Raw genomic sequence first — 144,179 nt, 5'->3', positions numbered from 1 at the left:
CTAGCGCCATGGCAAGCGTGCATATGAGCGGTGATCATGAATTCGTGCTCAGTAGGTGTCAAAGACGTCCGTAGGACATGCACCATTGCAAGCAGACGGAGCTGCACGGACAGCGCGCTGATCGGCTCGTGTTCGCCAACCAAAGCGGGAGACACACGGTCCGATTCGGTGTCCGACCCGGCGTCCGACGCGCCGAAACGGCAGCCCGAATCGAGGTGTTTTGCCGTGCCGAAGCGCGGGAACGGACGACTGGCGAGATCGGGAGGCGCAACGTACGCGAGGGCATTTCGCGGGCAGACATCACACACCGACCGTCTGAGCGAGGCCGCTCGCTTCGCTTGCACGTTTGCCCTTCGCAACGACTGCGTCGAGTAAACCAATTGTATTTAATTACGACCGACCTAATGTATACAGTGTTAATTGTTTTGGCAAAAATAAGCACTCTTCGACGAGCTCGGGCTGGATCGCAAGCGCCGTCGGCCGCAGCGTCCGCCTAGCTATGCCTACCGGCCCTATCGCTGCCTTTAGTGGAGCCGTCAGTGGACAAGGCGCCGTCGTGAAGTGTTCTGTCACTCGCAGGGCGATAATTTTATCGACAGTGTTCGCGTAAAGCGAAGCAGTGTTGTGCAGAGCTGTTTATATTGCGTTTCTCGACGTGGATATGAACTCAAGCTGGGGAGCTGGATGTGGGCGGAGCTCACGCGCCGCTCAATCTTTCGGATGCACGCCATGTGCACATTGCACATGTGCACGCAACGTGTGCCCCCCCCCCCCCCCCGAATCGCCGGAGCATGCAGCGCCGCACGTCGGATCGGACACCGAATCGTACCGCGCGTGTCTGTAAGCTCGCTCATGGTTCGGCTTAAGTCCCTGTATATTCTTTATAAATAAGGAAGCCTACCTAGACACTGTAAACCCAACGATTGGGGCCTAAATGCCTGTCCGCCTCCCAGCTACGGCTTCCTTTGAGTGACAAAGTCTGATCTCGAAGGCCGTGCTTTTGCAAGCTGCATGCACCTGAAGCAATTGCGAATCTTGAAGGCAACATCCGCTACGTTTTTATTATATATACATTTCCTTAAACTTCGTATCACAAAGTACAATATACACACTTTTGGACCCAACAAATCTATTAAAAGACCCTACGAAATGTTATTAGAAAAAAACACGCAATTTTTTCATTTAAGATACATTTTTCTAAAAACCGCAGAGTGGCGCTACGGTAGTATTTGTTTGGTCGACACACCACGTTGGTTGTAGTGAATGCTCCTCGAATTTAGGTGGTCTTTGAGTTATATTTTAGAAGTGCCTAGACAAAATGTGCTCCTTGTCGTGTCCAGTAGCCATCCCGAACCCTCCGGACTCGTGTAACGCCATTAGTTCGCCGTGTGTTTCGAGCGATCCACCAGTGTCGACAGTGAGTGCCCTAGTACAGCGCCCGTCCGAGCTGCCTTTGTTCTGCCGAGCTGCCTCTGCCTGCCCGCGCTCTCGTGAAAAAGTCTGGTACTGGGGCTTCGAATCGTAGTGTATGGAAGACTGTTGAAGGTTGTGCTTTTGTGGAGCTGGAGTTCATCGGAAGTTCTACAGTGCTTGCGCCAGAGAAACGTCGGTGCCTCTGTACCTGTTAGACGAAGGAGCGTTTGCCAAGTCTTGAAAGGTAAGCAAGTTTGGCGCTTGCGCGCATTCTTGAAGCTTATGATTTACGTAATGAGCGTTGTGTAACTAGCTAGAGCAAAGCGCTTTCCTATCGTATGTTAGCCATGTTGCTGTGCACATTTAGCAAGCAATTTCACGAAAGCTTCCTCTGATGTTACAGCGTACTTGCATTCTGCTACCCGCCTTGATTGCTATGCCTGAATGGGCACACAATTATGAAAACACATTGAAAGTTGGTGTTCGTTCGGTAGTTTCCTGGCAAGAAGTTATTCGCTATATAGGCATTCCCGCAAGTACAGTACATCTGTAATGTATACGTCGATGTATCATGGTCTTCGCGCGTTGACACACGATTGCTATGTTTGACGCTTAAGCAGATAGAAGCTTGTATGAAGGTTTTTGTATGTATACAGTTCGGTTTGGAGGTCCGCGTCGCGAGAACCTGTGTGTATTTATGTTCTTGAGTGTCTTCGCGTATTTGTCTTCTATGTTACAGAGCGTATATAGGCCGATATTACAATAACGAGGTTTATTTTTAATCTAGACATTTCAATCAGACGCCGGCCCTTAAGAAACACAGAGCAACCAAATCTTAATAACGAGATGTCAGCTCTTGCAATCGTAGGTTACGGCAGTGCGTAATAATTTAAAGACTGCGATTCTATATCACTCTTCTCGCCCACCGCTAACGGCCGGCAGTTGCAGTACGTAGCACGGGCCGGGGTGTCGGTCAGACTACTAACGAATAGCGAAAAGGAATAGCATCGCTACAAAATCGCGGTCTTTAAATTATTACGCAAATTTTGTGCACAATGAGATGTTATAAACACATCTTGCATGTACATGAAAAAAAAGTTTACAACAGAGATAACATATATGCATGGGCACATATATGTGTCAATAAAATACTCGAGCCTCTTTCTGCCTACAGGAAAAGAAGTTATGTCTCCTGGAGGGCATGGCTGCTTGCACTAATGAACCTCTAAGGGAAGGTTTTCTCTAATCCCTATTTTTTGATATCTAAATGCTTATGTGACATGTCATGTACAAACTGCTTGCATCAATTGCTCATTGGGATGAGCTGTCTAAAATTTAATTTTCAGTAATAATTGCAATAATTAACTCCTTTCACCTGTCTTCTAATGACTGTAAAGTTCTATGCTTCTACCTTGACAAACCTTTTATGAAATTAGTTTGATGAGGCCCAATATACAGGGCTTTCTAAATTGAAAGTATCAGTACCTATTAAAGACTATGCTAACTATGAAAATGCTGCTTGTGTATGTGGTTTATTCGCTCTGTCAGACAAAATCTTTACACCCAAGTGCAGTCAGTAAATTGAAAACTATGTCTGCAAAGGGAAGTCAGAATTGTATGTGAAGACAACTGCATCTTGTTTGATAGTTCTCGAGCACAGCTTGGCCCAATACTCGATGAGGCTTGAAGCTTTCAATGTCTGCTAATCACTAAAACAGCACCAGATCTCACTCTGTGTCAAGGGGTGGCACACATTTGCTTAGTTCTAGGCAGATGCATGTCTTTCTTTCGCATTGAAGTTCCCAATACTTTCTAGTCTTACGTAAAAGTACACAGCTCAGTACAATGCATGTATGGTATACGTAAGGCTGCTTTGTTCTTTAAACCGAATCAACAAGAGCAGCTACTTCTGTTTTTGCAAACCTTACCCTATTTCCTAACCATTCCTTGATAATTACGTGTATAAAATGAATCTGTGCTTGTATTGTTTCACAGGTAGACATCGGTGGCGGTGTATATGTTGAAAAGGACCTGCTCAAGAGGCTGTGCCTGGATGCTAACAACTCAGGCTTTCACTTCGCGGAGGGCCTCCTTACAGCCCCTTTTTTAATAGAAGACGTTGAAGGGAGGTGCTTCTTTGGGCGGCTGTCAAATGCCTTCCACAGAAGGATCCGTTGGATTCCAAGAAGGTCAACACCACACTAAGTATGTGTGTCACAAAGAAGCATCTTAATATTCTTTGTGCAGTTTTCAACAAAACTCCTTTCATGGCAATTTCAGTGCTATCTTAGGGTATACTCCTTTCCTTCCAGCTAAAATAGCTATTAACCTGATTATATTAGCATATTATAATGTAAGCTTTGCCACCATAACTAGAAAATTGTCATTACTGTTGGCATATGTATTTTTGTGATAGAGGCCCTGGTCATATGAATGCACTGATAATATAATATCCTGTCTTGTGGAAAGCTAACACGTTTAGTAACAAGCTCGCTTTGACAATGTCTGCCTGCACAGCAAAGGCATTTTCTAATCTTGCTGTAGAACGTCCATAATGCCTGTTCAACTGCTTACATGTTGCTTGTATCATTTCGTGGTTCTTAAGTGCAACACAAAAGTCAACTCTTCTATGTAGCTGTGCCCAAGCAAAGCTGCAGCACAGTTCTGAGTGGCACCTTGCCTTGCTAAGATAATTCACACATGAAACTTCCATGTACTGGTCACAATACGAATATCGAAGTTCATTACACTGAAGTTGATTTACAGCTTTTGTTTGTAGATGACAATTGGTATGATAGAGCTTATGTGTCATGCATCTGTTGGTGTTACGCACATTCATCATGCTCCCAGCTCTAATGCACTAATTCAGTCATTTCATGCATTTTAGGACTTTGCAAAAAACAGGTGGATATGTTTAGAGCTCACAGGGTTGAAAACTTGTCTTGTGCACTTCCTTTTTAAGAAACAGATGCATGGTGTGTTGCAATGTCACTGTAGCAAAACTAATATATTGCCTTTTTTCTTCTCTTTTCTAGACTACACAACGCAACATTTCAGCCTACTTCCAGGGCAGCTGGAGAACTCGTCCTCATTACTAGCCCGGGGATATTAAATGGATGTGTTCAAGCACAAATGTAAACCTGTCTTCTTCTGTTGCATGTCACACCTAGCCACTTGGCAATCGCTATTTGCCACAAACAGATAGTTGACAGGATGTTACTAGCAAGTCGTTAGGATATATAAAGGTGGTTAATAAATAGTCGCTGCACAGTTTTTAGGAAGTAAATAAAGATTTTATTCAGAGATAATTAAAGCTTATTTTTGCAATATATAATTGCAAAAGTAATTACCTCTGAATACAATTTTTATGTACTTTCTAAAAACTGTGAAGCGACTTTTTATTAACCACCTTTATACATCCTAACGACTTCCTAGTAACATCCTGTCAACTATTTGTCTGTGGCGAATAGTCGACAGGATGTTACTAGCATGTTGTTAGGATGTATAAAGGTAGTCAATAAAAAGTCGCTTCACAGTTGACACTTTCTACCGACATAAGATAATAAGCAGTCGGTAAGAATTCTATCGACATTTTATATCTATACTTTCAATTCAATATCGGTGGCCAATAGTCGGTAGGAGGTTACTAGGAAGTTGTTACGGTGTCTAAAGACGGTTTATAGAATGTCGATAGGTTCTAGTAACATTTGTCTAAAGACGGTTTATAAAATGTTACTAAAAATTTTTGTAAGGGATGCCCGCCGAGGTAGGAATAAAGCATTGACCACATGGCTTATTGGTTTCGTAGCCATCGGGCCTCGCTAACTTATATCATCATCATAATAATAATCATCAGCCTGGTTACACCCACTGCAGGGCAAAGGCCTCTTTCATACTTCTCCACCTTATATCAGTGTTTACCAATCAGGTAGCCTCTGAGGATGCGGAGCCTAAGCTCAGGCTACATGTGCGCTTGCCATCACACGCTCAAGCTTGGCCGCTCTTCTCTAGAGAATTTGCCAAAGACTGATTCAGAGTGAGGTATTGATAGGGCTCCAAAATGCGCAAATTGGATTGGCTGCTATACAACGGTCAAGATGGTGCAGGACCAATCAGGCTCCCGCCACGTAGCACAGCTAGATAGGAGCATATGAGCGCGAGCGCGCACACTTGCGCCTTTCGCGGGCGACACAAATAACCACTAATCTCATGCAAGTGCATCTGCTGCGCGTAGCGTAAATACTGCCGTCAGCACGGCGTGCTGTGCACAGATGCACGACGCGGCTTGCTCAGCACAATCCCGTGGTCTGGTTAGTCTTTGTGGGTGACGTAGCTGCAGAAAGAGGGTACTGCTGCAGGGGCTTGGCGAGCCGGACTTAGCTCCAGCGTCTGCCTCAAAGAGGTTGTTGGAATGCTGCCATTATGCTCGAAGCTCGTAACTGGATTGTGGCATCCATCACTTATAGGGGCCCTGAACTACCCCTCGGGATTGGTGAAAAAACACAGCCCCCGTACAGCACGTGCTGCTCTTAACATTTTAGCCCGATTTTGCAGTCGGTCGCGGCGAGGCAATCTCGCAAGCGGAGCGCGAAGTAACCTGTCTCTCATTGGCTCGATTTCCAAAAAAAAAAAAGAAACCTGCTTCTCACACTTTTTGGACGCTTTATTTCCTAATACAATTAAACATTACTATAATTACCTGTAACTATAATGAACGTTATAATAACTTTTTATAACCTCTTATCCCTAACACACAATCTGTTTAGAACCCCAAATAACAAAGTATGTTTCCGTGCGATTTTGATATACCAAGAATACCAAGACAATAAATGGAAACATCCGCGGACGCTGATGGTGAAATGATCGAATTGCAAGCGTCTGTTTGTAAATGCACCTTTCAAATCGCGAGCGGCGGCAGAAGAGCGACCGCCGCTGTGGCGCCGCCTCATGTTCCGTATTAAGTGCAAGTGCGATAAGATGCTATCGCGGTCCGCACAGTTTGTGTTTTTGGTGCGAGTAAAAGTGTGCGAGGGTGAGAGAAGAAAGATGGTGGCTTCATGACCACCTTGGCACGCACGGAAAGAGAGAGAGAGGGCACGGGAGCTCGCGCGCGGTAACAACCACCAAGTGCGCGCGCGGGGGGCTGGGGTGAGGGTAATGCTACATGTTGGCGCTTCATAATTTCTGGCGCGCGTTGAAGCCGTGGCTGCGCATGGCTATTAGCACGGCTGAGGACATACGCAGCCGCGCACCCTTCTTTAGAGGTAATGTGCCCCTTGGGCGAAGAGTGAGCGTTTCGAAACGGCGTGGCATCATGTTAGCTCTCTTCGCGCGCGTTTAGTATTTGAGGTTGGCTAATCTCGAGTTTCGGCGACTCGTTGAAGCGATGCGCAGACGAAGCATTCACTCCCCGCTGCCGGCGCTTTTCATGATGGCGTCGTCTCAGTGCGGGCGACACTATCAGCTGCGGGGGCGGAGAGCAGGCTAATGCTTGACTGGCTTCGCTTAAATCGTACCACTGCTGTAAAGATATTGTCGACGCGGAATGAAACCGCATCATTCGTCGCAGACTGTCAAAATGATCAAAATAAATTGTTTTCTTATTCAAATTTGCTTTTTTCGAGTGCATGATAATTCGGAAATTTCTGCGGCTCTTTTTATTGTAAAAGACATCGGTCGGCTACTGTACTTATTTGCATAAAATGTCGAATTTCACTACATCATTTCGATATAAAGAAGTAAATTTCCCATTCCACCTACTTCATTATATTCAGGATTAACTACAGAACGGATTACCACAGGCCGCTGATATCGGCCATTAGCCGACCTCAATCAACATGGATGTGTGGATCCGTGCGTTTCTTGTTACTGTTGCTGCGCCTATTTATTGACGCAGTTTTTAAGCAGGCTGCCGTAAACGACAGTCTGTTTCAAATTTCGATAATAATTACGTATTTACGGAAGAAGCAGACTATCGTTTGCTCTTCCCGCGCTTTAATTAAACTCCGGCCACTCTGCTTGTCAGTGCCATAGACGTCGCGTGTCGCTTATCTCGACTAGGGGCGCTATAGCATAAAACTATTCCAAACATTTCTATTGAAATTCTGCAATCAGCCTTCCTTGATTGGTCAAAAACGTTTTTGGGCCAAGGTTACTTCACCTGTCTGTCACGCGACGTCACGAAAACCGCGATAGCTCCTCATATCTGATATGACGTGTACACACTGATTACGCATGATTTGACCGAACAAAAGAAAAATGGTTATTTCTGATTCCACGCCTTTTAGCCATTATCCCTCGGCTATTGTTCAAAAGGTTTCGGGCTTCACCCACTTCACCTGCTTATCACGCGGCGTCTACCATGACGCCTTCGACTTTCTCAGCGCTATTTAATACCTTAAGGGGTCTAACGATTACACTGATTCAATGGAACGCACTGAATTGAGTGCGTTGATGAAACTGAAAAAAATACCAAAACATTCCAAATCTTCCAAAACATGGATAGGCTGGTGAAGTTATCACATTAGCAGTGCATTGGGTCCAGGAACCTATACCGCTGACTCACAATCGCTCTCCGGCATGCCACAATAAGGATCTTCTAGACCTCAAACTGTCCTCCAAGTCCTCCAAGTCCTCCAATTTTTCTACGGGGCACTACCTGCCCTCCTTCGCACGCGTACCGGCTTCCTACTCCATCAAATTTTCCGTGCGAAGGAAGTTCTAGAGGCTTGGGATGGGGTGGCATTTACACTTGTGTTTAACGGACCTGCTACTGAAAACAACCGAACGTTTGTTTATGTTATTCTGTTACGCTCAAGTGAAGGTAACCATAAGTATTACTCGGGCTTGTTTGTCTAACGTGATTTAGGATAGTGCTTTAAGAGCCAGGATCATGCAACTACGGTGGGCAGTCGTCTCCTTTTGTCACTGCTGCCCTATACTCATAATATTAAGCACAAGAAGATGAGGGGGTCCACATAAAACAGAAGGCTCCACAGGAAAGCCTGTGCTCGATACCGAATAACAACTGTGCGAATATGCTGCTAACCTACCTGCATCCCACACGACTGCATGTGTAAAGCTGAAGTTATACGACGTATTGACTTGCTGCAATTTCTATAAATAAAAACTACCCTACTTGCAATACAAACTTCGAATGTCACGTTAGAAGTTTCAAGGGTTGAAGTAATGATTATTATTATACAAGAAGCTCTCTGGACTGCGTGGCTCTATCTTAAATGCGGGGCCCGATGGTACACTGCATACACGTAGGATGCCTATCATCATGAAATGCCTGAGGGTACACCTTGGAGTAACGGAATAATCAAGATACCAAAAAGTAAGATACGTTGTTTAATTATTCTACCACGGTTGTATCTCTTGCAACGCAACCCAACTGTTATAATCTTAACATTTTACAGCAACATGTTCGCTCGTACGCCTAAAGGGACAAACAAATATCAAACACTGAAAGGTAAGCGTCTTTCTGTATACGAAATATATTCAGAAACGCTCAGCGAGAATAACAATTGGTGGGGACAAAATAAAAGGTACACAAGTTATAAAATAAACATCATCATGATGAACATGATAAAACTGAGAAAACATCCGAGTGCTTAAAGAAGTGCTTGGAAATTAAAACAAATGCAAACTATATGGTTTCTTAATAAGACCAAGTGTTCAGTCTTATTAGCACAAAACCTGCAGAAATTGCTTTCTCGGCGAGAGCAATGCCCAGGTTTCGAGCACTGCAGGAATCAATGTTATACGAAGCATTTAGCAGGTGGCTCGCTATACGTGCTCTCCGGCATTCTTTAGGGCTCCGCATGCGTCATCAGATGGACGCCTGCGAATAAAGTGAGCACTTGCGCGAGTCTAGCGTGCGTGCGTGCGTGCGACAGCAACTTGACAACTCTGGCGGTAAGGACGATAGCATGAGGGCAACAGCATCATTCCTAACGCACACATTCGACTCGGATATCCAAGACATGTAGATTGGTAGGCTCTCATAGGTTTGAACGGGCGTGAATGAGAGATGCATGGATTGTCGCTTGACCTACAAGTGAGTACTCCAGAATTGTAGACACCTGTTAATGTATTAGGTGTTACAAGTTAAACGAGCGATGGTATTTGTACACTGACAAAGCAACGTGAAAAGATGATGGACATGAAAGCTCTACAACGTCGCTCAGCTTTTATGTTGCATAGCTGCTAAGAATAAACTACTGCGGAACTTGAGGCGACCCAGAATAACGTGCACTGTAATACATTCTGTCACAGTGTTAGCTGGCAGGAAAATGAAACATGAGACAGTGGCACGTGAAGCAGGATAGGAAGGTCTCATAAAGCTCGCGGGTGTGAGTAGTAAAGTAGGCACGTGCTGGTAGCCTAATAGAACATTCGAAAGCTGCGCTTGAAGGCAGAGGTTTCATTGCCCCGTCAGCTATGCATTCCTTTATATTAAAAAAGGTGTAAAATGAGACTAGGCAGGAAGCTACTTACCTCAAATGAGGCAAATAATGGATAATCTCTTTTGTGGTTTTTGAGTGCCACGACTGCGATGTGATACAGAAGCGACTGGTGCTGGAAACTCCGCATTGTTCTTACTATCGGAGGTGCGTTAATGTGCAGCTAATGTGACGCACACCTGAATCTTTGTGTTTGGTCTCATTTGAAATATGGCCACCGTTGTCGGGAGTGAACCCCTGACTTCAACATGAGCAGCTCAACGACTGCAAAAAAAAATAATAATACGCCATAGTAAATGACAATATTGATGACTGTTGAAAGTTAAGGCAGCAAATTTTAACACATCAGTTTCCATGAACAGTCAAATATCCCAAAATATAAGTATCTTAGAGGAACGACAAGCTTCTGTGAAGTCATGATGAATGCCTGAGTTGAGTCCAGGTGTTGCACCTAAAGTTACTTCGGTGTTCGTCATGTGGTAACCTCTTTTACTGCAACACAGTTTTATACGGTGCAGTGAATTATTGTTTGCTTTGCCTAGCATATTCTTTTGACTCTCGTACTGTTCCTTATTTGGTGGACGTTATCTTTAGCGAATAATACGGTATTTTTATCAATATAACAGGAGTGCGTTATAGCTAAAGTGTTTATGGCTAGCCCTTGTTCCGCCCGTCTGTCCGCCCTTTCGTCCGTCCGGCTGTCGGTCACTCGCACACCGAAAACTCCTCCGACGAAACCCATGCGCATGCGCGAAAGAAAAAGGGAAAAATAAAGCGCGCGATTAACCATCACAACCTTGATAGCACAAGACCTTCGCACTCCGATTCATGACGTCACGATACCCGTCCCAAAATTTCCATTGACAAGGCTGGCGTTATGAAAGCGCTGACGTCAAAATCACTGTTGCCTACTGGGAAGCATTCGCATTACTTTCTATAGCTGTCGGGCCAGGTAAGTTGACGTCATAGATCGGAGTAAGAAGGCCGTATTTGAACAGTGAAGGGGATATAATATGGACATTGGAAGTGCGTGTTCTATATGTGCAAGGAAAAGCAATAGCGGAAAGGGATAATATATGCTACACAACAAAATCTGCAGTGCAAAAGTGTGTTTTTGTCCAACATGTTAAAAATATAACGCAGTTCTATGCTGAAGCTTATTGAGTGCACAAGTCACAGGATTACTCTCATGAAATGTTTAGGTTTTATGGCAAATACGGCAAATGCTCAGTGGGGACGTCACCGCAGGCATGGAATGGTGCCCAACGTGATTTTTTTAAAATTTTCATCGCTGTATGGATGGTGACGAGAAGTGCACGCAAAGAGAAGAGTAGTCCATACCGAAATTATTTTAAAACCGCTGTGACCCTTCTCTGATAGTCGCACATGTCCATTCTCCCGGAGTGGCCCATAATGAGTCACCGACATCCGTCGGCTCATACACAAGGGTTCAAGAAAGGGTAGCCGAAACATGATCCAAATGTGAAAATGAAATGCGCCGTTGAAAAATGTGTATTACTTCACGAAGTGCCCCTATACCTACAAGTTATGCAGGGCCGATGTATGTGCGAATTCTAGGTGTTGATGCATCGTTTTATTACGTGGAACAGATTAAACGCACACTGACAGTACTTTTTGTCATTGTCCATACCTGGGCAAGCGATATTAGCAATTTACACAAGAACATATTTGCCGCAAGAAACTAGAAATACTGTGTTAGTAGGACCGTGCGATCTAAAGCGTTGCATTTTAATATACACGTTAAAGAACCCACTGCGCACTTCTAATAACACGCCTGTAGGCAATAAAGACAACTTATGGTAGTCATGCTAAGTACATGTATTCATTAATTTCGCACATCAAAAGTGGTCTCGCTGTCTGTACATTGTGGCCATAAGAGGGCGGCAGGTGCTTATAAGAGAAATAAATCAATCATAACAAACTCCGCAATGGCTGGCAAGCAAATCTTCGAATAATCGAAGAATACAGGTGCTACTGCAATGCTGGTTGGTTGTAGTTGGACTTTTGGGGAAGCGGTAGTATTGTCTAATAACTCTGCGCCCACTATTGTTTTTGTGCAATCGGAGCGACTATCCTTGTGAACGTTTACTTTACCAGAGCCGTAATGCACCGTTCAAAATTTCTTTTTCAAGGGGTGGCATATACTGGAGGTGCCTGCGGCATGCTCGCTTGTGGCATAGTATATGTCGATTCAGACGTAGTGAGCAGTTCCTCGACGATTACCCACGAAATACTTCATATGTAAGTACGCAGCATCATCAGCAATATTTATACCGCACATTGAAATTGAGTTTTTATTTTACTGGTAATTTATGAAAAAATATTACGGCAAAGTGCAACTTCTACGCGAATCATACCAATGCGTTGTGTCGTTTTGTAAAAGTGATCACCATTACTTCTTTTTCTCGAAATATATATTACTACTGGATTCTGATGGCAACATATTATGATAGACTGCAAGTATATTTTGCCATCTAGCAAAGGGTGCACTTTCATAACATTTATTTCAGAGTGCTCTCTTTGTGCTTTTTGATCTAGCTGCCACGTAGTTCCAGGTTTCCCATTCAACGTGCTTTTAAGAGTCCGTTGGTATGTTGTCACATTGCTATATTCAGCATCTTCATATCTCTTGGAAATGTTTGTATGAATCCCTAATTCTGTTAAATTTATGTGACACGTGAGAAGTAGTCGAATGATATTTCCTAAAAAAAGATAAATGGTGAAATCTGCTCCGCGATAAATTGTCCGTCAAATTTTGTGTGTGCAAGTTTATTTTTTATTGCATTTGTCCAACCATAACAAAGTCTCAGGGCAGGAGAAGCTAGAATGCATGCAAAGTCCTGGAGGCCTCTCCCAACATTAGTGGCTTTTAGAGGGTTTTACGCATGCATATTAGCGCGATAGCGCTAAGAGCACCGTGTCGCAGAAAGTCGGACGCGTTGTCGTTGTCCGTGGCCGAGGAAATTGTCCCAAACCGCGCATTCCCAACCACGCAGTACCTCCGTGTGGCGCATAGGCGCTAGTTAACTAATTCTATTTCTGAAACTAAAATGCGTCCAAAAATTACTAAAGTACGACTTACCTACAGCCTACAGACTTGATGGCGTCGCATTGTAATCTGAATATACGAGAAAACTTAATTCTGTTACGCGGGAACTCGAACACACGCCACTTTTCCAGCTTGCGTTTGGTGTCAGCTTTAATAGGAGCGGTGCGTCCCGCTCAGTGCTCTGCAATAGCATAAAAAATAACCAACAAGCGCGCCTTCGGGCATAGCAATCCCCACCAGCGTTCGCAGAAAAACATTACGGTTACTTAAGCTGTAGGTGCCGGGAAGCGCGAGAAGCAGTCAGTGATCTTTGAGCGCTATCGCGATCCATCCCTAAACGCGAAACTTGGGCTTCCTCCAAATAATTTTGTTGCGTATATGCACATATATATTTCCTGGGAAGCTATTAATCAACGTTGCACTGTGTCGCCACCACATAGCACATAAGATGTTTGGCAGAACCCATCTCACGATGACTGTCGACGATTATGCGTTGATCATTGAATCATTGTCCAAGCTGTAACCTAATCCAATCAACCCAAGCTGTCATCCAAGTAGTTCTTTGAACGCTAACACAGACAGAGTGACACGCACCTACTGCTCCATGCCGGCGTCAAAGAGTTTCTTCGAACAGCGGTACCCACTCAGTCAGGCATGCACATTGACCAACGTCATTGGGAACTATACTCGTTCTAGAACGTCACGTACGCACCTAATGTCATATGCTCAGTGACCCAAATCGGTAGTATGGTTCGTAGCGAACCCTGTGACACACAGCAGGCTTCTAAGTAGAGCAGCCGGATGCACTACCCATTCGACCACGGACTACTCATTTCGTGTGTACGTGCGTGTGTGTGTAGTTTTTTTACCCTTCTTTCTCTCACCTATCGAATCCACTTGCCCCTCTGCCATTACAGGGTACCCAACCGGAGATAATCTCTGGTTAAACCCCTGTCTTTCCTTTGTCTTTCTCTCTCTCTCTCTCTAAGTGACCCGGGTGGGAGGGAAGACGATTTGCTACAAACAAACGTAGATACAAATGTACATACATACGCAGATACGTAGTCTCTAGAAAGTGCATGAAGTACCTTAAGAATGCTGCTCCATTAATACTTACCTCCGATCGACCATATGGCGTGCCGAAGCTTTTCCTGCGACAGGTAGATACATCGGTGAGCTTTCTTGCTACGGCCTTCTGTTGTCATAATTCTTTGCCCAGGTGTAGTGTTGGAAGTTTTCGCCTTGCCAGTAATGTTATGAGATAGGATTAGTTATAAGATAGGATTCAGCCTTTGTCTGCTACAGCACACAAGATCGGTTAATCAGCGTCGATAATGTGTGCAAGAAGCTCTCCTTCTCGAATTAGTAAAGGCAAGGCATAAAAGACCAGGACTCAAGAAGAAGAACACAAATGACAGGAACAGCGCTGGTCCTGTCGCGCTGGTCCTGTCGCTTGTGTTCTTCTTGAGTCCTGGTTTTCTGCGCCTTGCCTTTACTAATTCAAGCATGAAACAACTAGCCCAGGCAAGAGTTTTACTTGAGCATACCTCTCCTTCTCATTTGGGATAAACCTGCAGCACCAAAATTGCTTTACGGGCTCGGGATTTCTACCAATTTTAAAAACAACGTCGCATTATTTGCGCGAAAAGGTAAATTTATGAGCGTACTATAACTGTTGAAAAAAAGCTGCCGGTTAGCATAAACAAGCATTACAAAGTACGAAATGGCTTTCTCCGCGCTTGTCTAAAGTTTTAAATGTGTGCAAGAGCACACCAAGAAATGAACACGAGGCCTTAATCTATCTTTGTGTCGACTGTCCACTTTAACAAAGACTATGACTAACACGTTAACGATACAGATTACGATACGGCTCACATGCAAGTAATTGTTTGTCTGCATAGAACGGCATTCTGTAATTATCACATCACTTCGCTCAGAACAGTAAATATTTCCTGTGTTAACAGTGTCTGATTAAGTAGAACTTGACAGGCGTCATATATGGCGTTCACAAATGACCATCTACGGTCAGCATCATTCTGCTTGATTGACCAGATTTCACAAAGAATAATTCAAAGATTCACAAAATTTTTCGGTTTTAATTTTGCTGCGTTAGGCATTTTTAAGCTACAAATGTGTTTACCTCTGTGACATCAACGGTGGCCACTCCCGATCCTCTGTGCAACGTAAGGTGGGTTTTATTCAAACAGCTGATGATTACGATGCAGGTACCTTACCATTCCAGCCGCGCGGTATGACTTTTCGAAGCGTAGTGTGACTGTTAGCGTCAACTACGTGAGACAAAGTGACGTGGCTCACGCAATAAACGCAGCATGCACCAGAAGGCCCAGGACGCTTGGTAAAGTTAGTTGCACTCCACACGAGCACCTCGACACTAGTTGCATTTGCAAGCTGTTAAGCGGAAAGGTTTTGTGATGATAACTTCGCTACCAGTGCCCTTTCGATCGAGTGTGTTCGACGAAGTTAATTGGGTGCACTGAAGTGTATGGACTTGAGAGCAGCACTTTAAAAATATTTTAAAAATCCTCACCCCAGAATCAGCCCTCATTCTGAGACGACTTTATTGCGACTTCACTACCTGTAAGCGCCTTTAAAACACAAGTGAAGCAAAAACAAGCTTGAAACATTCAGCTTCGCCACTTGTATGTTCTCCGACACGGTGTCGATCATTTCGACCTTCTGCACTTTGGATATGTGCATTCCTTGTATTGGTCTAAAACAAACAGACGTAGAAGTGATATTACACTATTTTATTTTTGATGGCAAATGTTTATTTAAATACGCATTTTTTCGCAAAATTAAAAGAAAGAACAATAACCGTTGCTGAAACTTTATTGCTGAAATATCAACCCCCGTAGGTTCTCATAATGTCGTTGCCATCAATCCCCAAAAACACCTCGTTTTTCCGTCTAGCACCACGGCGCGGATATGACACTCAGGAAGGCCAGATGCACTCGCTCGATATTGCTCTTCTGACAGGGAAATTACGCCGCGGAAAGCTGTCGTGTATCTGTCGTGTATAGCAACAATAACTCAAAAGGTAACTTCATTGTGACGATGGCCCAAATGAAACTGAAATAAGAATATGCTGATGAAACAGCCCGCTAGTTTCCTTTAACCCGTTCTTCACCTCCGGAATGCAAATGGACACTCTTTTTTCAAATCCTAGTTCCAGAACGAAGCGCTTGATAAGGTCCCCTTGCGTACCTGCAGAAGCCCCTGCACTTGCTCAAGGTTGAGGACCTGTGTCTTGTCAAAGTTCCCCTAGAAGCATCAGTGTATATGGCGTGGTTGCTCTGCATTAATGGCCACGTTGCTACTATCTACCGTATCCACTTTACTACTATCTGCCGCACCCGCTCTGCTGGAGATTGTCACATCAGCAAATGCATTGACCAGTGCAGCATTGTTAAATTTCGTTGCTACCCATGCTCGTTCGGCTATCCGCCGAACGAGCATGGGTAGCTTTCTAAAACTACGCCTACCCTGCGTTTTGCTTTCTTGGTGAGGTCCTTAGGGAATCTGTTCAGACAATAGGATTGTTCATATGATCTTACGCGGCTCATTTTTCAACATAACTTGCAGTCCGGCGAGGCAAGCAAGATCTCTAGACGAGCCTACAATTGTCAAAAGTGTCCACAGTGGACAGGTAGGTAGAAGACTACTTTGTCCTTTGGGAACCAATACCATCCTCCGTGCGCGAGCCCGAAAAGCAATAACGGCGTTTACGACGGAAGTCTCTCTGACCTGACATAAACGAAATCAGTACAAGTAGCCGGTGATTTATGATTCGTCGGTTTATTACTCGTCTATCAAAATGATCGTAATTGCTGGAAGGTATGCCTCGATATCAGAACTTATTTGCTGTTTCGTTAGCTCGTAGGGAGCTAGTGCAACGGGTAATCTGCAGCGATGCCATGAAGTCTCGCTTTCCCGATCGTACCCACACCAGGTTAAAGTCAGCATCATGAAGCGAGTGCAACGTTTAACATCTGTGGTTCTTTATTTGAGCATTTGGGCAACTTGTATGAATGGTATCTGCTAAATCTGCGACCGGGCAGCTGTAATAAATTGGTTGATCCCTCTTTCGAATAAATCTATTATATCACGATGCTGAAACATGCCTTCCAAAGAGCAATGACTGATTTCTTGCCCTTTCACAGATATAGCTCCATAAATATACAGTATTTTATTAATTATGGTTTCACTCGGTTGGCAAAGCTACGACAACGATAGCGAGCACGGGAGCTACGTCCTGCTTTGTAGTGTAAACAGAACCCTGTTGGCTACCATTCGTCGGTGCTGTACCCGACGCGCCCGTAAGCGCGTGTCTGAGGAAACTGCGGCGTTACAACTCTGGCGGTAATGGTCGCGTTAGCGCATACATTTGCTGCAAGATAAGCAGACGCGCGTTCGCCGAGTGCGCTCACCGTGTGACATCTCTGGGCTGACAAATCCAGTGGTGTCTCTCGTTAGTCTCTTTAAAACCATTCCTAGTGATCCATCCTCTCCATCCGCTATCCTGCCTCCATGTCGTCCTATCATTCCTCGGATGTTCCTCTTCCAGCTGCCATGCCCTTACAAAAACGCGAAATGGTGCCGTCCCCTATGGAAGCCATGAATTATGTGTGATGATGATTGCGTTATCTTTATAGAGCACACTAATTCTACGTGTAGGCCGGCATAAAGTGCCCTCTCTATAAAAACAACATCAACATTAACGCTCGCTTAACGCCATGTATAGGTTTGCTAAATAGCACATCGCTAGGCTTGGGAATTGCAAATAAACAAGCATGGTAAATATATCACGTGGTTTCCATCGTGTCTAGAAAATATGAAGCTGCTGAATGGTGCAAAAACGGTTAAAATTTTGAACCAAAGGCCACGCACAGTTTTTAAGTTTGCAGCCCTTCCTGCGCGAGAGGCGGGCACACGCATAAATTCCTTTGCGTAAGATGCGCTGCTTGCAACGTCACCGGCAATAGCACGTGACTTCGATCGTTCGTCCAATTCGAAGCGTGCAATGCCACCCCATAAAGTGCGCCGCGCGGCAAAGAAGGAAGAGAGTAAAAAAATCAAAAACGACGATACTCCCTAATGAGAAATTTAGGCGCAGCTATATTTGTGTTTCCCTTTCGCGTTATATAGGCTGGTGCGGACAATCTGTCTCGTGTGGCCCGTCGCAAATTGGGCAAAGTGCAATGCGACTGCCTCACTAATCTGGAGATCGCGAGAGACAGCGTACGGGTGACGCGTGCGCGTGATTCTCAGCATCCGCCGCCGACAGACCACCCAGACGAGGCCCGCTACCCTGGCGCCATCTCGTAGTCATCGCCGCCACACTACACTTTCCTGCTCACGCTTTCGCCACAGCCTCCTCCACTTTCCACCTCATTTTTTATCTGCACCCTCCTCTCCGCTTTCCTCCTCTCGTTTTCCCCGCTACTCCGCATTCACTTTCATCTTTCGCTTTGCTCCTTTGCTCGGTTACGTTGCTGCTGCCGCCGCCGACCACGTTTGCCGCAAGAACGGCCGCCTAAGAACTGCGCTCTAAAAGCAGGAGGCATAGCTCGTCACGCGAACGCGAACACTCGACTAAGGTATGAAAAGAAGGCAGGAATGGACGTTGGTTTATGACGACAGTGAAAGCAAAAGGGACAATGTATCACTTGACAGTGACGATCACCTCCTGGCGGCATGGTGCAGCAAATTGTAACGTTTCCTCTATTTCCTGTGTTATTATGAAAGGGAAAAAGTATCCTGGTTTGTACGAATTTTCCAAGTGCGAGGCTTTCTTTCTTAAAAATCCGTATTCGGTTCCTTCGTAGCTTCGGCCTACAATTCAGCTGGATGCCAATTTTTCTCTTTCATGTACTTTATTTCACCTATCGGGCTTCTGCAGAATTGATTAGACATTCCTCTATCATTATTCAATTAAAATTAATTTTATAATATGTTTCTTGACGGCATTGTCTAAGTTTCAATGTATAACTGAGTTAGCGATGGTGTCTGGTAAAGGGCCCTCTAAGAAAAAGGCTGTATGCGGTATTTCACAAGCATAAGTACTGTTAGCTATTTGGAGTTGTATGAAAATAAAGTCTTGTAAATCAAAACAACTGAAAATATATAGTACCTGGTACGCTGTGATGCTTATGATAACATAACAAAGGAGTTTTTCATCATCGGAAGTGCGTATATTGCTGAGATTTTTGACGGAGTCGAGAGTAATACAGCCTGCTAAATCAGTATAGAGACATGCAAACAAGGTGAGATTAACCAAGCATTTAATTCCTGTGTCGAAATAGCGCCCATCTACTTGCTCGCTGCCCACTTCAGACTTCCTTACTTAATTACTGAAAATTGCAAAGAGGAAGTTACGAACCAGATATCTTTACTGAATTGCTAGTACATCTACGCATGAGGCTAAGCTCTATTGCAGCAAAACTTGACAAGTCACCACCTCTATGGCTCTCCCTCCTTGAAGATACTACGCAATTTAGACAACGGCCAGCTATATTCAAATTACGCAAATACTCTACATTTCTCTTATATTGGGTGTTCCTTATTTGAACATTAGGTAAATATGATCTGTCGTATATCCGTCTTCAAGCTTTACTGGATATTAGCACAGCCATATCTGTATACAGCTTTCACGCCTCATTTTCACGTTTTTCAGCATCGGCTCAGGACATGATGGGAACGCTGCACAAGATTACCTCAAGAACAGCCCAGGGGCTCTCAATTGTCCTGATAACCCAAAATATATTATGGCACAATATTTTCAGCCAGAGACAGAGTCTTACCTCCCTTTGTCTACTTGTACCCGTGATCAAGTTAAGGCCTTTTTAAAGTGAGTTCTTTTTAGTTTTCTTTACATATTACATGGACAATAATATAAATACGAGGCCAGTGATGTTAAATTGCAGGCGCTACGAAGACAATAGCTTTTACTTTCAACTCGTACCACGGCATTTTACTATAACATACGAGTTGTGACACCATAACAAGGAAAGCTAGGCTATCTTAGTGTTGGTCTTCGTAATTATGTTATCCTCACTGGAACATTTTATCATTAATAATATCCGCTTCATGCGTAATGTTCGTCGCCTCATTGTAGACATTTTCGGTAGATAGAATTATGGTGTCTATGCTCTCCTCTTTGAAATAAAAAAAGAAAGGAAACCCAGAGGAAGGCATGGTTTTGAACTTCTGCCTGCGAACATCGCAGCCTCCTGCTTCAACAATCCTGCCACGACCACATTTTTATTTCATGGTATTAAGCGATCTTTCAATAAAGAAAGCACGAAATACCTCTAAGCGGGCTCCTAAAACACACTAAAAGATCAGGTACGCAATTGCAAGCGTCTATTAAACGTATTCATTCCGGCGGTGATCCTTGAGTTACATACGCACTGTGAACATCAGCAGCAGATTCCCCCCCCCCCCCCCAAGAAAGGCACACCGAGTGCTTCACGCATATGCAGCACGTTTCACTGCTCTAGAGGTCACAATGGCCCGCACACTTTTTTTCGTTCTAAAGCAAGCCACGTCTTCGAAACATTTGGCACGTGCCTGCCATTCCAATTCCTAGTCTTCTTTCGATATGGTAGCGTTTATCTTAAGGCGTTGTATTAGACAGCACTCCCTTCGGAATGGCCTCACATTATCCAGTACTTTGGCCTTGCGAGATACCATTGCGTACATAGGAACTACGCCACGTAGTAGCGGCTTCGTGTATGGCCTTTGTGTATTGTAATATTTCTTCGCCGGACTACAATTGCCGTCATCGCGTTAGCATAGATTTCACGGGAATAGACACATGCACTCGCTATTGCATACCATTGGGTCGCATATGACATCACAACCTGAGCTGTTCTGGTTGAGCCCGTTCTGTACTGTTCAGAACCCAACAAACAGCATGCGTAAATGTGTCTCAAACTCTCACTGTAGAACCACGCTGCTGCCGTTGTATGATCATCGCCAACATAGATGTCGTCTTGCTGCTGCCATCGCAGACTGTTATGGTTACGTCTCGCACTATACTTCAGTTACGCAAACGCGTTCGTCTGTCTGAGAACGCTTTGCAGAAAACTAAGGAACGGTGGCAGCCAGCTGCCTGCAAGACGCTTCGCACATCATCAATTGCCACCGTGCGTACGACCTGAAATAAAAGTTAACAGCGAAGCTGTTAGTGCGACTAGAAGCTCTCAAGAACGTTTTATTCCAACCCGCCATGGTTGCTCAGTGGCTACGGTGTTGGGCTACTGAGCACGAGGGCGCGGGATCGAATGCCGGCCACGGCGGCCGCACTTCGATGGAGACGAAATGCGAAAACACCCGTGTACTTAGATTTAGGTGCACGTTAAAGAACCCCAGGTGGTCGAAATCGCCGGAGTCCTCCACTACGGCGTGCCTCATAATCAGAAAGTCGTTTTGGCAAGGAAAACCCCATAGTTTAAATTTAATGTTTTATTCTAGTTTTCAGTCTTTTTCAATTTAATACAAAATCCATGAAATTCGTGATTTGGAAAATCATAAAGAATAATAGCAGCAAAACTACACGCCAATTTCGGAGTGTCTGTGACACATCATTTAGGGGTCACAAGCAACCCTCGTCAGCGACCGAATTAGGGGTTGTACAAAACGCTTCACAAGCTTCTCTGTTTGCCTGAAAGGGCCAGAAGCGGGAGAGAACTTATGTTTTCTGAAAACTATGGGTAATGCGTGCTGAAAGATTGAAATATGCCGCTTTATTTAGTGATTTGAACGTAATTACTGGATGCTGCTTTTCCCTCAATTCTGTTCCCTCAATTAAAGACATGCAGAAGGAAGGGACAGCATAAATCAAAGTGACAATTTTGGCGTACTGGGCATCCATCGTTAGTGAACGGCTTCCGCTTTTTCCAAGGGCCGATTATACATAGCCTTCATGCAAAGCATAGCAAGATTTTCTAAGTCTTGTCAGCGGTAAAATAAACAAAAGAAATAGGCAGTTTCGTCCGAAGGCTGAAGCACCCATACCAATAGCAAGGTATAACGTTACACTTGAATTATTTGTACAGTGTTTTAATTATGCGCGATTTCAACTAGCGCGGATATGTCGTGCGAGTGACCGTCAAAACTTCTGACACAATAAAATGCTCTAAAATTTCATGTGCGGCCTCCAATAATATCACAGAAGCGCCACTGCGCTGCCCATTGAGAACAATGCCACTTAGATTGTGTCACTTTTAGGTTGTGAGCACTGATATTTATGTAGAGTTTTCAGGAAGTAGACAATATTTGGCATAAAATGCAAGCGCTGTGAAAGAAAATATCTGTTGCATTTGCTTGCACGTTGTCATTTTGAAAATGTTCAGGGCAGTGTTTCAGTCAAGAAACGAAAATATGTTTTGACCAACTTTTGCTGTTGACTGGAACAGCATCTACCTTGCCTATAGGACATAACTATACATGCTCAATACATACACCTAAATATGTACTGAACATCAAAGCGATGGCGACGGCGACTCCGACGACTCCAAAAACTTGCCTAGAGTGTCTGTATAATTGCTATCAGAATAAAGGACACTGCCGTTTAGGTGCTTCCTTCGGTACTCTAACAAAGGTTATGCGCACATTAGAAACGTTCATATCTCCAATGGACAACAAACACATTTTTTCGATGATGAGAGAGCTGGATCATTTAGTTCAGAGCTGCCAAAAAATCCCCGCAGAACAATCCTTGGGTTGTTTTCCGTAAGCGATGGCTCGCGTATAACAATTAAAAACATGTTGCAGATTTACATGATGAACAGCAGTTGCAACAATCATGATGGTCATTGCAGAGGAAGTGAACCACTTGTTCAGGTACAAAGCGTGTTGAGTCAGCCACAATGTGGTGGGCCTTGTATGAATGCGCCACGCCGCACAGTACAATAGGAGGCGCGCAAAAAAATTTCGGCAAAGAAGGTGTCGCTGAAAGTTTGTCTTCATCATTACATAGTAAATGCCAGTTACACGGCAAAACAGTTGTTGCCACGCCACATGCATGAAATTCCAAGCATGTGAAAACCCTGGCTTACAAGGAACAAATTTTTAAATGTGTTTTATTTCACCTGTCGAGTCGCGTGTCATTCGTTGATTAGAGGATTGGGCTTGAGTGCTGTAGCACCGTGTATGAAAGCAATAAAAGAAAATTGATTCTCTCTCTCCATATGTGTACATATATATGTGTGTGTGCGTGCGTGCGTGTGGCAAGAGAATATATATATATATATATATATATATAAACTTCAAAGAATGTTCCGAAGGTCCGGTCTGCAAAGTCCGGGCCACCGCACTTGCTGAAGTTTCGGCTGGGGCATAGCCTTACTCTGATGACGGCTTTGCCATGGTCGAAATGTATGCAAGTATACATACGGTATATGTAATGCAATTGTTTATCATTATCAGGAGACAACATTTCTCCGCCTAACAAATGTTATACAGCGCAGGACGCGCCTGCATGTATTGGTAGCTTCTGCAATGTTATCGATGGTTCCATCTGATGTCTGTCACTGAACCTCGTGTAATCTTATTGCATGTATGCGCGACGCGAATAGTGTAGAACTTTGTGGAAGACACGCGGGTCGCAGCGATTACTCTGGAACATTTGACGACTGATGTATAAGAGCCGACTAGCTTGACACCCCGATCACATTTTCACCAATCGCCGGATGTGTTCGCCGCAATTGTTTTAGTGCAGCCTGTTTTTGTTGGTGTAAGTTCGCCGAATAAAAGTTAGTTTTGTCTTTCACAATATTGCTACTGCGTTCATTACCATCACTACCACGTCACAATATATTTGTACTGTGGGGGTGTTATGCTGGGGAATGCAGACGCCTTCCTGGCCCCTGCGAATCCTCACAATACATGAACAATTTTTCTTTTTACTGTGCTGGTCAAAACTATACCCAAGACACCGCCTTAAAACAGAAATATAGCAACCTAACTCTCTCTAGTAAGGTCACTCTTGACAAACGGCGGTCACCGGACGGAACACCAAACATATGTTTGCTTTAATTTGCGTATGCGGGCGTGCATTCCTTCCGACCGTGTAACTTCTCAATACAAAGAACAAATAGTTCATTTGTATATGTATATCCGGCAGACAGCCTGTGACCTATATCCAGTAAACATCGTTCACCATAAATGGCCCGCAACATACAAAGTGTAAAGTGGGAGAAGATTCGAACAAAATAAATTCTTTATTCAAAGCTAGAATCACCTGATATTTGAAAGATCACGATATTCAAAACGCAATGCCCGTATGTAAGCTCGCCATGTCAAAGACACACATTACAATACAGCTGCATGTGCGATGACTGACCTAAAATGTGCGTTTAGGTTTCAGTTTTGCAGTAAATAAGCATTTTAACCATTACCTGCAAATGTTTTGTGTAGTAGAACACACGTTCTGCTGAATGGAGAAATGAGGACAGTTTCAAGATGTTTATGATGTACTTGTATAAACACGTTAATGGATGACACAGTCTAGACAGACGCCACCCAAAAAAGTGGAGGTCTTATAATAAACCTCCTTGCGCATAAGAAACACTCGCAGACTTAGCATTCGGCATGGGGGCACTCGCTCTTGAACTCTTTTTCTGAACAGTCACATTAAGCTACTTTGCCATAGGTTGTGGCCTTCGATGTTCAGCCTAAATTTACAGATGGCTATATGTGCTCCTGCAGGCCTAAAAACCAACTATATGTACAAATTGAGTTATTAAACTCTATTGTTGCCGCTAGGATCTCTACGCTAGCAGTCTCTCCTACCACACATGCAGTGGCAGTACCGATTTGAATGACAATACACTCATAACACTGGACTTGAAGGTGCTGATAACAGTCGGCCCACTTGTAACAGGTTGTCGATGGGTTTGAGGATACGGCTTTCAATCATAACAGAAAGTAGCATTGCAATAGTAACCTCCAGGGGCCCAAATTGGTCTCCACCACAGCTTACTCACTTATCTGCAACAATTATTTTAGGATATCGGCTTCTTCTATTACACAATATATGAAGCGAAACGCTGCCCTTAGTCTGCTTACCCGTATACCAAAGTGACTTTACATGAGTGTAGCCTTTTTATTGCCGCTCTGCCTTTCATTTTTCGGGTGTGAGAAGCTCAGGGCAAATGACCATGTGTTACAAAGAGATGATGATGATGATGCTTTGGCTTTTGTGGCGCAAGGGCCAGTCATGGCCAAAGAGCGCCATACAATAGTGTTATGTACTAGGCGAGAAAAATAACAAAGGGTATGGTGGCTGTCTATGACGATATAGTGTGGCTGTATAGAGGCGTAAGACAAGAAGCAACATATGAACATGTTAACATAATGACGATTGCTTGTGAGGTGTGCTGGTAACCTAAATGTTATACCATGAAGGTGTGAGATACCAAAAACGTATATATCTGCGTGGCACAACTGCCTCAACGAGATCCTTAATGGAAATTGCCCGGAGGCAAGTGCTATACAAAGCGCTGCTTTCGCAGCAGCAGCCTCTGATTAGAGGCCGTGCAACAAAACTTGCAGGCCTAGTATTTGTAATGCGTCAACATCCTGTAAAAAGTTAAAAACTGTTTTTGGGTTAATAAGCGGGTCAGCAACAAGGAAATTACATGGGTGTAAAGGTATCTGCTGTCCGTACGCCAGAGGGAAGTGCCTTGTCCTTTGAGATTCCGCTTCCCGACACTCCAGCAGGACATGGAGGACGGTCAGTGTCTCGCCACATTTCAACAGGTTGGAACTTCGCTACCGGTCAATAGATAAGAGTGTGTGCCATAGGTATGGCCTGTCCTAAGGCGGCAGAAAATGACTTCAGTGCGCCGTGTTTTCATTATTGGTGCGTAATTTCCCAAGTGTGGCCTAATTAAATGGAGTTTATTCGAAGTTTCAGCATCCTACATCTGTTGCCAATGCCTTCTATGTTTTTTGCGCCAAAATAGTTTTAGGTCTGAAGGTGCGACACCTATGGAAGAATTTCCAGCTTTTGCTGTAATGGATTAGGCAATTTTATCAGCAAGCGTGTTGCCCTCGATGCTTTTGTGCCCAGGCACCCAACATGCTCTGATGTGTTTATTACACGAATATAATTTGCACAGGAGTGAATATAGATTAGTGAGTATGGGATTCTTGAGGTTCTCGAGTGACATCAGAGATTTTACGACAGCTAAGGAGTCTGTAGGTAGAATGACTTTCTGCAGCTTTGTTTTCTTGATTTGTTGAACAGCAGAGAGTATTTCGTAAGCCTCTGCGGTGAAGATGTTCGTTTCCGTGTGCATAACGTTGAATTTGGAGAACGATGGGCCGACAGCTGCACACGAAACGCCAGCATTCGACTTCGAAGCGTCAGTGTAAAATTCAGTGTACGGGCACTTGTGCTGGAGTTCTAAGAAATGCATTGTCATGTGTGCCTCTGGAGCGTGTGTTGTAACCTCTACGAAGGATGTATAGCATTCTATGTGCTGCCACTGCCACGGCGGCAGTGGCGTCGCTGGGACCATAAGGTTTTGCTCAAGAGTCGGAACTTCCATTTCCTCAGAAAGTTTTCTAACGCGTGGGGAAAATGGTTCTCTAGCTGCAGGTCTATTATCAAACAGCTTAGCAGATGCGATGTAGTTTATGATTTCGTAACACGGATTGTGGCGGTTCGCGTTAAATTTCAGAAATTAACGGACACTGCAGTAGAACCTCTGACGATGAAGCGACCACTCGTTGGCTTCAACGTAGAGACTCTCTACAGGACTCGTCCTGAAGTTACGGGTAGCCAGGCGGATGCCTAAGCGAAAAATAGGGTCAAGAACCTTTAACGCGCTTGGAGTGGCAGACTGGTAAACCATGGCGCCGTAGTCTAGGAGCGTACGTATTAGGCTTTTGTAGACATTCATGAGGCATTTCCTGTCACTGCCCCTTGTTGCATGTGACAAGATTTTCAGAATGTTCATTGTTTTTAGGCATTTGTTCTTTCGATGTTTTAGGTGCGAAATGAAAGTTAATTTTTTTATCCAGAATAACTTTCAGAAATTTGTATTTTCTGTTTACAGGTATGCGCTGTCCATTTAAGTCTATATTGGGATCTGCGGTCAGTCCTCTCGGGTGCATAACACACGTGAGCTTTTATTGGGATTGATTTTAAAGCCATTTTCTCTGGCCTATTTAGACACTTTGTGCAGTACAATTTGGATGTGTCGTTCACAGATTGCGAGGTTGCATGACTTGACACGGATCTGTATATCATCTTCATATAGGGAATAGAAAGAACACCCTGTGGGGTATTGCTGAACGCAAGGAGTTCATTTTTATGATGAAAAGCGTGCAGCTGAGTACGCCTCACTGCGGCGCCCCAGTTTTCTGTGTATATGGTCTGGACAGAGCATTCCCCACTCTAACACGGAACGTGCGATTTGATAAGTAGCTTCCAATTATTTAAGCATAGTCCCCGAATACCAATTTCTGAAAGATCTCGTAATATTGCAAACTGCCACGTTGTATCATATGCTCTTTCTATGTCGAGGGCGACAGACAGTTAAAGCTGTTTGTGTATAAAAGCGTCGTGGATATTGGCTTCCACGCGAACAAGACTGTTTGTTGTAGAATGCCCTTCTATAAAGCTGCACTGATAAGGATCAAGGAGTTTGTTTTCTTCAAGGAAATGTAAGAGCCTGCGGTTTATCACTTTTTTCATAAAGTTTGCAAAGCCAACTTGTTAAAGCAATGGGACGGTAACTTTTCACTGAGGATGCACCTTTACCTTGTTTTAGAATGGGTAATACGATGGCTTCTCTCGATGCCAGTGGAAGGAACCCAGTTGCCCAAAGAGTGTTAAAGCGGGAAAGCAGAGCCATTTGATCGTTAGAGTCAAGATGCTTGATCATCTCACACATAATACGGCCGGCTGCGGGACCATAGCTTTGACAAAAGTTTAATGATGCTCTGAATTCCGTAACACTGAAAGGACGGTTGTAAGGTTCGTTTTCACCACACTTTCTATTGAACGGCTTGCTTTCTGCAGATTGTTTTAGTTTATGGAAAGACTCCGAATAATGTTCGGAGCTGGACACATTCCCGAAATGCTGCCCCAGAGGGTTAGCCTGGTCTTCAAGGTTATTGCCTTGGACATCGACCAAAGGCTGGAGGTAAGGTTGGTGGCCTACTAATTTTTTCAATCGACTCCATACCTTTCCTTCTTGTTTGTAGGAGTTAATGCTGGAGACGTATTTTTCTCAGCTTTCCCTTTTAGCAGTACGCCATCTTCGTCTTCCTTGTGACTTTATATGTTTGATGTTATTAAGGTTCTCAGTTGTTGGAGAGTGGCGCAGCATATCCCAAGCCTTATTCTGTTTTTTTCGTGCATTCCTGCAATCCCCGTTCCACCAGGCCCTCGCCTTTTCTTCGGGGCCCCGTTCGTTTGTGGGATGCACTCCAACGCGGCGTAAGTCATAAGAGCGTAAAATAGGTAACAGCATCATTTATATTAAAATCATTAAGAGCGTTTCGAGGCATATACGTCATCGCCTTAAATTTTTCCCAGTTTGCAGATGCAATCTTCCATCGAGGGACGTGTGGGGAAGGATCATGTTTTTTGTAGATTTGACGCACATAGGAAAGTGGCCACTGCCATAAGAGTTCTAAATAACTTTCCAATCTAAGAGGGGTACTAAAGTCGGGGATGCTTTGCTTAAGTCTACGGAACTGAATGTGGTACTTGCGAGGCTGTAAAAATGTTGGTTGTTTCTTATATAGTACGCAGACACCTGAAGAAAAGAGGATTTGTTCTGTTATTGGACCTCTTGCATCGCATCGTAAGTCCCCCCAAAGAGCATTGTGTGCATTGAAATCCAGAACCAGTATGTATGGGTCTGGCAGGGCATCAATTAATCCCTCGAGTTCTGTTTGATGGAGCCGAAAGTTGGGCGGTATGTAGATAGAACAAATGTTAATTAGTTTTCCAAACAATAAGGCCCGAACCGGAACTGCCTCAAGAGGTGTTTGAAGTTTCAGAGTACGGCATGCAACGGACTTATCAGCTATTATTGCTACACCGCCGGAAGTGTTGTTGGCAACGTCACGGTACTTGTGAAACATGGTGAATAGCGTCAGAAAGCCTGACTGTGTTGGTTTTAGATGTGGTTCTTGTTCACACAGCACCTTGGGATTATATTTATCTAAGAGTTCTTTGACGTCTTCGAGGTTGGGGATGAGACCTCTAACGTTCCAATGTAATATCGACGCATGAATGTTGTTATTAATATGTGCTGTGTGTTTAGGAGAGAGAAGCTACTTTAGCCCACAGGGCTCTTTCCAGGCCCCGTGATGCGGGTTTTGTCCTTTTTGGCGCGCTCCTGGGAACTGGGCCGAGCATTCGGCGTATGGGACGCCGACGCATTTTGTGATGTATCCATCGCCTCCGTCGAGGCGTTGGATGTCCGCTCACGGTGTCCGCTCGGGGGTGTTTCGGGCTTCTCTAAGCGAGCAGAGCCCCTTAAAGCACTAGAGACTGCAGACCCTGAGGGCAGCTGGGTCTTGCTGGGTGGTGGACCAGCACTAGCTGGTCCCGCAGTTGGGGTGAGTGGCGATACCGCCTGTCCACTCTGCGTGGTCCTAACGGCCGCCGAGTACCACTGTGGCCGTGCCCCCAGCCGTGCCACTTAGGAAAATGTAGGTCCATGTGCAATAGAGACGCTTGCCCGCTTCTTTGAATGATATATTTTCTTTTACTTTAAGGGCTATGATTTCTTTTTCCTTCTTCCATGAAAGATCGGAGCGAGAATAAGCGGCGTGTTCGCCGTCACAGTTCGCACAGTGAAGTGGGTCGTTGCAGTTGTCCGCAGGGTGCTCATGGGACGCGCAGTTTGCACAGGTGGTACGGCCTCGGCAGCTCTGAGAGCCGTGGCCGAATCTTTGGCATTTGAAACATCGTCGTGGATTTGGTATCTTTGGTCTGACATTAATTTTCATATAGCCTGTTTTGATGCTTTCGGGAAGTGTGCTGGTAGAAAAAGCAAGGATCAGGTGTTTTGTGGGTATTTCCTTGTTGTCTCGGAGGATCTTGATTCGTTGCACATCCGTGACATGCTGCTACTTCCAGCCCTCTAGGCGCTCTGCCTCCGTCAGTTCTAGAATGTCCCGCTCAGAAACTACACCTATTGTGCTGTTGAGGGAACAGTGAGGGGTTATTAAAATTGGGGTTTCACCAAATGAAACAAGATTTGCCAATTGGTCGTGTTGTGTTTTGTCATGAACTTCAAGGACAAGCTCGCCACTGGCCATTTTCGTAATTCTGTATCCAGGGCCCAGTGTGTCAGTGAGGCGCTTAGCAACAGCAACTCGAGAAAGCGTTCTTACAGTCCTTTGGTTCGTTTCGGTATGGATGGCGTAAAAATGTGGGAAAATATCTTTCCTCCTGGCGAAAAAAGTTGAAGGGTTCATCGGTGCGGCCTCCTTTCAAAAGAGGTCGATCGGGTAGCTTTGGGAATTGGCTATAAGCCATAGAAATTACTGAAATTTCGGCACCTGTGCCAACCACCCACCATGGAGTCGAACACCGGGACGTGACAATATTCTTATAAATGCCACCTGCCAGCGCCATCAGTACACAGCCACTATAACCTAATGTATATACCCAAGATTGGATACATTACACACGGTTAACCCTCGCCGCCAGGAAATTCCGAAGTGAGAAGAAGGGGAAAGAAGACAGCAAAGATGAAAAGGATAGAGAGAAAGGCAAAGATTGGAGAGAAGGACAGGAAAAGGTGACTGCCCATTTGCCCCAGGTGGATCAGTCTGGAGGCGCCGTCTATGTGAAGCCGAGGCCGAAGAGGTTCGTTGCTTCCGCCGGGGGGCCTTAAAGTTCCAAACACCCAGCATTGGATCAACCCCCAGGATCCCTCTTTCCCTAGACACGGCTAAGCCGCGCACGGCTACACGCGGGAGGGTCCACCACTCGTGTGCTCGGGCACATGATGTCACACCGCACCAAACGCCTGCTGACGCAGACGCCCCTGCGGGGGTTACAAAGAGAAGTAGACGCAGTCTCTTGTCAGAGGGGCAGTTAGAGTAAAAGTTTCGTATAGGGGGGGGGGGGTACGTGGCGCTCGTGATAAGTGAAAAGACTGAAAGCGCAAGTAGAAGCAAGTACCATCATTGGGGCAGCTTCAATTGAACTAGTCTAGAGTGGGGATTTGTGTGCATGCTCTCGTAAGACATGGCTTCTGAGCAATGAACTTACTTGCACCCTCATGGCCTGTAGAACTGTGAAGTGGCTTGCTGTGAACTTCAACGGCTCACTGGAGCGTTCTAGCTTCCTCCAAAATTTAGCTACTCAGTATTGTATGCGGGTGTCTTTGGTAGGCAGAAAATTATGCAACCGCATATGCTGAGAACTTGCTAATAGCTACCATTCATCAAAAAATATCTAACTTAGCGACGCACTATTTGATTGTAGCATGCAGCTGTAATAAAACGCGCATGCAATTGGAAATTGAGGCTATATGTGATATAATTGAACAGTCTTAAAAAACAGCAGTGAAAGAGACAATACAAAAATATTCGGCAGAACGTAGCTCTCGCTGAATGTATTCCCTATTTTTTCCACATTATGGTAGCGGGGTTCCATTTTTTTACCGGCAACTGCATTTCTATTGACTGCGTCGCTGAATGCAAGGTGTAGTCCCATTTTGTTCACCGCATTTTTTTTCTGTGAGATTGGCTGCTTTTGATGCTGACTTCTTTATTTATATGTAGCTGACTTCCTTCATTTTCAATTGTCGACTTTTCATTTACCCTATTTTGTTCTGCTTATCTGTCCGACCATCACCCGTGCATCCTATATCCAGTAAGCAGGATTCGCCAAGAATCTTCACATACCTAGTGTCGCATGCCAACTTGCACAAGCCTAACACCACGAGTCGTCTATTCGGACACGTGTGCAATAACACACATGCCTAGTTTCACGCACCCAATTGTCCAAGTTATCGCTACCGATATTGTTTAATCGGTTACATGCCCAGTCGCAGGTAAACAATGGTCAAAGTTTGCGCGAAAGGGGCCAGAAACGATCACCATACCAAAATATTCGGATAGGTATGAAACAATGTTAACTGCATTAAAAATGAAACAAGTGTGACTAAATGCTGATAAGTATGGGGACATACGAAAAAAAATTTGCTACGCAGATCAATAAGCAACGTGATGACAATCTGCGTGAACTCGTAAGATCAAAGACAATTCAGGGCTCTCCAAGTTTTGAAGTGCGGTTGAAATAACTCTCCTTAAAAGCAACGCTTGGTTCATAAAATCATTGAAAAGCTCCTGGACGTGTATGGGTTTTCAATCCACAGTAACTGCGAACAAGACTCCAACGCTACGCAATGGCTGTTCCCTACATTAAGCTTCGCCCCATTGCACAATTTTCACATGGTCAAGCAGCGAGGCATACTAAGAGTGGAAAGCGGCCGCAGCTCCGGTATAGTGGGTGATATCCTCACGCACTACAGAACAGATTTACCTGAACGAATATTTCTTGCGGAGATCATTCATGTACAGGCGGGCACAAAACAATGTCAGATCTGAGAGCACATGTGAAGCTGTATTCTTGCGCCGCAGCAGGTGCCTGCTTCCTTGATGGGCACTACAGTGCGGATATGCAAGCAAGTGCACATCCTCTATCATTTGGATCCCCCCAATACATAAGATAAAATAAGATAAGATAAGGTAAGATAAAGGTAAGATAAAATACGACATAAAATATCATTTTGCCCTCTCTACTAAGATTGCTCAGGTGACAATTATCTCCCGAATATGTCACAGTTTCAATCTTTTCATATTTAGTTTTCATTGAAAGTCGTATTACCCCAGGACAAAGTAACTCTTCTTGTTTCAGAGCTCCATATGGTAAATGCCTTTTAAATAATGAGGCTCGAAACTACCCACCACTGTCTGAAGCCATCTTCCGAAAGCCCATCCTGAGCGGAGCTCGGTATTGCAGATACCTCCACAGTAATTCATCCCATGTGGAATACCTGCCGGTAAGAAGGACGAATATATACCTCCCGCTGAATAATATATAGATTTGTGCTCGGCACTGACATTTAGGCGGATCTGCGAAATCCTAACGGGTATTTACCGGAAAGCCAAAAAATGGGTGGGGAGAACAGAAGATAGTCCGTAAATCAGGGTTGTGACAACTAGAAATGAAAAAAAAAGCTCTATTCACATTTGAACCTTTGCCCTTTTGTTCCTTTCCTCTACCGCGCAACCGAATCACTGCGGAGAGCGCCGCCACAAGAGCTCTTAAACGAATGGCATAACCTGGTTGCCTATAGTGGAGACGGAAAAGCGGCAGGCATGTGCTCGTCACTCAGGAACCCTTTCTGTCTCCTGGTGCAGATTAGTAGTACTACGCCCTTGTACTCTAAACGAACGAGCAATGCTTGTTTGCTGCTCTTTTTGCACCGAAAAGCTTTGCGGTCAAGTTTGTCTACATGTGTGTCTGTCGCGAAAAAGCTCATTATTGTGCGGCGGCTTTCAGTACAATCCTGGTCCCCCTAAGTTGGAACCAGGCTGTAAGCCTATGGATGACGTGCTTTCAGCTATTGCTGCTATTTCCTCGAAGTGTCACGCGCGGCGTAAAAAAATAATGGATGCTTTTGATCAACTTATATATAACCAAGAAGCGCTTGCATCGAAAGGATCCGATTTCACAGTTTTAGTACCGGCTGTTGAAGCGTCCATTGAATTGATAGCAGGTGGGAAGTTGAGCACTGACGTACCATGCATCTTTGCTGAAGCAGTGAGCAAAGAACAGGTGGCATTGCAGTGCCGCCTTGATGATCTGCAGGACGGTTTAAGGAGCGAAAATCTAATATTTTTTTGACTCGCCAAGACTACTTCGGAAAATCGGGCACAGTTTTCTGCAGCTGCGCAAGACTGCACAGGCGCAGACCTGTGCAGCTGCAGACTTGTGCAGCTGCAGACTTGTGCAGGTGCAGCCTTGTGCAGGCGCAGAGTTGCACAGACTGTGCAGTCTAGCGCAGGCGGGCAGTTCTTTTTTCTCACCAGCTACATTTAAATGTAGAGGAGGGTTGGAGTTTGAGGCGCACTTCGATTTTGATTTCGAGGAGCCCTTCATGATCCGTGACGTAAGAGGCGCGCTTGTAAGTAACTGTGACACGCGTTAGCGCACTGTCTATTGAGCCACCTGTGCTCCTAATTCAATTGGTCTGCTCGTTTGATGGGAAACGTGTGCATTGCTGCACTATGCTGATGCTTCGTTCGACGGAAGTCCTCCACGCAGTATGATCCCTGCATTATAGAGCTTTGGTGATGCTTTAGCGTCTCCGGAAACTTCGGAACGTTTCTTGTTTGCTAGGTAACCGTAGTGGTTTCCGGTATGAACAACGCTTGAAGTGACATCTGCTAACGCAGTGTCTAACCAGACAGCGCTGCAAAACTCATGCTACAAATTGCATAATCTGCCTAACAGCTATGTACACTGTTCGCAGCAGCACATTTGTTAACATACGTATTTCATGATAATTTTCTTCGACAGCAGCACTGACGCGACAAAGAAATATAATGCATTGCAGCTAATCAAATTCTCCAAGAATGTAGCCATAAGCTTTGCTACTGCAGGTCACAGCACCGGTAACCTGACCAACCGCAAATGGTAAGACGTTTGCGCGCAAGCTTTGTTTGTGGTCAGGGCAATACGCCCAATGTGAACAGTGCTGAAACGTCTTCCGAATGGCGAGACAAGCAAACAACCTCGCACGATACCGAAATCAATTACCGTAACTCGTGACGTAATGTTGATTACAACGAGGGCCTAACCGAATGACTAGATCGATAGATGCTTCACGTTCCCATTCCCCGATTTTTCGAACTTCAAAACAAAAATAACTGTGTTATGAGCGGCCTTTTCAATTGATACTTAACAGATAATAGCTATGAGCTCGCAGCATTGTAACCTTCCTGTAATTATTTAGCGTACGTTCTGTGTCAGTGCCCCTTTAAGTAAACCTTATGAGATGTCTCCTCGCAAGCAACCTGTTTTATCAAGCAAAACACTGTTTCCTTTACTACTGGTCATGAAAAAGGCATTTAGTAGAATATCCACAGTAAATGATCACTGCTCTCAATTGGCAGTCATTATAACAGCTTTTTTACGCTTAGGTAATTAACAGGATTTTGATTTTATCCAATTCAGTTACTTTTCTGAAGCTATGCAGTCATAATGTCAAATAATTATTGTGTGTTACATCCCAAAACCACGATTTCATTATGAGGCACGCCGTAGTCGCGGACTCCGGCATGATTTTGACCACCTTGGGTTCTTTAACGTGCACCTAAATCTCAGAACACGTATGTTTTTCCATTTCGTCCCCATCGAAATCTGGTCGCCCTGGTCGGAATATGATTCCGCGAACTCGTGTTTAGAAGCGCAACACCAAAACCTCCAAGCAACTACGGTGGGTGCAGTCTTAATAAACCTCCAAAATAGTTGCGTAGGTAGGTGTCCTTCATCAATACTTCTTTTTAGGTGAGATTATTCATCTTGAAACATATTTGTAACAGCGCAAATAGACGACCACAAGAAGGAAGGCACGTACATACATGTACGTGTCTCCCTTTTTGTGGTGGTCTGTTTGTGCGGTCACCCATATATGTAGATGTCCTGCTTACACACTGAAACCAATGCGCATTTTAAAATGGTGTAATCGTGTGTTTTCATCACATACTTCTGTGTTTTCATCACATACTTCACATATGTAGGTCGACAATATATACAGAACTGACACAGACTCACTCACAAGTTATGTGTTTTACTAATAGATCAGCGCCACGGAGACTCATCAAAATTTTACTCAGGTGAGCTCAAAGGACTAAGCCGGCTTCACTCGTACTATACTCACCATAATCAATCTCGCGTACGCCAACTTCGACTCATGGAGTTACTATCAGTCGGGCTCTTTTGTATTCACGTCATAAAATATACACTCGTAATAACGGAACCGAGGAATCACACTACAATAAATCTCACTGAATCGCCCATCAACTCACTTAATTCGAAGTCACACGTTGAAAACTCACGTAAATTACCAGCTAAGCCCATACCAAGTATACGCTCGTGTTTGTGACGCAGTCGCAGTTGTGATTCCGTCGCCCTTCCAACCTTGTCATATGACTCTGGTCATGCGCTAGTCTTCACGCCATCATGGCCATAAAGACATCCTGCATTCATTGTAACAACATAATTTTGTTGCCATCGTGGTCGTTCCATCATTTTCATTCTATAATCGTCATTCCAGCTTCGTTATCCGGCTACGCCAGGCCGTCGTCCTCACACAGTTTTCATCATACAAACTTAGTGACAGCGTTATCGTTGTGCCGTTGCCGTCATACAGATGTTGTCAAACCATTGGCCACATACCATTGTCATACCATCATCGTCATTGTATCGTCGACGTGCACTGTCATAACATCGTCTTAATGTATTCATCGTCGTACCCTCTCCGTGATGTCGCCGAAGTCATTCTATTGTGGTCATTTTAAACTCCTCATGTGAATCTCGCCATTCCGTCGCCGTCACGCCATCGCCATCCCGTAGCCATCGCTACACTACTGTCCTCATTTGGTCATCATACCGCTTTCGCCGCCCCATCAACAATGTTTATCATTCCATCGTAATTATGCTGACATCATTCAATCGTGATAACGCCGCCACTGTCATGTTATCATCGTCATCAAGTCGTGTGAGAAAGTCGCTATCATGCCTCCGTTGCCATATCGTCGTTATCATGCCAATGCTGCCGGTCCAGCCTCGTGATCTGGCTCTCGTCATGCTGTTCTCGTCATGCAGGCTTCATGATGTAGTGGTCGTCCTATCATGGCGGTCATCTAATAACCTAGTACATTTGCCACCTTCGTCGGCATTGCGGCATCGTCATACAGCTGTCGTTATGCATTCTTCGTCCTATCACTTTTGTTATGCCATCAGGGTCCTTCCATATGCCTCACTTTAACTTCCACGTGCAGCTCGTGTGATTTCATCGTCGTCACACCATTATCGTCTGACACAGTCAGTCGTTGTAACATTATATTAATGCCAACGTTGTCAACCTGTTGTGCTAACATCGTGATAGCTTCAGTAACGTTATCCTTTAGTTATCATGCTATCGTCGTCATACCGCTTTCCTTAATCCATTGACGGTTTTCCTTCTTCGACATTTTATCTTAATAATGCTGTCAGCATTCACTCGTGAACGTGCCGCCGCTGACCTGCCATCGTCTCCAATGGGTACTCGTCAGGCAATCGTTATCATACATGCGTGGTCATACCGTCAAAGTCACGCCGTCGTCATTATTCATTCGCCAACATCTCATTGTATGTCCGTCACTGTCGTGATGACGTTGTCATTACATCACCATTGTCATTAATTAATCGTCATCGCACTGTCTTCGTGCCATTGTAGTCATACCGCCTTGGTTGTTCCATCGACGTTATTACTTCTTCGTAATACTATCGCCGTGAGGACATCAGCGTCATACATTCGTGGCCACGGCACCATGCTCATGGTAGACATTAGCAAGTGACGTCATAGGCAAAGTAGGACTACACACCAGGATGTCGCATATAGCCGAAGCAAATGAAGTGTGACGGCGACCGTACATATATTAAATAATGGTGGCTTCAGTAATACGGCGTGTGGCTACATTTCTCGATGGTTAATCGCATTACCATGGCATTTATCGTGAGATTAGTTCTGTTGTATTTTCAGATGAGAGTATTCTGGAATGTGCAGATTTTACTTTCATGCATTGTTATGATTACCCGCGCTAACAACAAAACGTTTCCTTCTGCATCATTAAACATGTGATATAAAACAGACTAACCACATATTCATTGATTCATAAATGTGTGTTTAGCAAAGACCATTCCTGTGGGCGCGCTCTGAAGAGGTGGGAGCAAAATGTGTCACTCGAAAGTTACGTGGGCAAAGCGCATCGTGGTTTGCTCACGGTCTGCAGGTCCCGTTGGTCATGGCACCTTTTCTACCGAATTAGAAAACTGTAGCAGTTTCCTAAATAAACGTTCCCCATATGGCTGCGAAGGTGATTTTTTTTCTCTTTTCTAGCATTACACCGACGAGAACAACATACAAAAGTGCATTCTAGTTTGTATAACAAAGGACGCAGATGGTGGGAAACTTCACAACATCCATAACGCACCAGACTACTTGGATTGTCGCAGGCCTCGTGACAAAAACAAAAAGGTAAAAGAAAAACAACAAATCTTTGGGTGGTGGGCGAAACCAGTTTGTGCATTTCAAGTTCACTAGCATTTCGAATCGAATATCTAGATGCTAAGCAATGCTGCAGCAGCCCATGGAAAATACCATATTGTGATTGTTATACCATCGCAACGGTCGAACGTGATTAGTTGTAGGTACAGGGCCCTCTACTATTAGTAATAGTACGGCGCAGCGTGGTCGTGCAGCGCGGGACGCGAACACGCTGCGCGCTGTTCGTACTAAGAGTAGACAACCCTGTACGTATCTGTGTGGACTTCAAGAGATGTAGAGGTTAGCAAAACACCATAAACAATTCGGGGATGTACATATAATGAAGGCCACATCATTGCAGATATCATGTTGGTTTTCGGAAGTGGTTTATTTTCACCGTAGTGTGAGTGCTCTGAAGTTTCCTATGTGGGTAAGACGCAGGTGTTCTTTTTTAAACGATACCTTCAATAGCGGGGCAGGCATGTCAAATCCAAATCTATTTTGCATTTCAATAGCGTTGTATACTCTCAAAGTATGTCATCACAAGCAATTTCTCTAAGATCAACGGTGCGGCATGTAAATATGGTGAACGAGCATTACCCATTGGATTGTTTTCGACGAACGACGAGAATCTTGCTGCTAATATCCCAACTTTAAGGGGGTTTGTATTTATACGCCTCATTTTTTTTCATGCTCTCACTTGAAACAACCTAATAGCTTCCGAATGCGGAGAAAGGGGCAGTCACTAAACTGAGCATTGCTGTACCGAAAGTTTAACGGTTATCAGTATCTTATCACGAGCCATTAAACAGCTACACGTACGCGCAACAACTTCCCGGTTCAGATCTTCAATACAGCAAAGATATTGCTACAGAACAATACACTTAAAACGGACAAATTATGTCTACTGTATATAAATCTCCATGAACGAAATGACAAGGACACTTCACTTGCCAGCGTGATCCTGAAAATGGAAAATTCTCATTCAAACTATTCTCTCACATCGCGTATTCATAACATAAATTACTGCATTTTCATGAAATGCAATGAAACAACATGTCAGGCGCATTATCAGCCAAATACAAAACTGCGCGAGGATATAGCATGTGGGACTTAATATTTACAGAGTATTTATACACCTATCATTTATCATGGCTAGCTGCTAGTTACGGTCATTCTTATTCAAGAAATATTAGGAGCCTGGCGCTCCGGTACAAGGGTGCAGCTATTTATCTATCCACAAAACGACGCCATTGGCTTGTTGCCCCTTTCAGCCGCTGGCCCAAAAGCTCCTGCTCAAGGAATTATAAAATACTGCGGCGAAGCCCTGTAGACGGCAATGCGTTAGCATTGAATCAGTATAGCAACACACCTTGTTGCCTCTATCCAAAACGAGCTATCGGGCCTGTACTTCTGTAGGACTCCTATATGGCGCTTTTGTAATAGCACTGAGCGCCATCTAGCGCAACCATCGCGAAGCCTGTGCGTGTCCTCTGAAACGCATGACACACCGATGCCTTCGAATGCCAAGGAAAAATCTACGGCAACCGGGCTCCACTCTCACGCTTCTTTCCGCACACGCTGCACCATCAAGTGGTACTACCGAGAAGTATGCGCGTGACGTCGGAGACGAGAAGGTTGGTGCACCGGTGCCTGCGGACGCTGAGAATTGCGCCCTCCCTTGCCGCATAATCAGTTGCACAAGCAAAGTGACTCAAGTTACTACTAGTGGCCCGTACCCAGTGTGGTCGTGGACCAGCTGGTTAAGGTGCTGCCGTGAAATGTGTTAATTGAAAAGCGGCGCATGTAAAGGGTATTTGGAACGCAACCAGTTTTTGCTTGAGGTAGCTTTCCCTAAGGATACCTTGCGTAGTGGGGTCGATTCCGCTGAGGATCGAGGAAACTGAAGGGACCTTTTATGTCATCGTAGAGCAGCACATTCCCTGTGGCGCATACCTAGTTATTCAAGTTGGCATCGAAAAGGGTCATCGGAGAGTATTGCACGCAGCTAGCGGCACATACCCAGTACTCCAAGCCGGCATCAGGCTTCCTTCGAACAGCGGTGCTACCCATTCCCGCATCTACGGTCACCCATGACGGCATGAAAGAGGATCGTTGCAGAACGCCACGTATTTACCCTTAGCCACATACTCAGTGACGCAAGCTGATCCGATGGTTCGGTTCGAACCATCTTACCTCAGCACAGCGTCCGATGCGCTGCCCCTTTGACCACTGGCTAGGCAGTGACCAAGGTAGGCGAAAAAACAGAGATACAACAGAAAGGCAGGCAGACAGACAGACATGACACAGAAATTGCGTGAAATACCTAAACAATGCTAACGCATTGATGATTTAGCCAGAACCCATTATACATTGACGGTCCACGGTAGTGCGTGAGCATTGAATCAATATAGCGAGACAATGTATTGTCACTGCCAAAACGAGTTATGTTTGAGGCGTTACCTGTAGGGGGATTTCATTTTCGCGCTTTCCTAAGAACACTGGGCACCATATAGCGCCACCACCACCGCGAACCATGCATGTGGCCTCCGCACTGCATGGCGCGCTGGTGCATTCGAACAATGATATACGCGCCATGAGGCAACCGCGCACCTCTATCCCGCTTCCTTCTGAACACGCTGCGTCATCTAGTCACATGGCTGCTAAGCCTGCCGAATCGCCTGTGAGGCTTGAAGCGTCAGCCACCAGTGCCTGCGAGCGCTGAGAATCCTTCACTCGCTTGCCGCATACTCAGTGGCACCTACTCGATCATACAATTTCTCAAGATATTTGAAGAGCTGCACATAACCAGTGAAGTTGTGTCGCAGCCTGCTGATGCGTCAGGTTGCTGCCCCTGAGGAAGCTTTTGTGACGTGGGTTCAATGGTGCTCATCATCGTATAAATTACAGGGGTCTATTTCTTCATTGGGGAGCGGCACATTGGAGTGGCACATACTCAGTAAGCCGAGTTGGCTTCAAAGGATGTTCATTGAAGACCAGCACAGACCCAGTGGTGCATACGCAGTGCTCTAAGTCTACGTGAAGGAGTTTCTCTTAGCCAGTCCTGCATCTACAGCCTTCAATGGTGGCATGAAAAATGTTCGTTGAAGGAGAGCACGTATTTACAGTTCCATAAATTCAGTGACTCAATTTGGTCCAATGGTTGGATTCGAGCTCTGTTACCTCAGCAGGGCAGCCCGACGCGCTATCCATTCGACCAAAGAATACGCAGTCATGCAAGTACGCGGCAAAACAGTTAGGTACAAATACACATAGAAGGTGCCGGAGGGTGTGTGAAGTGCCCTTAAATGATAACAGAATATATCAATTCCTAAATTTCACGTGACAGATTCAGGACATACTTATGAGACACGTAATAATGGGGACTGCAAACGAGGTGTAAAAGCATGAAGTTTTTTTTTGTTCTGCACGTAAGTTTAGTACACTAGGCGTTGTTTCATTGAGCCCCAGCACAATGTGTACTATTTATGGCCGTTGGGCTGGGAGCGAACATGCAACCTCTAGCACCGGTATAGTTAATGTGCTATCAGTGCGAACTGCTCTGGTTATATACCTTGATATGATTCAAGAACTCCTTGTGTTCTTGGTATTTTCATTAAATTTTATTTCGTCTCTACCAAAATAGTTATCGAATAACTGCTCGGCATGTAATAAAACCAAATTAATGGGGCATAAATTAAGGCAACTGTTAAAGCGTGCATGTAATTGCCTGTGCAAATGCGATGCTTGGAACTTCTTACCACAGTGATTATTTTTTACAGGTCTGCATTTCCAAGATTTGCATGGATATTCCACGTAAACCTCCACCATTACACAACTGGTTAATGAATCGCGCAACCGCTAATTTCCAGGTATCGGATGCCCTGAATAAGTAACACAGGGAAAAAAATTTGCGCCTTCAAATCACATATCACCACAGGACTATACAAATTTTGTTCGTGCGATTCCTGGTACGATTCCTGATACAATTTCTTGCAATGCGTTCGGGCTTTTACCGTGCAATAAAGATGCACAACACAGCAAAACAATTTTATCTGTTTGCAGTAATTGTTACTTGGGGCTTTGCCAACACGCTGGAAATAAAGTATGCGAAGTATCTGCATAACCGTTGCTTCCGCTATAGGCTAATGATGTGGTAATGTTATTTCGTTGACTATTATAATTCGGAAGTGACAGCAGTGGCGCCTATTATTTATTATTGTATTCATGTGACATCCACGTGATACAATCATGTGATACATAGTTGTATCACATGTGACTCATCCACCTTCTAAATAAGTGTTTTTGCGTGTATTATTTGCATGCAGGAAAATTTCAGTACTCTGGCCTATAGGCTACTTACTGTCAGAAATATGGTTAATGTTAAAAGTTGACAGTCACTTTAGCATACGGTTAACTGGATGATGGCGGAAGCCTGCGCACTCACGAGTCATTCGTTAAGTAAGTTCACATTCTCATCGAATGCATTGTTGCTTTCTATTGCTTATTTTCTCCCATCAAAGCTCGTGGGTTCGAGTGCCTTAGTTATTTTTACCTTAGTTATCCGTGCCTTAATTACCTTCCACCTAATAAACAACAAAGCTCGTGCATTTGACTCCGACCAGAGATCCTAATTCGATTGTCTTAACTCTAATCTAATTCCGCATATCTTGATTACATTCGCCTTATTTAACGCCAAATGTGGGTTAGAGCGCGTTAGCTAATTCTGTCTTAATTACTGTGCCTTGACTAACATTGCCTTACTTAGCACCAAAGATCGTGAGCTCTATTCCCACCAGAGGTCGTAGGTTCGAGTGCCTTAATTGACTTGTAGTGACGCGGCTAAGCCTCCGGAGCCGGTGAAGAAAAAGAGGGCCCAAGTGCATGTAGCGCGAGAATAGAGCACTTTAGCGGGCTCCACCTGCACGACCGTGCTAGCTGGCGCTTATGAGGGCAGCCATGGCTTGCCTGGCTCGGAAGCTACCTTCCGAGCCTGAGAGGCCGACCTGAGCTGCCATGGGCTCGGGCACTCCCCAGATTCCGCGGCACCATGCTCGGCCGACCTGGATAAACAGTGGCTACGGCGGCTACCTCTTCGCGCTCCCTCCTACAAGTTGTATAGGAATTAACTATGCCGTTGTTAATGGCGAAGGTCAGTAATGTGGAAAGTTGGGCTAGTTGGTGATTGATCATCATACCTTGCTGGTGAAGCAGCGGACTGACACGGACACAGAGAAGAGACACAAGACACCAGACACATAGTTGCGAGTGCAGCGACTGTCGTCTTGTGTGTCTTCTCTGTGTCCGTGTGATTGCGCTGCTTCACCAGCAAAGCAAAGGTCGTTGGTTTGGTACCATTTTGGTACCATTTAATTTTGGTGCCACAACGCCAGACGGTCAATTTTTTCCAGCCGTTAGAAATCTAAGTATTTCTCCTGAATAACACTGCTGCGTGGGGAATACTTATAGTATAGGCGTAGATGCGGGTGTGTCGAAAACGCAGACGGGAGAACTGACGCCAGGCACTTTCTATCCCAAGCAAACCATGTGTAGCCCCTTTATAAAAAGACAAGTATATACAGGGATTTCTGCCCCCAAGGCCAGCCATAGACTGGTGGCATGCTTATTATTCAATGACGACCTTTACATCACCACTCTTAAAGAAAATTGAACAGAGGGGAGGACATAAAACGATGATAAATTTCAGTGCCCCCGGGAAACTACCCGTCGGCCACTACGCGTCAGAACAACCTGTTCACTTTCTGTGGAGGACGGTAGTCATTTCATTTATTTATTTTACCCTCAAGGTACATAGTACATAGTCGTCGGCCACCTCTTGACTCTGATATACTCACATACTTTAAAAGCAGCACTATATTCTGGCAAATATGCTGCTGGGGATGAGCTGCGTGCGATATTACCTCTGGAGGCGCATAACGGAGTTGGGGTACCTTATTCTCTCAAAGAGACCACATGAAAAATAGCAGATTCTCCTTTGTCATATGAGTGGATACCTTTACAGGTGACTTCCACTAGCGCAAAGACTTTGGAGCTGCCTGTCTGTCATGGGTATTATTTAGCACGTGTACATTGCGAAATAAAAATAGTGTATCAATTTTGAGGAAATGCAGACTTACTACATGAATACAAACGAAATTTATTTCCTTGTGAAAACCTCCATGAATGCGCGATTGGCTTCTGGAAGTATTCGTGGGTGTCCGGAATGGTGAAATACGAAATGGTTGTCTTCTGTCAAGCACACTGCACGTTTTCATGGCAATTTCCATCGCAACACTAGCCCAGGCGATCTCTATCGAGGAACTGCGATAAGCGTGTAACATGGTTGAAAGACAGGAGAAAACTGTCGTACGAATGAATAAAAATAATATGGGTACCGAATGCGTGTAGACGACTAAAGACACAGCAATTATGTTCATATGCTTGATTTATTTATTCCATCGTTTTATTTTACCAATATCTACGACCTACACAACAATTCCTTCATGTTCAGTGCAGCATCGTGGAAAAATGAGGTTGTCATGGCGCAAATGATGGAAGGCAGCTATTTCTCGAAGCATGACTTTTTGTATAAACGAATAAGTCTACATACTCAGAAATTGCGTAGTCATTGTTTGTTGTCTTTAGTAGCACGAATGTCAACTCTTACAAATCGGATTTTAAAAAAAAGTCGTAATTAGTCGAATTATTCAGACTCTGCGCAAGATCAAATATACGTGATTCGCAAGACTTCAAAGATTAGCGAGAAAGTGTCACAATGCAAAGTTCAAATATCCAAAATATATTTAGCCTGTGCTAGCTAGGTTGGTATATTCCAAATCAAAATTTAACGCCTAAATTCGGAAGCATTCAATATCACCAGAATTTTTCTAATTAACCTGCTGTGGGCAAGGCCAGTTTTTATATTGGTCACATTGATTGTAACAAAACGTACACAGGACAATATACAATGTTTCAGTTCCATTTGAATGACGTGCAATACTTGAATAGTAAAGAAGCACCTCAAATTTACATTCATTCAGCTGAGCATTTAGAGAAATATGCGTAGGTCAAGAGAAAGTTTCCAAATGTCTCTTGTCCTCCACAGAGCAAAGAAATTCTACATGAGCGTAACCTTTTTTTTCTTTTTTTCTTTTACGGTGGCAAAACATATCTTAACTTCTATTGGGTAGTGCAAGACTCAAGAATGTGAACGAGAAAAGATGGTGGCAGCGAAAGTTATACCACTGTAGCCGTGAGTTCTGGCTGATCGCGTACCTTTGCTCATTTATTACCTCCGTTGGCGACCTGTATTTGTTAGGTGCAATTGTGAAGCGTGGATATTCATACAACTTCATGATAAGCGCATTTACAAAGCCACAGGCCGTCCAAATAGGCAGTTATAGCGATGCCTGATGCGTTATACGCTACTTTTACACTTTATCACCAGAAGTCTTGTCAGCATACGCGTCCTTTATCAACAACTACTGCAGCAAGCGGGTGTTTGCCGCCTCTTCCTGCAATTGCACAACATTGAAGCGGCTAGGCATCCCATTTATACTGAAGTTCGCCATTGCTGCTTGCTCTTCCTTGCTATACCAATAAGTAAAGGAAAAATTATCACTTAGTCTCATACCACGCTGGCAATTAGGTGTCAGCGATACTTTTTAGTTCTCAATCTCAGCGCCTCATTCTGATGCTGCTATGTGGAAGGAGCCACAAAGTCGTGCAGGTGCTGCTGATTTCCACCGGCCAGACAACTTCCGACGATTCGCACTGGTACGCAGTGGTAAAAAAGAAATAAGATCTAAAATTTAAGGTGAAGAATGGTGTGCGAGATAATGTCCGTAGAAAGGAAGCCCACTGTACAAGAATATCAAGCACCAAACAATAACCAAAAGCAGAAAAGGCTTTACGATTATTTTTTTATTATTCCCAAACTCAGGTCAGAGTGTGTGGGAAGGCATGGTAACTGAATAACGTATCTCTACATGAACACAATCACCGCATATTATTTGTAAATATTTGATAAACCATTTCTTTTATTCTGCTAAAATATGTCAATATGCTTCCAGGGCTACAAAGCAAAAAAAAAACCTTACAGTCGTTTAACAAACGCTAAAGAGGATGAACGCGGAAGACTGCGCGCTCACGAGACATTCATTAAGTAACTTGACAGTCTCGTTCGAATGCATTGTTACTTGCTATTGCTAGTTTTCTCCAGCCAAAAGCCGTGGGTAGGAGTGCGTTAGATAAATATATTTTAATTATATGTCCTGAATTTTCTTCGCCTTAATTATACCAAGAATCATGGGTAGGACAGCCACCAACAGTTACGGACTTGATCATGAAGGGTGCCGCCATCAATTCTGGCGCTATTCAATTTTGTCTCAGAAAATGCCGAGGGTTCGACTACCACCAAAGGTCGTGGGTTCGAGTGCCTTAATTACCTTTGCCTTAATTAACAGTACAGTTCATGGGCTCGACTCCCTCCAATGGTGGTGGCTGGCGCGATCAATTTTCGTGACATTAAATATCATTGTAACAACACCAGGCGGTCACTTTTTCCATAACGATGTACAAAGGTTTTTCTCGATCCATAAGGCACTTAAGACTTTCGCCTTAATAAACTGCGTGAAGCGTAATATATTGCGGTAGGCCAAACCTAAACGAACCGAAAATGGAAACTGTTAGGAGACGAATGTTAGAATGGCTTTTAAATGAAAGGAAGACCTTCAGTAAAGCTAAGGTGCTATTTTGTGTATTGCGACTGCTGTAGAAGTTTTCGCGCTAGTAGCTGCTGAGAGACTCGATATCGCCTATAGGGTAAACAAAGTACATTGGAACGATTTATGTGGGCTGCAAGAGGCCTACTAGTAGTCAGGAGCCCCTGTTCACGGTGTAGGTAATCAAATAGTTCAAGCGAGTAGTTTTCAGTAGGAGTTGTGTATGAAATCTCCTGGTTGTTTCACCTCGCCGGATAGAATGTGATCGGATCTGAGCTTTCAAAAATTTCTATTACCCTAACGACCGTCTATAGTGGCAGGTACACATTATGAACTGAATATTATTGTTAGAAATGGCACTGTACACATAGATCATCAGTATTGCGCCTAGCCAATCAAGCAAAAAACTGCAAACGTGGTAACGTCGTTTTAATAGCAGCTACATGTTACTTGTTGATCATGAACATGCGTCGTTAAGCCACGTCCATCACAGTGTAAATCGCGGATACGTGCGCAGAAGAGCTGGCGTCGAAGAACACTAGCTAGTGCAACTTCCTGTGCGAGTTCTCCATCGGCAAGACAACCAGATACCGCTATTTACTGAAGTTGCAATAATTTAGGAGACGCCCATGCGATGCTTCACGAAAGTTGTCAATACGTCTCATCGCAGCGTAATCCTCATGTCGACAGTTCTTGGAATATTATATTTATGATGAGAGCTTATGGGCCAAAGAGGCCCAGTGGGTCGATTATTCTCGAAGCTATTTTTGAGATAAACAATTTAGGGTACAGCTTGTTTTGCATGAAGTCCAGGAGACTCCCTAAACAAAACATTCAATTGTCTTATGCCTATCTCCAAGCGACTCCAATTATTTTTACAAGTCTCGGAAGTAGGGCTACCATTTGGTCTTTGTAGACTCTGACATTCCAGAGGACAGATCAGGTCGCCGGAATTCGTAGTCCACTTGCGTGGGATTATTCCCGCTGGCTTCGAAATTTCTTTGGCTTTGAGACCTAGTTTTTCCGCCTCTTCTCCCGTTACCACTTGTAACCAGCTCATATGTGTAAAATCACTAGGCCAATGGGTTCGCTGTTTGTTCATTTGTATTAGGGGCTCACTTCACATACTAAAATTACTATGAGCAGGAATGGGATTCAATTTGGGTGACCTGCGATGGTGATGCGGTTGATGCACATTTCAAGGGCGGCAAGAGTTCCTCCATAGCTCACTCTACAGCGCGGGAGAGGGCACCTGAGGACACCTTTTTAAGGCGACGGCAAAGCCATATTTCAAGCAAAAAATATTAATCCTGGTGTCAGCAAGTCCTTACATAGTTACACCATTAGCGTTAAAGTCCAGCAAACATTGTCCAGTCGGTTGAATAAATGGAGGGCTTTGTGTAGGAGTAGATGAAGAATCACCTCCGGGCGCTGTATCGGCTAGATTCCCGGAGTAAAGGAGCCACGGTTGCTCTTTGACGGCGGGCGTAGAGGTGAAAGAAAGCGGAAGGACAAATGGCAGAAAGGTTGCAAACGGTACTGTTGACATATTGGTTGCGGCGAGAAGCTGGGCCACGTCATGGCAGCGCCAATATTGAATGGCCGTGTCGTATATTTGGGTTCACGTGCTGCGCTTAAGGCGCTGAGCATGGGGGAAGAATAGAGCACGTTGCGCAAACAACGAGTGCTTGTTGCAAATGCGACCAACTTCATCGACACTGCGGCAATTAAAGCACAGGCGCCGATCGTCTTCAGTTCTCCATTCAGTGGGATTCCGAGATCGTGGAGTGAACCGTTGGTAACCAGGGAATGAATTCGGAGCTAAGGAAGCGGATCTAGGACTGACCAGTGCGCAAGCAGCGCAAGCCCCGAAATTTGCGAGTTTGTTTCGCACCATGACTTGGACGTGTGAAACCATTGGCTTGTTCGTGTTGCTGCCGTTAGAATTGGTAAATAAGCTAGCTGGAAACATCGCTTGGATTTCAACGTCAATTATCTTCGTCAATTCGGCCGAAGGGGGTGAAAGGTGGTGAGATGGTGGTTCTTCACATGTGCACGTCACGGCGGTGTTTGGAAACGGAGCGAATGGTTATTCACTACTGCATATCTTAGCCTGTTTCAAGCGTTGGCAATCCTGAATTATGGCAGTGGCGGCAGAAAAATGTCAGGACGTCAGAAAATGAAATGATACGTCCACTATGCCCTTCAAGACGTGGTCAAACTTGTCAAGCTCAGGCATGTCGCTGTCAGCTTAACGGCACAGCAGCCGCACATCCTGTATGTACGATAAGTATAAATCTGTGCAGGTTTCCGCTCGGGTTCAGAGCCGTTTCTTCGCAACAATTTCTCCGATGGAGCCCTTGCCAAACAGGTCACGGAGATTATAGTTATAGGTAGCTCACATTCCATGTTCGGTCATGTTATTGCCACACGTCCAATTCGCCGTTTCACGCAGATAAAACGCTACATTAGCCAGCGAGACTGCGAGGCCTCGGTGATTGTGATCACTCACCCGTTCTTATTGCATCGGCTTCTCCTCATCGTCGGTGGTACCTGTCAAGTTGAACGTTCGTGGGTATCGAAAGAGGAACAACATAATCGTGCTTCGTCGTCCTGCAGCAGATTCCGCCTACTCTGCTATGGGGGTCTCACTGCAGCGTCGACCGCTTTGAGGCTGCGTTGTATGGCGAGAATAACACGCAACGCCACCAATGTGTGACGTGGTGTCAAGTAGATGAGAAGCAAGGCACTATATACATGGCGACCTTTTAGAAAGATAGCTACAATAACTGAATATGCGCAACGCCCTGGTGATCGTTGTCTTCTTTGCCAAAGCAGGTGGCCCGTAACCATAGATATGTATGCATTTATGTCATATAATTTATTACGCGCCCAACTACCAATGCCATCAAGTTTTACCTGGGCCCATTACAACTGGGACTTATCATTATTACTATGACTAATAACAAATAAAGTAAAAGCTCACCTGGCATGTGCTATTACTGGTGTAAAATCCAAAATACCATCCATCATTTATCTTGCAGTACCGATGACAATCAAAAAGGGAATTTTTCCACAAGTAGTGCCGAAATAAACTTTTTTTCTCTGTGGATTGTAGTCTACACGTTAAGCATCCAGTTTAATAGCGCTTCATGTGTGACACATGTTTTCTAGAAAATTACGGTATTTCACATGCGTTCACAGTTCAGCATTTGTTTGTCAACAACTAGCGCAACAAGAATTTCTATATGCTGCAAAATGAGAGAGACTGGTTAACTGATGTTACACATATGAAATAGTGTCTGTAATTAATTCCGATTCCTTCAATTAATCTTTCAACGCCTACGTGGAGCACATGTTACGTTTATATTATACAACTATTCATGGAAGCTGGAGATGAGACTGTAGTTCTAAAGCGTTAGTAATAGCGCCGGCCATAAAAAAAATATTCGTCGAGGTTACCATTAACAAAACACGGTCCTCCCCACTCAACCTAAAAGCATATTAGCAAATTTCGGTTAATGTTTGTGTTTTCCTGTGTGTTTTCTACAGAATTTTTGCGGTATTGCCCGTTACTGCTACTTGTATCAAATTTTGTGCCATAAAATATTACTTTCCACGGCTAAGTTACCGAAAGTTGAAGCTTACACTGATGTCCCACAAAGCCTCGCAGTTAAAGAGAAAAGTTGTCCTAGCCCGCGAACAGAACTTTCGGCAACTCCTTTCCAGGAGGTCGCAGCAACATATAGACGAGATACTCGTACACGACAGCCTGAGGCCAAGGAACTACGAGTCAAAGGCCAGCAGCTATGAATAAACATTACGTCAACTCTCTTCGCTGCTACGCTCCCCTCGTGATGTTTATGACCACGTGATGTGACTGGCTAGTTGTCCTGAAGTGTATAAACCTTACAGACAACACGCCACAGTTGCTAGTTTGTTTCATTTCATTCAATATGGAAAGCTAAGCTAGGAACAGTATTTTCACTTCATATGCATGATCTGGCTATGGCGTTCGACAGGGCGAATCACTCATTCCTGCTCACTGTACTTGAGCATATAAATATCGGATCCCTGCTCCCTAGAGGTTTCAGAATATGTTATGCTAATGGATCAATGAGGCTGATAGTGAATGGCTCTCTCTTCGGTCCGATTAGGCTTGTATCATCAGTACGACAAGGATGCCCTTTGTCGCCGCTTCTGTTCGGCTTGTATTTTGAGCTACTTTGTAGGAGCATTTTTAAACAACCAAATTACCAAGGGTTTAAATTATTGACTAATGCGGTTTGGGTTCTTGCGTATGCAGACGACGGGGCCTTTTTTGTGCCGATAAAAATAGTGTAGAGACTGGTCTTGCAAATACAGAAGAATTTTGTGCGGCTCCTGGTACAAGCGTTAACATTGAAAAAAGTTCAGGTTTTTGGTTTGGATTATGGGCCGCAGTGCCATCACATTACGTAGGCGTTCAAGGGAAAGAAGATCTGCGTTATTTAGGTGTGCCTCTCTCACAGTATAGAAATAGCAACACTCATTGATCGGGAGAAGTTGGCAAAATTCAACGTAAAGTGAATTCATGGCGAGGGCGAAATTTTTCAGTGTTCATTCGTGCTGAAGTATGCAACGTGTTGTTAGCTTCCCGTCTTATGTATGTGCTGCAAATACTAGACTGCTCACGACTTCGCCTTCAGGCACTGCATCAGGCATTTGCAACATTTATTTGGATTTCGAGTTGTGAATCGATGCGGCGCGACAATCTGTTCCTGCCCCTTGAACGTGGTGGTCTAGGAATAGTCCACCTCTTCGTCAGGCAAATTCTTTCTCGCCTGTTTTTCTTTCGAGACAGTGACCATCCGTTTTTGCGTGGAATGTTGTAACTCCGTTTAGTTCATTATGTCCTAATATAGTAGTGTCATCAAATGCCAAAGATGTCCCACAGGCTCCTTGAGGCTTTTCAAGGAGGTTGTTGACACATTCCTTGAAAGTTGGATGCAGCCAGGAGTACGTGTTCACTTCGACTGGAAAAACAATTTCTGCGGTACTGGTAGACTCTATTTTCCCAGATCCTTTGTATCGTGCACCTTACTTATCCGACCTTATCAGGATGAACTTAAGCGCGTCGGAAAAATGTGTGTACCTCCAGGAGTTAAAACATTTTTATTTAAATTACATTCGGAAACACTCCCTGTTAAAACTTGGTTGAATTCGAGGGGTTGCTTTTGCCATGGTCAGCAAACTGTCGACTCTGTCCACGTGCCGAAACCACAGATAACTGTTTCAAAGAATGTAGGGACGCTATATGTTTTGGGATATTCTCCAAAGGACGCTTAAAAAGGGCATTGACATGACTCGATATTCAATTAGGTTTCTACCGTTGAAGGTAACGGGTGGTCCTCCCTATGACATGTTCTTAGTACTTGGTTTATATAGCCTATGGAGACGCAGACTGTGTTATCGCCATGCCGAATGTCCGCGATCTACAAAATGCTTCCTTCGCGAAAGTGCTGCTTAAGTAAGAAGTGTGTACGCTGCGTAGGAACCTCCCCCACACTGGATTCACTTGTTGGATGAATGTGTGTGTTTGCCTGAGTTTTAAGTGTATAGTTGTGTCCACTTTGTATTACACCTTCAGTTTTCTTTGCAATGTCATAAAGGAAAAAAGAGCACGGTGGTGAAGTAGTTAGAGTGCCTGACTTGTGAGCGAGAGGACGTGAGTTGGAATCTTACTTCCGGGCACTTTTCTTTTTTTTTCAGTTCATTATTTTTTATGAGGGTGTAAATGCCTAATTTCATAATTTCCACCTTTTCGGAGCATGGGAAAGAATTACCGTTACTCCCTTGAGGAGCATCGGAAAAGGGCAACTGTTAGTCCTCGAAGGAGTAAGCACATGGGGAGTAACAGTTCATCCCATGTCAATTAGTCTCAAAAAAGACTAATGGTTGTGGCAAGTCAGTTAGTCCGCAAAAAGGACTAACATCCCTACCTTTTTTATTGCTTTTTTTTTCGCACAGTGTACCTACTGCGGCAGAGTGAGCTCTCTCAAACGCAACCACTTTCCCTCGGAGCGACAAACGTACTGCCCACTTATGCCTTCGCTTTGACCACCTAGCGAGAGGCCAGGTTTAAATTTAGCTACTATAAGGTAACGTGTAGCGCGCAACGGCACCATCTGTGCCAAAGAGGCAAGCGTTAACTAGTAATGGTTATGCCTCTGTAGAGCCATATGAAAGTACAGCACCAAAACTTACTTGCTTAACCATGGGACGATTCAGCTAGCGAGGGTGTCGGGGTCTGATATTTCAATCGTGACCACTCCCAATTCATATAGTGAGCACGCCGGGCACAAAAACGGTCGGCGTGAATATTTCCCCTTTCTGTGTTTCAGTCTGGGCGGCTTCACGCCATTTCTGAAACCTGCGTGTCGAACGCGCGGGCACCATAGGCAAACCACCATCAAATGTTTGCGACAAGTTCCACACTTTCAGGGTCATAACTCCTTATATGCACAGGTTTGAGTTGAGTCGTTTATATCTGCAATAGCTAAGTGAATTTTGTGAAACGCCATTACTCCCTCTTGAATCGGCAAACGTAACGTAGAGCTAGGCCTCTGTGAACGATGAACAATACAATAAATCTGCGTCTAATTGAGTCAGGCACGTCTGTGCGAACCGCGTCATCTGTGTCCGCGAGACATGCATGATCAAGTTATGCCTTTCTTTCGATCACACGACAGCACCAAAGAAAGACGCGTGGGTTGTACGGTTACGGAAATAGATAATATAGTAGTATAAGATGTTCTATTGCAACCTATTTTAGAATGCGACCCCCTTATGCTAACGGGACCTAAATTTTTTTCGCGTGACGGGTGAGTAAGGACAAAAAGATACAATTTATCGGTTCGCCATAAAACGCTACATGTAATGTGACAAAACAAATTCGAGCGTTGTAAGGGAAATGATGAGAACTAATCAGGATGGAAAGCCTGCCCGGAATTTAGCGGCATTCCGCAACTTTCCCTGCTTTACCTACCAGGTTTTTAAATCTTTGAATCGCGATCAATGACGAGTGTAGGCATCTTGCACTACCCGGTAACCAGCGCCTGCTATGCAGCGTTTGCTGATATTGGTTACTACAAAGCCGAACCTTTTCTGGTTATATGGCGTTAGAGCTCTGATAAAACTGGTATTACAGAAATTCTTTTTTTGGATTGAAGACCTTTCTGCGTGCTGCACAAGTCACTAAGAAATCAAGGAAGGAAGGAAATCAAATCAGCCACGAGAGCTTTGGGCTCTCATGGAGCGGGCGTCTCCCACGACGGAACCGGGAGGTTGAGTTTCCTGGCGGCGTCATGGACCTGCTGGACAGCCCAGAGTTGGGTAGCGAGTTCTTCACTCCGGATTGCTTTTTCAAACTTGCGTTTGTCCGGTTCGGAGTTTATGTGAGCTTGCGAGCACGGCCAGAGTAAATGATATACGTTAAAGGATGTATTGCAATTGGTGCTATAAGACTTGTCGTAGAGCTCAGGCATGTAATGGTGTAATCTGTTTTGCGTGGGGTATGTGTCTGTTTGTAGCATTCTGAGTGTAACCGCTTGAGCTCGAGTGAGCGTGCGGTGTGGCGTGCTATACTGTTTGCGTTGTAGGTAGTAGTGTTTAGTGATTTCATTGTATGTAGTGGGCGCGTCCTTATTCTCCTAGTGGTTGGGTGAAGCCGCGCGGTCTGTAAGCGCGCGCGCAGCCTCGTGTGCCGCCTCGTTAAGGTTGGGGACGTCGCCGATCTTTGGTCCTAAGTGTGCCGGGAACCAGTATGTGAAGTGGTTCTTAATCTCTTTCTTTGAAACAATTCTGAGAGCCTGTGCGAGAGAGAGCCTGTGAGAGGCTTTTGGAAAGCTCTGATAGCGGCTATGGAGTCGCTGTAGATATGGGAAAGATTGTCGTCGGTGAGCGCAACAGCGATCGCAACCTGTTCGGCCTGTTCAGGCTTCCTTGCATTTAGCGTGGCTGCATATTTTGTGGATCCGCAGCCGTCCACAACCGCCACTGCGAAAGCTTTGTTTCCCGTGTATGCCGCCGCGTCCACAAAACCTGAGCGTTCACGGTTCGCCAAGGCTTGGTTAAGAAGGAATTGTCCGCTCGCGTGTCGTCTGAAGGCAGCACCAATTACGTGTGCGGCGCACGCTACGCAGACAATGTGTTTTCGCGCTCGCGCTTTGGAATACGGCTCGAGGAAATTTTACAGCAGCTGTGAACCGTGCCACTGAACAATGATGCAATTCGTAATGCCAGACCGTTATGTTATTTTTTCTCAAAATATGCTTCATCCTCGATGATTGCAACTTTTCTTCATATCGTTTTTATTAGAGATGCTTCACCGCTCCCTCAATTTTAAACCACTTGAACGAGTAAATGTAGCGAATGCATCTAAGCGTAATAGGATTCCGCATGCGACACTATTCCTAAGTTTTTAATCTTTGAAATGAATATTCTGAATCTTCCTAGATAATAATGTTATTGTAGATATCATGCTATCTCATTGTTGTCTTTACCAATTGCCTACCAGCAAAAATGACGCTTTCTAGAATATTTAAGTGTTACGTAATAAATATATTTCCAACGTACGCTTTTGGAAACAGCATTTCATTACGTACGACATGCTATGCTTCAATGTGTGCTGAAATATAATTTGAAGTGGTAAATAATTTTTTTCCAAAACCTGCAAAACAACAATTTTCTCGCGGTAAGAAAATAGTTACGCAAACTACAATGCAAACTACGAATTATACAAATCCCTACTTACGGATCACTTTCTTTTTACCGCGTTGGCTGATTTTGTTTGGGTTATTTTGGCAGCATATTTTGTAGCTGCAAAATGTGTCGCTTAAAGAACCAGCCACTTCACGCAAGCTCACTTTAAAACCTGTATATCCTCATGTGTGCTAGCAAAATTCGAAATATACTTTGAAAACTGGCGGCATTGTTTTCTACATGCTACATGAGGGAGGCACGATAAGCTAGGACACCAGCTGCTCCTGGCAAATGCGAATGCCTTTCGGTAAGCTCCACCTCATCACGGAAAGAAATGTAGCCTGAACGCGCACAAAAACAAGCAACACTCGTTCCAGTGATTGCAGGCCACGTAACTCAAAGAACCATCGTAAAATTATAACAACCCAAGCAATTTTGTCGTTCCCGAACAGGTTGCGCCATATTGCCTTCAACATTTAAAACTCCAACGCAACAGAATTATAGTTCTTAAGGCAATTTATACTATTATGGCTGATTAGAAGTATAGTCATACTGAGACCATGTTCGTCGAAATTTCTCAGAAATGTCTTGCACATTTTGTTATTGCCGGCGGTACGCGTAGCAATAATGCGAAACATGCTTTACTGTGGCATTTTTTTAACGATGCACTTGCCTCGCCTGGTCCCCAGTATTTTCAATGAAGCCACATGTGTCCGGTGTCGCACGTCAAACCGGGTTGTGTAGCATAAAGCCTCAAAATTCAATCTGCCAAATAGGCCAGAGATGCATGCATTATTCTCTCCTGCCGACGCCAACAAGCGCTTTGAGCCAATTGACGAGCCTTTAGCTTTCCGTAGGAACAAATTGCTTTGTGAGGAAAAAGTGCGCGTCCAAGCTTCAGTTTCTACGACGACACATACGAGTGAACAAACTACATGAATAATTTTCTGCCATATACTTGTTCTTCGGGTGTGTGACCTCCCTCACCTAGAAGTAACCTATAAAAGTGACAGCAGGCGAGTTTTGCCAAGCGATTCTTTGAAGAAATATTTGCAGCAGAAATCAAAGGTGAACATACGGTGTTTAATAACAACACACCTACCGAGTATATATCTAAATTGGTATATCACCACCTATGAAACATCCCCACCACCATACCATATAGAGACGCCGCACATTTCTCGAATTATCGACGGCATCAACGTCAACGAAATCCTTTCCGACTGTGCTATTTTGGTCACTTTGGATGTTTCTGCCCTTTACACTAACATTTACATGAGCGAAGGAATTGAAGCCGTATCAAAATCCCTCGCAGTCAATCCCCAAGCGCACGCTCCTGAAGTTTACCTGTCACTCTTTAAGTTATTACTCACGCTCAACTATTCCGAATTCTATTCTTTTAGTGGACACTACCTGTGAACTTTCGGTATCAGCATGAGAACACCATTCGCTCCCACGCATGCGCACATTTTCATGGGACAGCTTGAAACAGACCTTTTAAAATCCTACACTTTAATACCCCACAGCTATCTGCATTACATTGGCGACATATTTATAATATGGAAACAGGGCACAAACGCGTTAGCCGCTTTAATTAGACATATAAATTGCTTTCACCCGAGTTTGAAATTTACTGCTCACTACCCTCCAATTCACATCAACATCCTCGACCCGATTGTCCACATAGAAAACGGAAAACCGCGAACGACGCTTTTCAGGAAGCCTACGGATACCCAGCAATGTTTGGATTACAACAGTCATCACCCGCGACACTCCAAGCAAGCATTTCTTGTAGGACAAGCGAAACTAATAATAAGAATCTGCAGCGAATACCACGATAATGTCCACCCACTAATGACCCTAAAGCAACGCCAGCAGAAAAAAACTGTCCACAAGTTGCTCTCAAGAGAGCTTATGACATCGCGTCTAGATTGGAGTGGCAGTCGGAATAAGCCAAGACACAGCCTACACGAGAATCTGAAAGGCCGCCAGCTTTTACAACAAAATATTCTAATGCCCTCCCAAATACAAGGAACATCCTACAAAAATACCACCCATTATAATCAAGTAAGTAACGAGCGTCTGAGGAAATAGTTCCAAAATGTACCAAGGGTAACCTGTCGCCCCAACAGAAATATTAAAGACATATTAGTGCAAGCAAATGTCGGCCAACATCATTTCCCCGTAATAAAAGCATGTTGTCGGCGCAGGTGCAAAACCAGCAGGCACCTTCAAAGTCGGATTAAAATTAAAAGCACTGCAAACACTTATTTACAGGAAGTGAAAACTGGCTTTACTAGTACAAGTTCGGATGTGATTTATATGAATGAATGTTCCTTTCGTAAGAAACAATATTTCGATGAAACAGGATAATCACTGAACGTCAGGTTAAACGCACATCGCGTGGACACAGCTAAATAGTTTCCCAAAGCCATCGCTGGCAATTTAATTCAACCAGGTCATAACTTTTACGAACTGAAACTGTAAATCTCACTGTCGAATTTCCGTTCTGAACAAAACAGAAAATACAGAGAATCCTAACTTATGCATAAATTCAGGACATTGTAACCTATGGGCATAAATTTTTCAAAGGGAGCCTTAGAATATATTCGCTATGATTAATTTCATGCTATAGGCAGTACCTATTTATTTGCATTCGATTGCGTTGTGTTTTTTGTGCTCCGTTTCTGTCGTTTTTCTTTATTTATATACTTATTCCACTACAGTAATTTTTTGTTAACTAGAACTGTTTTCTGGCGTTCCCTTTAACATATCTTTCAAAAAGGCAACAGTCCGCTGACCTCAAGCGCACGATATAACAGAGGGGTGCTGTGCACAAGACCGTCGACACACCGGCTGACACACGGCCATGTCACCGGCCCTGTGCCAAGCGCCCCTCTATTGTCAATTCTACACCCTCACCTATAACACGCCTTCGGTCGAGTCATCAGCCTGGCTGCTCATGCTCACAGGCTAGCTAATTCTAACCAGGAGTGATTGGTAGACAGATACCGGGCAGCCCTAAGCAACGCACTAGACGGCTCCAGGCAAGTGTGTTAAAGACTTTACCATGACAAGCCAACAAACAAGGACGCCAACGCCCGTGTGCTTAGATTTAGGTGTACGTTAAAGAACCCCAGGTGGCCGAAATTTTCGGAGTCTTCCACTACGGCGTGCCTCATAATCAGAAAATGGTTTTGGCACGTAAAACCCCATAATTTAAAAAATGGACGCCAAGGACTACATAGCGGAAGTTACTTGTGCTGACTAATTAAATTAAAAGTGATAAATAAATGATAATGAAAGTGAATGAAAAAAACTATTTACCGCAGGTGGGGAACAAACACATATGATCGCCTTACGCGTGCGATGCTCTAACCAACTGAGCTACCCCGGCGCCATTTCCCCATTCACATTCTTTGGTATTTATGTCTTCGCTACGTGAATTAACTTTGGGAGTGAAGCTGGTAGGCCAAGTTCTCCGGTTGTCGTTCAAGCATCCATAAACCCAACTTAACATGCGTCAAAAATTACCATGTAGCCCCCAGAATGTGCCAGCTTCGTGCTCTGGAGCATAACAAATTGCGATTTGTGAGCGTTTGCTCATTGCAATTCTATGACAGGCTTCAATAGCGTTCTCTGCAAAAATTTTGGGATATATGCTGCTATTGCCGGCAGTTTCCTGCTGAGTTTTATATTTTAATGAAGGTTCAACCACCAGGTTGCCTATACCTACTGTTAGATTCCCATCTGCAATAGCAACAACGTTTGATTTTTCTATTATTTTTAATATTATAAGACTTCATATCATTTAAAAATTACACATGGCATAGTTTAAGCTCATCTGCGGAACAAAAGGGTTAATGTACAGTAAAATCACTTTGTGGACAAAACACTCTTTTAATCACGTTTGGGTATCTCCATCATTGTACCTAATATCCATGTTTGCAATCAATATGCTCGGCAGACATCATGAATTGAGCCATCATTTTGGCTCTGTAGCGTCCTAACGTATGAGCTATTTTCATTTATTACTGCATGTATATAGTATACTGCAGACAGTCGCGATGGAAACAATCACCAGGTGGACATTCTTATTGTTACGATGCTATCTTGTGTAACGGTCAAATTTCCTAAGCTGGACTTCTGCACAGTTTAGTGATACTTAGTCTGCGCAAGCAGTATTTATATAATTTTTGTATTATTCCACTATTCACAATTCACAGCATTTATCTTTTTACCAGTTATTCAACTGATTAAACTTACAGGCTTCATGCATGAATCATGAATCATGAATGAATCAGAGATGCTATTACGTAGACGCCTGTGCAAATGGCCACGGTCATGTGACACTCTGTAGTTCAGGCTACCATTTATATTGTCTTCTCACCAAAAAGGTTTATAAAAAGGTTCCACGATCAAGTAAACTACTGACTCATGAACAACGTTATTGGCTATCACAATGTATTATCACAATGCAATGCCCTTGCTTACTTGGAGCGCATCGACGTACAATGTGTCTTACGTATTCACAGGAAGAAATAGCAAAGAATACTGGAGTTGCTTGCAGGTATATATATATATATATTACTTGTACAGGCCCTCATACTTGCTCAGAAAATTCAAGCTCAAGTTTATTTTGTGAAACTATAATTATGGTGTTCCTTGCTCCTATTGCCATTTTTCTGGGTGTTCTTGCTGGTAAAGTGAGCTTTCTCTATTTGGTCATAAAACATAGGCGATACCTTAGGTATCAAGATACTGTTTAACCATTGGGAAAGGTTCTGGATTTTCACTATTCAGTATGCATTGGATTGTTTTTGCACTTTTCTGTTTCGCAGAATGTATTCGTGATTCTTACAATTAGTACATCCAGAAAGCATTAGTGGATGCTCTGATTGGGACATTCGTTTACTGTAAGAACGTTTACCGTTAACTGAGCTTGTAAGAACATGTTAGGCTCTGCTCGGCGACTCACCAAGCAAGACAGAACACGGTACAGATCGTGTAAATTTACTTCGAGCTTATCATACAGAAAAACAGTCCTGTAACTTGCGACAATGGGAGTGAAGCACTTTCCATTTCAGGCGTATTTAGCCGCCTGGTAATAGGAATAATCACAGTTGGTTTTCAGTGCTTTAAAATGACATTTTTATGCTCCGATTTGCAAACTGAAAATAATAAAATATAGTTTGCATGTATCTCAACAATTATGTATTTAAATTTTATGGAAGTATCTTGTTCTAATTCTAGCTTAATATAACAGCGTGCTTGATCAGTTCTTCGTATTTCCTTCCGCACAACTTTTATCGTGATGACACCTACTACTGATTACTAATCGTATATTCATTTATTGATTATTTATACATTTTGCTGCATTCAACGTTCTACTCTCCTCAGTCTGAGCATAGAAATTCGCCTTACGAACCAATACAGTTTTTCTTACAGGTGTTGCTACTTCAGCTTGGCATGCCAGCCCTGCTTTTACCACTATTTACAGCCCGACTACTGCAACAGTAAGCGCGTTAAGCTCGAATGCTACTTATTTGGAATAGCCTTTGCTCGTAACGGGGGGAGCATAATGCTTGAGAAGTTTCTGACACAGGATGAAATATTATATTACATGTTGTATCGCGCACATTGGAATGTTGATGTGGCACCTGTGGCATTTTTTTGAGATAATAATGAATAAACACAATTCTGCTTAAACCCGTGCACATTCGATGAAAGTTTTCCCGCAACGAATATGGTCTATTTGAAAGGGGACAGGGTTCACAGTATTCTCAGTGAAAGGAATATTGCGCATTCCCGACGAGAAGTTTTCTGTTTTCTTTCTTTTGTTTTTAATCCAAACATACATGTGTGCATCGAGGTATCAACTTCTAGGTGACTGTTTGAACCCTAGAAAGCTTTATCTGAAAGAGCTGCAAGGCCACTAAACGAAAATAAACACAACGAACACTTGAAGTCTTTTCAGGCGTACTAGAAAATCTGCAGCTTTCGCTTCGTAGCATAAACATGGGCCTAGTCTGGTCTCTGAAAGAGCCTTAAACAGGCACTCATTTTATCAGAATGAGCACCAGCGATAGTCCCAGATGCACCATTGATATTTTTGTGGAAATGATTAGCATGCATATTACTGTACTCGACGCAAGTACTTGCGAAATATTCGAAGCCCCCATGCTCACATTGCAGGATTTTACGTAAGGCTTTCGATGGTGGCTTCGCCTAACGTACCGTGAATAATAATCTCTTACGACTCTCTGGCGACCAAAGTACAGCTATTGCCGGAAGGCGAACAGTGAAACGTCGTTTGGGTATCATTCGTCTAAATTTATAGGCTCACATCAGACATCTGGGACGGATGAAGGATGGAGTTAGAACTCTATTATTACATAATCGATGTACAGATGAGACATAGAAGTGCCTGAGTACATAAGTGCTACGAAAGAAGATTCCACGGTAGAACTGTCAGGGAGACCTCTGTTTGTCATGGCTATAATATGTTATGGGGCGCATTTGTCTAAATGCCGTGGTCGCACGAAAGAGGTATAATTTATGTCTAAATGGATACTATAGATCCTGATGCCAAATATTTGACAGTGCAATTTTTCCTCGTTATATTACTTTATTCCACTCATCCGAAGCCAGTTGTATTGATTAGCTTTCCATCAAAATTATATAGACCATACCCATAATGTTTGTTCACATGCGTCCCTATATAACTGCATTCTTTTGTAGGTTTCACCAAAACAAAATTGCTATACTCTCTGGTATGAGTGGGGAAGTGGTTGGCGATACAAATTTTATCCAGAAGGAACACCATGCTGGGTAAGATAACTTTCACTCGAGCGTTAAAACTCGTATGGATCACTGATTTACTTGCGTGAATAATTCAGGGCCTATCGTAGCAAAAAGCATAAACAAAAATAACAACCAAGGCAAAAAGTGCATTACAAGCATAATTCAATGTAGTCACGCACGTTTTTTACACACAAAATATTCGCACTCCTCTTGAGAACTAGTACCGTTGTCTTTACAGTTGACATGGATGCGAAACAGTGTTGGATATTGTAGCCGAGGAAGGTGCAATGCCAACTACCGTAAGTAATACATCTGCAAGCACATCTAGTGCTCTGCTTCTTTTGTATGAGTGCTACATTCCTTTGTTTCTGAGTGCTCATATTGCTGCTAGTTTTACCCATCACAACTATCTTCAATTAGTAATGGAAAATATATAGTAAACTATGGTAAAAGCTTTCCCTTGGCACTACGGATTGCAACTATTCGCCATATGTAAATTATACTTATATCTTGTTTTACTTTGCATATCTATGAATAAAGATTGTTGCCAGAATTACTGGTGACTAAGTTACCAAGTATTTGCATTGTCGGAAATTGAAAAGCAGTAACAACAACAATAGTTAGCCAGAGATCTAGATGCTGCTTTATTTGACCGATTAGGTAATTACAACCATGCAAATACTACACTAACGGATAAGCACAACTATGCCAGGCTGTTTCAAGATATTGGTAACATTATTTCGCAATTAAATATAAAGGCAATCACTGAGCTGTTCGCGCTAAGATTTATATCACCATTTGTGAACACACATTTTACTGAGTATATTCCGTAGCATGTAACTTCGAAAAGGCACCTTTCGGTATAGATAGCGCACTGCAGGATATCCAAAAACAGGCAGAAGAGCGTGCATTCAATCATGCATGACTTACTTGTTCACACCGCTGTGCTAATTAAAGGGACAATAAAGTGAAAAATGCTTTCTTCTGCATCAGTAAATTACCTTTCTATGATACAAAAACACCACTATTACAATGATAAGACGTCTGTTAAGCCCGAAAAAGCACAAGAACTAAATACGGGTGGCAACGCCTACTTGAAGTTCCCGCATCTGGTGGGCTGTGAAGTCTTGGATTTTGATAACATCTTCTAGGGCCTACTAACTATATATAGCGGTACAGCTTCACTACATTGTGTTCTAAAGGAACCAAATATTAAATTCGGCAAGTTTCGGGAACGTTTACTCAGCCAACGCTGCCCAAATGCGAAAACACACTTTGGAATCCCTGACGTCACGCCGACGAGCAGCGCTCGGGTTTCAACGCGAAATTTAAATACTGATACTTGGATCTTCATTTTCTCATCTAATAATCAAACTATTTTTGGAAATAAGTGCCTGATGGGCTCTCCAACAACGGTTCATTAGTCTAAACTGATTTATTGTTTCGCTCTAGTGTCCCTTTAACAAACCGTGTATCGACCAATTGCCTAAAAGGTTCTATCTAAACGAAAAGCAAACGTTTAAAATGGGTGAAACATACACACTTATTTTGATCCTAAAAGCAGAACGTCGCCACATTTACACCGCATAAAATATTAGTTTGCAACATTAAACTCGCGCATACGTCATCTGTGTAGCCAGCCTTTCGTTATCGGTCTTCTTGAATCTTTTATGATTAACGTTTAATGAATAAACTAGCGTGCTCTCTGGTAGCACACTGTTTTTTTTAATTCGTTGCGTACCTACAGTTTTCCGAATTTGTTTGGTACTAAAGCTATGCTCCCTTTATTTACAAAGAAAAAGTTGACAATGATATGAAAGTACGGTAATGAAACAACCCTCTTCCTTTTAAAAAAACAGCAAGAAATCCTCACCAATAAACATAATTTCGGACGTTCCACAAGAAATGTTGTTAGGTCCAATACACTTTTATTCTGCATGAACATCATTTTGGAAAACAATATGTCACCCTTTAAAATATTAGTCAACAATTAGGAGTTATACAGCAAAATTAGAACTAGAATGAATAAATCATCATCATCATAATCATCATCATCATCAGCCTAGTTACGCCCACTGCAGGGCAAAGGCCTTTGCCATACTTCTCCAACTACCCCGGTCAAGTACTAATTGTGGCCATGTTGTCCCTGCAAACGTCTTAATGTCATCCGCCCACCTAACCTTCTGCCGCCCCCTGCTACGCTTCCCTTCCCTTGGAATACTGTCCGTAATCCTTAATGACCATCGGTTATCTTCCCTACTCATTACATATCCGGCCCATGCCCCCCCCCCCGCATTTCTTTTTCTTGATTTCAACTAAGATGTCATTTACCCGCGTTTGTTCCCTCAACCAATCTGGTCTTATCCCTTAACGTTACTCCCATGATTCTTCTTTCCATAGCTTGTTGCGTCGTCCTCAGTTTCAGCAGAACCCTTTTCGTAAGCCTCCAGGTTTCTGCCCCATATGTGAGTACTGGTAACACACAGCTATTATACACTTTCCCCTTGAGGGAAAGTGGCAACCTGCTGTTCATGACTTGAGAGTGCCTGCCACACGCACCCCAGCCCATTCTTATTCTTCTGGTTATTTCAGTCTCTTGATCCGGATCCGTGGTCACTACCTGCCCTAAGTAGATGTATTCCCTTACCACTTCCAGCGCCTCGCTCCCTATCGTAAACTGCTGTTCTCTTCCGAGACTGTTAAACATTAGTTTTCTGCAGATTAATTTTCAGACTCACCCTTCTGCTTTGCCTCTCCAGGTCAGTGAGCGTGAATTGCAATTGGTCTCCTGAGTTACTAAGCAAGGCAAAATCATCAGCGAATCGCAAGTTGCTAAGGTATTCTCCATCAACTTTTATCCTGCTCGCTACATATATTCACTAGTCTCTGTAAATCTAGTCGCCCGATGATGTCCGCATTTGCCAGCCTAAGATTTTATGTTTTACCTTTTCTTTATACACATGTAATATGGTGAAAACCTCCTTCCCTCCTTTCCAGTCATCTTTTAATATAACATATATGTATGTAGCTGCTTCAATGCATCATCTCGGCTTAATGCGGATACGTCATGAAAATGAGCGAAACAGTTTCATTATTACTAATTAAAATAAATATTTGGAGAAAAAAAATTGCTATGAGTGGAACAGTTCCCTCATAGCATGAAGGCACAGTGTAGTGAAGAGTACGATGGCAGCGGTAAATTTAGAAGCGTAGTCGCACTAGGTCTTGAAAAAATGCAGCCTTGCATTTAAAACCTTCTGACGAAGTTTTTAAGTGCTTAAAACCATGCAATGAATTTAAAAAGCAGCTTCTTAGAATATCGCTTTTCGAGCCACATTTCATAGTCTATAAATGCTTGCCACTCAAGCAGTGAAGTCTACAACACAGAAAGCGTGCGAAAGGGACTAGATGGTAAATCATTACTTTGTTGCGGTAACATTTCGACATAGAACTTTTTATATTCGAAGCAAAAGAATGCTCCTTTAATGAGTCACCTCTGGTCATCAGTACATTTGCGGCTAATTTACAAAGAGAAACTACTTCTTTTGTCTCTCATTCCTCACAGAACCTACTCTACGCCACTGCGTCGAGCAGTATGAGGGTGTAAGTATAATATATCTTCATTTCTACACAAACATAGAAATACCAATAACACCTTTATATTATTATTTGGTGGAGCGCTTGGTGTTCAGAGCACCAAAATCGCAAGGTAATAAACTAGTACTTCAAATTTTTTTTGCTTAAAATCCGATACAGGCATGAATAATACACAGTAAATGAAATTCTTCATTTAATCAATGACTCACAATATATAGGTTCTTCCCTATGTTGTCGATGTAATCTGTGGACGGACATGTGAAGCGCGGGACAAAATATTGCTAGAAATGGTAGCGCGTCGAGGAATCTAATTCAACAACATCTGGCCGCGGGCACCTCGCGTGGAGTCTAGCGTTCCCGTCATACTCCGCAAAGACGTCAGTTATCAAAACTGTCAGCCACATTTCAAACGGCATAATATTGCGGCGAGTAATACTCCTATAGCACCTGTGGCACGGCTTATGGAAAGTTCAGCAGATATAAAAATGTCTCAATTTTTTTAAATAACACTCTTTCTGTCCCCTCTTCTTTCCGCTTGCTTTTGCAGCGCCAGAACCACATTTCAAGCATAAACCAGCTAGCCGAACATCGCATTCGCTTTATCGTTTGTCAACTATCCTAAAGGCTCACTAGGTATGGAAGAAGCGTGCCTTCGGCACTTTTCGAGGTTTCAAATTTGGCTGCCAGCAGCTCAATTGCTGCCGTGCTTGTAATTTAAGCACAATGTGAACGGGCTTGTCTGAACGTCATGCGCATGCCGTCGCATGTGTAGCTGGCTGGCATTTATCGCCGACTACATTTTCTGACCCTGTATTTATTGGGAGTTTAGTTTGATTTCAAATGGATATCTCACTTGTTTGAAGATGTATCACAATGTGTTATGAAATTTAGTATGTATTTGTCTAGTTATGTTTAGATATTTATGATATCTGTGTGGTAAGGAGGCCGCGATCTATTATATACACTTTCAAGTATGGTGCAGGAAATATTAGAACGGGGCTCCTAGGCTCGCGTACCTGGGTTGAGCGTCGGCGTGCCTCGTCGTCGCACCTCGTAACCGAGCGAACGAGCATAGCCAAAGATGAAAGCGAATGTAGAGCGCAGCGGGAGGTGAAAGAAGTGAACGCGATGAGGAAAATCAAGGAGGATGCTACACCAAAACCATGTGACGGAAAGATGACGAGAAACGGAGGGAGACGGCCAGCGCATGCGCTGAATTGCAGGCGTCTAAGGCATCCGCAGCCGCGCGGGCAATCTTATCTGCGCTTCTGAGGGGAGGGGGGCAGGGGGGGTTGAGGTAGGGAGGGCTACGCTTGCCCGCAGTGTCAGCCGCTCAGGTCAGTCCGGGGTGCCAGCATGTATGACGGGGATCACTCCTCTTGCAAGGGGAGATGTCGTGTGGCTACGAGTAAAGCTCGATGTGACCCTGCCTTGGGTGTTGTCGCACTGACATTGGTAGCACTACTATCCCGCGACAAAGCATCGCTGTCGTCGTTGGTGGAACGAAACCGCCAGAAGAAAAGCGTAGTGCCACGCAAGATGGGCTCTGCGGTGACAATGCCTAAGACATGGCGCCAGAGCTGCGCGTGTCGTCTGTATGGAAAGAAAGCACTGCATGAGCAGCGGTCTGTACGCCGTGGCTGCTGTGAATCGCCCGCGGGTGTCCCCAGTGCGCTGCCTCTTGCGAACTCCTCATTCAGTCAATCGCCTCACGCTTCGTTCCACTTACAATGTGCTCCCGGACTCGGATTGTCCGCCCCAGCTAAGCTACTGACGGCGTTCTCTTGCTGATATGAAACGTGTACCTGTATAACCATAATACAAAATATTGACATGCGAAATGAAAACACGCATAGTGCTGCTCTCAAGTTTTGCATTAGGAAGTACGGTAATCGCAGGTGAATTTTTGTTTGGTCTTGACTTTGAAAGAAGAGCAATGCAATATGGTTGGCCACAATTCGTAGAAGACGTTCCATTTGTCTATTAGGCACCCATCTGGATTTCTCATTTTGCCTTACAGACTCAAACTTTGAAGAATGTCAGCCTCGGAATTATTTTCCCCGTGATTGCTAGAACATATACTTTCTGACTTTGCATATTCGATGGATTGCACAGAATACTGATTTTCTAAAACACCATCCGAATAGACGCTGGAAAGATGGAAAGCTTTGAAGAAAATTTCTAAATTTCAAATGCACGAATACGGTTGAAAACCTAGACTGTTCGTGGCAATATTCATTTACTAATTTATTCAAGTACTCTAAAAGCCAGAAGTACTTAACATAGGGGCAACAGAACCATGAATAAAACAGGGTGGCGCATCGTCTTAGCAAGCAGAACTAGGTATAAAAAATTACATAGAGCAAATACAGAAAATATTCAATTACAACAAAACGAATGAGACGTATGCTCAATAAATGTGCAATAAATAATTAAAACAGCAAATACAAAAAGTTTACACATAACTTACAAATGCACTCTAACCTGAAATACATGTTATAAGACACCCATGAACACAAATAAAGAAACTGTACACAGTAAAGCGAGAATGTCTCACTGAAAGTGAAAGGGAAAGTTTACTTCTTTTCAACGAAAAGAGCGCGCCATGGCAAAAGACAAGAGCGTGACAAGGCACCGGTCACCCATAGAACAGCTGACATTGTGAATGAGCACTTCCCAACAAAGTTACAATGAGTTTTTCAAGCTTTGTAAACAGCATGACGCTGTAAGTTACCATGCATAAAATTTGTACTTACAAAGAATAAATCGCATACACAACTTATCGTATGAGCGGTATAAAGAAACATAGTTTTTTAGGAACATAAAAATGCCAGTCCACGAACCCAGAAACAATGCCACAGAGCTTGCAACATGTACGTTAGAGAAAAAAACATATTAGAGGCAGTAAAATAAATGCAAATAAATGCAAAGTATGTCGACTAAATAAACACCTCATTCCGTTAGTTCCAATAGGAATTTTTTAATTGTAGATTTAAAACGTTCTTGTGGATATGCAATGTCTCAAGGAGATGATAAAAAATTTGCAATATTATTAACAGACACGAGTTTGAAAAAGCATTTCAGACTGTTTACAAATGAGTTGCGATCAGTAATACGTGCGGTGTCAGCCGGAAGTTGATTCCACTGATTGATTGCAAGAAGTTGGAATGGGTAAAAAAACAATATTTTGGCCGAAGATGGACTTCATTTTAAGTGATGATCAGGTCGCGAGGACAAACGATGGGCTGATTTGATCCGAAGTGCAGCGCGTGAGTGAGTGTGGTAAAGCGTGTAAAAAAGTGAAGAAGCGTGAGCAGTGTGCGTTTTCCAGACTAACTGGAATAAGTAACAATTTTATTTCTATTATGGTTATGCTCCCAGATAGACTTTTGGGTATAATTGAGCAGCATTAGTTTGCAGAGACACCAAATTTAGTGTGAAGTAGGCCTGACGGGCGTTCCAAACTAGGGATGCACCTTTGGTTTTAAAGAGTACCAAATTGGTGGAAGCAAGATGTTTGGTTTCGGAGTTAGCTAAATGAACGTTGCACCGAATGAAGCCAAGTTTTATATGCTTTGCTAACTATTGCGTCTATGTGAGTGTCCCATGACAAATCCGACGGTAAGCGAACGCCAAGATACATTATAGAATACGATGACGTCATAGGCATAGTATGTAATGTGTAGTTGCGAGCCGTTAGTTAGCTGTTGCCGTAAATCGAATTTTATTGTCGTTAACATCCATTTGCAACTCATTACACCATTTACTGAGCTCGTTTAATTAAGGTTGTATGTGTCCAGTATCCATAGAGTTAGTACTTTCTCCATAAACCAAGCAATCATGAACAAAGAATCTTACTGTGGAACACAGTAAGATTAATGTAAACTAGGAACAAAATGGGCCCTAGCATAGAATGCTGTGGTACACCAGATTTAACTTTGAATATTGAAGACGAATGTTCATTCACAGAAAAACTGATTAGCAGTGGGTAGTTGAGAAATTGGTAATCCACGTATGAAGTATCGCATTAATGTTGAGGCCTGCTAGTTTGTGAACCAGGAGCAAGCGAGCAACCTTGTCGAAAGCCTTCGTGAAGTCCACAAATATTGTAACAATTTTCTGTAAAGAATGAATACACTGATGAAAGTCCTGACACGTGTACTTATATTTAACGGGCGACCACGTTTCGCCGCCTAACAAATGCTATCGCACAGCGCGGGACGCGTCTGCATGTATCCGAAGTTTCTGGAAAGGTATCGATGCTTCTATCCGCCGTCTGTTGTTGCCGAACCTTGTGTTATCTAATTTCACCGCGTGACTCGAATGTTGTAGAACTTTGTGGAAGGCATGCGGCTCCCAACGATTAGTCTGGAACATTCGATGACTGCTGTATAAAAGCCGACGCACTTGACCCGCTGATCAGATTTTCGACGATCGCCGACTGTGTTCGCCGCTATCGTTGTGCTATAAGTGTAGCCTGTTTTTGTGGGCACAGGTTCGCCCAATAAATGTTAGTTTTGTCTTTCGCAGTATTTGCTACTGTGTTCTTCAACGTCACCACCACGTGACAGTCCGTAATAAATTCTAAGTGTTGTGTTTCACAGGACTGACCTTGCAGAAAGACATGCTGATTGACAAAAAAGAAGTTATGTTCCGTTAGAAATTTAATGGCAGCGGCTGAAACTATATGTTCAAAAGGTTTTGAAAACGTGCTCGTTTAAGAGCAGTAGAAAATAAACTATCTCGCATACAAACGTTACCTGAGCCCCTATGGAACCTACAACCTTGGAATAAGAAAATGAATGTCACTTGAGCCTTTGACCGGTAATTTGGTGGCTCACGGGTGGACGGCAGATGTGGTGATGTGGCCGAGTCGCAGAATGAATGAATGGGGGTTTGTGGATGAGTTCCGCGTGTTCTGACGCTTCAGAGGAGGTCAAGCCATCAAGTCATTTGGACTCCCATAAAGGCCCGTATGTTTGGTCAACAGGGATGCGTGTAATCACTGGCCAAACCCCAAAATCGGAACTAGCAACAGCGATTTCATGATCAGCCAAGGCACCGAAGGGATGCCCACGTTGTTTCGGTCGGGGTCCTTGAACAGGAGCCCCAAAACCAGACAGCATCAGCCTCGGCACTGGAAGGCCGGAATCAGGCACCACGGCTAGGGTAAACTCCCGTCATTCGGGACGGCGTCATTGAGCCCGACCCGAATGCAATAAAAACGCAATAAAATAGAAAACAACAGAACGCAATAAAAATGAAAACACAAATACTCACCAAAATACACTCACACTCAAAGAATGATGTTAGGAATATTGCCGAAATATTTGACCTATAAATCAAATATATCTGAGTGCAGGAAAGCATTTGAACGGTATATTTCAATTTATGTTATAGTATACGAGCGATCATATTAGTGGTGAACTATTATAGATCTTTGTGTTCTTATACCGTTTTTTGTTCTAATTGATAACGTTCTTGCGTGCCTCCTCACAGGAAGGATACCCCACCAACTGCAATGTGACCACGTGTAATGGGACGCCGTGTGTTGTAAGAACTTGCTTTTGCATGATAACTCCTAACAATATCCATAAATTTTCAGCTCATCTCTGTAAAATAAGAGCATCATTCAGTGACTCTATCAGACGGTTCAGAATGATTGCGATCAGCGTTCCTCACCTACTTTAGGAATATTGAGCCTGCCTATCTATCTATCTTTCTTTCTTTCTAATTATATCAGCATTCCTTGCTTACATAAGTGATCTTGAGACTATCTATCTATCTATCTATCTATCTATCTATCTATCTATCTATCTATCTATCTATCTATCTATCTATCTATCTATCTATCTATCTGTCTGTCTGTCTATTGTTCTATCTATCTATCTATCTATCTATCTATCTATCTATCTATCTATCTATCTATCTAGCCTCTTGCGCCTACTGATCGAACCAAATCATCATCCGTCTTGGATCACTTGCATGCATTCCTTCTCATGATGTCTTGGAGGAAGTTCCATTGTCTTCATTTTAGATTCACCATTGATTTCCATAAAAGGGGCTCGTCATGCAATCGTCGTTGCACCACCCTCAATTTAATAGGGCGGTGCAATACGTAATAATACACTCCTCCTCGTACTACACTCGTTGTCACGACAACCTTGTCATACTCGTTTTGTCATCTAGTTGTTCTCATGCCATTGTCATGACGCCGTCGTAATTGCGTTCTCGTCATACAGTCGCCGCCATCCTTCCGTTGTCATGTGTGGTTCTGATGTCGTTGTGGTCGTTTCATCATTTTCACTTGGTAATCTGACTCTCGTCATGGCGTAGTCGTTACACCATCGTCGTCGCTCAGTAGTCATCATACCAACGTCGTGATGCCGTCATTGTAACGCTGTCGCCTTAGTATCGTCGTCTCTTCAGAAACGTCATGCTATTATGTTCATGCAATCGTTGTCAGTGTGCAGTCATCAGGCAGTTCTCCTTCTGTATTTGTTGTCATTCTATCATTGCCAATCTGCTGTGGCCGTTCCTCGTCATCATTCCAGCTTCGTCACCCGCTTGTAATCGTCCCCACGCCATCGCCACCATACAGCCTTCGTTGTACAGCCGTTCGTAGCACCATTTTCGTTATACACTGCTCACCGGCCTATTATAATCACGCCGTCCTCGTCAGGCTGTCCTGAATATACCGTCATCATAATTTCACACCAGTGATCTCATTGTCGCCGTACCATAATTCTGATACCGCCTTCGCCTTTCCACTATGTTTGTTCCTTCTTCGTCAATTCATCCTCGTCACTGCGTCGTCAGTCATGATCATCCCACCACCCACTCATTGTCAAGCACTCCTCGTCTTGATTTAATTGTGGTCGCTTAATTGTAATCGCTCTAGTTTGGTCCCATGACCCGTCAGGCCGTTGTGGGTAAGCGATCACCAACCCACAGTCTTCGTCATCTGACTGTCCTCACTCCGTCATCTTGACTATCGTTTTCAAATCGTCGAAAACATGTGGATTCATCATGCGGTTGTCATAATCTACCATCTTCGCTTCTTTGATGTAATGTCTTTTTCGACAGTGCTTCTCGTCATAAAGTCATCATGCCGTCAGGCTCATGACCGACCTGGGCATGCGAATGCCGTAACAAAGTGGGCCGATACTGGAAAGAACGCAGGCTCCACGGAGCTGAAATAAAACAGAAGCTCCAGAATGACCACTCTAAATCTAAAAGCACTTGTCTTTATCAATACAGTGTGTCGCTACATTGCTTGAATGCTAATTGCATCACTATCGGGCGCGATCGTGAGATCAGTGCTCACCGAAGTGAATGTTGACGCAGTATCAGAAGTAAGCATATGTAGTATGAGCAAGCCAGAGGTCATGTTGGTGTAGGTAACATTTATAAAGAATTTCACGCTTTTCTCGCCAAAAACAATCCTAATGAAGGAACTAATGTGATGATATAATTTAGGCTATTCTAGTCGACTGCTAGGTGTGGAAATAACTAAAAATAAAGCATATGTAAGTGTGTCAGAAAAATGATACTATAAGCCCGCTTTCCACCTGTTAACGTACCTGATTAATCACAATGTTTGCCATGCCCAGTTTAGATAGGAACTTCAACTTTGAGCAACGCTGCCGTAATGTCATGGGCGAAAGCTGAATCGCATGTAGAAGATTAGTAACTGAAGTCCTTGAAAAGATGTATACAATATACTTCTCGGCACAGGAAAGAAATAAAGAAAGAAAAGAACTTCCGTTCGATATGCGTAAAACGTGCTCTCCCTAGCATTGCTGATTTGATATGTAAACCTTCAAGTTAAGTAAGCGGTAAGTTTCAGAGAGAACTATATTTATTATTCGACTTAAATGCAATAAGCATTGCCTACGTATTCTTGCCATCAAAAGTGTTTATCAAACATATTTACTATTACCAATTTTTCTCACCAGTGTTCTGCCTTTCGAAATGCCAGTAGAAAGGCAACTGGTGGTCACATGCACCGTTAAGAGCATGAGAAGGTTCAACCTTGAAGCTAGCTAAATGGATAATTGGTTCTGTAAGACCATTCAATATAAACGAAACAACAGAAGGCCCACACAGAAGTTTGCAAACTACAAAATAATCCTGCACGCTGTACTATACAGTAAGCTCTGTTTATATTCGCGTAGGCTGCGAGCGTGCGCGGAGTTTGATAAAGTGCGTTCAAAAACTGATGAAACGCACCCTAATTAGGTAATTTGAAGTGCCTGTAAATTATATTTCAAATTTAGGCAAACATTAGACAAACTGTTGCCTGAAAATTTGCTACTACTATGAACAGGCATTTAACAGGGGCAACACATATTTAATAATATCGCCTGCATGTTACTTACTTGCAGCACGTATCCAATAAACCACGCAGCGTTATCGCCGGTCTCTGCCTGAATAGCGTGTGTGTCCCTTCCTATGATTTGGGTAAGTTGTTGCAATTTTCTCATTCATTATATGAAAGAAATATTCAATACCAATTTGGCAGCTGTATTCATAATAATAAATATCTTGAAATCCAAGAAATCTTTACCCGCAGACAAGTTTGAAGTTCTCACTTATAGAGAAAGGTGCCATTAAAAGAACCAAATTTTCCCTAAGAAATATTCTAACGGCTATGGTACCAATCTATTTTCGTTAAGAAATATGTGACACTCTGCAGTGATAGTTCACACTCTTGGTGCGAAACCTTTATTAGTGTTGTACCTTGTGCACCAAAGTTGATCAATAAAATGCTCAAATATTTTGCTGGACTAGCCAGACGACTCGCGGCGTTTCTCTGACACCATCCATATTTTAAGAAACATGTAAGTAATTCTTGGCCGTAAGCATGCAGTATTATAGAAATTTGCCATAAGAAAATTTGATGGCTATAAAACAGCTTACCCTGTATCTTAGGAAACTACAACACCTTCGGTACCCTTTTTTTCCTTTCAGATCCGGAACAGGTAAAGCAAGCGCACCCAGGGAAGTACCACAACTGCGCAGAGAAGGAGCACTTTGGCGTAAATATACAAGTTGCAAATAATAAACACGCAACTGTTATTATGTCTTTAAGAAATTGAGGTTCATAAAAATCTTCTGATATATAATTCTCATTACGCGTGCGATGCTCGCGTAATGTGAGGACGTAGGATCGTTCCCCAGCTGCAGCAAGTTGTTTTTCCATCCACTTTTACTGCATTTACTTTATAATTCTTTTAATTCAATCAGTAAGCACAAGTACTTTACACCAGGTTTTCCTTAGTGTCTTTGTAAGTTGGCGTCTAATGATATGATTAATAAAAAACGGGCCCCTCGGTTTGCCCCCCCCCTCTTCTCGTTATGGCTAGTATCTAGGAAAACAACTTTCTAGTTTCTGACAGTGATGTACCGCACGTTTCCATTCGAATGTGTTCCCACAACATTATTCTCGTCAACTAGCCCCACATTAAAAGCGTACACTTACACTGGGAATTTATGCCATTTCTTTTAATGCAGACGTAATTACAAGCACCTCAACCAGCTCCTTTAGAGCCCCCACTTTCACACACTCCGACTTCCACGACACCAGAACTTAGATTTTCAAGTAACCGTAGATTACCTGCTTATGAGCAGGTAATCAGGAGCAGGAGTGTAGTTATGGTACCCTATTGCTAATTATGAGCTTGCCGGTCATGTAATTCTGCGATTTTGCGTAATGAAAGAGCTGATAATGTTTATTGTACTAACAACACTGTTAAAACGGAAGCTCTGAGGGAAATTTATTACCAGCAGCAGTGGTAGCTTAGTACCTATGGTGTTGCGCTGCTGTGTCTCAGGTTGCCGGTGCGATCCTAGCCGCAAGGGCGCCTTTTTAATGTTACTGACACGCAAAAAAAAAGGTTTGCTTACATAGCTTAAGTCACCTTACAGTACTACATGTGGTCATAATTATTACGCAGTTCACTACTGCTGCATGCTTCATAATAATACTGGTGTTAGTGCATGTAATATCCCAGAACGTAAGAAGGCAACGACACATTTATAAAGCACATTTTGCACACTGTCCGTCCTTTCTCGGTCTAGACCGTATAGATGAGAGCCTGCTATAGAAAGACTTCGTCCAGGAACACTGGCAAAAGCACAGTTTTCATGCAGAAGCTCCACAAATGCGCTACGGTGCCACTTAAGGCTCCTAGTTATACACAAGCGCCTGTGAATGTGAGTGAAAATTGCTCTTCGAGTGCGTTCAGATTGAGTGGCTTTTGTTTCTGCTTAACATTTTTCCTATTGTTGTCCGCTTGTTCAGCTCATCTAGTGGTAGGCTGCACTAGTCAACCTTTCGGCCTTTCCTTCTTCGTTACTCGTTATTGCCTTATTCTCGCCCATGGTGCATGGTTGCGAGGATAACGGTGACAAGGAGTCTCTCACAGAGAAATTATGTGAATGCGATACCGAGGAATGCCAGGGTGCACATGTATGCCGTAAGTTACACTAGAAAACGCTCTCGCTGTAAGTGGTTACACCGACATTTTTGTAGAAAATGGTGTGAAGTTCTTTTTGTCTCAAACTATTCGGCAATGTTATATTTATTGTGTAGAGGGCAGCGCTTCAATAAAGAAGGCTCATTGCTAGAAGAAAACATTACGTCAGGAGGAATCTCAATTAGGACCTCGTGGACCCGATTGCAATATTTATTGCAAATTGCGTTTTGTATTGCGAAATAAATTCGTAATGAAATGTATTTCCATATAAAAAAGAAACGAGCCTCACTTTTTCATTCAACATAGCAAACTCCTTTGCTGTAGAATCACACTTGTCCTTGCGCTGCCAATTGACACCGCCTTTTTTACTACACTAATACACGCTTTGAATTCGTTGTCTTTTATTGCTTTTTATACATGCTAAAGGAATAGTAATGGGGAATTAAATTAATGTAGACTGACAAAGAATTTTCTTAAAAGTCTTATTTTGATAATTGCTCTGAAATAGAGAGTATTTAAAAATATGCAAAAGTCAAAGTTCCGTAACGTTATTATTTTCACTCCAGAACCTAAGCGCTTGTGAGGAGGTGTGTTGTTGCATATTTCAAATCATTTTCTTTTACATTGGGGCCGTCGCATTAGACACCGATATAATGCATGCTGACAAGACGAGGTAGTCAGCGAACAAGCCATCACACATTTTCGCGTCTTTCCTGGCTTTTAGATATTTTGAACGCTAAGTTTTTAATACATTTTAAATAACTCATCGTTTAAGTATGCTTTAACATATTCGTAAAAGACTTTGAGTGAGCAGGTAGTTTTAATATAATCAATTGTGGCTGGGAGAACCTTTTTTTTTGTGCTGTGGAATACGTCGATCACTCGTGAGGTGCAGTGTTCTGAAATTTATTTCACGTCTTCGTATGTTTTTTTTGCGATGATAACCTAGAGCGGACAGGTGCACCGCTGATAACTGAGTGTTTTCTCTCACACGTTTGCTGATTTGCATACGATGCTCACTGCTACTAGTTCGAAGGCGGAAAGGCCGCTGACTTTGGACACACAACACTAGAACATGACATACCTATTAGACTCCAATATTTTATTTTCTTCAAATTGAGTCATACTTGCGTTATAAATTATGCTAGTGCTGTGTTCGGGACAGCAAAGATAAATAAAAGGCAACATCACAACTTTGTCGGGGTAATTTGCTTGTATACGAAATGGGTTTACGACTTCATAACACTGCATTTTCGATTACTTTTTCATGCAGCGAAACGTCCTGTTTAGCTGCTACTATTACTGCGAAAGAAACAGTACATGGTTCTACGGCTACTATAGCAGCAACGTGTCCAGCGCCTGCTATGTAAGTCATTTCTGCAGTGGCCCAAACTTTTAGGCAAGGAACGGCGTGGTCTGTTAGAAAAGTGCTGCTGTGGTGTATTTGAATATCACAGAACCGAAATATAGAGTTGGCTGCCACGTTCCATTCCCGTGTTGGCGGAGGGTACACTAGCAGTTACTGTGCTGCATCCATAAAAATTGGAGCCATATATGCGCATTTGGACTATGTATTCATCCATGCATTCATGTTTTCGCTACGTCAAGTAGTGCAGGATAGTCGACGAAGAGGCTTCCATTTCTTACGAAAAAAAAAAATGTTGTGCACAAGCATGCGAACGCTAGTCAAATTAAGATTTTGTCTTTCGGAAGTGCTGCGAGCATAAGCGCCAAATTTACCCATGAACTTGTGTCCAACGCAAAGTCTCAAATCCCAATCCAGCTTTCATGGCGGCTGCCGCATTCTAAATGCTCACTCGTGTAACGTGATGGTATTAGCTTACGCGAAAGATGACAAATGTAAACTACATTAGAGCTTGCTGTTCATCTATATATATCTACGAAGCAAAAACAAATAGTTTACAAGAAACTCAGCTTCCCAGAAGCGGATAACACGCATCAGTTTTATTTTCCACTATTTATTACACAGCGGCGTTGTAATAACGCACACTAGGTATACGTGTGCTTATCGATGAATTATTCGTTTCCTGCCATTGCTTCTATGGATTAGTTTGGCGACACAAGTTGTATGTTTCTATCTTGAATGTAACGTCTGTACAAATGATCTTGTGTGCAATCTAGTAGTCGACAGTGCTGGCGAGGTCTAAAAGAGAACATTTATCACGCATCTACTATGCGCTATATGTCCAAATTTAGATATCTGTAAAGTTGCCGATGTCGAAATTTTAATGTCGGAGCCCATGGCGCCAGCTTTTAGAGCGTATGCCATTTGGATCTTGGGGACAAATTTAAGTTTCGCATGTGACGCTAATAGAAAATAGCACGAATAAATAATTTATTTCAAAAAACACGTTCTAAATATTCAAAAGGTACAGTCATGACCAAAACGTAATTTAGTACAATCTCAATGTTTGCACAGGAATTTGTCTATGAGTGATACAAAAACGTGCTTTTACATTACACGCAATGACAAAGAAATTTCTACCTTGAAAGGACGAAACATTCACCGCCTACTGCGTCACAACTTTATTTGCTGATTTGAGGACCAAGCCAGCAGCGGTATTATGATATTTTTCAGAAAAAATTTAGGACATGTGATAGCTGTGTTGACGATAATATTGGCACGCGTACTTGTCTTTCCTGGTGACGCATTTCACTGGCAAAAAAAAAATGTTAAAAGCTATCGCTCAGTGCAAGACGTGCCTTTGTATGTCTTAAGTTTCTCGAGTTGTCTTGGTTCTATCTGTTGCTCATGTTGTCGCTAAGCCTACCGTAAACGGGTTTCGTCAGCGAGGCGAAAATTGTAGTGCATTCTCAAACTTATGAGAGCAGCAGTAATTTTTCTGGAAGGTTCATTGAGACATGTATAAATAGCCTAAGCATCTGATCCAGACGTGAAATTTCGACGTTGGGAGATTCTGCTCGCTGCTACCATTAGGCTAAGTGCTACTTGTCTCTTTTTTTGACAGAGGTTTGACTAGTACTTCGTTTCATAGCTTCGTGGGTTGCATTGTGCCGCTGGGTTGCTTCACCATCACGATTACGCGCAATACCTTAACACAAATAAAATACTAGGAATAGATTTTTTTTCCTTCTTCAAACTGAATTCTGCTCTTACTTTAATTTAATGTTTACAAAATTTGGGAAGGCTGTGAAGCGCATCTAAACACAACTTGCTGCGTCCTTCTGAATAAAGTAGTATACACATCCTTTTTTAATTTGTGCACTTTTTGTATCCTGCAAGCATATTCAGACCATTGCAGTAAGAATTGTTCCACAAGTGGGATCAAAGCTGAGTCTGGCAGCCAGAATTTACGCCTATGTGATTGGAACAGTGCTTTAGCCTGTTACAGAGTTGCAGCACTATGAAGTAGCAGCGTTTCCGTATAGGCCAGTATGATACCCATACAGGCACTCTCCATCGTGAACAAGAAATTCGAGGTCATGACATCAGTGAACACCACAGGTTTTCTACTACAGCACCCATGCATCGCACTTTTACAATTCCACTCTGAAAAAGCACAAATAAATTCGCTGTACGAAACCTATAAAAGCTGAAACAATATTTCACATGGTTTTGTCCTCCCGCTTTCTTACCTACTGCATGCCAATGCTAGAGAAAAGCTGCGGTATGAAGAAACTAGTAACGTATCTTTCGCCGAACAAAGCGCACGTAAAAGCAATGTTTCTGGTTCGTATATTATGTGTTGCATGTTTAGCTAAGCTCAAGTTTCGCGTCATAAAGACAAATAGAAAATCTTAATATGTAAGCCTCAGTGGGATTCTTTTAAATATCTTGGGTAAGAAGGTTTTTCGTATCGTTGTCAAGTTTAAATACCATTCTTTTTGTACTGCAGTGGTGCTTTTTCTTGGGTTTAAGGAATATGTTGACACACCAGCGTTAGAGTCATTCATCATTTGTGTGCATATTTTCATAATTTCAATGCATTTAGATGGGTAGCTCTGCACAGAACATATTATTTTTGCAACCTCTGCTAGCAAATGAAATGCAAAATTTAAAGACATTTTTTTCGCAGCTGGAAAATCCAAGGCCACCCCAATTTCTTGGATGGTGTTGTAATGGCGACTGTATTGAAAATCCACATTGCCAGCATTCAAGAAGCCTGCTGCTCTAAAGAAGTTCTTTGGTAAACTCAAATAATTACACTGCTCCCCATGGTTAGCCAGAGATATTTGAATAAATTGAATGAAGCATTTTCAATGTTACAATCGTTTTTATTAGAAATAGGTTGTCGTCTTGCTTGCACTGCATGTTTTCTACACGCTTCTCAGTCCTACACAGTCAACTATTCACCTACAAAAGCCCTTAAATATGCGTCCATTAAACATCATATTTGTACAGATATATGCGCAGACCGGGCGCGGTTGACTTTACTTTCATGAATATAGAATCAGGTGTCCTTCGCGCAAAGTGTGTAGCGTTAAAAAATATGAAGTCTCCTTTTAATAACAAAGAATTTCCGTCTGAAGAAACATGAGTAAATTACAGAGTAGAGAAAGAAACACAGTTTCACTCATACTATATTGGAAAATAGAGCTGGTACAACTCACAATTATGTAATTGCTATGTGATGCGTATAACTCCGAGGGTGAAAGTAGACGTGATTGTGATCCATGTAAACTTTATGTGCTTGAAAAGTCAGCAATGCAAACGGTAACTAAAATAAATGTAAGTCATATTTGAATAATACACAACCTTAAGATAAAAGTTCGTTCTTCAATACAAGTTCACGGCAATATCCGGCAGATAGGGATGGATAGTGACACCATTATATTGCAGCCACGATACTCAACACCTTGCTTCTCCTATGGTCAAGGTAAAATGAAATCAGAATGACGGAGAAAGACATACCGGGTGCTCACGCGATGTTTTCAAAGATGTGCGCTATAAAAGAACTGCAAAGTTATTTTCTTGTGCGATCGGGGAATAGCTACTTTGGCACCCAAACTGCCTCATTACCCTGCTTTATTGGTGAGTTTGGGATGCTTTAGGGCAAGCATGATGAAACGAAATTATTTAGAAACGTGCATAAAACACACAATAATACAGATATATTTGAAATGCCAGTATCAAAGGCATGTTGCTCTCTGCATAGAGAATGTTATTGCTTACATTGGGTACGTCAAATTTTATTTGAATTCTGCTGGGCTCTTATTTTGCACAGTATTAGCATACACGTTAATTCAGCTTGCCTGGGCACTTCCTACTGAAAACGAGCTCTTGTCAGCGTTGTAAATAAATATAAGGTCGATGTCTCATAAACGTTAGGTGTTTGCTTTATTCTTCTTATAACGCAACGCAAAATGAATCCTACAGCAAGTTAACCGTTCGATGGAACATGTGGGCCTTCCTATTCGCCTAGCGAAGTCACCAACAAAAATACGCCACTTTACGAGTAGTTTTCTAAAAGACACCGCAAGAAACATCCTCATTTCTCGCAGCTGCTCACTGCGATTCCATCACGGAGTGCTGTCATATCTTCGTTGAAAATTTGCAGAAAAGCTTATATAAATAAATTATGGCGCACGTTATAGAACCAGAAAACCACGCTGTCTAACTTTCACCTGAGCCCTCACTACCACGTTTCTCATCAACCCAGAGTTGTTTTCGACGTGAAACCACATTGGTGAATAAAAAAGGGCAGCATCGAATAAGGAACGGCCAAGCCCGAGAATCATTTTGCCGCAATACTGTGTTTTGAGTGACGAAGCCGTAGTTTTGACGAATATGTTTGCTATCATCGATCTCTGTTCCAGGATCAAAGGCGGTTTATGGCGCTTTTATTTATTTTTTTATTTATTTTATTTCCAATACTGTTAGCCCTTGCAGGCTGTTACAGAGGTGGGGAAAAATAATTTTCCACAAACACGTAACACCAGTTCCGCCATAAACAAACAATGCATTCGGCAAACACGTGACAATTCACGCTCAAATGAGTCAGTTGTGTGCGTTTCAATAAATACATCGGCGTTTCGACTACATCTGCGTCCAATCGAATATATTTTTCACAAGAAAGGAAAATTTGAACGCATCCACGCGCGGCACATAGGGCATTACACCATGAGGGTGACCAGTACGTGGGGACACTCGTCCAGGGGGACACAAGTATAGTCTGGAGTCAAAATTGAATTTATTGTTATACAGTTGGTGCAAGAATTTCAACCTTGCTATCTTCTGCGCGTTGCGAGTTCGGGCAAACCGGCACGAGATGATAACGCAGTTACAGACTGCGTCCTTTGTTAAGCAATAAAGATAAACCATTGGGCTAGTCTTTCAATTCGTTCCAGTTCTTTTTATCAAGCCCACTTGGCGCGGATCCCAGACTATACATGCGTATTCCAGTGTGGGCCGTACAACTGTTTTGTACCCCTTGAGCTTCACCTCGGGTGTAGCATCTTTCAACTTTCGCCTTAACAGACCGAGTTTACGTTGAGCAAACCCACAAATGTTTTCAATGTGTGCGTTCCCATTCAAATTGTGCGTGATTGCGACCCCGCGACACTTAAGCTTACTATTTCGGATTAGCGACGCAGTCATTCCACACATCGCCCCGTTTGATACATACCGCAAGGGACAGATTTTCCGCGCCAGCCATTATATCGGGAAATAAAAAGACGTATAAGACTGCGCTCAAATTTCGCATAAGGGAGCATCATAATTGTCGGCAATTGTTTTCTAACTCGTTTCATTCTGTGCGGACGACGTGATCCCGGCTTGCGCTGACAAGAAAGATAAAAGGAAAGCACACGTTATGTATGTGTTATTTTTTCTTTGCGAGTGCTCAGGGTTAAACTAAATTGTTAAAGGAAAAGCTATGAGCAAGTTCTCTTATGCGCTAGCGCCCCACCCACTGAGTTTCCGAGCTTCCTGCTCCACTGCCAGACAGCCTCCATCCTTTTAGACTTTGATGCTGTCTTCTGGAAGCTTTCTTCTTTGATGCACTGTTTTGCGAATTGGAAGTGGATTTATCAGGGCCGCTGTTCGCTTAGCTTTGTGAATTACCGTCTACAGTGAGTATTAGAACCAAGCCTACGTTTGATTCTGGTTCTCACCTGAAGCAAGTTCCCTTGCACTATACTTCTTCTGCTAGCTTCCCCGTTAGGCCGAATTGTTCCACTGCTTTATTTTTCGGTGCTTGCAATTTTCACTGCTCGAACGCTTAACGTTCCTTCGCCTGCACAAAGGGCAACACGGACTGCTTGTTTTATCCATATATGGCCGCAACGGCAACAGCCTGATTGAATAAGTAACTCACCAGAACGCTGTTGCTGATTCTAATTTGTCAAAGAGGGAGCATCCTGACTGGAGGATAAATTTAGAGTGTCGAAATATATGGGGTCCCTGATTGGTGGCCGTGCCGTTCCAGCCAAAATAAAGTTTTCTTGGTTCTATTTAGATTCTCTTTTCTTCTAGATTATTTAGACTATTGATAAGATTGTCTTTTGTTGAGATTATCTTTTTTATCTTGCCCTGCGCGCCCCTTCTGACGCTCATATACCTGGACAATATTATTGCGGCAAAAACCGCATAAGCTCCCGTAAGTACGTGCCAGCCTTTACAAGTTGAAGCAGTTGTCGCGCAAGGAGCAGTGTTCTATAAATAGGTCACCGTTCTAGACATTCATCCCAGTTATCAACTTTAGAAAACCGAAAAGCAGAGGGACGACTCTTCATGCGATAGGACAGAACGCCTAATAGAACACTAATCTGTCTTCTTCTCTTCGCTTGCAAGCTTATTTATTAGGACGGATATCAATTTTAGACATGTTACACGTGAAAGATACACCTCTTTACACTTAAGCATGGTGTCGAATACACTTATGGCACATCTCGACCCACTGTGGTTGCTTAGTAGCTTTGGAGTTGCGCTTCTAAACACGAAGTCAAGTGATCAAAACCGGACCACGACGCCGCATTTCGAGGAGTGGGGGAGGGGCTAAAAGCAAAAACGTCCGTGTGCTTAGATTTAGGTGCGCGTTAAAAAACCCCACGTGGACAAACTTAATCCTAAGTCTTCGACTACGGCGCGCCTTATAATCAATCATGGTTTTGTCACGTGAAACCCCATTATCTATTTTTTATGCAACACCTCGACTGGAGAGACAATAAGAATTGCTACAGAAGTGACCACTTCCCAATAATTTTAGATCAAATAACAGCGGGTTGATTACTCTCCACATTTACTCAGAGGGAAACTCGAGTCAGCCAATTTACAACTATATCGACTAGTTGCATACTTCAGCTGAAAAATAATTGGAGCTTTTGGTACAGAGGATGATGTGACATACATAGCAGGTTTTATTTTGAAGCTGCTACGAAATGTATTAAATTAATGGGCTGTTTAATAAATGTCGAGCTATTGCTGATGATTGTTATTGCTCGCACACATGAAAATTTCTCCGAACTGTAACCATAAACTTCTTTGCTGTAAGAAGGTTAAGGCAGGCACTCATACCATGTGCCCTTGGTAAATACAGAATGTGATAGCGTGGATGGTCAGGTGGATTTTCTGGCAAATATAGCGGGTATTTCAGCAAACACTTTAAAAAATATTTTAATGTTGCTTCTGGCAGATAGCACAATACTAGTCGACGAGTTGGTCTACTCGAAGAGAAGTTACTTGCACAAACAATTTAAATACATAATCGGCTAATTCACCAACATTGGGTAATTAGGTTTTTACCGAATGGCGTTATGGCACAAATTGCAATTTTCTAATTCTAGTCGGGAAGTTCGCAAGGCGGATCGCGTTGGAACGAATTCTCAGGATGACACCAGTTTCATGATATTAACTGCGGGACTTCGCAGCGAGAAGCATTGGCATCCCAGTTACTTTTGCGCTTGAATGGATAGAACGACGTTTTGTTAAGAAATAAGTGGAGCGATAGAGCATTTTTACCGCAAGTTTGACCGCGCATATGTCGTGAGTGGTGCCATCCACGAAGTTCTTTTCGAGTGGTATTGGCCTTGTAGTCTCACGCACTAGAATTTTTAAATTGCAATATGTGCGATAAGATTATATGGTAAAAGTCGTTTATGAATTTTTTTATGCATCTCAATCTGTGTGCAAGTAATTTCCGCATCTTCGAGTAGACCAGCTCTTGGACTAGATTTGTGCTATCTGTCATAGGCAATATTTAAAGATTTTTGAAAGTGTTAACACAACCACCCTGCCTATCTAGTGAATAGCACTACACAGAAACTTTCCTGAGGTTTAACGAACGCCTAGCAGAGCTGCGCCTCGAACGCACATGTGCGTGAAATGAGGCATACGCTTATACATTCAGTAAAGCTGAACCTGATGCACATGTGAATTGTTGCAGCAGCTTGGCACCAGGTGGTGACCGTGTCGTGTAATAAATCAAGGTGCACTTACACCCTTAAGAAAAGAAATGAAAAAAAACACTGCTCACCCTTTTCGAAGCCACGGTCTCAGATATAAGATACTCCCCTTGACACCCTTAAACAAGGTAGGGACCGTCCTTAACTAATAATTATAAAACTATAGCTCGTTAAGCTGCCTGATGGAGCTCTTTGTAAAGATAGTAAACCGGCGCCTTATATCTCTCCTAAAACCAACAGAATAATGTGTCCTCACGGATGGGGCTTCTGAGAAAGTAGGTCTACAACAGATCACCTAGTCCGCATTACACAAGCACTTCTTTCCCTCTGCATTTCTTAACTTAGAGTTCTTGTATGACATCGCATGGCGCTTTGAAGTTCTCCGAGATCTTATTGCGAAGAGTGTACCTAGATAAACTAAACACTATTGAATGCTGTCTACCATACTTTTCGTGTTAGGGTTGGCCAAGCTTTGTCCACGTTACTGACCCAAGAAACTTGGGTAATGGAAGGTTGTGTTTTACTTGTACTCTTTTCATTGTGAAATCGAAATGAATTCTGGGCGCCTGAACACCGACAATCCACAAGATGTTTTCAAGTAAACTGCCAAGCGCCTAAATAAACACTGTTAACTCGATGCTTTGTTGAGTGGCTCGAATATTCAAATTTATTCGAATATCTTGTAAAGTTGGCACGGCTCAAGCTCTAATCTTTCTTTGGTGTGCTATAACGCCAGTGTTTGACTAGGTCACGAATAGATAAGCAGTGCGGTGGCGTATCGATAGTTTTGCGAAGCAATTGCCGTGTTGACTGCATTCAAGAATTCTGCTGCGTTAAAGTAGACGATGATGCCTAGTCAGTTGATTCTATGTAAGCTATATTTTCCGTTTTTTACCGCCCACAAAGTTAGAAGGTAGAGTTCTTGTTGGGGTTCATGAAAACTGCCGTCCATTCTGCCCTTGATAATAAATCCAAGGTCATCTGCGGATGAGATTTCAGCAGTCATATGCCATCTAACACTTCCACGGCGAGAAAGTTGGATTAGTTGTTAGGCATGCCTGGTTTTTATGCTATCTAAGCAAAGACGAGAATGAGAGATCAAGTTTTATTGCCTGGTTTATTACAAATATTTCCCACGGGAATGTAAAAATTGGTGTTCGTTAGCACAGTTTAAGTGACCATTTACCTACATTACTCATTCGAACTTGCCAAAGAAGAAGAACCCGCGATTGTAGACCTGCCCTTCAGGTTATTATAGAAAAGTACTTTCAAACTGACGATATCACTATGTAATACGTTGAACAGAGTTCTATAGTGATTGCATAAATGTTCTTATTTTTTACCACATGTACGTTAAGTAGTTTAGGAATGTTTATAAAAAACATTTTTCTTGACGAAACCCGCCTCCATCAAAAGTTTAAAAACCATTAAGCACGGGCTTGTGGTCGAGTTGGTGATACATGATTACAACGATGGCGCAAAACAAAACAACGGACGAAGAAAAGTGACACAGGGGAACCCCGTAGAGGCACTACGTAACTGGCGTATCTTGGGAGCGGCAATTAGAAGCTGTTCTGTATCGTGTGTTCGTTGTGTGATGCGGATGACGGCACTGTTTTTTTCTTGTTGTTTTTATCCTTGGAAGCAGATATTTATTCCTGTGTGAAGAAATAAAAACGCTCTGTACTTAGTGCACCTACGTGGTTGTCCCGCGCCGCCTTCCTTCGTCCGTTGTTTTATTTGGTGCCTTCGTTGTAATTAAGAAACCATATGTAACTACTCAATCTTTGTGAAATAAATAGCGAAGGAGCTTTATATATAAGGTTTATATCAAGGTACGAGCCAGAAGAAGTAAATTTTTGATGGATTTCTGTAATAAAGTGAACAGCGACTCAAGTAAAGCTATACATATTTACTACCAAACTGTTGTCTTCCTGCGTGACCACCTCTGGGAAATGCTGGAATAAACAAGTTCCTTTCTGAAGAAATTGCCACTCTACTTTCTTACCTGCTTTTCCCCACTTACAAATTTTCACCTAATTACCACTTACTCCAATGTATTATTGAACGGAGGGCCTATTCCAAGGAAGATCTATAGGTTCATTTAAAACCTCAAAGGCATGGCAGGTACCGAATTTGACATGAGTGGTGGTCGTAATCTTAAGCAACCCTAATTCCTCCGATGAAGGTAACGTGCCACTAAAACCGAATAGATTTGGAATGGATATTATTGCACCAAGTTTTGCTTATGTGTGACATGTCTGTTTGACATCGATACAATTACACAGAAAAGAGAGGTTGCTATGGTGCGATTATTTATTAGAAATGCAGCAGAAGCTCCATTTTTAATTAGCGGACATATCTTTTGTACCTATTTTTTAATAGGCTGAGTGAATTATCCTTCAGTACCTTGCCAGCTCATTTTCTCGCAAGCTGGCAATACGGATTTCGAATGCGAATGTCCAAAAAGTTGTTCACTAGAACAGAAAGAGTATATTACTAAAAATATCAAAACAGAAAGCTGCTTACATAGAAGCTTTTGTCGACGTTAGTAAAGCGTTCGATAGTATAAATAATTACTCCCTATTAAGAAAGCTGTTTTTCATTATTACGGCTCCCGTGGTCTGTTGTTAGTACTCTTTGTATAACACTTAGGTCGTAGAAGCTGCTATGAGCAGAATAATAATCTCATCTCAGATGAACCCAGGGAAGCTTGACGTTTGTCAAAAAAGAATACTGGTCCTACTGGCATCTAACATCTGTGTATGTATGTTAATGAAAAAATTAAGAAACAAAACAAAACAAGCTTTTTAAGCACAGCTGTTTCATGCACAATGTTCTACTGCGTTTTTTAGATGACGTGTATATCGGTTTTAAATAGTGCAACTTCGCAACCTTCGAAAGAAGTGTTCAACAGGGCCCCATTAAAGAGGATAAATGGTAGGGTGAAAACGGTTTTAGGCTGAGCCCACAGGAATTACATGCATATTTTGCAGGAATAAGACAGGAGTAGTTCCAGGCACTTCTATGAGCTCTCAGGTGGTTTATTATCAGTAAGAGCACAACGCAAGTTTCTCAGCAACGTGTTGTACTGAAAACAACGTTTGTTCCGCATATCGCATACTTGAAGGCTAAATGCCAGAGAACACTGAACTTAATATACCTTCTTTATCACGAACAACACAGGTCCCTGACAATAAATGCATTTTCGTCTTGTGCAGGAGCCTTGCCGGCTCAAGTCTTGACTACGGCGCGATTGTTTGAGTTTGCTGCACCAATTGCTCCAAAACAGCTAGATCATACTCGCCGTTTCAGCATGTGTGCCGCAACCAGAGCTCTGAGGTCAAACCTCGAAAAAAACTTTAATGCAGAACCAAATGCGTGACCAGTCTGCCTTCACAGGCCATATTCCAGTTTATTTTCTGAAAATGCATTGAAATTGTCAATATACTGCTTCCTCTACCATAAACAATACCACGTGTACCACTCTATTCCATCCCGGAGTAAGAACAGGGAGCATTTATCACTATTTGACAAAATTTAGGGAGGAGATGAGTACCTCCACGATTAAACATAGCATAACTACCTCTGCGAAGATGCTACCACCCTCGAAATGACGCCTGGTGGAATCCACCACATAACTTACCGAGGTCATAAAACACGCTCCCGAGGTACACACTCGAATGAACTTTTTGAAATGAAGTTCTAAATATTACACCGACGCCGCAAAGTACCAAGCTTACGTCTCTTATGTGGCAGTCGGTGCATCTTTATCGTAAAGACTGAAGTTCCCTAATGAGCACAGCAGACCTCAATAAACCCATCTTTATCCAAACCGTCGGCCATTACATTACCTTATAGCTAATCGTATTACCGACGACAGTTATCGGAAGATGGGTCTTCCGGGAATTTCTTCGTCATAGCACTCATCCTTATTCTTGTCATCATGTTCTACTTATATATTTTATGCAACTTACAACGAACTCTGTTTACGCCTCCTTACAACCATGTTTCATCTTTCTTTCGCAAGTCATTTTAGAGCGCAGCTCTTTGGCGTCCGTTCCTGGGTTTCGCGTCGTCGTCGGCCTCGTAACCAGCTCCGCCCCCCTTTCATCCCCCCAGCGCTAGCAGCGACCGACTGATACCGCTGGATGCCGCTGACGCCGCTAGAGAGTCAAGATAACGTGACTGCATAGAACACCGTCGCCGCCATGCAGAAAGAGGAGGAAAGGGTCCCCCCCCTGTTCTTGTGTGGCGGATAGGGTGCTCTTCAGTTGCCGACGCGCCGGTTATTCGTTGTCCCTGAAACCAACTCCGCAGCTGGGGTTGACTCACTATCGGCGTCAGCGGCATCAGTCAGTCGCTGCTATTTCTTCCCTCCTCCCTTTATCGTGTTGTCCGCTTGCTGCGCGCGCTTCTGCCCCCATCGTTTGCCTCTGGGTGTACACGCCGCCCCCCTCCCCCCTCTTCCTGCGAGTCTCCGGTTGTCAAAGCGCCGGCTCGAACTTAATTCCTTTCTTTGCTCCTCCTCCAATGCAACCCCTGTGCGGTGGCAATCAGAGAGCCAGATCGGTGGCGGCGGATCTGTATATGTGCACCGCCCGAGCCGAAATTGCCGCTGCCGTTCGCCCTGTGCGGTGGCAATCAGAGAGCCAGATCGGTGGCGGCTTGACATAAAGACAAACAGCAATTTCCTAACACTTATGCGGGAGAACATCCCGTTCCTCTCGCTCGTAACGCGTCCCACGGCTGTGACAACCTCGCGAGGCACTTGTATAGATCTCGTCTTTGAGAATCAAGCATTGGTGTACCAAGTCGAACATATATCAGTCTATTTCTCCGACCACAAAGCTTCCTTCATGACTGTCAAGAACTGTTAGTGGAGTCTTTGTTAAAGGAATACGTGTGAAAAATAAAAAAAAATTCTGTGATAGCGCATACATGTGTTGCTCAATTTCTTTGCCTCAATCTATCGAAAAGGTGAAACAGCTTATTTGCTGCGCTCAAATTTCGCATTAGGAAGTAACGTAATCGTCGGTAATTTTTTTTTCCAGTAACTGATCACCATCTTGCATGGCCCTTTTTGATCATATCTGGCCGTTGAGCAAATAATTGTTCAGTAATCAAACCCCCCCCAAAAAAAGAAATGCTCGACAGAACTATTAGTATCGGGCGCATTTCAATACAGCTCCAGATTAGAAATCCGTGCATTTGAGCTACGACCAAGTCGTAATCTTGGGTATGGTGGATTTCCTTCGCGCTTTGTATGCGCGCGAGCGTGAGTGATCCCTTCCTTTCTGCAACCGCCCTTCTGCCGCATTAGTATTGTAGGACGGTCGGTGTGCGCGCCCATACACCTACATGGAATGAACAGCTGGCCCTACATATTGTAGAGATATTCTTTGCCATTGTGTTTCTCTCTGTATGACGTCAAATAAGCCTGACCGCTGACGCAGGTGTAAGGGTCTACGTCCGCCTTTTTTTTCAATGTCACAATTCAAATGCTAATTTTGAAATTTCTCCTAGAGAGTCCCCATGTCCTTCTAAGTTTGAATGCTAAATGAATGTTTCTTCTCCAGCGGTTTAGTTTTAGGATAAATATGGCGTTCTGCTGCTAAGTACGACGTTGCCACAGTTCAGTAACGCCGGAATAAAACTCTCGGCTGCTCGCTAAAAACACCGGGCATTACGAACCAATTTCAGGATCCCCGCTATCGAGTCCTTCCAAACCCACCATGCATGTTTTGGAAGTTAGGGTCCGCAGTTCAAAGATCCAAGCTTTATTAAAAGCATTACTGTTATACATCTTATAAAGAAATTATGTTGACCTTTAACTTCGCCGGCATGGATGAAGCGCACGCGTACGGGTGCTATAACGCACACGACGCTATGGGCTCTCAGCACGCCTTGACGCCTACACAGTGCGCATCGCAGATCATATTCAAGACAGGGCTCGCCTGGCTGCGGCATACGCAGCAGCCACCGGAGTACAAAGCCCCGCTGTAAACATTCGCTGGCTATCTAAATTGCCTACCATGGTGTCAGCGCGCACTGACAAACATGAGCACTCCATACTCGATGACCGCGGAAACTCGCTGTCAAAACGCTGGCGTGTGGGATCGCGGAAGCAGCAGCGAGCGAAGTGGCTTTCGTGCTGTCTATCGCTTCACCGCAAATCGCGTGGTGAGAACATAGCGCACGCAAAGCTACGAGCCATAGGCCCGCCTAGACTGTGCCCGCAAAGCAAATCGCTTTCAAGGTAAAGCTAGCTCGACCGCGCGCTGCCGAAGTACAACGCTCCCCTACCCAGGTGCGATACGCTCCTCGGAATACGGCACGCTTCCTTCCCTTGGGCACACAAGATTGAGCCGCCATCGCCGGCTCACCGTCGGCCTCTTTCATTCGCGCACACAGCGACGGCGCGAGAGGGCGATGTCACCACCAGACGAACGCACTATGTATGCATTGCAAAAAATTTCTGTAGCAACTTCCACAGGCGGTCATCTCAGCGCGCATCCCCCTACCTTGCTCCTTCGAGACGCTTGGCCTCGTTTCTCCATCCCCACTTCTCTTAACATTACATACACATTCCCCTAGGTCTCGGTACTTCACGCTGAGCGCGCTGCTTCGTAATTTCACCAGCGCGCGGTACTCTTCCCCTCTAGGCGCCTTCTTTGTTCGCTTGCTTAACGACCAGATCACTCATTTAAAGAGCTGGTCAGTTACGCTTGCACGTAGAATAGATGAAGATGTACAAAGCTTGTAAGTAAGACATGATCTAACCGTTAGAAGTTTGATTTTATTGGAAGCACGCTTATATTACGCAGGTGACGACGACATAAGTGGTGGACAGAAAAATGTTCAACTTGCGCTTTATACCTTAACGGCATTGAACATCAGATTGCGAGACAATATTCGTGGCATCACATGTATCCAACCAGTTTCCAACGTGCCCGAACAGGAGGCATAAGCATAGACACACTACATTTTTCTCGTCCGCAGGCCGGCAGTGCGGTCGAAACTCCCAAGCAGCGGAGCCATGCTTTACGGCGTTTTGCGAAACGAAGCGAGGACGCCAGCATAGGTATAAGGTGGCCTTGCCGGAGACTGAAATTTCCGAGCAGCTGGTGGGCCATGCATCGCGCCTGATAAACGTATATAGGGTCTTCCTTACACCATGTAACCATATTACCGAACGTCGCATCATTGCAAATATGATCCTAGACAAGCCAGAAATGCTTTAAAAATAATAACGCGAGCTTCAGAGGATAAACCAATAATTATTTTAATGAAATTCTTTTTATTAATTGCTGGGCAACAATCGTTACTGTCGTTGGAACGTTGAATGTCGTTTAACGTCATTCGGAACGCAACCAGTTTTTGCTTGAGGTAGCTTTCTCTAAGGAATCTTTGCGGAAAGGGGTGGATTCCGCTGAGCATCGAGGAAATTGAAGGGACCTTTTATGCCATTGTAGAGCAGCACATTCCCTGTGGCGCATACCTAGTTATTCAAGTTGGCATCAAAAAGGGTCATCGGAGAGTATTGCACAGATCTAGCGGCACATACGCAGTACTGCAAGCCGGCGTCAGACTTCCTTCCAACAGCGCTGCTACCCATTCCCGCATCTACGGTCACCCATGACGGCATGAAAGAGGATCGTTGCAGAGCGCCACGTATGTACCCTTAGCCACATACACAGTGACCCAAGCTGATCCGATGGTTCGGTTCGAACCATTTTACCTCAGCACAGCGCCCGATGCTCTGGCCATTTGACCACTGGCTAGGCAATAACCAAGGTAGGCGAAAAAACAGACAGACAGACAGACAGACAGACAGACATGACAAAGAAATTGCGTGAAATACCTCAACAATGACAACGCATTGAAGGTTGAGCCAGAACCCATTACACATTGACTGTCCACGGTAGTGCGTGAGCATTGAATCAATATAGTGGGACAATATATTGTCACTGCCGAAACGATTTATGTTTGAGCCGTTACCTGTAGGGGGATTTCATTTTCGCGCTTTCCTAAGAACACTCGGCACCATATAGCGCCACCACCACCGCGGACCATGCATGTGGCCTCCGCATTGCATGGCCCGCTGGAGCATTCGAACACTGAAATACACGCCATGAGGCAACCGCGCACCTGTATCCCGCTTCCTTCTGAACACGCTGCGCCATCTAGGGACATGGCTGGTAAGCCTGCGGAATCGCCCGTGAGGCTTGAAGCGTCAGCCACCAGTGCCTGCGAGCGCTGAGAATCGTTCACTCGCTTGCCGCATACTCAGTGGCACGTGCTCGATGATACAATTTCTCAAGATATTTGAAGAGCTGCACATACCCAGTGAAATTGTGTCGCAGCCTGCTAATGCGTCAGGTTGGTGTCCTTGAGGAAGCTTTTGTGTCGTGGGTTCAATGCTGCTCAACATCGTATAAATTACAGGGGTCTTTTTCTTCAATGTGGAGCAGCACATTGCCAGTGGCACATACCCAGTGAGCAGAGTTGGCTTTAACGATGTTCATCGAAGACCAGCACAGACCCAGTGGCGCATGCGCAGTGCTCTAAGTCGACGTGAAGGAGTTTCTCTTAGCCAGTCCAGCATCTACATCCTTCAATGGTGGCATGAAAAATGTTCGTTGAATGAGAGCACGTATTTACAGTTCATTAAATTCAGTGACTCAATTTGGTCCAATGGTTGGATTCGAGCTCTGTTACCTCAGCAGGGCAGCCCGATGCGCTATCCATTCGACCAAGGAATACGCAGTCATGCAAGTACGCAGCAAAACAGTTAGGTACAAATATACCTAGGTCACGGAGGATGTGTGAAGTACCCTTAAATGATAACAGAATATATGAATAGATTCAGGACATATTTATGAGACACGTAATAATGGGGACAGCAAACGAGGTGTAACAGCATGAAGTTTTTTTTATTGTGCACGTAAGTCTAGTACACTAGGCGTTGTTGCATGAGCCCCAGACAATGTGTCCTATTAATGGCCGTTGGGCTGGGACCGAACATGCGACCTCTAGCACCCGTATAGTTAATGTGCTCTCAGTGCGAACTGCTCTGGTTATATACCTAGATACGATTCAAAAACTCGTTGTGTTCTTGGTATTTTCTTTAAATTTTATTTCTTCTCTACCAAAATAGCTATTGAACAACTGCTCGGCAAGTAATAAAACCAAATTATTGGGGCATAAATTAAGGCAACTGTTCAAGCGTGCATGTAATTGCCTGCGCAAATGCAATGCTTGGAACTTCTTACCATAATGATTATTTTTTACAGGTCTGCATTTCCAAGATTTGCATGGATATTCCACGTAAACCTCCACCATTACACAACTGGTTAATGAATCGCGCAACCGCTAATTCCAGATATCGGATGCCCTTAATAAGTAACACAGGGAAAAAAATTTGCACCTTCAAATCGCATATCACCGCAGGAGTATACAAATTTTGTTCCTGCGATTCCTGGTACGATTCTTGATACAATTTCTTGCAATGCGTTCGGGCTTTTACGGTGCAATAAAGATGCACAACACAGCAAAAACATTTTATCTGTTTGCAGTGATTGTTACTTGGGGCTTCGCCAACACACTGGAAATAAAGTATGCGAAGTATCTGCATAACCGTTGTTTCCACTATAGGCTAATGATGTGGTAATGTTATTTCGTTGACTATTATATTTTGGAAGTGACAGCAGTGGCGCCTATTATTTATTAATGTATTCATGTGCCATCCACGTGATACAATCATGTGATACATAGTTGTATCACATGTGACTCATCCACCTTCTAAATAAGTGTTTTTGCGTGTATTATTTGCGTGCAGGACAATTTCAGTACTCTGGCCTATAGGATACTTACTGAAAGAAATATGGTTAATGTTAAATGTTGACAGTCAAAAGCGTGGCAGTTTGGGCGAGTTGGTATGTCATAACTGTTTAAGCCTATTAGCGCAGCTCAGGACGAGCAAAAAAGGAAAGAGGTAGGGGTAATCAAACCACTACCTCTTTCCTTTTTTGCTCGTCCTGAGCTGCGCTAATAGGCTTAAACAGTTATGACATACCAACTCGCCCAAACTGCCACGCTTTTGACCTTCATTTCTAGTTCAACGGGCCCCTCTCTTGCTAGCGCTCACCCTGTTTTCCGCTCCCTTTGATTACCCCTACCTCTTTCCTATTTTGCTCGTCCTGAGCTGCGCTAATAGGCTTAAACAGTTGACAGTCACTGTAGCATACGGTTAACTGGATGAAGGCGGAAGCATGCGCACTCACGAGTCATTCGTCAAGTAAGTTCACATTCTCATGCGTTGTTGCTTTCTATTGCTCATTTTCTCCCATCAAAACTCCTGGGTTCGAGTGCCTTAACTATTTAACCTTAGCTCCCCGTGCCTTAATTAACTTCCACCTAATAAACATCAAAGGTCGTGCATTCGACTCCGACCAGAGATCCTAATTCGAGTTTCTTCACTCTAATCTAATTACGTATATCTTGATTACATTCGCCTTATTTAACGCCAAATGTGGGTTAGAGCGCGCTAGCTAACTCTGTCTTAATTACGGTGCCTTGATTAACATTGCCTTACTTAGCACCAAAGATCGTGAGCTCTATTCCCAACAGAGGTCGTAGGTTCGAGTGCCTTAATTGACTTGTAGTGACGCGGCTAAGCCTCCAGAGCCGGTGAAGAACAAGAGGGCTCAAGTGCATGTAGCGCGACAATAGAGCACTTTAGCGTGCTCCACCTGCACGGCCGTGCTAGCTGGCGCTTCTAAGGGCAGCCATGGCTTGCCTGACTCGGGAGCCACCTTCCGAGCCGGAGAGGCCGACCTGAGCTGCCTTGGGATCGGCCACTCCCCAGATTCCGTGGTACCATGCTTGGCCGGCCTGGATAAACAGTGGCTACGGCGGCTACCTCTTCGCTACCTACAAGTTCTATAGTAATTAACTATGCCTTAAATAACTATGCCTTTATTAATGGCAAAGGTCAGTAATGTGAAAAGTTGGGCTAGTTGGTGATTGATCATCATACCTTGCTAATGAAGCAGCGCACTGACACGGACACAGAAAAGAGACACAAAACGCCAGACACATAGTTGCGAGTGCAGCGAGTGTCATCTTGTGTGTCTTCTCTGTGTCCGTGTGATTGCGCTGCTTCACCAGCAAAGCAAAGGTCGTTGGTTTGGTACCATTTTGGTACCATTTAATTTTGTTGCCGCATCGCCCGGCGGTCAATTTTTCCAGCCGTTAGAAATCTAAGTATTTCTCCTGAATAACACTGCTGCGTGGGAAGTACTTATAGTATAGGCGTAGATGCGGGTGTGTCGAAAACGCAGACGGGAGAACTGACGCCCGGCACTTTCTATCCCAAGCAAACATGCGTGACCCCTTTATAAAAAGACAAATGTATACAGGGATTTCTGCCCCCAGGGCCAGCCATAGACTGGTGGCATGCTTACTATTCAATGAAGACTTTTACATCACCACTCTTAAAGAAAATTGAAGAGAGGGGAGGCCATAAAACGATGATAAATTTAAGTGCCCCCGGGAAACTACACGTCGGCCACTACGCGTCCGAACAACCTGTTCACTCTCTGTGGAGGACGGTAGTCGGCCACCTCCTGACTCTGATATACTGACATACTTTAAAAGCAGCAATATATTATGGAAAATATTTTGCTGTGGATGAGCTGCGTGCGATTTTACCCCTGGAGGTACATAAAGGAGTAGGGGTACCTTATTTTCCCAAAGAAACCACATGAAAAATAGCATATTCTCCTTTGTCATACGCGTGGATACATTTATAGGTGACCGCCACTAGCGCAAAGACCTTGGAGCTACCGGTCTGTCATGAGCATTATTCAGCACGTGTACGTTGCGAAAAAAAATAGTGTATGAACTTTGAGTAAATCCAGACTTACTACATGAATACAAACGAAATTTATTTCTTTGCGGAAAACCTCCATGAATACGCGGTTTTCTTCTGGAAGTGCTCGTGGGTGTCCGCAATGGTGAAATACGAAATGGTTGCCTTCTGTCAAGCACAGTGTATTTTCTCATGACAATTTCCATTGCAACACCAGCCCAGGCGATCTCTATTGAGCAACTGCAATAAGCGTGTAACATGGTTGAAAGACAGGAGAAAACTGTCGCACCAAATGAATAAAATAAATGCGGGTACCGAATGCGTGTAGACGACTAAAGATACAGCAATTATGTTCATATGCTTGATTTATTTATTCCAACGTTTTATTTTACCAATGTCCGCGACCTACACAACGATTACTTCGTGTTCAGTGCAGCATCGTGGAAAAATGAGGCTGGCATGGCGCAAATGACGGTAGGCCGCTATTTCTCAAAGCATGACTGTTTGAATAAAGGAATAAGTCTACATACTCACAATTGCGTAATCATTGTTTGTTGTCTTTAGTAGCACGAATGTCAACTCTTACAAATCGCATTTAAAAAAAGGCGTAATTAGTCGACTTTGTCAGACTCTGTGCAAAGTCAAATATACGTGATTGGCAAGACGTCAAGGGTTAGCGAGAAAGGGTCACAATGCAAAGTTCAAATATCCAAAATATATTTAGCCTGTGCTAACTAGGTTCTTAACTTACAAATGAAAATTTAACGCCTAAATTAGGAAGCATTCAACATCACCATAATTTTTCTAATTAAACTGCTGTGGGCAAGGCCAGTTTTTATATTGGTCACATTGACTGTAACAAAACGTACACAGGACATTATACAATCTTTCATTTCCAACTTGAATGACGTGCTATACTTATATAGTAAAGAAGCACCTCAAATTTCCTTTCGTTCAGCTGATCATTTAGAGAAACATATGTAGGTCAAGAGAAAGTTTCAAAATGTCTCCTGTCCTCCACAGAGCAATGAAATTCTACGTGAGCATCACCTTTTTGTCATTTTTTACGGTGTCAAAACATTTCTTTTATTGCGTAGTGCAAACTTCTATTGCGTAGTGCAAGATTCGAGAATGTGAACGAGAAAAGATGGTGGCAGCTACAGTTATACTACTAAAGCCGTGAGTTCTGGCAGAACGCGTACCTTAGCTCATTTATTACCTACTTTGGCGACCTGTATTTGTTAGCTGCAATTGTGAAGCTCTGATATTCATACAACCTCCTGATAAGCGCATTTGCAAAGCCATAGGCAGCCCAAATACGCAGTTATAGCGATGCCTGATGCGTTATACGCTACTCTTAGACTTTACCACCAGACGTCTTGTCAGCGTACGGGTTCTTTATCAACAACTACTGCAGCAAACGGGTATTCACCGCCTGTTCCTGAAATTCCATAACATTGAAGCGTCCAGGCATCCCGTTTATAATGAACTTCGCCATTGCTTCTTGCTCTTCCTTGCTATACCAAGAATTAAAGGCAAAATAATGACCACTGAGTCTCATACCACGCTGGCAATTAGGTGTCAGCGATATTTTTACTTCTCTATCTCAGCGCCTTATTCTGATGCGCCTATGTCGAAGGAGCCACAAAGACGTGCTGGTGTTGCTGATTCCTACCGGCCAGACAACGTCCGACAATCGCACTGGTACGCAGTGGTGAACAAGAAATAAGATCTAAAATTAAAGATGAGGCAATGGTGTGCAGGATAGAGTCAGTGGAAAGGAAGCCCACTGTACAAGAATATGAAGCACCAAACAATAACCCAATGGAGACAAAGCTTTACGATAATATTTTTTATTACTACGAAATTCAGGTCAGAGTGTGCGAGAAGGCATGGTAACTGAATAACATATCTCTACATGAACGCAATCTCCGCATAACATTTGGAAATCTTCGAGAAACCAGTTCTTTAGTTCTGCAAGAATATGCTAATATCCTTCCAGGGCTACAAAGTAAAAAAAAAAACTGACAGCCATTTAACAAACGCTAAAGAGGATGAACGCGGAAGACTGCGCGCTCACCAGACATTCATTAAGTAATTTGACATTCTCGTTCGAATGCAATGGTACTTGCTAGTGCTTGTTTTCTCCAGCCAAAATTCGTGGGTAGGAGTGTTTTAAATTTTAATTATATGTGCCTCAATTTTATCCGCCTTATTTAGCACCAAAGATCATACGTAGGACAGCTTCCAATAGTTGTGGGCTTGACCATATTACTTTGCCCTAATTAACAGTACAGTTCGTGGGCTCGACTCCCTCCAATGGTCATGGCTGGTAGCTTGGATTTTGTTGACCTTAAATGTCGGTTAATAACGCCACGTGGTTAATTTTTCCATAATGACGTACAACGGTTATTCCCGATGAATTAGGTGCTTAAGACTTTCGCCTCAATACCCTTTGCGAAGCATAACACATTCGTTTAGGGCAAACCTAAACGACACGAAAATGGAAACTGTTAGGAGACGAATGTTAGAATAGCTTCAAAATGAAATGAAAACAGTAAATAAAGTTAAGCTGCTATTTTGAGTATTGGGGCTGCAGTAGAAGTTTTCGTGCTAGTAGCCGCTGGCAGACTCGATATCGTCGATAGGGTAAACAAATGGCATTTTAACCATTTACGTGGGCTGCAACAGCCCTACTGGTAGACAGAAGCCCCTGTTTGCGGTGCATGAAATCAGAGTTTAAGCGGGTAGTTTTTACGTAGGAGTCGTATATGTAGACCTCCTTGTTGGTTCAACTTGCCGGATTGGATGTGATCGGATCTGAGCTTACAAAAGAATTCCATTACCCTAACGACCATCTATAGGGGTAGGTAGACATTATGAACTGAATATTATTTTTAGAAAGGGCACTGTTCACATAGATCAGCAGTATTGCACCTAGCCAATCAACCTAAAAGCTGCAAGCGCGGTATTGTCGTTCTTATAGCAGGTACGTGTTTCTTGGGGATCAGCAACATGTGTCGTTCAGCCACGTCCATCACAGTGTAAATCGCGTATACGTACGCAGAAGCGCCGGCGTCGAAGAACGCGAGCCTGTTAACCTTTCTGGGCAAATTCTCCTTTCCCAAAACAACCAGCTACCGCTATTTTCTGAAGTTGCAGGAGCTGTCGGACAAACCCGTGCAATGCTTCACGAAGGTTGTCGACGTCTCATGCCAACGTAATCCTCATGTCGACAGTTCTTGGAATATTATATTTATGATGATCGTATACGATCCAAGGAGTCCCAGTGGGTCGAATATTCTCGAAGCAACTTGTGAGGTAAACAGTTTAGGGTATAGCTTGTTTTGCAAAATGTCTAATAGGCTATCCGAAGAAAACGTTAAATCGTCTTTTGCCGAATTCCAAGCGACTCCAATTATATTGACGGGTTTCTGAAGTAGAGCAGCCATATAGTCTTTCTAGAATCTAGCATTTCAAAGCACAAATTAGGTAGCCGGAATTCGTAGTCCATTTGCGTAGGATTTTCTCACCAGCGTCACAATTTTTTTGGCTTCGTGACCTAGTTTTTCCGTCTCTTCTGCCGTGGTACCACTTGTAAACAACAGATATGCATCAAATCACTAGGCCGATGGGTTTGCCTTTTAGTCATTGGTAGTAGGTGCTCGCCTCGCATACTAAAAAAGTTACAGCAGAAATGGGCTGCAATTTGGGAACCAGCGATGATGATGATGCGGGTGGTTCACATTTCAAGGACGTCACTCTTACAGCTTGTCAACGGTCACTTCTACTGCGCAGGATAAGGCACCTGTGGGCACTTTCTTACGGCGACGGCAAAGGCCAAAGTTCAGGACAAAAATATTAACCCTGATGTCATCAAGTCCTTATAGAATTACAGCCTTAGCGTTATTGTCCAGCATACATCATCCTCTAGGCAGAACAAATAGCGGTTTTTGTGGAGGAATCCTAGATGCAGAATTACATCTGGCGCTGAATTAGCTAGTTTTCGGGAGTAAAGGAGCCCCGGTTGCTCTTTGGCGGTGGGCGTAGAGGGGACAGAGAGAGAGGGAGGACTAACGGCAGGAATGATTATGCAAAATAGATGTGATGCGTGCAGACAGGACACAAGAGTAAAGAAGTGGACAACACGAACAGCGACTATTGTCCACTTCTTTACTCTTGTGTCCTGTCTGCACACCTCACTTCTATTTTGCATAATGAATCCTTACCAACTAGCTCAGCTTTCTGTCGTTCTAACGGCAGGAAGGTTGCGAAAGGTACAGTTGACATCTCGGTTGCAGCGAGCAGCTGGACCATGCCGTGACAGCGTCAAGAATGAATTGCTGTGTCGTATATTGGGGTTCAAAAGGGCTGCGCTTAAGGCGGCAAACATAGGGGAAGAAAAGAGCACGTTGCGCTAACGACGAAGGGCTGTTGCAGTAGTAACCAACTTCATCGACACTGCGAGAATTAAAGCAGAGGCGCCGATCATCCTGGGTTCTGCATTCAGCGGGATTGTGAGATCGTGGAGTTAACCGTTGGTAAACAGGGTACGAATTCGGAGCCAAAGAAGCAGATGTAGGACTGACTGCTGCACAAGCATCGGAAGCCCCGAGATTTGCGAGATTGTTTCGCACCATGACTTGGACGTGTGAAACCATTGGCTTGTTCGAGTCGCTGCCGTTGGAGTTGGTAAATAAGCTAGTTGGAAACATCGGTTGTATTTCACGGTCAACAATCCTCGTTTATTCGGCCGAAGGTGATGAAAGGTGAGACGGTGGCGCTGCACACGAACACGTCACGACGGTGTTGGGAAACCGGGCGAATGGTATTTCATTACTGCGGATCTTGGCTTGTTTCAAGCGTTGGGAATCCTGAATTATGGCAGCAGCGGCAGCAAAATGTCAGCACGTCAGCTGATTCAGTGATACGTCCACTATCTCCTTCAAGATGTGGTCAAACTTGTCAGGCTCACGCATGTCGCTGTCAGCTTAAGGGCATAGCGGCAGCACATCCTGTATATACGGCAGTTATGAATCTCTCCACGTTTCGACTCCGGGTGAGAACTGTTTCTTCAAAGCAAGTTCTGCAATGGAGGCCTTCCCCAACAGGTCACGGAGATTTTCATTATAGGTCTCTCACATTCCACGTTCAGCGTTGTTATTGTCATACGACAACTTCACCGTTTAGCTAAGTTAAAGCGCTACCTTAGCCAGCGTGACTGTGAGGTCTCTGTGATTGTCATCACTCACCCTTTCTTGCTGTGTCGGCTTCTCCTCAACATGGGCAGTATCTGTCAAGTTGAACGTCCATGGGTCTTGAAAGTGGAACAACAAAAGCGTGGTTGGTCGTGCTGCACCAGATTCGGGCTTGTCTGCTATGGTGGGTAACTGCAGCGTCATCCACTTTGAGGCTGCATTGTTTGACAACAATGACACACAGCTCCACCAATGTGTGACTGGGTGTCAAGTACACGAGAAGCAGGGCACTATAAAAATGCCAACGTTTTGCAGAAATAGCTACAATAACTGAACACACGCAACGTCCTGCTGATCGCTATCTTATTTGTCAAAGGAAGCGGCACAGAACAATAGACATGTATGCATTCATGTTACATAATTGCTTAGGCGTGCTAGTACCCATGCCTACAAGTTTTACGTGGACTCATTGCTAATGTGAATGATTGATTAACATTACCGTTATTCCTAACAAATATAGTAAGAGCTCACCTGGCACGTGCTATTACTGGTGTAAAATCCAAAATACCATCCATCCTTTATCTTGCAGTACCGTCGACAATCAAAAAGGGCATTTTTCTGCAAATAATGCCGAAATAAACGTTTTTCTCTCTATGGCTGCTGGTCTATACGTTAAGCATCCAGGTTACTTACACTTGATCTGTGACTCTTGTTTTGTAGAAAATTATTGTAATTGACATGCATTCACCGTTCCCCATTTGTTTGTAAACAACTACTGCAACAAGACTTTCTACTGTTGTAAAAGGATAGAGACAGGTTAACTAATGTTATACATGTCAAATAATTATTGTCCATAATTGCTTCCGATTCGTTGAATGAATCGTAGAACGCCTACGTTCAGCACATAATACCTTTATACTATAGAACGATTCATACGAATCTGGAGATGAGATTTCTGCATCGTTAGTAATGCCGCCGGCAATAAAAAAATTCGTCGAGGTTACCGTTGCTAATTTATGGTCCTCCCGGCTCTACCTAACCGCATAATAGCAAATTCGGATTGCTGTTCATTTTTCCCTATGCGTTCTCTGCAACGTTCTTGCGCTTACTGCCCATTACAGCTACTTCTATAAAATGTTATGCAATAAAATAATACTTTCCCCTGCTAAGTTGCCGAAAGTGGTAGCGCACACAGATGCCCCACAAATCCTCGCAGTTAAAGAAAGAAACTATCCTAGCCCGCCAACAGAACTTTGGGAAATTCCTTTCCACGAGGTCGCTGTAACATATCGAAGAGATACTGGAACATGAAAGCCTGAGGCGAAGAAACTACGAGTCGAAGGGCAGCAACTCTGAATAAATATTACGTCTACTCTCTTCGCTGCAACGCTCCTTTCGAGGTGATTGACTGCGCGTCGTGACTGCCTACTTGTCGTGAAGCGTATAAAATTTAAGGATCGACCCCACATTTGCTAGTTTGCTTCATTTCATACAATGAGGAAAGCAAACCTGGGAACAGCTTTTTAATTTCATATGCATGAATTATTTGCACTTTCTTACAACATAGATTGAAGTCAAATAAATAGTTCATTTTCATAGTATCCTTGAGCATAAACCTCTACAAAGGTATTTGTCTGCAAAGCTAATGCACCTAATACAGTTAAACTATATCTGGATAAAAAACAATGCCGTAACTTGATTTAGGTGCATGTTAAACAATAAAGATTTCCGACGTTCCAACGATGCTCTACTGCAGCACACCTCATTATTCACTGTGCAGTTCCGGGAGTTTGAACTTCACAATGTATCCTAACTTCGACAGTAAGAGCATTCTATGTTTGTGGCTCAATAAATTAGGTAGGTTCTATTTTTGTTCGTTCGGCTTTGAACTGTGTTTATTTGTGCGCTGTTATTGCTTCCTGGCTTGCAGTATTTCAGGATGACAATGTCAACGTCAAAGTTTTTGAAAGATTGAGCTATGTGACTCTATACCTTAACCGGAAAGTCAATTTGAAGAAGTACTCTTTAGCCTCATTGGCAACGCAAACTTCCACAACAGACGCCTCTTTTCTGTCCAGACAACAGCGAAAATATTTGAAGTGAAACGAATATGCACCCGATCAATGGCGTAGTCTTGCTTGCCAGGTGTCTTTGATGAAAGACAATGTAGATTTTGTACACATTCAGCCGCATTCCTCCTCCCCCCCCCCCCACGCCGCAGTCATCACCCTGAGCTGCCCGCACCGTATCTTTCTTCTAAAAGCATAAGAAAGAAGACAACCCAAGCAAAACGTTGCTGCTATGCTCCTTTGAGTGTACCGAGTGTGTGATTCTGTACATAGAGCATTGTTATGTGTTCTCTTGAAGAGAAGAACATCAAGATGCATGTAGAAAATGTTACGACATCTTGAACAGATGACAACAGGATACCAAAACAGCTGTTGCATGAAAAGCTAGTTAAACGTAATCTTTTCGGTTGTCCTTCTCAACTAGATAATTTAACAACCAGAAAGAGCTGCTAGGGTTACATTTGCACTGGCAGTCATGATTTGACATGATCACCAAACGCAGTTATTTTTTTAGTTGTGACTGTACACCACAGGTTAACTGTGGTGCACAGTTCACTATGGGTTCAAAATGCACAGTTCAAAATGGGTCACTACTAAACTAAACGCAGTCACGGAGGACTTCATAGCTTCATTACGCACAAAATTCTTGTGGACATCAATGATATATGTCCTTTTACAGTAATAGCCAGTGTTACTGAAATGAGCCAAGTTACAAAGGAACGTAAAATATTCTCCTTTTTTACAAGCCAAAACTACATTGCCAAAGCATATTTCACCGGCTCATACACTGCACTAGATTTAGGTAGTGAATCTTTCTAGTGTTTTAAAGACGGCGCTGACATGCGTACCCCGAGATGCTCCTTATCTGGACATTCTTTGTATTTTGTTGCAAATACTTCTGCAACTGCTTTTATACTACCTGGGTCATCTGGAAAGAAGACATCATAATTACACAAAATTAGTGATAATGACCGAATTGTTCAATATATCATATAACAGCTAAAGTACACAGGAATCAGGTAGCTCAGACTCACTATGCCTTTTGTAGATATTAGTAATATGACTAATAACACAAGTACTACATATAATGCATATAATGCATATAATGCATATAATGCGGTGGCGTAGAGGAAGAACACCCGCCGCGTGTGCAAGAGGTCCGTGGTTCGAATCCTGGTGCCGGCAATTTTCCACCGGATAAAAAAAACCGCGTGTTGATAAAATTGCTTAAACAGGCCGGGAGTGTGGCCTGATCCCGGTAACCGGAACCGGTAACGCACTCCCTCACCAGAGCATAATTAGCCACCCTGGTGCTGTACTTGGCCACAACCTCCTATATGACCACGACATTCAAACTCCGGCCCTCAGTCCCCAGCAGCTGCGAAGCAACTGACAACGGCGGCGGTCAGACCTGCGACGCAGCAGAGGCTGCTAAGAATCCCTGGCTCCGGACAGGCCGCCACTGGAATATGAACCTGGCAACGTTGAACGCTAGAACGTTATCTAGTGAGGCGAGTCTAGCAGTGCTATTGCAGGAATTAGAGGGCAGTAAATGGGACATAATAGGGCTCAGTGAAGTTAGGAGGCCAAAAGAAGCATATACACTGCTAAAAAGGGGGTACGGTCTGTGCTACCGGGGCTTAGCGGAGAGACGAGAACTAGGAGTCGGATTCCTGATTAATAAAAATATAGCTGGTAACACACAGGAATTCTATAGCATTAACGAGAAGGTGCAGGTCTTGTGAAACTTAAAAAGAGGTACAAAGAGAAGCTTGTACAGGTCTACGCCCCTACACCCAGTCATGATGACCAGGAAGTCGAAAGCTTCTATGAAGACGTAGAATCGACGATGGGTAGAGTAAAAACAAATACACTATACAAATTGGCGACTTTAATGCCAAGGTAGGCAAGAAGCTGGCTGGAGACAAGGCAGTGGGGGAAAATGGCATAGGCCCTAGGAATAGCAGGGGAGGGTCATTAGTAGAGTTTGCGGAAAGGAATAATATGCGGATAATGAATACCTTCTTCTGCAAGCAGGATAGCCGAAAGTGGACGTGGAGGCTAGATATGAAATAGATTTCATACTCTGCGCTGACCCTGGCATCATACAAGATGTAGACGTGCTCGGCAACGGGCGCTGCAGTGACCACAGGATGGTAAGAACTAAAATTAGCCTAGACCTGAGGAGGGAACGGAAGAAACTGGTACACAAGAAGCCGATCAATGAGTAAGCGGTAAGAAGGAAAATAAAGGAATTCGAGATCAAGCTACACAACAGGTATCTGGCTTTAACTCAGGAAGAGGACCTTAGCGTTGAAGCAACGAACGACAATCTTGTGGGCATCATTAAGGAGTGTGCAATGGAAGTCGGTGGTAACTCCGTTAGGCACGATACCAGTAAACTATCGCAGGAGACGAAAGATCTGATCAAGAAACGCCAATGTATGAAAGCCTCTAACCCTACAGCTAGAGTAGAACTGGTAGAACTTTCGAAGTTAATCAACAAGTGTAAGACAGCCGACATAAGGAAGTACATTATGGATAGAATTGAACATGCTCTGAGGAACATGCTCTCAGAAGCAAGCCTAAAAACAGTGAAGCAAAAACTAGGAATTGGCAAGAATCAGATGTATGCGAGACAAAGCCGGCAACATCATTCCTAGTATGGATGAGAGAGTTCAAGTGGCTGAGGAGTTCTATAGAGATTTATACAGTACCAGTGGCACCCACGACAGTAATGGAAGAGAAAATAGTCTAGAGGAATTCGAAATCCCACAGGTAACGCAGCAAGAAGTAAAGAAAGCCTTGGGAGATATGCAAAGGGGGAAGGCAGCTGGGGAGGATCAGGTAGCAGCAGATTTGTTGAAGGATGGTGGGCAGATTGTTCTAGAGAAACTGGCCACCCTGTATACTCAATGCCTCATGACCTCGAGCGTGCCGGAATCTTGGGAGAACGCTAACATAATCCTAATCCACAAGAAAGGGGACGTCAAAGACTTGAAAAATTATAGACCGATCATCTTACTGTCAGTTGCCTACAAACTATTTACTGAGGTAATCGCAAATAGAATCAGGAACACCTCAGACTTCTGTCAAACAAAAGACCACGCAGGATTCCGTAAAGGCTGCTCAACAATAGACCATATTCACACTATCAATCAGGTGATAGAGAAATGTGCGGAATATTACCAACCCTTAAATATATCTTTCATTGACTACGAGAAAGCGCTTGATTCTGTCGAAACTTCAGCAGTCGAGGAGGCATTACGGAACCAGGGGGTAGACGAGACGTCTGGAAAAATGCTGCAAGGTATCTATAGCGGCTCCACAGCCATCGTAGTCCTCCATAAAGAAAGCAACAAAATGCCAATAAAGAAAGGCGTCAGGCAGGGAGATACGATCTCTCCAATGCTTTTCACAGCGTGTTTACAGGAGGTATTCAGACACCTGGATTGGGGAGAAGTGGGGATAAAAGGTAATGGCGAATACCTTAGTAACTTGCGATTCGCTGATGATGTTGCCTTGCTTAGTAACTCAGGGGACCAATTGCAATGCATGCTCACTGACCTGGAGAGGCAAAGAAGAAGTGTGGCTCTAAAAATTAATCTGAAGAAAACTAAAGTAATGTTTAACAGTCGCGGAAGAGAACAGCGATTTACAATAGGTAGCGAGGCACTGGAAGTGGTAATGGAATACATCTACTTAGGGCAGGTGGTGACGCGGATCCGGATCATGAGACGGAAATAATTAGAAGAATAAGAATGGGCTGGGGTGCATTTGGCAGGCATTCTCAGATCATGAACAGAAGGTTGCCGTTATCCCTCAAGAGAAAAGTGTATAATAGGTCTGTGTTACCAGTACTCACCTACGGGGCAAAAACGTGGAGGCTTACGAAAAGGGTTCTACTTAAATTGAGGACGACGCAACGAGCTATGGGAAGAAGAATGATGGGTGTCACGTTAAGGGATAAGAAAAGAGCAGGAACAAACGCGAGTAAATGACATCTTAGTTGAAATTAAGAAAACTAAATGGGCATGGGCAGGACATGTTATGAGGAGGGAAGATAACCGATGGTCATTAAGGGTTACGGAGTGGATTCCAAGGCAAGTGAAGCGTAGCAGGGGGCGGCAGAAAGTTAGGTGGGCGGCTGAGGTTAAGAAGTTTGTAGGGACGACATGGCCACAATTACTACACGACCGGGGTTGTTGGAGATGTATGGGAGAGGCCTTTGCCCTGCAGCGGCCGTAACCAGGCTGCTGCTGCTGCTGATGATGATGATGAATATGATGATAATGATGAGGGTGATGCTGCTGCTGTTGCTGCTGCTGATGATGATGGTGGTGGTGCATTTGAGTACCTAAAATTTAGCATTGCTGGCAGCGTATGACTGGGAGAAGCAGCACATGTTCAGATGACCGTGCCTGAGCTGAAAGTATCGCACTAGAACTATTAGCCTGAGAAATATTTCAAAACGGCGAGCTTACACACATTATCCTTGATATTCCCTTTGTTTAGAGTACTACGACACCAATAGCACAATCTTTTGTTTCGCGTGACAGCCACAACACATTTAAACGAGGCTGCCCGACATAGTACGAAGTGAAGGTTATTGCGAACTGAACTTATCTGTAAGAAAATGTGTTGAACGTGAATGTTTGCTCAATAATTTGCAGCATGTGAACCTCTGGCACCGCATTGAAGTATGTGAACACCTATCCATGAGGAGACGGCTCGTGTTGGCCGGCACTCCTCTTTCTTGCGTTGCGGCCTTAGTACCACGCCTTACGCTGTAAAAACCTAGCGCAAAGCATAGGAGCATGCGCTTTTTATGTTCAGTTAATACGAGTTGGAGGTACAAATTAGGCGGATTTGGTCCTTCAGGAGAAACTGCTGAATATTCAAATGCTTCGTGAATCTTGGTCAGCTGAGGGGTGTTAGGTGCGGAAATCGACTAGTATTTGAGGCCTACCTACTTACAGCGAGTGTTCAATCGTTAGCTGAATCGCGTACAACACAAAGAGGATCCATGAATTCTGCGTTTATTTCCCCGCTGCAATCAAACTTCATTACTTTTGGTATGCCCCCCCCTCTAATTCTTTTACATAAATAATAATTTCTAGCAGAAATGCAGACTCTGGTTGTGGAGAGTGCCCCAATAGGGTGCTTTTGATTTCGTTAATATATAACAAGAAAAAAGCCATTTCCCGTTAACTTGCCGCCGTCCACATTAGGATCCGGCTGTATACATTGACAATTTCATACTTTATACAGCGCACGCATTGCAGATTGTGTGAAACACTGATTTTTACTTCATTTATGGTGTAGACTTGCGCATATATGTGAATATACTATATTGCCTTTCTAAAGCAAATACCGAGCAAATAATTTTGCGTGCAAGTCTACTATATTATTCTATGCAATGCACGATGTGGCTGTTTCAAAAGTGCATAGTTCGAGTAAGCTACCCGAAAATAAGGGGTGGGACAGAACATATCTTTTATTTTGAACGTGATGATTGGGGTTTGATGGTGTTGCGAAAAGCCTACGTATACCATGGTACTCGTCCTTCGTGTCTGTAATTTGAAGTTGAGTTTGTCGACTGTTATCATGCAAACATTCGTACCACATCATTTTCTTCTGGAGCTAATAAAAAAGTTTGTTATCTGTGTCACTCATCTAATCTTTATAATTTCCATTTAAAAGTAAGCTCGACAGTTTTGTAAACGCAAAACACCACTTACCTAATAAGTCATATGCTACACATTCCCCATTTTTGCAAATTCCTGCCTTTCCTTGAAGCCTTCCACCATGACTCAGCTGCTACAAAAATGATCAGAATATATTGGTTGCAGTATGCAACTTCATGCCTAGAAATTGAACGTATTTCCTTTCATCATCAATTAGTGTTATTTTAGTGTCTGGTGCATGCAACAAACGCGAGAGGTTTTATTCCAAGGGTAACTCTAAGGAAATGATGTGCATTCGTTTTTTACTTAAAGAAAATAACTTTCACTGGTATCAAGAATTGCCGTCAAGCATTTCTATGTAGTTGTCAAGAATTTGGACATTCTGAATGGTGAGTTGGTTATAGTTTACATAATATCTGCGCTACGAATAAAAAGCTCTAAACATCACATTGGTTAGTTTCAGGCCACCCACCCTCCGATAGACAAAGGCGTGCGCCCTCCTTCCTACTATTCTGTGTAGTATCCGGGACAATAGATTGTAAAAAAAAGAAAATAGCTGTTAAACACTATCAAATGGGCGAGAACAATCTTTCACAATTTTTATGATTCAAATTGTCTCTCAGATATCTTTCTGACTACGTCATTTCTTTAAGGAAGCATGCTAATCTTACTAAAATTCTATTCCGTTACGTACTTTTGAAACCGAACAGCTTTCCTGAGCTGTTCGGTTTGTTTTCAGGGTCGGCGGATGGTGGTCAGCAGTAAAAATATACCAATAAAAAAATGGAGATGCCTAGATGCTTACGCGCAACGAACTGGCGAGGCGCGTTCGTTGATGTGCGCCAACTACTACAGTTTCTTGAGAAGCACGCAGTGCCCCTAAAGAACGTAGGGAGTCTACAGGCTTAGATTCTGTAGTGAAGCGCTCAGGAAGGAAAGTCGTTCTTGTCTTCCGCTGCACTCTTTCTCTCTTACCCTAAGCAAAGCAAGGATATCAGTCGCTTTTTATGCTTACAACATAGCGCCGCTAGAGACAACACATAGGCAACGAAGTGTCCCGCGTATGCAGCTACTTATGCTAAAGCGTCAAGTGGGCTGGTTAACAGATATGTTGTCTGTGTAATTAACCCCTAAAACAACAAATGCAACCTTATAATCCCGTTAGGACAAATATGCGCGTTGAAGCGTATCAGTCATTTATTATAGTAAATAGCCTTCTAGAAACGCTCGACTATTGACTATTGATTGTGGGTTCGTGCTCGGATGCCTTGATTTATGGGTAGAAACGTTGAGCAGAAAGTTAGTTGCCAGATAGAGCACACTATACGCGAAAGGCGCGATTTCGCCAGTGTATGCAACGCAACAGAGCCAATACGTGAACAGCTTCTCAGCTGTTGCATGATTTCAATGCACGCAAAGCTGTTGACATCAGTCACGCTGGTCTGCAGAAGAGAAGCTGTTTAGTTGCCGTCCTCAATTTTTTTGCATGGACAGTGACACAACAAAATTTTACAGAACTCGAAATCTGAGGAAATGCTGAATATCTGCGCAGCCTCACAACGCAGTTTAGCATTTACATTTAAAGCCTCTGCCCGTATGTGTGAACGACATTGTGATATTCGGTTTTACTGACTACTGTAGAGGCAACTTGGAAATCAGAGGTTTTCTCAGATACTGTGGTTCGTAAACTTCTGTGGTTGACTGTACGTGCGGCGACGTTATTACGCTGATATTCATCCAACTCAGAGATTTCTACCATTTTCCTTCCATCGAAAGTTCTATAGATGTTCCGTGTTCATCTTCACACCTATTCTGGGTTAATCCTTCAGCAGAGCGTTTTGTGTTGTTTTATTTCCTGTTCTACTTTACCGCTGCTAGTAAAAAGTAATACAGTCGCGTTATCACAGCTTTAGTACTGCATGCATTGCATGAATTTTATAACAATAAAGCGATCGCGTCTCCTTTCATTATTCTTTTCTGTAAATAGTGTATTTAGTAATACTCTGAATTATTAGGGCAGATCTGAACTTTCTCCAGATAACTAAACTGGGAATAGGCACTGCATCAATGATTGGTTGTACCTCCAGTCAAACACACGATTTTTGCCATATAGGGAACTCATATTGTGTTGAAAATACAGCACAAATTTCTCACTTACCTAAGTAAAGACATATATATGATCAATTGCTCAATATTCCTCCTTAAAGTGATTCGCTTCTCTGGATTGCCTGAGTTCAGTCTTTCGATTTCTTCTAATTCAATAAAGATTACCTAAGTCAAGCTAATGAGCTGATAATTCTTCAATTCTTTTGCGTTTCCCATAACATAAATTAATATTGTTTCATATTGTTCAATTTCTCTGTTAGACATAAAGCCATAATGCATTGCGAATATATTGTACAAACATTGCGAGTACATTTCTACCTGTCACCGAAAGGATAGTTTCTCCAACTGCCACTGACCTGCATACATGTTGCAAAGCACTTCGAACCTCATCGAGAAATGCACATAGTGACTTCTTGGTTTTTCTCATCACTATAGCGCCCCTTAATGCTACCTGGATGCACTTGCTACTGCATAATTCTGTCAAAATATTCATTAATCCACTAGCATATACTCACAATTCTGAGCGACATTTTATGCTAATCTGGTCCACTATAGTTCCTATATGAGACCCACAATGGCCTTACAGTGGGCCGTCCTATAGTTTCGAGTCATTAAATAAAATTTTATGTCATCAATCATATCAACATGTTCTTGAGGTGACAGGCACTGTTACCAATAGTATAAGTCTGACGTTGTGATAGTGTTAGGATTAATATACGTGTACCGCTGTTTTCCGTGAGGCGCAGTGCATAGGATATCATTCTTCTATTTCTCTATACTATATATAGCAGTTACTGACAGAGCCTTTTACAGACAACAGAGAGAAGCCTTTCTCTTTAGTCTTTCTTATAGGTTGTTGGAAGCGCGGTAAAATTTATAACATTGATATAATGCCAAAATTGTGTTTTAAGCATTATGGGAAAATCTTTGCTTACAATGCATGGTGTCCCACTCGGATACGCTCCCATTTTTCTTGCCTGGCCAGAGCAAGGATATTGGCAGTCAGTTACGTACCCACCCTGCATTTCATGGCATTGGAGAAAAATCGTAACATTGCGCAGGAATTAGTGAATGCTTTTCTAAAATATAACCACGTTTATTGCAAGTTACAATGAACGAAAAAAAACGCGTGTCGTAAACCAGAAAGTCGTGATGGTGTGGCTGTGTTATGTTTTGATAATTTTGCCGTAACAATTAACCAATCTCCTCTACTTCAGCTGTATAAATCAGCACTTCGTCCATGCTTGTTTACTGTCGCGTCTATTAGCACCCTGGACTTGCCCGAATATGATGCGTAAAAATATTAGAATATTGCGCAGATATTACGAGATTTTTATGTGTGATAGTAAGTGCGATGGGTAATAGAAGACGAAACTCGCTTCAGCCTGAGGCGGCCAATCTCCAAGGCTCGTTACCCGGATGACAGCACAAACAGCTAACCGTCCGTTACCTACGGCTGTCTAAGCCTGGTGCACGTTTGATCTCGTTTTACACAGGTTGCACTAAGTTTGTCAAACGGATTTGAAAAAAGCTTTCTTTTACTATGTGAAACTGATGATAAACGAAAGTCTTCTTGCATAAGCTATATTATCAGCGAAGCGTCTTGCCTGTGCTATTTATGCATTGCTGTTATTATAGTTCCACAAAAGTTTCTATAAATTAACAATCTCGCAAAAACATAATGCTCCTCCTAGTAGCATAACTGACGCAAAACGCAAATAATATTGTGTAGAGTGCTTCTAAGGCAATCGAATCAAATGAAATTAGTGATTGCCAAAACCAGTGATTCATATTGCAAAGCACAAATTGCGTCTTTGATGCTAATCATGAGGACATCACTTTGAGTTCTTGATATCTTGAAGCAGAACAACCTTCAAAAAAGGGAATGCATATACGCTTGTGAAAATGCCTCCGAAATGCTACTGTCACCAGTTTCTCCGGCGGAAAAGAAAATGTGCATGACATTAAGAACCCTTGCAAAACATATATGATGAAGTTGATATCTTCTGGTCGATGCCTTTGGGACAAATTCAAGAAAAGAATGCAGCAGAGGTGTTAGCTGAATACAACAAAAATTATTTTGATCTCTATGTAGTACAAGAAGACGTAGTGTGATTATGTTTGCGAAAGGCGTACGTCACATCTCTGAGCACCAACTAAAAATAGTTAGGTTGAGTTCTCCTGGAGGGATAGCTCACGTGCCCCTGTTGCACTTGAGGTCAAGGGCTCGTTCCCGGCCTCTGCGGCGACGATCGAATCGAGGAATAATGGAAACGCACTCGTGTATTCGAAATCCCAGGTGGTAAAGTTTATTCCGGAGTACACCACTACGGCGTGCCTCATACAAAAACCTGCGTTATGTCGCGTAAAGCTCGAGAACTAAGTGACACACGTTGCAGTTCTTGTGCAATCCACAGCTGCATGCACTTGTTCGATTGTTCTTGCTCTCTTTTTAACTTGCTGATAACCTGTCATGTTATCAAGTTGCTTTGTCGAGCACATTTTATTGCAAATCATTCTTATCGTGTTCTGCTTAGTTATGAAGAACATCAAGGCGGGTTCTAATCATTCATTACAGTCAACAGTCAACGTGAATGGCTTCTGCGTAATTATTTTCTAACTTCTATGTTTAGGCTGGCGTGTTCGCTTCTTTATTTAACACAAGGAACTGACACAAGGAAAGAATTCCCGAAACCATGAGCAAACTAACTTCACGTTAGACTACGCTTTCGTAGCTAAGATGGTATCACGCAGATGAAACATTAAGCTTTTAGCCTGTGGTACATGGTACATTTAGTAGCGAACATTTAGACACCGGTGCCAATACGTAACAGATACATTTTAGAGCTTCATCATAGCTTTGGTGCTCTATTAGTAAGCCAACAAAACCTTTAAAGCTTGAGACTTTCTGATCGGAGCAAAGAAAACAGGTCTCTAGAATCACCATTACGTATATGTTCAGCCTGCCATTTCTTTGTTTTTTTTTTCGCTTACGAACACATTTCTTTTGGCAAAATAAAGTAATGAGCATTGTGCTCAAAGCATTAGACAATAAAAACGTATTTCATTGAAATAAAAAGTGATATTGCTGCTACTGAACTTCTTGGTTTCAAGATTAGGCACAACATTGCGCTTATTTCCGCATCCTCCTAAACCTTGCGGCTGCTGCCTCAAGAGGGGTTTGCGCCAGCTTTTGTGGCCAAAACATATCTGTTTCTGTATATTTATTTTGGGTACTATGTGCGACATTTCATGTGATAGCCTCAACTGACGCCTCCATGGTGTACTGATTTACGCGCAGGACCAGGAAGCGCATGGAGAAAGGATATTTCCATGACTGATGCTAACCACTGACTTCTAACTTCGCTACCTCAAGTTTATGATGTTTGTTTTGCTTGTAGCTCTTAGTGACCTAGGGGAGAGGGGTAACCACCCTCTTATCGGTTTGCCCTTTCTATACAAAATCTACAGAAGTTGCCTGTAATTATTGTTAAGGAAGCATACTGCAACTGACGGATACCCGTTTTATACCAAACAAGGCAGGTGACAACTACCACGCACCTGCCTCTGTTCAGGCTCGTGAGTGTGAGTGCAAGTGAGTGCATCATTGTTTAGGTGTACGTTGTCAAATTTTTTCTACACGACAAAATTTCAGTCCACTTACCGTTAGTGAATGCGTTCATTACACTTATCAATATGATAAAAATAACTGCACACCAAGCAGGTGTAACTTCTACACTTACCGCTTGCTGTGGAGGTGGACAATAGCTTGGGCGAGTAGGACGTGAAGCACCTGAGTGAGAAACATAATACATGGGCTCGGGACATACCTTTAAAGAAGTAAGTCTTGTACATATCATCCTGGTTGATTATGCACGGCTTCAATACCAAAAAGATAAAATGGCAGGCGCTTGTCCCTGTTAGATTTTTATGACATTTGTTCGTGGGCTGACACTATAAAAATTTGGTGGAATAATTTTGTTAGGAACGTAAGACACAGTATAAGCAGCTTTAGTGATACAATGGTGTGGCAATATCACCCGCGTGTACCCCATTTGCTAACATATCCTAAATATATACAGACCCTTGCGTTGACGGTAATAACGATGGAAAATAGTTGTTCCCTAGTTTTATGTCAGTGTAAATGGATTGATCAGATTCATACCAGTTTGCTTACATTTTTTTACAATTTTCATGTTTTGTGTAAATTTGCTCTCCTCGACATTACTTGTGAATATTGTGGCCGTATATATATATATATATATATATATATATATATATATATATATATATATATATATATATATATATCTTCCTAGGACTTTTATGTGTTACCCATGTCTCGTGCTGCCATTGGATCAAATCTAAGATTTCAACCTGTTGCACAAAGCTCTATACAGTCGAATTAGTAACTTATGCGCTGTGTTTTCAATGCGACCGTTGTTACAGCACCTAAGTTGTTGCCACATCAGAACTTAGAGGATGGTGGCATCATAAAACTGTGATTTTATGGAGGCTGCGCGCGTTCCTCTGCTGGCCATTTATATTTATACTTAATATGTCCTGAAGCTAAACATTCCGACAGAATTGCCTGTCTGGTTGAGAAATCGATTAGGACTTGATACCGACTCCAACCAAATAACTTATACGTCGGGCTAATAAAATTGAGTTATTTGGTTGGAGTCAGTCACAAGTCCTAGTTAATATGTCCTGTACGCCGTCACACTTAATATTTGTCCTGTGTTTCATCCCTGAAGCATTGCTTTGTTTTGGACAATCATGTCGTTTTACTTCTTCTTGTAAGCAATTAGCTACGAGCGTTGTAACATCTAGTTGCATCGTGCAATAGCACTGTCTAGATTTACGGGATGAGGAAGCTAGAGAGGCGATGGCTAACACTGCTTTTCAGCACCCCACTACGTTTCTTACCTGTAACCTAAATAAAGATGGACTCAACTACTACTGCACGGCTGCTGCGGCTGATTCACATGAGCAGTGCAGCGCCAACTCCGCACCGTGTGTTTACGTCGAATTATACTTAATTGAACGCCCGACAAAACCACACGGGTCTTACCTACTTGCTTTTGAATTTGAGCACACCTCTTAATGTATGCTGAAAAATGTGTGCTTGCATATCATGCAGCACGAATGCTCCATAAGTCCAAGTAAATACTTTAGGAGGTGCGTTGACACAGTTATAATAATGTCAAAGTTGACGTGCGGTGCTGTAGCTCTATTTATCTTAAATCAACTAAGGAACACGGTCTTCTTGTTTAAGTCCTCGGAAAAATGTTGGCATCCCTCTGCACCTGTAAACCTGGAACGTGAGATTTCAATATGCACAAGTATATCCTTGTGTCTTTAATGTGTAGAGCACTGTAAGTTGTGCCCCAGTTAACGAAGTAAGCTTTTTAAAGGGGTTATAGATACGATGATGGGACCAATTGTGTTTTTAATGCAGTAGCAACACTCCTTCTGGAAATACAGTAAAATATTTCGGTAAATATCTATTTGCTCGCATAATTCGGAAAGGTGCACTTTCTAATTTTCCATCTCATCGTTATCAACAGTTTCCATATCGCTACATTTTTACCAGTTTCTGAGCGTTATAAAGTTTCGGCGAAGAGCGTGATTGGCAATGCAGACTACATGAGCGTCCATGCGATTCGCGGAGGCGATGACAGGGCTCCTAGAAGAAATTTACAAAACGCAACATTACTCAATGACTCACTTGGTGACCGGGATAAATTGGCGGCTACCGCGAGGCTGTTAGGCGCTGTAGGGGGGCTAAAAGGGGTACGTGGGAGCAACGCAGCCGTCGGAATGCCTACGCTGTAGCTTGGATGCTGCCGGAGCTATCGAGTGCGTTCGGGTACCATGATTCTGTTTGGTTCTTTTTGCTCCAAGCTCGTTTCTTTTTGCATTTACGCTGTGCAATTGTGCCTCCTAGTGGTGACAATATTTTTACACGTTTTTATGCCATAAGAAGCAATGGCAAGTCGCCTGAAACGACGGACGCACTGTTTTGCGCCGGGCTGCACAACATGCAATGTTTCTGCAAGAAAACCAGAAAAAAAATCCTCTTCCTTGGTGCCTGATGACGATGGGGCAGTTCAAACGTGGCAGCAGGTTGTGCCCCATGCAGATAAGGCCTAAGGCAGGACTTCAAAGATCTGCGACTTGGACTTCGAACCAGCTTGCAATCCGTACCTAGAGCCAGGCGGCGAATGAAGAGTGTGTGTCGATACCTCGCGGTCATTTTGCAGGGCCAAAGGCGCAGTACCGACAATTTTTCCAGACACGCCAGCCTAGCTCTAAAAAATGGCCTGCGAAGCGAAAATCAAGGACTTCAAATGGAGACGTGCTTGGGAAAAGACAAAAAGACAGTGACGACTATTCGCTCGAGCCCACGTCATCGATAAGCTTCACAAACCACGGCACTGGTGTGAACAGTCCATCAGATGCTCACACGTGTAGTATGGAAGAACAGGACTTTCCCAATGCTGAGAAGTTGCCATCCGTGATTTGGTCACGTTGCCTTCTCGCAGAAGCGCCCAAAACAATAGCGTTTCACGTACTTGTCAGACATGGGAACAGGGTGCCTTTTAGAAAATTAGTTTTGTGTTCTGCTTAGCTTTGTTGCTACCATTGCTCCGTGTTAGTGCAAGGAGTGCGCATATAAAAAACTGAGGTGCATGGTGTTAAAGGCGTTGATAGTATATTTCCACGAGGCTAACAAAAAGGCGCGCGTTCAGACTCCCAAAAAAAGCTTTCTTTCCTCGACCTTCAGGAGAACAAAATGGCGAGTACTGCAACAAATTGCACAGCACAAAATGCTTCAGCGTATCACACTTCGACAAACCATGTGTGAAATACAAGTATGTGAACAAGCTTTTTTTTTAAAATCAAGCCTCCTATCGAAGAACAAAAAGTTGCGAGGCCGTGTATCCATTGGCGCTAAATAGCTTGTGTAAGCAACGAACACGGCACCATGACCACCAGGCCCCGCTTTTCTCAGAAACCGAGGAGCCTCGAAGGCATTGAGGAGAGAATCTCACAAGCGGCGGGCTGCATGCCTGCAGCCTCGCTGTCCCCCCCGGTTCGACCCCATTCCCTGACCTCAGGCACCTCCCTCCGCCTCAAGCCCCACATCTGACGACCCTGGCGGTGTACAGTAGCCTGTGCCGTTGAGTGGAGTAAAGTTTCGTTTCAAAGAGAAAGACTGTGTGTTTGTTCGCTCCCCCAAGTTTGCCAGGCGCCCTTTTTGCGCGGGAGCCGCTTGGCGCGAGTGTATGCCTGTGCCTCAGTTTGCGTCGCGTGTTTCTGGTCCACAGTGGCACATTCGCGGGCCACTGTCGACCAGAGCTAGTTTTCTAACCAAGTTCGCGGTTAGCTAGCTGAGTCCTCGGTAGGGAACTTTTTATTGCGAAAGCAATACTGCTCGCACTTTCGGCCCATCGATGGTCGTGGCGCCTCCTTACACAGCTGCGCGTCACGTGACCGTGTAACCTCATGCCAGACCGAGAGACGGGGCCCCAGCTCGCGGCATCGATGGTGGAGGCGAAGCCTTGCGCGCCGCTGCTGCGGCGCTACCGAGAGAGGGCGCTTGCTGGTGTGACGTCACGCCAGACTGAGAGACGGGGCCCCAGCTCCCGGCATCGATGGTGAAGGCGAAGCCTTGCGCGCCGCTGCTGTGGCGCTACCGAGAGAGGGCGCTCGCTGGTGTGACGCCACGCTAGGAGGATAAATGGGGCTACAGCTCGGCTTCTCGCAGTGGTCGGCGCGCTGCCTTGCGCTATGTCGGATGATGTATAGCCATAAGTTTAACAAAGGGCAACCATGTCCACACCATCAGCCGAACCAAGGCGCAGCCAAGGGTATTGCTTTCGCAATCTTCCCGGCTTAACAAAGCCAAGCCTTCAGCCAATTTTTTTTACACTTGTGAAGTACAACATAGAACGATGCTGAGAGAAGGCCAAGCTAAATAGTTTGAGTGCTGTTCTCGAGAGCATGAAGCAAATCAACGCTTCGATATCACCTGCAAGTCTTGAGATTAAGCTCTCGAATTTTCCAGAAACGTAACGGCGACAAGTGAGAGCGTGCTTTGAAACGTCGAAAAGAAAAGGTACTCAAGCGTAAAACATATTCTTCGGTGGCTCTCAGAAAGTATTGTAATGGAAAACAAGGGCCCGAAATTGTACAAACATATTCGGAAACATAATATGATGGCTGTTCCCAGCAAAAGCTGCTTGTGTAAATACCTAAAAGCTTATGACTACCTTCGGGTTGAATGAACAATTACTCGACGCAATCAAAGAGAAGGCAAGCGTCATAAAATAATTTAAAAGGCACGGAGGGATCACAATAATAAAATTAAGCTCTCAGAAAGTCTCAACGTTACCAGCAATGGCCAACTCGAGAGGTTTGTCGACCTCGTAAAATACACATCTCCGGAGCAACAGCGACAAATCTGTGACAACGGTTTAGTTGTGATGTTTCACCTGTACTGTGGCCAGTTTGGGCAAATACTTGCGCTCTTTGGTTCTCATAGCAATGTTAAAGCTATTTGATGATTTCGTAACAACCGATGCGGTGGCGTGGAACATATGCGGAGAACTTTTGGCATAAAAGGTACAGGTAAGAAAACTTTGTGCAAAGTGCAGCACCTTTTTGATGCAAGCGAAAGTTTGATGTTTCTATCCGACTTCCCTCATTAAGTGAAATGTGCGCGCGGTTCCCTTGTGTCGGCTAGCTTTGAGACACCGGAATGTCGAGTCGGAAACGACGTCGTAAAAAGAGGCCTGGAAATGCGATAAGAAATACACAGTGCCTCAAAATGTGATGCCACATGTCACAAATGCTCTTGTAGAGTCAAATCCTTTCGAACCAATGAAAGGGAACCTGGCCTTCACATATTACAGCGACGATGTGCTTAGACGACTTTATTTATATATGAACTAGGTAGAAAAGATTGTGGTCCCAACTCCGCTGAGCCGACTGAGGCATTTATTCGCTGAATGCGTAAGCTAATTAAGGTCATGACGTCGAGGTGCATTCTCAACCCAATGCGTCCAAATTTTTTTCAAGTGAAATAAATCCAGGAATTTCTTTCGTATATGGATACCTAGGAAGACAAAGTAGGTAAGCCGAGCTCTCTTAAACAGCCAACACGTGAAAGCCTTCGTGTAAGCCTCATAAGCATAACTTCAATTCTTGCATACGTGACAGGAACACTTCGCTACAGATACCTAATGACTTCTAACTTAAGTCAGAACCCAATCGAGAATGTTTTTGGTATCCTCAGGAAAATGTCGGGATCTAATGTTCAACCCACTCCCACGCAGTTCTTGCTTTCTGCGAACGGTCTTGCCTTCTGCAGTCTCGCCAAGGCACCCGCAAATGGAAACATTTCCCCAGCAGTGATCTACAGTTTGATTACCTCCGTCAACTGCGAGCCGAAAGAAGCATACAGGAAGCTATACGATATACAGGACGTTGGTTGTTTGAATGAAGTGAATGAAGTACTGTCTTCTTGACATTTGCTGCCCGTCCGCGGCTCTACAGTGTCAATAAGAAGCAACTCGCGCATTCTTTGTTATGTGGCTGGCTATAGTGCCCGTAAGATGCTCAAAAATTGCAAGTGCGACGAGACACCGGCGAAGAACTTCCTGAGAAGGTCGGTCTCATAAAGCACGTTGACAGGGGCGGACTACTCTACCCATCTCGTGGGCTTGTACAATTAATTAGCGAAATGGAAGACTCGTTTACGCATTGCTTCAGCTTTAATAAGCTAAAACCGGACAGCATCGTTGACTTGATGTTCTCTTTGGCAGGGAACAAGTTAAACTGCGTCGGCTTCAGCGAACACAGTGAGACGGTCACCAATAACGTGATAGAGTTTGCCGCGCTAACGCGATTGCATTTTGTCGTCCAAGCGGAGGACAAGGCACAAGAAGAAAAGAGAGACAAAATGTGACATCTAAAACTGTGGCGCGTAACCTAAAGTTTGGCTCCAACGTAGTCCGTGCCAATGGCTGAAACGTTAGACACTCTTTTTCATTTGAGTGTCCACACCACGCTTCTGATATATATATATATATATATATATATATATATATATACAGCCATGGAATCAAGTGTTGCCTTTCTTCCTTTTGAGTATTGTTTATGGCCACCCTTCCAGATCATCACATTGGCGAATAACATGAATTTGTTTAACTTCTATGTGGAATGATTTATAAAGCGTCATATATTGGTATTAACCGATTTGATGTGCAGGGTGGAGTACATCGCTGTAATATGACCTAAGGAGCTCTTCACTAGACCCACACCCACGCCACTAGCATAATATTCTTTGCATTAGCTGAAATCACTGCTTTTTTTTTACTCCCGACAATTCAACATTGCAATGATCGGGCTGCCAGAACGACTCAGAAAGATAGAAGGCCTCTGCCACACACTCTATGCTGACGACCTCACCCTTTGGGTCGACAGAGGGGGGAGCGATGGCCAAATAGAAGGCACCCTACAAAGGGCAATATGGGAAACGGAATGCTATCTGCGACCCATAGGGCTAAAATGCTCGCCGGAAAAATCGGAGATGCTCATCATGGGCAAGCAGCAGGTCAATATCCAGCTCCTGGTCAACAACACCCCGGTACCAAGGGTGGACAAGATCAGGATACTGGGTATGTGGATACAACAAAATGGGAGAAACACCGAAACAATTAACCGACTAGACGCCACGACCAACCAAACATGCAGGCTTCTCAGGAGGATAGCAAACAAAAACGCGGGGATGAAAGAGGCAAACCTACTTAGGCTCGTTCATTCTTTCATCATTAGCAGAATCACCTACGCTATCCCGTACTTAAACACAACTAAAGCAGAGAGAGACAAGGTAGACATTCTCATCAGGAAAGGTGTCAAAACAGCACTAGGTTTACCAGCATGCACATCAACCGAGATGATTCTGAACCTAGGAGTGTCGAACACCCTAGAGGAAATGTGCGAGGCGAAACTCACGGCACAATATATCAGACTAACTGGCAGCAAAACGGGCCGATCCATCCTCAGAAACCTGGGCTATCAAAACCCAGAATCACGTGATAGGATAACCGTCATCCCCAAAGAAATTGCTAACAAGTTAAGAATAACCCCTATCCCAAGAAACATGCACCCCATACACAACAAGGAACGCAGGAGAAGCAGGGTCCAAAGACTCCAAGGCTCCCTCCTCCAAACACAAGGGGTAGTGTACACCGATGCGGCAGAATACCCAGAAGGGCATTATGCTGCAGTAGTAGTGAGCGACAAAGGCGAGCTAGTCTCTAGCTGTAGCGTACGACACTCTTCACCAGATGAGGCAGAGATGGCGGCGATTGCCCTGGCAATCACACACCCATCAACTAGAATAGTCATCACCGATTCTAAAACTGCAATCAAAGCCTATGACAAAGGTAAGGTTTCCAAAGAGGCCGGCAAAATTCTGCAAGCAGGCAAGGAGAACGTACCTAACGACCTAATTAGGATAATATGGGCACCCGCTCATAGTGGACTCACAGGGAACGAGATCGCCAATGAGGTCGCCCGAGGACTCACACACCGGGCCCCAGCGCAGGCAGATTACTTCCTGTCCAAAAAGCGAGAGTTAACCACATACAGAGAAATTCTAGAACACTACAGAATGGGGAGGAGAACTCTGTCTCCCCCCCATAGATCTCTCACAAAGCCGGAAGAGGTAATATGGCGAAAACTGCAGACAGGTACCTTCCCAAACCCGTATATTCTGCACAAATGGCATCCTGAGGTGCACTCTCCAAAATGTAACAACTGTGAAGGCACAGCAACGCTAAATCACATGCTTTGGGCTTGCCCAGCACTAAACGGCCTACATGGAAACAGAGAGTCATGGGAATCCTCCCTCCATAGCCAGGAAGAGCAAGCCCAAAAACAGGCCATCCGTCAAGCCCAGGCCGCCGCCGGAAGCCAACTGATTCCGGCCGACGTCTAGGGGGGAGGTAGACGGTGATAGGGAGAGCTGCGTCTCACCCGATCACCCATACTCTCTGACGGGTGTAAATAAAGTGCTATCTCTCTCTCTCTCTCCCGACAATTCGGGAAAGCACGTAGAACGCGTGCAACCGGCACCAGCGAAATGTCTTTGTGCCGGATGTGTCGTTCCCGAAGCGAAAGCATCTTTAACACTTAACCACTCATCAGAGAATAGCTACTAGTCAATTATTGTCTCCTCTAATAACAAGGCACACTGTACATTATCTTAAGGCTAGTTATGTCAAATATGCGACCGCTAATTGCGAACAAAAACGCCCGCTTCGAAACTCGCTAATAACGTGTCTCTTTTTTTTTCACAGCTGAAAGGCAGACGAATGCTGCAGAGAAGAAAATGATCGCGAAAAAAAAAGTTCTGAATCGCTATCGGACCCAGGCAGCCAGCATCGCAATCGGATATTTTACCTAAACGCTTATAAGATGACCGACTTGCACTTCCTTCTGTTCAAGTTTCATCCACGTGACCTTTCTTCATTTAGACGTTTCTAAAAACTAATTCTCCCCCTATACCTACGTTATACATTAACCTTTGATCTATTACACCTGGAGCCCAAAAAGCCCCTGCATGTTTTCTAAGAAAAGCGAGCGCCTAGCCACATTGGCACTGACTAGCAACGAAGTGAGCTATTGCTACGCATATGCTGCACCACGTTTGCTCGGCATTCCACGTGACAGCGTTCACAACATTTAGTAGACTAAACAGCATCAACGTAGAAGTCTGTATGTACGGAGAAAAGGGCCGACATTGCTTGATTCGAATTCAAAAGTGTTAAGTCGAACATGCTCTACCAATTGTCAAAATTGTATTTGCTGCGTTAATAGTTGTTTAATAAAGCAGTCTCCCGAAGAGGCATCAAGAAAAATCTGCTTTCAGCAACAAAGAAAACAGTGCGGCCAGGATCACTGGCGCCTCTTTGCAAACGAAGATGGAAGGGGACATTTCTACCCTTAAAAGCTATATGGGATCTACCCTCAAAAGGCTATCTAGGAGAGGAGTTGCGCGCTTCTCTGCTTTGGTTATTTAAGGTTTGTGTTAAATTGCACATCGCAGTTTCGATTTCACCGTCCTGGTAATTGTGAAATACGGCCGCACAGACGGATTTGTACCAAGCACTTAAGTCGTTCGGTAGCGCGGCATAATTCCATCCTCAGTCTACTTGCCCGAAGCACATGTTGTGATACTAACGCGTCGAGGAGCACTAAATGGAATGCTTTTTTTATTCCCTCGAAACCGTGCCTCAACGCTAAGAAAGCAGATGCGGCAGTGGCAGCTGCAACGAACACGCCGATATGCGTTGGCTGCTCCAATTCAAGCACGCTGCCTCGCAAAACGCAAAGATTTTGTTCCGACGTGACGGTAGCACGCATTTAGATTTTCGATGCGCCCTTACCCGACGCATCCTACCATGAAACATTATAAAGCTAAAAAATACGTCGGACGCACTTTCATAACAATATTGCCGGAATTCTATAACGTATGCGTCAAAAAATGTTGAACGCATACGTCGAGCATACCATTGTGTCCAGCCTCCCAAATAATTCAACACCGATGCGTACCTTTTTGACAATGTCCATGCATGCAACGTCCAAGAATGACAGGCTGGCGGGAAAACTGAAATACGAAATAAGTTGAAAAACACGAGTGTGAGGTATTTTGACGTGGTATTTCTTAATACACACTAGTAAATATACTGTGAGAAGAGTGATTCTCCCAGGTGGAGAGTACAATATATTTGACTGTAGGGAGCTTACTGTCGCCCTGGTAGAATTCCGAACATTAATTCGTCTGTTAGTCATCCATTACATCCATTTGAAGGCTTCAATCTTGTGTTGTATGATGATGCTCCCCTACACTCACCATGTCTACCCAGTATGGCAGCAGCGCTGACTTTCCGCTGGTGTGGTTTCCACAATGCAGCGCAAGTCGATGGCTATATTAAGCGAAAATGTCAGAGCCAAGCACTGTCGAAGTACTGATAGGCACTGAATGCTTAAGGGATGGAAAATGCTCTTTTCTCCAAGTGCACGAAGGTGCAAAGATGGAAAACTAGCCATCACAGGATACGCTACGAAGTGTCATTGAAAGGCGTTTTCTTCATCTCTTCAGGAATGACACTCTGCTGCTTTCAGTGAACTCGGTGCAGAGCTCCCAGTAACGGTGTTTATCCTACGAGGCTATAAAGCAATCCAGGACAACGTATATGGCGCTTTGAGCATATCACAAAAGATGCTTTAGGTGCTTTACCTTTAGATGCGTACAGTTCGCGATAGGTGAGTGACAGCTATTTGGTGATTACCCAAATCGCAAGCGCAATTAATTTTTCTTTTATATCTAGGCAATTTTTTCCAACAAAATTTGAAAATTTTCGTTTGCTGCTCCTTGAACGTTACCTTCCAATCCGACATATGTCCCCCCAAATATATACAACAAATACCTCTACTTAATAATACAAAGCTCTGTTCGTCCCATACGGCTTGCCATTACCTTAACTTGCAATCAGTACTGCAAGCCCCACAGCCATGCGAACTACGCTTGCTGATATCAACCTTCCATTTGTTTCTCCATCCGCCTTCAACCCGTGTACGCTATGTTGTCTCAGTATTCAGCCCTTCATGGCTCAGCTGCCACTTCAATCTTATATAGGTTCTAAAAAGACTTACTACGTCTACACTTCACGTTATAGGTTACTGTAGGAAACAACAAAAGTTGTCTATATCTCTCGAATCTGCTCCGTCTTCAGCATTCTTTAACAATTTGCTAAGCACTTACTATGCAATGTGTTCCATCAGGATATCTCTGATAGTAGTAGTTATTCGTCTCCGCGACGCACTTGTAATAGCAAGTATTCCATGTGACCTAAAATGGAAAACAGTTCATGTACCTCAGGCGGAAAAAACTCACTTAACACACATTTTAAAGCACGAATAATGAAAGTGTCAGCATTGGATAAAGTATAAGCCAGGTAGAACATTAAAGTAACAGAGTAGTGTTTTAATATCATTCTACATTAATATATATATTCAAGGCAGACGTGTTCACTAAGCGAAATTTTTTGTTCGAAAATATTAAAAAATGATATCGTAACAAATCTAGCTTTGAATTTTTCATCGCATATAAAATATTAGGAATTAAAAAGAAAGTGAAATGAAAAGTTCACTGGAGCCTATTTCGCAATAAAAGGCTTATTTACGTTATCTTATACATGTAACAACCAGATGTGGTATAAATTAAGAGGATTAAAAATAAAGTAAAACAAACAAAGCAACGTACGATCGTATCATAAGCGCACGAATGAAATAATGAGAAGCGGCTTCTCAAACGAAGGACGTAGGAGAGTAGTTTTTGTTCAACGAGTTAAGACAAATAGTACCGAAGAACACATAATTTCATTGTTGGATGAAATCTAAAGATAGTGAGATTGGCCAAATAATAAATTGCGATGCATCCTAATTGCAATGGCAAATTTGCAGGCTATCTAAAAACAGGATGCGCTTGCTCGATGGCTGGTACCTATTGTTCCTAGTGAAATCATTCATAATGATGATGATGTGTGGTGTTTTCTGGCGCAAGGGCCAGGCTTGGCCAAAGAGCGCCATGACAAGTGGTGACGTTGACGATGTATTGTGGAAGATGTGATTTGGCTGTAAAGTGGCCTAAAAATAGTCGCTGTAGAGTGCGTAAAATCTACTTGCTATAAAATTATGGCGATGACAAATGACGAATACTATGAACATTAAAATCCATCGTAAAAGAATGATGCAGAATAGAAAATATATGAGATAGTAAAAATGCCTGGAGCACTGTTGCCTCACAGGAGCCCTTGAGACACAAGGGCCTAGAGGCACGTGCTATACGAAAGAACTATCACAGCGCCATCCTCTGAAGAGAGGAGACGCTACGAACATGTGGGGCTAACAACATGCAACACAACATCTTTCAGATAACTTAGGACTGCGTTAGTGTCGAAGAGCGGTTCTGGGCCGAGTAACATTACAGGATGAAGGGGAATATGCTGCCGGTATGCTAACGGAAAATGTTTCTTTCTATCAGATTCGGCTTTCCGACACTCCAGGAGGACGTGGAGGACGGTCAGCCTCTCCCCGCATCTACCACAGGTTGGAGGATCATTTTCAGTGAGTAAGAAGTTGTGTGTGCCAAATGTGTGTCCTATTCTGAGGCGACAGAATAGGACATCTGTTCGCCGTGATTTTGTTACGGAGGGCCAAGAACCTAACTGTGGCTTTATCACGTGCACTTTGTTATTTACTTCTGCGTCCCACTTACGTTGCCAGTGGTTTCGCAATTTCCTTCTTAAAAAAGGCTTCAGATCCGTGACAGGGACCGAAGCAGTAGGACTGACTGTATGCAATGAAATTGATGTGGCCATCTGGTCTGCTAGAACGTTACCCTCGATGCCCCTATGTCCAGGCACCCAGCATATAATGACATGCTGGTTAGACATATACGCTCTACAGAGGACGGAATAGAGCTCAGTAATTACGGGGTTTCTGTGTTTACAGTGTGACTTCAAGGCTTTTACGACGCTTAAGGAGTCTGTAAATAAAATTTTTTTTTGAATATTTGATTTTCTGATATGTTTCACAGCCGACAATAGTGCATGGGCCTCAGCCGTAAATATGCTTGTTTCAGGGTGCAGTACACCGGATTCCGAGAAGGATGGCCCAATGGCTGCGTAGGACACCCCGGCATGCGACTTAGAAGCGTCTGTATAAAACTCTGTGCACGAGTACTTGTACTGGAGCTCCAAGAAGTGCATTTTGATATGTGTCTCTGACGCATGTTTAGTGACCTGTACAAAGGATGTGTCACACTCTATCAGCTGCCACTCCCAGGGTGGTACTATCTTAGCTGGAGGCATTAGGCGTTGGCCGAGAACTGGGACATCCATTTCCGTGCTAAGTTCTCTTGCACGCAGTGAGAAAGGAAGTCTCATAGAGGGTCTGTTATGAAAAAGTGTTTCACATGTCAAGTCGTTAACGGTTGTGAGACACGGATGTTCCTTATTAGAGCGCACTTTGAGAAAATAGTTGAAGCTGATGTAAGTTCTCCGAAAATGGAGTGACCACTCATCGGACTCAACATATAAACTTTCAACAGGGCTTGTTCTAAATGCGCCAGTGGCCAGACGGATTCCCAGATGGTGAACGGGGTCTAGCATCTTAAGTGCGCTCGGTGCGGCAGAGTGATATACTGCGGCTCCATAGTCTATTCGCGACCGAACTAGGCTCCTGTAAAGATTTAACAGGCACTTCCTGTCGCTACCCCATGTTGTGTGGGATAGGATTTTAAGTAGGTTCATTGTTTTTAGACATTTTTCTTTAAGATGTTTTATGTGAGGAATGAATGTGAGCCTAGAGTCAAGAATAACACCAAGGAATTTCTGTTCTTTGCTGACAGGAATTTGGTGTCCGCCCAGTTCTACACAGGGATCTGGGACCAGGCCTCTCTTTCTTGTGAAGAGAACAGAAGAACTTTTGTGGGGGTTGACCTTAAATCCGTTTTCGTCTGCCCACTTGGAAACCTTGTTCAAGCCCTGCTGTACCTGTCTTTCGCATACTGTGAGGTTGCAGGATTTGAAGCCTATTTGTATATCATCTACGTATACGGAATAAAAAATGGCAGGTGGTAGTGAAGCACGTAGCGTGTTCATCTTGACGATAAAGAGAGTGCAGCTGAGCACGCCTCCCTGGGGTACACCAGTTTCCTGCGTAAAGGGACGTGAGAGTTCATTGCCGACTTTTACTCGGAAGGTACGATTGGACAAATAGCTTTCAATTGTGTTCAGCATATTTCCACGGATGCCAATTTCCGACAGGTCTCGCAAGATCCCGTAACGCCATGCCGTGTCATATGCCTTCTCCATATCGAGGAATATCGATAGAAAAAACTGTTTATGTATAAAGGCATCGCGGATATTTCCTTCCATGCGCACAAGGTGATCGGTTGTGGACCGCCCTTCTCGGAATCCACACTGATAAGGATCGAGTATATTGTTGAGCTCAAGGAAATGTATAAGTCTGCGATTTATCATTTTTTCAAAAAGCATACACAGACAATTAGTTAGAGCTATCGGACGGTAACTAGCCGCCAAGGAAGGGTCTTTTCCCTGCTTTAGGACAGGAACCACAATCGCTTCTTTCCATGTGGATGGGAGTTATCCCGAAGCCCAAATAGTATTGTATAGTGTAAGAAGTGTAACTTGTGCGTCAGTATGTAGGTGTCTGATCATGTCATACATGACTCTGTCTGGTCCCGGTGCAGTGCTTTTACATGTGTTCAAGGCAGCTCTCAACTCGGCAATACCGAAAGGCCGGTTATACGGTTCATTCTGCCTGGATTTTCGTATGATTGGCTTACGTTCTATTATTTCTTTATGTTTAAGAAAGGACTGGGAATAATTGATTGAGCTTGACACACGCTCAAAGTGCTCCCCGAGTGAATCTGCCTGGTCTTGCAGGGTTTCGCCTTGTGTGTTTACTAAAGGGAGGGAGTATGTTTGTCGCCCTCTTATTCTACTAACCCTGTTCCAGACCTTGGCCTCATCTGTATACGAGTTGATACCTGTTAAAAAGTTCTGCCAGCTCTCTCTTCTGGCCTGTCGGCGGGTTCGCCTGCCTTGGGATTTTGCTTTTTCAAATTGATAAGATTCTCCGCAGTGGGGGAGGCGCGTAGCAGCCCCCACGCTTTATTTTGTTTCTTACGAGCGATCCTACAATCGTCGTTCCACCAGGGGACACGCCGTTTGCCTGCCAATCCATTTACTTGTGATATGCATTTAGTTGCGGCATCTATGATGAAGGCTGTAAAGTACGCCACAGCTGCATCGATTTCTAAAGAAGACATATCAGCCAGCGAGATGTTAGTAAGAGTTCGAAATTTCTCCCAGTCAGCTGTATGTATCTTCCACCTAGGAGCTTGTGGAGGAAATTCATTTTCTTTAGATGTTCTTAGCAGTACGGGGAAGTGATCGCTCCCGTAAGGATTGCTCGTAACTTCCCATTCGAGTTCGGGCAGTATAGACGCGGAGACTATACTAAGATCTATTGACAAAAAGGTTCTGTTTGCAAGAGAGTAATATGTGGGTTCTTTCTTATTGAGAAGGCACGCTCCAGAAGAAAAAAGGAACTGCTCAACGAGACGAACTCGCGCATCAATACGAGAGTCTCCCCACAAGCTGCTGTGTGCATTGAAATCGCCAAGAACAAGATAAGGTTCTGGCAATTGATCTATCAAGGACTGAAATTCATGTTTGTTTAGTTGGTAATGCGGGGGTACGTAAATCGAACAAATAGTGATGAGTTTGTTCAGTAGGACAACTCGAACCGCTACTGCTTCGAGGGCCGTTCGTAGCTGTAAACACTGACAGGCTATGCTTTTTTGAATTACAATGGCAACACCGCCAGATGATGCCATAGCATCATCGCGATCTTTGCGGAAAGTTATGTGCTGTCGAAGAAAATTTGTGTGTTTTGGTTTTAAGTGTGTTTCCTGTAGACACAGCACTTTTGGATTGTGTTTTTGAATGAGCTCTTGCACGTCATCAAGGTTCCTAAGCAGACCTCTGACGTTCCATTGAATAATTTGTGTATCCATATTGAAAGTGAATATGTGCTGTGTGTATGGAAATGGAGGTGATGCTTTAGGTTACAGGGCTCTTTCGAGGCCCTGTAACGGGAGTTCTGCCCTTTCTGGAGCGTTCGAGGGAGCCTCGCCGCTCCTTAGGCGCTTGGCGCGCCGTGGGGATAGGTGTAGTGTCCATTGCCTCTTGTGAGGCGCCGGACACGTGCTCTTGTGAGCGAGAAGTTACCAGGGAAGGTCCCGCCTTGGGGGGCAAGACCCCTGTGCCCACCAGCCCGGAGGTCGATGGGGCTCCCTGAGGGATTTGGCTGCGCCGGCTGTTGCTAGCGCTGGAAGAGGCCGGGGAGGTTGGGGCAGCCTCGGCTGCGCCCACCTTCGGGGTTGATGGCCCCTTCTGCTCGGGTGGTGGGGCAGCGCTAGCTGCGACCACCATGGGGGTAGATGGCGTAACTGCCGACTCACTGCTTGTGGGTCGGACAGCCGCCGGAGGCCGTTGTGGCGCTGCCCCCTGACGCGCCACATCGGCAAAGCTTTTCCTTGGCGGGTTTGCTACCCGCCTTCGTGCCTCTTTGAACGATATATTCTCTTTTACTTTTATGGTTACAATTTCTTTTTCCTTCTTCCAGGAGGGGCACGACCGCGAGTACGCGGCGTGATCCCCGTCACAGTTCACACAGTGGAGAGAGTTCTTACAAGCTTCAGTGGCGTGTTCAAGGGCACTGCATTTCGCACATGTTTGGCGGCCCCGGCAGCTCTGCGAACTGTGGCCGAAACGCTGGCATTTGAAACATCTTAGGGGATTCGGTACATATGGTCTGACACGGAGCTTGATGTACCCGGCCTCTACAGACTCGGGCAAAATACTTGAACCGAATGTGAGTATTAGGTGCTTGGTCGCAATTTCTTTGCCATCCCGCCTCAGCTTAATTCTCGTGACATTGACAACATTCTGCTCACTGAAGCCGTCCAGGAGCTCAGCCTCTGTCAGCTGGAGCAGATCATCATCCGAGACAACGCCGCGGGTGGTGTTCAGAGTACGGTGTGGAATTACTGTCACGGGAACAGCCCCAAATGACACTAAACTGGGCAATTTTTCATATTGTTTCTGATTATGAAGTTCTAAAAGGAGATCACCACTTGCCATCCTTGTCGCCTTGTAAGCTGGTCCAAGGGCCTCAGTTAAAGACTTTGATACTAGAAATGGGGAGATTGCACGCACTTGTGTTTCTGACTTTTCCGAGTGAATCACATGGAATCGTGGGACGTTGGGTCTTTCACGACCAAAGAACTTGAATACATCTTCGGTGCGCCCTCTTTTGTGAGGGCGATCAAGAAGGGAAGGGAAGGAACTAGCCATAGAATAATGTAATTTTCGGCGATAACGCCAACCACCCACCGTGGAGCCCTACAAGGGGACGTTACAAGGACTGTAAAAAACAGGTCCTGCAAACGCCAGCTGTACGTTATCACTATAACCAAATATGAGATAACCTAGGTTGGTTATTCACACAAGGTTAACCCTTGCTGCCTGGAAAAATTGGAAGTAAACGGAAGCTAGGAGAAGACAGGAAAGGTGGAAAGCGACAGAAAGACGAAGGTTGGAGGGAGAGAGAGACAGGAAAAGGCAACTACCGATTTCCCCCGGGTGGGTCAGTCCGGGGTGCCGTCTACGTGAAGCAGAGGCCAAAGAGGTGTGTTGCCTCCGCCGGGGGGCCTTAAAGGTCCAAAACACCCGGCATCGGCTCAACCGCCAGGATCCCCCTTTCCCCGGACACGGCTAAGCCGCGCACGGCTACACGCGGGAGGGTCCAACCCTCGTGTGCTCGGGTACGTGGTGTCGCAACACACCAAACACCTGCTTACGCAGACGCCCCTGCGGGGAAATCATTCATATGTTAGTTCAGTAACTGTATTGTATGAGCAACAACCGCGGTTGTTCTTAACTAGAATGATTCAGAACAACATATATCTCCATCAGACTATCCCACTCGAGAATAAATTAGCAGTGCCTGTCGTTAAAGCATAAGCATGATACATATATTTGACCGTGTCGAATAGTGAAGTCTTAAATAAAATGCGAATGCAGTCTCACAGACAAATTTGTGTTGAAGGTTGCGAATGGTATGACAACAAGCAAACCGCTGTGAAAATTTCACGTCGTTGGCACCAGCCATTAATTGTTGTTGCGTCTTCTCTTACATGACTTACCAAACGCCTTCTCAGGACAATGGCGGCGTTTTTCTATTGTAAAGGTTTAATTTACTGTTACCGGCAAAATACATTATTTGCCAAGTATTCCTCGAACAGCGATAATAGGTATGTTCATTGTAACGCATACAGTTGATGCACACAAAATAAACTCAAACATAGTGAGGCCAGTGTTCTATTCAAAAGAGACAGACAAAGAACTTTAATCAGGTCCTGCGAAGCGCTGCACTTAGAGCAGCACCGCGGGCCACTCCAACGTGGGTACGCGGATGCCTAGCCTCACCGCCGCATCGCGGGCTCTCTGAACAGTCCCGAGTTGTGGGAGAAGCTCGGAACTCTTGATGGCAGAGTTCTCTTCCTCGGTGACTTGATTTGATCCCCATTATGAGGGATACCACCAGGGCATGTGTTCTAAGCTGCCAACCGACCCGAAGTCCTGGCAGGTGGACTCGAAGGCGTCCGGGGCAATAATGCTGAGGAAAGCTAAACTGTGACATGACCTAGTCTGTAACATTCTGATTGTGATTGCCTCATATCTGGAGAGATTACCGAGCACAGGCGGACAAGCCCGCCTGCCCATTTCTTCTATTCAGAACAATCAAAACAATTCGCAGATTCCCCTGAAAGTGAAGCATTGAACCCCACAAGGTTTAGCGCAGCTTTGAACTAGTTTCAGAACATTAACCTTCCGTGAGAAGGAGCGGCACCAGCGACTCTTAAGGCATCGCAACGCGATGGCGCACAATAAATAGCTTGGTGGTGCCTAAGACAAATAGTTGTTGCTTGACGGCGCCCAAGAAAAAGATCGCAAATATTTATCTTTACGTCTGCTATCAGTTATGCACGAACCACTGTATGTAGCAGCGCGAACGAGAACCGTTGCCATGGCTCCAGTAGAGACGATCGAGCAGAGCATGGTGGCGTGTCCATCTCGCCTTTGATGAAATTTGTTGCACCGGATCGAATCCGTTGCTAAATATTGATGCGAAAGCGTCAAATGGCTCGTTCAGCGAAAGAAGCCGGCGTCTGTACTCTGTAGCAGAGAAACGGCAAGGCAAAACCGGGCCTCGATGGAGAAGAGCGGCCGAAAGGGTACACCTGCTGCTACACTAGCGCGGCGGTTGTTACGTGAGAGGAGAGGGCATCGCCGCGACGCCCCGTCACCCTCGGTCTCGCTCTCGGAAGCCTGCGTTATTCACGCGTTCCTTTTCCGCGCAAGCTCTCGCCTGCATTCTAAGGGCTCCTCGATAAGGCCAACACAAAGCGCGCCTACCGTCTCAATGCGCTGGCTTGCCTGCGATGACTTCTTAATTTAAAGGCCTGTTCATCGGCGTGCAATTGTAGATTAATGCATTCGCAACTCTTAAGAAGGGCTTAGGTGTCGTCAGTTTTTTATTTGATAATTCCTAAATGGAGGCCGAAAATTAAAGAGGTAATTTCCTTTACGACGCCTTAGGATTTCTCTTTTAAGTTACTTTGCGTCCGAAAAACAGACATATTGTAGTATTGCTTCTTCATGTTGTTCAATACGTAATGAATATGACAATTGCATTTGAAAACGCCCATTCGTTTTTTAGTTTGTTGGGATGCCATCAGGGGGTAATTAATATTATTTTCTGCAACAATTCATCCTAATATGCTCGGACTTTTCCTAATTTTAGAAAGCTTGGCTTATTTGTGACAACGGTGTGGTCGGTTTCCTGAGTATACCTGTCCTAGATCAACCGCAGCCACTTTTAAGACTGTGGGAAGGTTTCAACAAAGGTTAGAATAAAAGCTTCCTGACACGATAATCCATGTAAATAAATAGCAGCGTCACCTGACCCCACTTTTGTCACCACGCATTCGTACACCAGCTTCATTTGACCCCCAGGTAGCTTTTGTATAGTATACTGCCTGCATAATTCTACTGCTTCCTTATACCATATTCTGCCTACTTAGCGATCTCTTTATGTGATCCACCTAATTGTATCACCTCATTTTTAGCTCATTTACTTTCACTAATTCACTGTCCCTTAAGTTAGTGTATTGGTGCTTCCGGAGAGTCGCAAGTCAAAGACATGAACGTGCTTTCGAAGCACAATTTTAAAATATTTACGAACTTAGTCGAATATTTTAACAAAACTGGTCCAACCAAATTTGTCTTGCCGGCCTACATTGGCCACCAGAAATTTAAATAATGATGACATTGACTAGTGCAATAATTGGCTGGATGCTTCTTTGGCACCAATTACAGGACTAAGAGAAATATTTCTGATGTTCATTATTGCAGGCGTTTTATAGCAGACACTTGCGCTGTAGAGGCCTGCAACTCTCAGCAACTAAGTGTGCACTCATGGCATTCACGCGCTAATCAATGTCACATTATCCAATCGTTGTCGACGGAACGGCGCTCCCTTTAGTCACCCACCAGAGATATCTTGGCGTGATAATAGACCGCAGTCTTTCTTGGATCAAACATGTTACTGCGCTTAAGGCTAAGCTGACCAACTTCATACAACTTCTTCGTGCAATATCAGGACTGAGATGGGGCCCCTCTGAGCGAAGTTTGCTCCAAATGCACCAGGCACTTTTTGTGGGCTACATACGCTACAGCATGCCTGTGTTATCTAACATGGGGTCATCTTGTATACGCACGCTGGAGAGCCTTCAGGCACAAGCACTACGGATATTTCTTGGCTTGCCACGCTGCACGTCTACTAAGGGCACAATAGTGGAAGCACGGGCTTGTCCTATCGACTTATACAGGTCTTGTGAACCTGTGCAAACCTATCTTCGCCTGCTAACCAGACACTCACACCATCTACTGTCAACACTTCCAAGCACCAACCTTGACTGTGCTTTTTCTAAAGCTATTGCATGTCACGCAAGCATTATACCTGCAAGATTCCAGGCCACCGACATCGCCGCGACACCTCCATGGCCATTGCCAAGACCACTAGTGAGGCTTCAGATGCCCGGAATTATGGAGAAATCTCACGTTTCCTCCATTGGGTTGGAGCAGCTCACCCTGTCCCATATATTTACATTATATAGTGGGATTGTACAAATATATACCGATGGTTCGGCCACGCCATCTGCCACAACGGCCGCATTTGTCATCCCACAACTTGGAATTGCTCAACCATTTCGATTAGACCACAAATCGACATCTACGGCTGCGGAACTTGAGGGAATACGGGAGGCTGTCCGCTTTATGAGTACGCAGACACCCCATAAATGGACGATACTGTGCGATGCCAAATCAGCGCTACAGGCGCAAAAATACTCTTTAAAAAAGGACCATACTAACTGCTCGTGCTGGAATTCGTCGAAATTCATCACAGTGCCGAGCTAAGTGGCCACGTGATCACCTTGAAATGGGTACCTAGCCATTGTAGTGTTTTTCGGAATGAACTCGCTGACAGTGAGGCAAGATCGGCCTCCTCTTCCTTTGATGAAGTACGCATTGCCTACTCGCGACACGACACCAACTCCATGATCAAGGCACTCATGCAGGATCTTACAAAGGCTTACGGAACCCACTCTAATAACATTCACAGACGTCTACATACGATTGGCCCAGACGGTAAATTATGTTTGCCCCGGAAGCTTACAAGGAGCAAAACATCATTGCTACACAGGATTCGGCTCGGCGTTGCTTTCACCCGTCGCTACGCACACCTCATGGGCCAATCGAACAGCCCTGATTGTGAACACTGCCAGATGCCCGAAATACTGCAACACGTACTGTGCGACTGCCCAGCATATATGCTGGAGCAAAGGACGTTAGACAGTTTCCTAGCCAGCGTTGGCAGACAACTACTGTCGGAGGAAGCTATCCTCGGCCCATGGCCTGACACTGCAATTTCAATGCGTGCAACAAAAGTATTATTGAAGTTCCTGCAGGACACCAAGCTCGACGAGTGGCTCTAGCGAGGCAACTGTCTCATGTACATAAGCACTCACCTATTCTCTTATCATCATCATCCATCCCAATACTTTCACTCCCCTTCCCTCTTCCCCAGTGCAGAGTAGCAGACTAGACCACACTAGCTCAGGTCGACCTCTCTGTCTTTCCTATCAATAAATTTTATTCATTCATTCATTCAAACAGCAAATGTGATTGTATTTTTTTTCTAGTGCGAAGCATTATACGTCTAAGTGCGCTGCGATCCAGAATAGCACTTTGGGTCAGCCTCACGGGGACCATTTTAGTTTTCCCGGAGCCGCTAAATGCTTAACATATAAAATGTATGCCATGGATAATGTATTAGGCAAGCGTCACGTTCCAGAGCACTCTCGTCAAATTTCTAGAAAAAAATAAAGCTCTCGTCATAGTGGAAAAGAAGCTTTAGGTGAGCAGTATGCGGCCTACGGACTAGATGCGGAGGCAAAGACATGGCATACCAGTTCGTAGCATGCCAAAGTACAGCTAACAGCAGTTTGGAGGATTGTGATAACCTAGGTGGGGCCTGTGCTCTCTCATCTACAAGGGCGCGCTGGCGTCGCAGTTTCGAAGGCAGCAGGTGGCGACGCCACGCATGCGCAATAGGTGTAATGCGACAGGCGCGGCGCCTTGCTATCTGTAGATGTAATTTGGGTGAAGGAAAGTGACGTGGCTTGTAGGATGAGCGTCGTGCCCATGGCGCTTGGTAAAGCCGCGGTCAACAAACAGCAGAATGCTCGTATTACCAACCAGGACAAACTTCACGCATTTACGGGAATTCCCATTTGGTAGTTCCGTCCTTACTTTAACACAGCCACAATTACAGTATACAAGAAACAATGAAGCGTACGGCACTATAGCCTTAATGCAGACTTTTGCCGAATGGGCGCGTTTTTTCACAACATTCTATAGAGTTCGGCAAAAGTTGTCTTCGAATTTTCACGCCGACACCCCATCTGCCTGACTTGACACGAAATATTTTTTTTTCAAGAATATCTGTACACTATACGAATGACAAAAACGCCTGATAAACTGACAAACCTAGACTTTCCATAGGAAAATATTATGTATAAAATTCATTGTTCGCATTACATGCACATAAAAATGTTTTTTATTATTTAAGCATAACAAATTCTGCGGAAAAGAACGAACGCTGTTATATTCATGCGCCGATGCACCACTAATATGACAAATTCTGCTACCATGTATGACTCTTTAAACACACATATGTACCGCGCGTTTTTTTCCCATTTGCTACTAAGTAATATATGGAAAACACATTGTGCTTACCGTGTAACGTCTTCTGCAGAGGGTATGCCTATCACCATGGCTGTGATATTGGGCCCATGAAAGAGCTGTAAATACAGGGAGCAATTGTCTAATAATACTGCTTCTGAAAACTCAATTTATAGCCACGAAAACGCTTGTCCATTAGGTAATGTAACCTACCTTACTATACATTATGTTGAGAGTTGTGAATAATATTTTATAGTACAAATAAGCTGCTGTGCTGAACAAGAAAAATGATGCTTTTACAAGAAATTCATGCATAGCGCGCTAAGTTACCACGATTCGCTCAGTAAGTATGCATGATAGCCAGCTGACGCGCTATAATTTTATAGCGAACTAAATACTGCAAGTAAATAGTGGTTTCATACTGCACTATTCAATGAAAAACAAATAATTCTTACAGCTTATGGGGATGATATACAATATCAGGCAATTCAATAACATCGGCATCGTTCTTGGACACAGCGTTTCTAAAGAATGAGAATAGCGGGAGCCTCGACACTATCCGTATATGTACCTTACGTGACATGAATTGAGGCAAAACTGAGAAAAGGGCAAACGTCCACTTTCAAAGCGCACTTGTTACCCTTTGGTTGTTTGCCACAAAACTTTGTTGTAGGCATTCAGCAGAATCAGATATGTCGTGACCTTTCTGTCACGTCAACACTTTGTCGCGCTACTAGGGAATGTATCGCCTGTTGAAGACAAGATTTTGAACAGTGCTAAAGTAATCGTAAATATCCCTAAACTTGCTAGTGGCCCCCTCTTATGTTCGAAAATACTGATGTGTCCCGTATTATTTCTCTCTGTTCTAGTAAGATAAAGCGATTGATATGGATACTTTTTTCGCAATATATTGGTGATACCTGAGCAATTGCGCGCGAAAGTATTCTAAAACAGTGATTAACCTAGCACAGCAGCATTGCATTCTGCCTTGCCTCGGTTGTTTAATTATATCAGTAGCAGAGAATATACCACATGTGATTAGAGAGTTTTAGCGAGTCTCGTATTCCGTTAAATGCTGGCCTCTCGGGTGTAATAGAGGGTGAGCGAAAGGGCAAACGTGAGTGGCCTGTGCAGTGCAGCCATCTGGTGGCGCAGAGCTCAACCATACAACACAGAGCTATTACTGCAGTTAACAAGTGTATTCTACTTCGCTGACATAAATATCCGACGACGATCAGGCAAATCACATTTGTGCCTCCGTGTATCCGGTAAAATGCCCAGTTCCCCTGCGCTTAGAAGAATACCAGGCACGCTAAAAGTCTCTATTATCTTGTGTGCTCTAGGAAACCTTCCCTCTAGCATTTATAATACATACTGAACGCACGCCTCAGAAGGAGTGCGTTACAAACGAGAATAATTACAATACTGCCTACCAACAGTTTCCTAATAACAGTTTAAGTTGACAGAGCATGTGCGTTCGCAGCCCATAGAAACTCGTGCAACAGGACAGTTTCTTCCGGCATGCGCAGAGGACCCATTCTTTAGCAGTACCGCCCCAGTGTCAACTGCCAGCCGGTAATCGCCTTTTAACAACGCGAAGCAACGAGATCAGCAAGATATTGCTGATCTCTAGCTGATATCGTCACTTAGCGCTGTTAGAATGTGTTGACCGGCCAGCAAGTTGACACTTGTGCTCTAATGTTGAAGGATGGTTCGACTTTACGTCCTTCATGCCTTCATGGTTAGCCTACAGGTCTGAAGAACTCGCTTTAGCATGCTAGACGTCCTGTACTGTAGGCTTGTTATATTCAACTCACAGCAATCTTCTAGGCTAATGTTTATGGCGCACATGCATTTACACTTCCGCTTTCAGAGCTATTCATTCCTAAAAAAAGCAATAGGTAAAACTGAAGCACTTTAGTGCTCCAATAACAGTTGCGTGTAGCGTCCTTAGTTTCACGTTTTAGGGGAGTATAAAATTCATGTAGTAAAGACGCACCGGAGGAGCGTAGAAGAAGAGGAAGTACCAGGGGCGCTAGGTTTTGATAATCGGCTGTTTCCAACAGTCCTATGTCTTGTATAATTTTTTCACCATTCGCACTGTAAATAAATCCATTTTACATCCGTAACACCTGTAGCAGCGGTGCTTGGTACTGGACGCCATGGAAAACACAGTCCTAGAAAATCTTCGTAGAAGCCGATATCTGCCAGCACTACCACCACAACCAACAGGCATGACCAACACCTAACCAGATCGGTCAACCAACACCGCCGAAGAGAAACTAAATCAAGACAGCCAGAGCCCCAGGAAACGTAGCTACTGGACACCAGAACCACAAATATGCTTAGGTAAAACTGATGAAAATGTGGATGACTGCATGATGCATTAAGAGTAAGCCGCCATAACAGAAGGAGTACGCCAGCACAACTTCTGAATTTTTGCTCGTCGGTACCACTCTACGTTGCTTTGAAAATCATGAACTCCTGCTTACGCAGGGAAATTCCCTGAAGAACAATCTGTCCGGGAATTAAACGCCCGCTTTTAAGACATAAATTCTCAAACGAAGAAACCAGAACAAACGCCCTCGAAAAGAGTGGAACTGTCTGGCAAAACATGTGTACAACGTATATTGAAGAAATATTGAAGCCTTGCAGAATTCCAAACGCGACCACCTCCGATGAAGGCAAATTAGGGGATCAATTAAAAGGCATCGGTGAAGATGTTTACAATTTTCTAATAAGTAAATAAAACGTGAACACCTCTTCTGAATTAAGGCGACCGTGTCACCCGTTCGAGGCTCTGAAGACGCGAAGGAGCTCCGGCGCTTGGACAACGCCCCCGAAGTAGCAAGTATAGGCGCTCTTTGGCCACACCTGGCCCTATGCGCCATTAAACACCGCATATAATCACCATTGGCGTCACTGCCTGCGCTGGCAACGCCTCGATCGTGCGTCGAACGGTTCAAGATAAGCTATCACGATAGCAGGGAGCAGATGCTGGATATCAATACTCGTTTGACGAGTGCATTGCGGAACCAGCACCTTCCTTGTCGCTATAACGTCGCATCCAGCGCCCGCCGCCATCTGTAGAGAGCAGCGCCGTGCAATCTGTAGATGCAATTTGTGCGGAGGAAAGTGGCGCGGCTTGTAGATAGTGAGCATTTGGCTTCAAAAACACGGGCTCTCGGCCTCTGCGGAAAAATGACCTCCAGTTCGTATACTGGCAGAGACGGAGCCGCGCGTATGACAGAGAAAACAGTGCTTGTGTTACACCTGAATGAATCTTAGTTTAACGTCATGCCATTTGGCGTATGTGGGACCCCGGTAACCTTCACTGAATTTATGGTATCCATTCTCCGTGATCTCAAATGGGAGATTTGCATATGTTATTTAGATGATATGATCATTTTCAGCCGCACATTTCACGTGCCCAACCAACAGCTCAGCGTTGCTCTGGACTGCATCCAACAGGCTGGGCTCATTTTAAGCTATACGAAGCGCCATTTCGCTGAACGTCAAACCCTTGTGCTGGGATTTCTGATAGACAAGAATGCGTTATGGGTAGACCACCAAAAGACGTCTTCTGATCGTATCTTTAAACAGCCGGGGACAGTGAAGAACCTTGGAGGTTTCGTTGGCCATTTTTCTTATTTTCACACGTTATTAAAGAAGACTGTCAACTTGATTATGCAATGACTAACCCGATTTGCAAACACACTCTCTACATATGGTTCGCTCACTGCGAGGCTCCTATCGAGCAGCTGAAGTTTTTACTCAACTTTAGGCCATTTCTGCGTTATTTAGATTCCATGGCGTTAACGAAACTTCATACTCATGCAAGTGGTACGGCCGCTGATGCTGTGCTCGTTCAACCTCATGATGGTACTCCAGAAATATTGGCTTCTAACCCACATTGGTACAATCTTCTTTCCAGTGTGGCGAGACTATTGGAAACAAATAGACTGAGGACGCTGATGTTACCGCGCATTTCCCTCTAGCCGACGGCTTGCCTACTGCCAACCTAACAGCACTGACTTCCCATGTGCCATCAGTCCGGATATCAGCGGATGCTTTTATCGCTCTATTGCTGATGACCACCTGAGGGGCTACTTACCGTTTTAAATGATTCTCATGCTTCTTTTTAATTGAACCAAGCGCCACTACGCCGCACAGCTATCCTTGTTCAC

At 43.8% G+C, this 144,179-nt stretch overlaps 3 protein-coding genes and 1 long non-coding RNA gene across 6 annotated transcripts in view; 3 read left to right on the top strand and 1 right to left on the bottom strand.

Annotated features, from left to right (window-relative positions):
* Positions 1 to 42,332, top strand: part of LOC142564321 (uncharacterized) — a 66,399-nt gene extending 24,067 nt beyond the window's left edge. The window contains exons 6-11 of the mRNA XM_075675276.1: positions 8,835 to 8,887; positions 12,035 to 12,143; positions 19,646 to 19,819; positions 32,882 to 33,026; positions 38,136 to 38,273; positions 42,065 to 42,332. Coding sequence (XP_075531391.1) covers positions 8,835 to 8,887; positions 12,035 to 12,143; positions 19,646 to 19,819; positions 32,882 to 33,026; positions 38,136 to 38,273; positions 42,065 to 42,178 — 733 coding nt within the window. The 3' untranslated portion in view covers positions 42,179 to 42,332. The remainder of the gene's footprint in view (positions 1 to 8,834; positions 8,888 to 12,034; positions 12,144 to 19,645; positions 19,820 to 32,881; positions 33,027 to 38,135; positions 38,274 to 42,064) is intronic.
* On the top strand, positions 1,256 to 4,546 carry LOC142563069 (uncharacterized). The gene is made up of 3 exons (XR_012824295.1): positions 1,256 to 1,657; positions 3,409 to 3,618; positions 4,449 to 4,546. It is a non-coding gene; the product is annotated as an uncharacterized LOC142563069 (long non-coding RNA).
* Positions 42,333 to 60,328: 17,996 nt separating the features above from the next.
* On the top strand, positions 60,329 to 80,867 carry LOC142563068 (uncharacterized). Of its 3 annotated transcripts, none has more exons than XM_075673580.1 (9): positions 60,329 to 60,448; positions 61,196 to 61,263; positions 62,489 to 62,578; positions 62,790 to 62,850; positions 66,117 to 66,154; positions 71,648 to 71,701; positions 74,536 to 75,189; positions 77,903 to 77,995; positions 80,688 to 80,867. In XM_075673580.1, exons 1-7 carry the CDS (start codon positions 60,403 to 60,405, stop codon positions 74,731 to 74,733), a joined length of 555 nt encoding a protein of 184 aa, XP_075529695.1. In that variant the 5' UTR covers positions 60,329 to 60,402; the 3' UTR covers positions 74,734 to 75,189; positions 77,903 to 77,995; positions 80,688 to 80,867. The 3 variants fall into 3 exon arrangements, with proteins under 3 accessions (XP_075529695.1, XP_075529694.1, XP_075529696.1); XM_075673579.1 differs by having other exon boundaries at positions 61,184 to 61,263; XM_075673581.1 differs by lacking the exon at positions 62,489 to 62,578.
* Positions 80,868 to 97,944: 17,077 nt separating this feature from the next.
* Positions 97,945 to 140,511, bottom strand: LOC142564317 (uncharacterized). Its single transcript, XM_075675270.1, has 10 exons — positions 140,448 to 140,511; positions 140,047 to 140,111; positions 127,791 to 127,877; positions 126,578 to 126,632; positions 116,692 to 116,741; positions 113,884 to 113,967; positions 110,897 to 110,975; positions 106,004 to 106,083; positions 103,618 to 103,704; positions 97,945 to 98,128 (listed from the first exon to the last, which is right to left on the bottom strand). Exons 1-10 carry the CDS (start codon positions 140,494 to 140,496, stop codon positions 98,060 to 98,062), a joined length of 705 nt encoding a protein of 234 aa, XP_075531385.1. The 5' UTR covers positions 140,497 to 140,511; the 3' UTR covers positions 97,945 to 98,059.
* Positions 140,512 to 144,179: the final 3,668 nt, after the last annotated feature.

This window comes from Dermacentor variabilis, chromosome 11 (assembly GCF_050947875.1).
Source record: "Dermacentor variabilis isolate Ectoservices chromosome 11, ASM5094787v1, whole genome shotgun sequence".
Taxonomy (NCBI): domain Eukaryota; kingdom Metazoa; phylum Arthropoda; class Arachnida; order Ixodida; family Ixodidae; genus Dermacentor; species Dermacentor variabilis.
The sequence above is the reverse complement of the archived record's forward strand: the minus strand, read 5'-3'. Positions and strand labels throughout refer to the sequence as shown.

What these genes read in the sequence shown, in the direction of transcription:
- LOC142563068 (XM_075673579.1), top strand. Translation starts at nt 60,403, where the DNA reads ATGGTGTTCCTTGCTCCTATTGCCATTTTTCTGGGTGTTCTTGCTG. An exon ending in CAGAAGGAACACCATGCTGG is followed by an intron (nt 62,579 to 62,789) that starts GTAAGATAACTT and finishes TTGTCTTTACAG; the next exon opens with TTGACATGGATGCGAAACAG. An exon ending in GTAATGGGACGCCGTGTGTT is followed by an intron (nt 71,702 to 74,535) that starts GTAAGAACTTGC and finishes ACTTACTTGCAG; the next exon opens with CACGTATCCAATAAACCACG.
- LOC142564317 (XM_075675270.1), bottom strand. Translation starts at nt 140,496, where the DNA reads ATGCCGATGTTATTGAATTGCCTGATATTGTATATCATCCCCATAAGC. An exon ending in TCTGCAGAAGACGTTACACG is followed by an intron (nt 127,878 to 140,046) that starts GTAAGCACAATG and finishes TTTCCATTTTAG; the next exon opens with GTCACATGGAATACTTGCTA. An exon ending in CCAGTAATAGCACGTGCCAG is followed by an intron (nt 98,129 to 103,617) that starts GTGAGCTCTTAC and finishes CGCTTATTGCAG; the next exon opens with TTGCTCAATAGAGATCGCCT.